Raw genomic sequence first — 144,179 nt, forward strand, 5'->3', positions numbered from 1 at the left:
TTCGTCTTTCCCATGGGACTAATCAGAACATAGAGTGAGAGTTATTAGAACACCAGAGCACTACAGAAAATCCCAGCAACATCACTTAAAGATTTGACAGCTAAGGGCTGGATTTCAGGAGAATCTCGCTCCTTGCTGAAGGCTGCATAAGGCTTTCCAGTTTGGCAACTGATAGTTCGTTTAGCATGTGTTAGGGTCGGATTCAGATCTCACTTACCCCAATATAAATGTGGAAAAAACCCATTAAGGGGAGTAGCGGTTACTAAGCATTTATACTGCTAACATCTGTGCTGTAATTGTTAGTGGCGGTCAAGATTCTGTAGGCCTGGGTCAAAGAAGAGTCCAAGGTTGGGGAACAGTGCAGGTGTTGGCTTTCTTGAAGGACGACAGCACACTTGGGCTTTGCGTGATCTGAGAATTTCCCTGTTCTTCATGTCCATCCACTCTCAACCCCACATGGCCATAACCATGAGGGCAATCTAAAGGAAAGGCATTAAAGGAAATTTTTTCAACCCGACAAGAGGGTTAGAATGTGGGAGAAGGTTCAAACAGGTTTTCGCAGAAAAAGCTCATCCATTCCTCGTAATTATTTGTTCAGCCTAACGCATCTCAGTTTAGGTCAGGTCCTTGTTACCATCGTAAATAGAATCTGAGTGCCAAAGAATTAGGGCTGACCAGCTAACAGAATTTTCAGCTGGCTGGCAATTTTGAAAAGTCACAAGAAACCGTTTCCTTTCAATTTTGACTATTTGTAAACATTTTTTAGCATTTTTAAGAAGAAACGTAAAGGCAACATGGAAAGACAAAGTTGTTTCAAACCAAAACATCAAAACATTTCATTTTAAAAATGTTTAAGCAAAACTTTGTGATTTTTTTCTGATTTTTTTTTTAAAAAAAACAAACAATTCAGAGAAATTGGCACAAATTCATGGAACATTCTAGTGTCATTAAATCTGCTTTTTTTTCAGGAAAAAAAATTGGCCAAAACATTTTACCCAGATCTACTCACAATCTTTAATGGATTTAACCTCATAACCCCCTGTAAGGCGGGACAGAGCTATTATCCCCACTTCAGATATGAGGACAACCTTTTCCACCATCTATGTTAGTGCTCTAACCCCTGGACTATCTTTCCTCTCTGCAGTAACATGCCAACCTAAGCCATCTAAAACAGCTAGTGTGCACTCCCTACATGGCAAGGGCAATGTAACATACGCAACAAAACCCTGAGGTGATGTAACATAAATCAGATAGACTTATGTATTGGAATGAGCAGTAGAGCTCCCCCTAATGGGGGTGTTATATACATAGCAAGTTGCAGGATGTTCTTGTTCCTTACAGTTGTTCCTTCTGGGCATTCTTAATAAGGTTAGCTGTGTGTGTGTGTGTGGATTTTTATTCCTTTGTGTCTATGTTCATGGCTGTGTGAATGCTCTCAGCCAAAGCGAGGGACTTTAGATCAAAGAAAGCAAATCAGCAAATAAACAGCATTATGACATTGTACAAAGTCCAGGAAAGTCAATCAAATGGGGCAACAATCCTCCAAGGTAAAGAGCCCTGATGGACAAAAAGTCCACATTTTCCAAAACTCTGGTCAAATAGAACTACTCCAGTGAGTGATGGGCAGAGGGGAGAGTGACAGGTTCCCCCGGGGTTACACCTGGAAATGGGGTACCACAGAGCCCCCCTGACCCACCAGCCTGGGCTCCCTTTACACTGTACTTCTGTGACCAGCCTGCTAAGCCCTCTCCCAGGTTCCAGCGCACACACAGGTAGGGACACACCCAGCTGCAGTCACATAAAGATGCTGTAATCAGCTCTGCATGGGGAGGCTTGCTCAAGTGCACCCCTCCCCTCCCAGAGTGTAAACCCAAAATTATACCGCCTTGCGCTGCACAGAGATCTGTACAGCATAAGATCATGAAATTCGCCCCCTCCCTCAATGTGGAGATGAAATATACAACAGCTTTTTGCCCCAAGTTATGACTCCCAAACACTGGTTTGTGATAAAGAAAAATTAAATTTATGAACTACAAAAGATAGATTTTAAGTGATTATAAGGGATAGCAAACAGTTCAAAGCAGATTACCTAGCAAACAAACAAAAACACAACCTAAGCTTAATATACTAAAGAGATTAGATATAAGTAGCAAATTCTTACCCTAAATGATGATTTAAACAGGCTGCAGAGATTCCTAAGGGGACAGCTGCACTTGCTTGCAGCTTTAAAACCCCAGGCATTCTTTTCACAGGCTAAAAATTCCTTCAGCCTGGGTCTAGCACTTCCCCCCAGTTCAGTCCTTATTCCTCAGATGTTTCCAAGAGTCTCCTTTGGGTGGGGTGTCATTGAAGAACTATGATGATGTCACTCCCCTGCCTTAAACAGCTTTTGCATATGGCAGGAACCCTTTGTCTCCAAGCTTGTTTCCCACACCAGTCAGTGGAAAAACACTGGTATTCCAAGATGGAGTCCAGTACCAGGTGACTTGGTCACATAACCTTGTAGGGTTCTAGCAGCCATGAGTCAGAGGCTGTTTATAGTGTCCTCAAGAAGGCTCCCTGGTGGGAGATTAGCATTTTCTAAGACCTATTGTTTTCTCCTAATGGCTCATTGACCTGAACAGGCCCTTCCCAGCCAGCCATCTAGACGGAGTGTTTTTTGCCTAGTGGGCTTTCCCCAGTTGTAAACACATTTGTAATAGATACACAGACAATATTCCTAACTTCAGATACAAAAATGATACATGCACACAAGTAGGATAATCCCATTTAGTAAATCATAACCTTTTCAATATCTTACATGACCTATCTTGCATAAAATACATCACAATTATGCCATAATCATATCATAATAATATCTCTCTGAAGGATTTGAGGTGCAGTGTAACAGGGAATATATACTAGACCTCGCGCCTCCTCCATTCCATGATAGATCACATTCTCCTGGGTGTTCTGGCTATCTGATTATCAGAGAAAGACTTCAGCTTAATTGGACTCTAAACTATTAATCTTTTATTTTTCTGCTGGCTCCACATTTAATAAATACAAGGCTTTTTTAAAAAAAGCAATATCTTGTTGCTATGAATAGTGCACTCTGTTTTCAATAAGGCACTTGAGAGCAGCAAGAATCAATTGCCTAGAAGTTGTTGCCTGTTTAATTGAAGATGTATTGGAAACCTTAGGGCTGCTATGGGGAAGTTAAATGACATACTCCAGTGGTTCTCAAACTTTTGTATTGGTGACCCCTTTCACATAGCAAGCCTCTGAGTGTGACCTCCCTTATAAATTAAAAACACATTTTTATATATTTAACACCATTATAAATGCTGGAGGAAAAGTAGGTTTGGGGTGGAGATTGACAGCTCACGACCCCCCATGTAATAACCTCATGACCCCCTGAGGGATCCTGACCCCCAGTTTGAGAACCCCTGACATACTCGCTCTATGCCTCAGTTTCCCCATCAGTAAAAGAGGGATACAGATGCTTCCTGCAGCATCGGCAAGTTCTGAGCATAAATCCACTGATGTTCACGAGGCATTCAGATACTACTTTTAGCTCAGGCACTAGATCTAAACTCTCAGCTTCAAATCCCACTGCCAATGACCCAGGCAGGGAGTACCAGCATGACAAGTGGTGACCCATATGGGAACTTAACTGGGAAACCCCTGACGCCTAGGATACACTTCACCAGCAGAGGAGTTTTTAAGCCAGACCTACTTGGGGTGTGTGACAGGGCACTGTCTAAGGAACTCTGAGCCAGGCCTCTGCCACACCAGCTCCAATTCAGAAAGGGGAATTGGAGCTGGCTGAGTAAGCCCAGGCCTGAGGGGCAAACAGGGAACAGCTGCCGGCCTCGTTAGCCAGGGGCTTCATAAAGGTTGGCAGGAAGGAAGCCAAAGGGGGAAAGAAGGGAAGGAAGGAGTCAGAGGGTTAGGGCAAAGTGCCTCTCTGCTGGCTGCAGGAGTTAGCAGTCCCTGGGGCTATGACACTGAGGCTGTTTGTGGCTAGAAGGTGGTGGGGAAGCATACTGTAAATTAAAGCACAGCTGATTGCACCAACGCACAGGTCTCTGAGTGGTTTTTGGAGCAGAGCAGTGGCAGGAGCAAATGGGGCCCCGCTACACCCTGTTACAGGGTGGTACTCTGTCCTTGTCTGGACACAGGCCCAGATTTTCAGCTCTTTTAAACTGGTGTGAATGCAGAGCAACTCCCTGGATTTTGGTAGAATGGCTTTGAATTTACTCTGACATAACCTGGGTCCGAATTTAGCTCGTGCATCTATGGCTTCCCACAACTCTAGCTTCCAACAATTCTAGCAGGCGTTTGAAATTCAGCCAAGTAAGAAATGATTTTGGTGGCACCTCACAATGCCTCTGAAAATCACGGGCTATGCATGGGCAGGGTATTTTGCATGGAGTTCATTGCTAAGTGTGTAGGGCTAGACAGCTGCTTTCCGTTGCAGGAGCAACATAAAGCAATTGGAGAGAATCTGTGACAGAGCTGATATATAGAAAGCGCACAGCTAAGGGAGGCTGAGCCAGTCTTGTATGTGCAGCTGTCGTCGCTTCATGAAGAAAAGTGCCATTTGATTGCATGTGGGCTGATGTATAGGGTCTCTGGAGAAATGAATTGTATGTCAGCACTGAGAAAAGTATTAAAATCCACTCCTTGGCAGGAAGAGAACTGATATGCAAAGACTAAGGCAATAAAGGTGTCAGACAGTGACAGCATTACAGATAGCGTACATAAAAAAGAATTCCAAGGCCCTGTACGTGCATTGTATCTAAAGTTCCAGAAACAACCTATTGTGTGATAGTCTATTAAAGAATAAATGCGTGTATATATAGTGTATTATTTGAGAAACAGTATGTGATGATGTAATTAAAGACTGGACCCTAATGCCACAAGATGGAGCAAAGTTAAGATTACATGTCTGATGCTGACATTTCCTGGCTTCTGAACATTTAACCATAACATCCTCTTGTTGCCTTTTTTTGATGGAATTGTTTTATTAATTATTATGATTATTGTGGTAGGTCCTAAAAGCACCAATGAGGGATTAGGGCTCCATTGTGCTATGTGGTATACACACGTGTAATTAAAAAGATCAACTTAGAATCATTTCACTCTTCCACTGTTTGTCTTTCCTCCTGCTCATCTGCATATTTTTCTCTGCCTGTTCTCTCTTGTCACATGCTCTTTGGTATAATCAAAGACTTCCGAGCCAGTGCCAAGTTCTTGCAAATGCTTTACATTTGTTTAGCTCCTCTCATTGCATACCTGAGTTTGCTTCATCCATCGCTTCTCAGGCCACAAGGGACCATCTTCTCTGACCTCCTGCACAACACTGGCCAGAGAATTTCACCCAGTGATTGCTTTAATCCAGCTCTTTAACTGCCTCGGGAGACTGAATGTTCCATTCCTCATGGTTCCCCAGTCAAAGGCTCCACCAAAATTTCATTTCCTGGAATCTCCAAAGTGGGGCTAAGCCAGCTCCTGCAGACAGGCTGTGCTCATCCCGGTTGTCTTGGGCCATCATGAGTCTCTTAGGCCCTTCTCCTCTCCCGCTGCTTTGCAGAAAGCATGCCAGAGATCTCGGCAGCATCCTGGTCTGTACAGTCTGGGGAAGGCCTAGCCTGAAAGACAGAGCAAAGCAAATCGAGCAGCAAAATAGACCCACAAACCAGCTTGGCAGGGCGGGAAGGTTTATTCCAACCAGAACCAAACTGATAGCTCCAGTTTTTAGTAGAACAAGAACATTCCCAGAACTCCTCCTCCGCTCTGTGGGGAACTGTGAGAAACCCCAGAATGCAGATGGGCAGAACCACCTGCATTTGTTGAAGACCTTTAGGAAAGTAAATAGACTCCTGGACACATTGATGTCAGTGGAGTGACTCTGGATTTACACCAGTGTAGTGGCAGAAGCTGGCCTATCTTGTCCTTCTGTTGCCTTCAGCCATGCACATTTAGTAGACTAGTCCTCTCCTTCCTCTCTCTTCTTCTGAGGTCCTGCATTGGCACCACTTTTAGAATAAATCCAGTGGTGCTGAGGAGGGCGGGCATTACAGTGGTGCAAGGGGACTGTGCCAGGTTCTAGGTTTGCATCCAACTGGGTCCGGACTGGTTTTGTTCCAAAAGGCTTTCTCTCCGTTTTTAGTTGAAAAAGACCCCTTCTTGCAGATCCAGAGGTTGAAATCACAGACGCTGCTTTTCTTTCTGAAGAGCAATGGGACGTTTGTGTAGAAAGTCCCAATTTACTGGTTTTATTTCTTTAGTATGCTGAGAATCTCTCCACCACGCTTGTGCCAGGTCAATGCTCACTAGAGGAGGTCCATACTTTCCTGACACAAACTAGTTGAAACTATAATAAAGAGCAATATTGTCAGGCATATAGATGAACACAATTTGTTGAGAAAGAGTCAACATGGTTTTAATAAAGGGAAATCATTCCTCACAAATCTACTAGAATTCTTTGAGGGGGTTAACAAGCATGCATACCAAGGGGATCCAGTGGATATAGTGCACTTAGATTTTCAGAAAGCCTTTGACAAGGTCCCTCACCAAAGGCTCTTATGCAAAGTAAGCTGCCACGGGATAAGAGGGAAGGTCCTCTCATGGATTGGTAACTGGTTGAAAGCTAGGAAACAAAGGGTAGGTATAAATGGTCAGTTTTCAGAACGGAGAGAGATAAATAGTGGTGTCCCCCAGGGGTCTGTTCTGGGACCAGTCCTATTCAACATATTCATAAATTATCTGGAAAAAGGGGTAAACAGTGAGGTGGCAAAATTTGCAGATGATACAAAATTACTAAAGACAGTTAAGACCTAGGCAGACTGCAAAGAGCTACAAAGGGAACTCTCAAAACTGGCAAAAAGAAAAGGAGTACTTTTCTCCTTAGAAAAGGAGAAAACACCTTAGAGACTAACCAATTTATTTGAGCATAAGCTTTCGTGAGCTACAGCTCACTTCATCGGATGGGTGACTGGGCAACAAAATGGCAGATGAAATTTAATGTTGATAAATGCAAAGTAATGCACATTGGAAAGCATAATCCCAACTTATACATATAAAATGATGGGGTCTAAATTAGCTGTTACCACTCAAGAAAGAGATCTTGGAGTCATTGTGGATAGTTCTCTGAAATCATCCACTCAATGTACAGCGGCAGTCAAAAAAGCAAACAGAATGTTGGGATAATTAAGAAAGGGATAAGTAATAGGACAGAAAATATGTTGCCTCTATATAAACTTATAGTTCGCCCACATCTTGACTACTGCGTGCAGATGTGGTCGCCCCATCTCAAAAAAGATATATTGGAATTGGAAAAGGTGCCATATGAGGAGAGATTAATAAGACAGGGACTTTTCAGATTGCAAAAGAGACGACTAAGGGGGGATATGATAGAGGTCTACAAGATCATGACTGGTGTGGAGAAAGTAAATAAGGAAGTGTTATTTACTCCTCATAACACAAGAACTAGGATCCACCAAATGAAATTAATAGGCAGCAGGTTTAAAACAAACAAAAGGAAATATTTCTTCACACAATGCACAATCAACCTGTGGAACTCCTTGCCAGAGGATGTTGTGAAGGCCAAGACTGTAACAGGGTTCAAAAAAGAACCAGATAAATTCATGGAGGATAGATCCATCAATGGCTATTATGGGCAGGGATGGTGTCCCTAGCCTCTTTTTGCGAGAAGCTGGGAATGGGCGACAGGGGATGGGTCACTTGCTGATTACCTGTTCTGTTCATTCCCTCTGGGGCACCTGGCATTGACAACTGTCAGAAGACAGGATACTGGGTGAGATGGACCCTTGATCTGACCCAGTAGGGCCGTTCTTATGTTCTTACGCTTTGTAGTTCCTATGGCACTCCTTTCCAATGACGTTCCTAGCTAGGCCTGTTCCTCTGTTACCTGTGATTAATTATTTGATTCCCATAGCTGCCTTTCAGCAGAAGGGCCATTTTGAGGGCCTGGATCTTATTGGCACTAAGACCACAGAATGCAGCTCAAGCAGTGTAAAGGGGACTTTCAGGGAAAGCAAATTCTATCTATGGCCACACAGAGACCCTTTGACATGGCTAGAGAGATGCCAAGTGGCCATAGTATCTATGAGAATTGGGCCTGGAATTATTCTGAAGGCTCAATAAATATAAATGAGAAAAAAATTAGGGCTGTCAAGCAATTAAAAAAATTAATTCTGATTAATCACACTGTTAAACAATAATAGAATACCATTTATTTAAATATTTTTGGATGTTTTCTACATTTTAAAATGAATTGATTTCAATTATAATACAGAACACAAAGTGTACAGTGCTTTATATTTATTTTTATAACAAATATTTGTGTTGTAAAAAATAAAATAAATAGCATTTTTCAATTTACCTAATACAAGTACTGTAGTGCAATATATTTATCATGAAAGTTGAACTTACAAATGTAGAATTATGTACAAAAAATAACTGCATTCAAAAATAAAGCAATGTAAAACTTTAGAGCCTACAAGTCCACTCAGTCCTACTTCTTGTTCAGCCAATCGCTCAGACAAACAAGTTTGTTTACATTTTCAGGTAATAATGCCACCAGCTTCTTGTTTATAATGTCACCTGAAAGTGAGAACAGACATTCACATGATCAGCACTGTTGTAGTTGGGGTTGCAAGATATTTACATGCCAGATGTGCTAGAAATTTATATGTCCCTTCTTGCTTCAACCACCATTCCAGGGACGTGTGTCCATGCTGATGATGGGTTCTGCTCGATAGCGATCCAAACCAGTGCAGACCGACGCATGTTCACTTTAATCATTTAAGTCAGATGCAACTTGCAGAAGGGTGATTTTCTTTTTTCGTGGTTCAGGTTCTCTAGTTTCTACACTGGAGTGTTGCTCCTTTAACACTTTTGAAAGCATGCTCTACACCTCGTCCCTCTCAGATTCTTAAACCTTGGGTTGAGTGCTGTAGCTATCTTTAGAAATCTCACATTGGTACCTTCTTTGCATTTTGTCAAATCTGCAATGAAAGTGTTCTTAAAATGAACAACATGTGCTGGGTCATCATCCGAGACTGCTATAACATGAAATACATGGCAGAATGCAAGTAAAACAGAGCAGGAGACATACTATTCTCCCTCAAGGAGTTCAGTCAAAATTTAATTAATGCATTCTTTTTTTAAACGAGTGTCATCAGCATGGAAGCATGTCTTCTGGAATGGTGGCCAAAGCATGAAGGGTCATATGAATATTTAGCATATCTGGAACATAAATACTTTGCAATGTTGGCTACAAAAGTGCCGTGCGAACGCCTGTTCTTACTTTCAGGTGACATTCTAAATAAGAAGCAGGCAGCAGTAAGAAGTAGGACTGTGTGGACTTGCAGGTTCTAATGTTTTACATTGTTTTGGTTTTGAATGCAGTTATGTAACATAAAAATCTACATTTGTAAGTTGCACTTTCATGATAAAGAGATTGCACTCCAGTACTTGTATGAGGTGAATTGAAAAATATAATTTCTTTTGTTTATCATTTTAGAGTGCAAATATTTATAATAAAAATAATAATATAAAGCGAGTACTGTTCACTTTCTAATCTGTGTTGTAATTTAAATCAATATATTTGAAAATGTAGAAAAACATCCAAAATATTTAATAAATTTCAACTGGGATTCTATTGTTTAACAGTGCAATTAAAATTGTGATTAATCGCGATAGAATTTTTTAATCACAATTACTTTTTTGAGTTAATCATGTGAGTTAACTGCGATTAATCAACAGCCCCAAAAAATGCGTGGGGGGAGGGATGTTCATAAAGCCAGGAGAAGCAGGACCAGGAGCTGGGGTGAAGGAGATGTCTCCCAGGAGCTGAGCCAGTCAGGGGGAGAGAACCATGCCAGTCAGGGCATGCCGCCTTCTCTCCGGCAGCGTGGTGGAGCTGTGCTGATTTAAGATGCCTGTGCCCCAACTCGACATGTTTTCACCAAAACTGTTTTGCGCTGAAAAATGCAGATCCAGGTCAATGGAGACATTTTATGAATTCGTGTTGACTTCAGCAAATTGTGCAGGTCAAAATAACAAAACAAAACTAAGAAACCTGCCCAAAAAAACCCTACCCACCCCCCCCCTTGTTTTTCTTTTTATTCAAAACCACTTTTTGTTTTAGACATTGACTTCAATTGGATTTTCTAAAAAAGAATAAAAAAGCTCAGAATAAAAAAGCTCAAAAACTAAATGAAATGCTTTGTTCATTCCGGAATAGAGGGGTTTTTATTATTGCTACACCATGAAATTAGGTCAAATTTATAGAAGTTGGTTTTGTAGAAAGCGTTTTTATACAGTTGATTGTGTGTGTCCCCACACAAATGCTCTAAGTGCATTTAGTCGGCGGAGTGTGTCCACAGTACTGAGGAAACTGTCAACTTCCAGAGCGCTGCACTGTGGGTATCTATCCCACAGTTCCCGCAGTCTCCGCCGCCCATTTGAATTCTGGGTAGAAATCCCAGTGCCTGATAGGGCTAAAACTTTGTCGCAGGTCATTCTAGGTACATATTTTCAGGCCCCCCCTTCGCTCCCTCCCTCCGTGAAAGCAATGGCAGACAATCGTTTTGTGCCTTTTTTCCTGGGTTACTCTAGCAGACGCCATACCAAGGCAAGCATGGAGCCCGCTCAGCTCACCGTCACTGTATGTCTCCTGGGTGCTGGCAGACGCGGTACTGCATTGCTACACAGTAGCAGCTCATTGCCTTTTGGCAGCAGACGGTGCAGTATGACTTGTAGCCAATGTCTTAGTACTCCTGGGTGCTCTTTTAGCCAACCTTGGTGAGGTCGGTCAGGGGTGCCTGGGCAGACATGAGAGTGACTCAGCCAGGTCATTTCGCTTTTAAGTTTCATCTCATGGACATTCAGTCCTGCCGGCAGTCATACTGCACCATCTTCTGCTGAGCAGCCCGGAGACGACGATGGCCAGCAGTCATTCTGTACCATCTTCTGCCGAGCACCCAGAAGATGACGATGGCTAGCAGTCATTCTGCACCATCTGCTGCCAGCCTAAGATGTATAAAGATAGATGAAGTGGATCAAAACAAGAAATAGACAAGATTTGTTTTGTATTCATTTGTATTCATTTTCTCCCCCTTCGCTCCCTCCCTCCATGAAATCAACGGCCTGCTAAACTGAGGGTTTTGAGTTCTATCCTTGAGGGGGCCATTCTGTTTCTCCTTGATGCAAAGCCACCCCCTTTGTTGATTTTAATTCCCTGTAAGCCAACCCTGTAAGCCATGTTGTCAGTCACTCCCCCTCCGTCAGAGCAACGGCAGACAATCATTTCACGCCTTTTTTCAGCGCAGATGCCACAGCCCTGGGAACATGGAGCCCGCTCAGATCACTACGGCAATTATAAGCACTATAAACACCACGTGCATTATCCAGCAGGATATGCAGAACCATAACCCGCAACAAAAGCGAAACCAGACAAGGAGGCGACTGCAGCATGGTGACAAGAGTGATGAGGACAAGGACATAGACTTCTCACAAAGTACGGGCCCCTGCAATGTGCACATCATGGTGTCATTTGGGCAGGTTCATGGCGTGGAACGCCGATTCTGGGTCCTGGAAACAAGCACAGACTGGTGGGACCACATAGTGTTGCAGGTCTGGGGTGATTCCCAGCAGCTGCGAAACTTTTGCATGCGTAAGGGCACTTTCATGGAACTTTGTGACTTGCTTTCCCCTGCCATGAAGTGCAAGAATGTCAAGATGAGATCAGCACTCACAGTTGAGAAGTGAGTGGTGATAGCCCTCTGGAAGCTTGCAATGCCAGACAGCTACCGGTCAGTCGGGAATCAATTTGGAGTGGGCAAATCTACTGTAGGGGCTGCTGTGATGCAAGTAGCCAACGCAATCACTGAGCTGCTGATATCAAGGGTAGTGACTCTGGGAAATGTGCAGGTCATAATGGATGGCTTTGCTGCAATGGGATTTCCTAACTGTGGTGGGCTATAGATGGAACCCATATCCCTATCTTGGCACCAGAGCACCAAGGCAGCGAGTACATAAACCGCAAGGGGTACTTTTCAATGGTGCTGCAAGAACTGGTATATCACAAGAGACGTTTCACCAACATCAACATGGGATGTCCGGGAAAGGTACATGATGCTCGCATCTTCAAGAACTCTGGTCGGTTTCAACAGCTGCAGCAAGGGACTTTCTTCCCAGACCAGAAAATAACCATTGAGGATGTTGAAATGTCTACAGTTATCCTTGGGGATGCAGCCTACCCCTTAATTCCATGGCTCATGAAGCCATACACAGGCAGCCTGGAGTCAGGAGCTGTTCCTTTACAGGCTGAGAAAGTGCAGAATGGTGGTAGAATGTGCATTTGGGCATTTAAAAGCGTGCTGGCGCAGTTTACTGAGTCGTGTAGACCTCAACGAAACCAATATTCCCATTGCTATTACTGCTTGCTGTGCACTCCACAATATCGGTGAGAGTAAGGGGGCGACATTTATGGCGGGGTGGAAGGTTGAGGCAAATTGCCTGGCCACTGATTATGTGCAGCCAGACACCAGGGTGGTTAGAAGAGTACAGGAGGGCGCAGTGTGCATCAGAGAAGCTTTGAAAACCAGTTTCATGACTGGCCAGGCTACAGTGTGAAAGTTCTGTTTGTTTCTCCTTGATGGAAAACCGCGCCCCCCCACCCGGGTTTGCTCTACTTTCCTGTAAGCTAAGCACCCTCCCTTCCCCCCTTTGATCACTGCTTGCAGAAACAATAAAGTCATTGTTGCTTCACATTCATGCATTGTTTATTTATTCATTGCACAAATAGGGGGATAACTGCCAAGGTAGCCGGGCGGGGTGGTGGAGGAGGGAAGCACCGGGTGGGGTGGGGAGGAGGGAAGGACAAGGCTACAAAGCACTTTAAAACTTATTGGATGCCAGCCTTCTGTTGCTTGGGAAATCCTCTGGGGTGGAGTGGCTGGGTGGCCGGAGGCCCCCCCCACCGCATTCTTGGGCATCTGGGTGAGGAGGCTATGGAACTTGGGGAGGAGGGCGGTTGGTTACACAGGGGCTGTAGTGGCAGTCTGTGGTCCAGCTGCCTTTCCTGCAGCTCAACCATATGCTGGAGCATATGAGTTTGGTCTTCCAGCAGCCTGAGCATTGACTCCTGCCTTCTTTCAGCAAGCTGACACCACCTACCATCTTCAGCCCACCACCTCTCCTCCCGGACATATTGAGCTTTCCTGCACTCTGAGATTGTCTGCCTCCATGTATTTTGTTGTGCTCTGTCCATGTGGGAGGACAGCATGAGGTCAGAGAACATTTCATCGTGAGTGTGTTTTTTTCGCCTTCTAATCTTCGCTAGCCTCTGAGAAGGAGAAACATATGCAGCTGGTGGAGGAAAAAAAAGGGAGAGTGGTAGTTAAAAAGACATTTTATAGAACAATGGGTACACTCTTTCATGGTAAACCTTGCTGTTAACATTACATAGCACATGTGTTTTCAGTACAAGGTCGCATTTTGCCTCTTATTGAGGGTATGCCGGTTTGGTGTAAGAGATCACTCACGCGGGGCCGGGCAGCAGAATTCGGCTTGCAGGCAGCCATGGTAAGCCACAGTCTTTTGGCTTCTTTAACCTTCATAACATGTGGGAATGGTTTCAAACAGCAGCACCCTCATTTCCCATACGAAGTAGCCTTTGGGTTGGCCGTTTAAAATGGGCTGGCAATTTAAAAGGAGGGGCTGCGGTTTTCAGGTTAATGTGCAGCAGAAACCCAACTAACCCCTCCCCCCCCCCCCACACACACCCAATTCTCTGGGATGATGGCTTCACCCCTCCCCCCACCGTGTGGCTAATAGCGGGGAAGATTTCTGTTCAGCCACAGGCAAACAGCCCAGCAGGAATGGGCACCTCTGAATGTCCGCTTACTAAAACCACCCTATTTCAGCCAGGTGACCATGAATGATATCACTCTCCTGAGGGTAACACAGAGAGATAAAGAACGGATATTGTTCGAATGCCAGCAAACACCGGGACCATACGCTGCAATGCTTTGTTCTACAGTTATTCCCGACTACATGCTACTGGCCTTGCGTGGTAAAGTGTCCTACCATGGAGGACGGAATAAGGCTGCCCTCCCCAGAAATCTTTTGCAAAGGCTTTGGGAGTACATCCAGGAGAGCTTTAAGGAGATGTCCCTGGAGGATTTCCGCTCCATCCCAAGACACATTAACAGACTTTTCCAGTAACTGTACTGGCCACGAATGCCAGGGCAAATTAATCATTAAACATGCTTGCTTTTAAATCATGTATAATATTTACAAAGGTACACTCAGCAGAGGTACCTTCTCCTCCTTCAGGGTCTGGGAGCCCACCTTGGGTGGGTTCGGGGGTTACTGGCTCCAGGTCCAGGATGATAAACAGATCCTGGCTGTTGGGGAAACCGGTTTCTCTACTTCCTTGCTGTGAGCTATCTACAACCTCCTCCTCCTCATCATCTTCCTCACCCACAGAACCCACTTCCATGTTGCCTCCTACTCCTTGGATGGAGTCAAAGCACAGGGTTGGGGTAGTGGTGGCTGCACCCCCTAGAATGGCAGGCAGCTCATCATAGAAGTGGCATGTCTGGGGCTCTGAACCGGAGTGGCCGTTTGCCTCTCTGGTTTTTTGGTAGGCTTGCCTGAGTTCCTTAATTTTCACATGGCACTGCTGCGTGTCCCTGTTATAGCCTCTGTCCTTCATGCCATTGGAAATTTTTTCAAAAGTTTTGGCATTTCGTTTTTTCGAACGGAGTTCTGCCAGCACGGATTTGTCTCCCCATACAGTGATCAGATCCTGTACCTCCCGTTGGGTCCATGCTGGAGCTCTTCGGCGATTCTGGGACTGCATGGTCACCTGTGCTGATGGGCTCTGCAGGGTGACCTGTGCAGGTGAGCTCGCCACGCTGGCCAAACAGGAAATGAGATTCAAAAGTTCCTGTCTACCTGGCCAGTGCATCTGAGTTGAGAGCGCTGTCCAGCGGTCACAATTGAGCATTCTGGGATGGCTCCCAGAGGCCAATACCATCGAATTGCATCCACACTACCCCAAATTCAACCCAGCAAGCCGATTTCAGCGCTAATTCCCTTGTTGGGAGTGGAGTAAAGAAATCAATTTTAAGAGCCCTTTAAGTCGGAAAAAGGGCTTCGTTGCGTGGACGGGTGCAGGGTTAAATCGAGGTAACGCTGTTAAATTCGACCTAAACTCATAGTGTAGACCAGGCCTTAGAGGGGGTTTTGAGTTAAGTGATAAAGATGAATAGGGGCCTAGAAAAACTCTTATATGAAAAGACACTGAAAGGACCTAGAGCTGGCTGGAAAATGAAATTCCCTTGAAGCAAAAAATTCAGAGTTTTTGAATAAAATGTTTTGTCTTGAACCAGGATGAACAATAAAAAACTTGCAATTGTTTGTGGGACTGAAAATTCCTAAATATGTTGTTTTGGAAATGTCAGAACATTCCTGCTGCCCATCTGCCCCGCTGGCTGGCACAAAATGGCTTCTCAATGGTTTCCGTTGAAAGTGTTAACAGAATTGACACACTTCCACAGAATGTTCAGTTGTGACCAACTCTATTCTTTACCTTAGAGAGGAGACAATGAAACTGTAGAAAATAACCAACTGTCTAGAGAAGGTAGGTCAGGATCTTCTGTTCCTCCTGTCTCATAGCATAAGGACAAGGGGATAGTCAATGAAGTGGGAAGGTGATAAATTTAAAACTGAGAAAAAGAAATACCTTTTTGCACAATGTGCAGTTAACCTGTGGAACTGACTGCTACAGGATAGCATTTTGCTTAGCAGGATTCAACAAAAGAATGGACATTTCTATGGATAACAAAGATACCCAGAGTGACAATGCTAATTATGTAGAAAAAGTAAACAAGATTTTGGAAAGGCTATAAACCCTCCAGCTTCAGGGCATGAGCTGAACTCTAATAAATGGTGGTCAGGAGGGAAATTTCTCTGGGGGTGGATTATCCCTGAATTGCCTCCTGTTGAGTTTCTTGCCCCTTCCTCTGAAGCAGCTGGTTCCAGCCACTGTTGAGGACAGGCTACTAGAGTAGAGGGACCTCGGGCTGGCAATTCCTCTGTTCCTAACCCAGGACCCACTGGTCCAAAGGTAGGCCAAAGAGTCACTCTCAGGGCTGGGGTAAGCCCCGAAGGGGTTTCCACACCGATGCATTTTTGGCAGCTGCTACTGTAGTTTATCAGCAGTGATATCTGGGGAGTTTTCCTGAATGACTTTGCTTGATCATCTACAGGGAGATCACAGAGCAAGCTAACCTGGCTTTTCCCAGGCTAGAATCAAGTCCAAGGTGGACACTGAAACAGCAAGACTCTCTATAGGACAGTAACCATGAATCAATCAAGTGACTGAAACAAAGCAAAGGCTGGGGAAATTGACATATCATATTCCACAGACCTGTGGATGCAGACCTGTGGATGCCCTAGGACGCTGCATAACCTGGAAGAACATCCCAATCTGTGTTGAATTGACCCTAGAAAGGGCCAGTTGCTGATCCGTGTATTGGGGCACAGCTCCAGCGCCATCTCTCCACGGGTGACCGGGTTCTTCTTCTACAGCCTAGTTCAAACAGGAATTATTTTGGGGAACTTCTCTGGCCTGTGTTATGCAGGAGGTCAGACTAGATGATCACAGTGGTCCCTTGTGGCCTTAGACTCTATGAATCTATAAGTCTCCCAGCCCATCTCAGAGGAAGAAAGTAGTGTCTCCATTTCACGTATGGGGGAACTGAGCCACAGAGAGGATAAACTACAAACCACAGATCACGCAGTGAGTCGGTGGGACAGGGAGAAATCCCAAGACATGAAGGAGATGGTGCTGGCATCTTCTATCCCTTTGCAGGTCTGCTCTTCCTTCCCACCACTCCCAGGACATCTTCCGAACTGGCTCCCTCTCCCCACTAGTTCACTCCTCCAGTTCTCCATCAGTCTTACCCAGAACGCTCCAAACCCTCCCCTTGCTAGTAGCTAAAGGAGCTTTTCTTTAGCTCAGGTGCTTGGGGTTTTTGTTCTGCAGCTGCTGGGTTCAAGCCCCAGCTCCTGTGGACGCGTGTGATTTAGTAATTGCATGTCTGCACCAGATTTTGTGACCCTTGAAGAATAGGATCTGTGGGCTCCCTTTTCTCATCTCATCTGATGCTGCACCCAAGGCATCCTCTGGACTTTGACACAATGGGGAGCAAATGGTCCCAAATTCAGCAAGTGGCTTTTGCAGCAACACCGCCCCAGAAGCACCTGCCCAAGGCAGGCCATGAGCAAGACAGACTGACTTTGAAACCAGACACATGGTTGCTGATTCAGCCCTCCCTGTGCCTGGACCTATCAGAGCAGAGGGATTACCACACTGCAGGGGAAGGAGCCAATGTCTATGCAAGGACCATGGCAGCCAGCTAGAGCACAGCAGGGAAAACAGAACCACCACGCAGTCTCCACTGCTTGCATGGTGGTAGTGCCCTGGGGCCCAATCAAGAGCAGAGCCCCATTGCACCAGGTGCTGTACAAAACACATATGAGGCACAGAGCCCACCTCAAAGAACTGGCGGTCTAGCAAAGCAAAAGGAGAGTCTCTGTTCAGGGCTGCTGGCGTTATGGCTTATGGCTTTGTGCAGTGTCGAGCCAGGTGCATGAGAGCATCATGCTGGAGCAGCGGAGGGTAAGCGGCCTATGCACTTGCCCTGTAACTCCTGAATGCATCATGCCCCTTTGGCTACTGCTGAGATGGCAGAGCCCCGAAGGGGAGGAAGGGGGGGTGGGTGGTGAGCTGCCTTCAAAGCGAATTGGCAGCTGGAAAGAAGGAGGAGGAGGCAGCATGCAGTGTCCACAGACCGGAGTTTGGGCACCATTGGACTGGTGGGATGCATGGGATGACGGGTAGCTCTCCTACCCTGAAGTCACAGGGTTTAGCCACACGTCCACTTTGCCTCTCCGTGCTCATTCAAACACAATGAGCAGCCAAACTGACATGACAGGTTTTTTTTTTTTTTTTGTAGGAGTGGTGGGTGAAATTCTGTGGCCTGCGTTGTGCAGGAGGTCAGACTAGATGATCATAATGGTCCCTTCTGACCTAAATATCTATGAATCTATGAATCTATGACACCAGAAGTGAATCTGACCCGCTTGGCATCTGGTCCACCTGCCCCAGAGAAGCCAGGCCTCCAGGCTTTCCCTAGCCTTCTAGTCACGATAGAAAGAGTTAAACTGCCTCAAGCAGCGAACAGCAGAGAGGCTAACAGAAGGAGTTTGCCTGGGATCTGTCTGAGAGGAGGTACGCTAAGGGCTGCATTAGGCAGGCTGTGTTGGTGAGTATCTGAGTGTCTGTTGTGGGGACAGTTTGACAGTTTGATCGTGTGCTTGACTGGTTGTTTGAAAAGTGTGAATTGGGAGTGCTTTGTTCCAGGTGAGCCTTGAGTGGGCCTGACTGTTTTTTTCCTCCACCAGCTGCGAACAGCAGAGAGGCTAACACGGTGAGTTTGCCTGGGAGTTCGCCTGGGGAGAGCCCACTGAGGCTTATATCTTGCCAGCTTCTCTGAGTAGTTACTACAACTCCTGAGGAAGCTTGTAGAAGGAAGGTAATATGGATGGGGAGTGTTCAGCTGTTGTGACCTGCACTGGATGTACCATGTTTGTCTGTCTTCCACAGGAGAGAAGCAACTTTGTCTGTACAAAGTGCAAGCTGGTCTCCATATTGGAAGAGAAAGTTCAAGGTCTGGAGAAACAAGTATTGACCCTGCGTTGCGTAAGAGAAACTGAAGATTTCCTGGACAGACGTCAGGCTATGCTTCAAGGACACAATGTTCTGAAGATTCAGAGCAGGCTGCACTGTGGGGACAGGAGGACGGTGAAGAAATTTGGCAGCATGTGACCTCCAGAAGAAGAAAAGGGAGCGTCCATGTACCAGCAGCGCAGATACAGGTAGGTAACCGTTTTCATGTTCTCTCCACAGGTACTAATGCGGAGAGTGGACCAGGTGATACATCTGAGGGAAGGGAACAGAAGGAGACTCCGCTGGTTGGAAGGCATGAGATGCCCTGTCCTAGGGTTGGCGGTTCCACGATCACTGCTCCCAAGAGGAGGAGGCAGGTGGTGGTGGTCGGGGACTCTCTCCTCAGGGGGACTGAGTCATCTATCTGTCGCCCTGACCGGGAAAACCGAGAAGTCTGCTGCTTGCAAGGAGCTAGGATTCACGATGTGACAGAGAGACTGCCGAGACTCATCAAGCCCTCGGATCGCTACCCCTTCCTGCTTCTCCACGTGGGCACCAATGATACTGCCAGGAATGACCTTGAGTGGATCACTGCAGACTACGTGGCTCTGGGAAGAAGGATAAAGGAGTCTGAGGTGCAAGGGGTGTTCTCGTCCATCCTCCCCGTGGAAGGAAAAGGCCTGGGTAGAGACCATCGAATCATGGAAGTCAACAAATGGCTACGCAGGTGGTGTCAGAGAGAAGGCTTTGGATTCTTTGACCATGGGATGGTGTTCCAAGAAGGAGGAGTGCTAGGCAGAGACAGGATCCACCTAACGAAGAGAGGGAAGAGCATCTTCGCAAGCAGGCTGGCTAACCTAGTGAGGAGGGCTTTAAACTAGGTTCACCGGGGGAAGGAGACCAAAGCCCTGAGGTAAGTGGGGACATGGGATACCGGGAGGAAGTATGAGCAGGAGAACGTGAAAGGGGAGGGCTCCTGTCTCATACTAAGAAAGCAGGATGAACAACAAGTTATCTCAAGTGCCTATACACAAATGCAAGAAGCTTGGGAAACAAGCAGGGAGAACTGGAAGTCCTGGCACAGTCAAGGAATTATGATGTGACTGGAATAACAGAGACTTGTTGGGATAACTCACATGACTGGAGTACTGTCATGGATGGATACAAACTGTTCCGGAAGGACAGGCAGGGCAGAAAAGGTGGGGGAGTTGCATTGTATGCAAGAGAGCAGTATGACTGCTCAGAGCTCCAGTATGAAACTGCAGAAAAACCTGAGTGTCTCTGGATTAAGTTTAGAAGCGTGAGCAACAAGGATGATGTCGTGGTGGGAGTCTGCTATAGACCACCGGACCAGTGGGATGAGGTGGACGAGGCTTTCTTCCAGCAACTAACGGAAGTTACTAGATCGCAGGCCCTGATTCTTATGGGAGACTTCAATCACCCTGATATTTGCTGGGAGAGCAGTACAGCGGTGCACAGACAATCCAGGAAGTTTTTGGAAAGGGTAGGGGACAATTTCCTGGTGCAAGCCCTGGAGGAACCAACTCGGGGCAGAGCACTTCTTGACCTGCTGCTCACAAACCGGGAAGAATTAGTAGGGGAAGCAAAAGTGGATGGGAACCTGGGAGGCAGTGACCATGAGATGGTCGAGTTCAGGATCCTGACACAGGGAAGAAAGGAGAGCAGCAGAATACGGACCCTGGATTTCAGAACAGCAGACATTGACAACCTCAGGGAACTGATGGGCAGGATCCCCTGGGAGAATAACAGGAGGGGGAAAGGAGTCCAGGAGAGCTGGCTGTATTTTAAAGAAGCCTTATTGAGGTTACAGGGACAAACCATCCCAATGTGTAGAAAGAATAGTAAATATGGCAGGCGACCAGCTTGGCTTAACCGTGAAATCCTTGCTGATCTTAAACAGAAAAAAGAAGCTTACAAGAAGCGGATGATTGGACAAATGACCAAGGAAGAGTATAAAAATATTGCTCGGGCATGCAGGAGTGAAATCAGGAAGGTCAAATCACACCTGGAGTTGCAACTAGCAAGAGATGTTAAGAGTAAGAAGAAGGGTTTCTTCAGGTATGTTAGCAACAAGAAGAAAGTCAAGGAAAGTGTGGGCCCCTTCCTGAATGAGGGAGGCAACCTCGTGACAGAGGATGCGGAAAAAGCTAATGTACTCAATGCTTTTTTTGCCTCTGTCTTCACGAACAAGGTCAGCTCCCAGACTACTGCACTGGGCAGCACAGCATGGGGACGAGGTGACCAGCCCTCTGTGGAAAAAGAAGTGGTTCGGGACTATTTAGAAAAGCTGGACATGCACAAGTCCATGGGGCCGGATGCGCTGCATCCGAGAGTGCTAAAGGAGTTGGCAGATGTGATCGCAAAGCCATTGGCCATTATCTCTGAAAACTCAGGACAATCGGGGGAGGTCCCGGATGATTGGAAAAAGGCTAATGTAGTGCCCATCTTTAAAAAAAGGAAGAAGGAGGATCCTGGGAACTACAGGCCAGTCAGCCTCACCTCAGTTCCTGGAAAAATCATGGAGCAGGTCCTGAAGGAATCAATTCTGAAGCACTTGGAGGAGAGGAAAGTGCTCAGGAACAGTCAGCATGGATTCACCAAGGGCAAGTCATGCCTGACTAATCTAATTGCCTTCTATGACAAGATAACAGGCTCTGTGGATGAGGGAGAAGCAGTGGACGTGTTGTTCCTTGACTTTAGCAAAGCTTTTGACACGGTCTCCCACAGTATTCTTGCCAGCAAGTTAAAGAAGTATGGGCTAGATGAATGGACCATAAGGTGGATAGAAAGCTGGCTAGATTGTCGGGCTCAACGGTTAGTGATCAATGGCTCCATGTCTAGTTGGCAGCCGGTATGAAGTGGAGTGCCCCAAGGGTCGGTCCTGGGGCCAGTTTTGTTCAATATCTTCATAAATGATATGGAGGATGGTGTGGATTGCACCCTCAGCAAGTTTGCAGATGACACTAAACTGGGAGGAGAGGTAGATACGCTGGAGGGTAGGGATAGGATACAGAGGGACCTAGACAAATTAGAAGATTGGGCCAAAAGAAATCTGATGAGGTTCAACAAGGACAAGTGCAGAGTCCTGCACTTAGGAGGGAAGAATGCCATGCACTGCTACAGACTAGGGACCGACTGGCTAGCCAGCAGTTCTGCAGAAAAGGACCTAGGGGTTACAGTGGATGAGAAGCTGGATATGAGTCAACAGTGTGCCTTTGTTGCCAAGAAGGCCAATGGCATTTTGGGATGTATAAGTAGGGGCATTGCCAGCAGATCGAGGGATGTGATTGTTCCCTCTGTTCGACATTGGTGAGGCCTCATCTGGAGTACTGTGTCCAGTTTTGGGCCCCACACTACAAGAAGGATGTGGAAAAATTGGAAAACGTCCAGCGGAGGGCAACAAAAATGATTAGGGGACTGGAACACATGACTTATGAGAAGAGGCTAAGGGAACTGGGATTGTTTAGTCTGCGGAAGAGAAGAATGAGGGGGGATTTGATAGCTGCTTTCAACTGCCTGAGAGGTGGTTCCAAAGAGGATGGTTCTAGACTATTCTCAGTGGTAGAAGATGACAGGACAAGGAGTAATGGTCTCAAGTTGCAGTGGGGGAGGTTTAAGATGGATATTAGGAAAAACTTTTTCACTAGGAGGGTGGTGAAACACTGGAATGCGTTACCTAGGGAGATGGTGGAATCTTCTTCCTTAGAAGTTTTTAAGGTCGAGCTTGACAAAGCCCTGGCTGGGATGATTTAGTTGGGGATTGGTCCTGCTTTGTGCAGAGGGTTGGATTAGATGATCTCCTGAGGTCCCTTCCAACCCTGATATTCTATGATTCCATGAATTGCAAGGGGAGGTGAGGCACCGGCCTTAGAAAAGTGACAGAGCTTTCCAGGGTGGTGCAAAGAAGCTGGCATCCAGAGTCTCTCTCTCCTGACAATTCAATTCACACGAAGCACCAGGCACGTGACCCGGCAGCCTCCGACGGAGGTAATTAGAGTCCATTTAGTGTAGAGTCTGCTGCTTTCCTGACCTCATACAGTGCCTCAACCCAGGGCAGTGAGGGGATAGTTCTGCAATTTGCATAGCTAGATATTTGCTTTGCGGCCAACTAGGGGAATAGAGTCAAGGCAGCAGTATTGAAACCACAGGGCGTTAACGGCGCAGTTAAGGAAACAACTCTGACTGCATAACCCTGAGACACCTTTCATTTTTTAATTAAACCTATATATAGAAATCTGCAGGCAGGCAAACTGCAGTAAAAGTTTCTCACTTGCTGAGTATTTTTCCATCCAATTTCCCCCACTCCCCAATGTTGGGGCAGAGGGCGGGAAATCCCTTGCACTCATTTTGATAGAGAGAGAGAAATGCCAAGGAGATAGAGATCAGCAGCATTGAAATTCTCCAGGACCTGTCTGAATGGCACAGGACCTGCTGACGCTCCCTGATAAGACAGAGCTGTGCCCTTTTGCCCTGATAAAACGAGGCTAACACAAGCCACACACAATGAGCCGAGGCATCCATTTAATCAGCCTGTCTTTGCTCTTTGTGGAACTGGAAGGGAATGCGGGGTTTCAGACAATCCTTCCTGGGTCTGGGGAAATCACAAAGGGTGTCCAGAGGAATTACTGTTGTGAGTGGGAGGTAAAAGGTAAAAGTGTGATCTTTACTGCTTTTCAGCCCTAGCATTGCTGCAGGGTACAGATCATCACCAGGGATTATAGGAATCCGTTTGCCATGGAAAAACGTGGAATTTTGCATTTTTACAGAGAATCTTTAGTTTTTACATTTTGCAAAGAAATAAAACCATATGCAACGGAACCCTGATTATCCAATCTAATTAGGACCAGGTCCAGCTGGGATAATCAGAAGAATGGGCAAAGAGCTTTCTATCCCTTATTTTAAGAGGGCTGACAGCCCGAGCCCTGCCGTTGTCAGCCCCAGGCGGCTGGTGGTTCAGTTAATTCAGAGATCCAGATAACAGAGGCTCAGATGAATGGGGTTCTGCTGAATATCAATAATACATGGTTCAACTGAGACCTCTCTATACTGTGGGCAGGAAAACTACAGTTCAGCATTTCATTTTAATCACAGGAAAATGCGGATTTTTGTAATTTTTTTATATCTGAGAATTTTGCGGGGGTTATCATGGAAAACTAGAATCCCTGATCGTCAACATGGCAAATCCCAAAAGGACATAGCCTCCTCTCGGACTGAGCTCCACGTGGCCTGATCGCTAGCTACGCCCTTAAAGTAGTAATGAAAATACATTGCTCTGATTCCAGCGCCTTTCACTGGTAGATTTCAAACTGCTCACAAAGAAGGTCACTATTATTATCTCCACTTTAGAGATGGAGAAATTGAGGCTCCGAGAGGCAAAGGACTTGCCCACAGTCACGCAGCCCATGAGAGAGGCAGGCAAAAGGCTTTCATCTCTTCCATACTGTCACAGTGGCTGGAGCCTGAGGGTGCGTAAGATCTATGACACTTTAGAGCAGTTCAGCTTATTTCACTTTGCTGAAGTGGAAGCACTTAGATACCTGTATTACTGCATCTACACTGGGAGAACTGCCACTTTAACCGTACTGCAATAACTAAAATGGCAACCCTTTTAGTGTTTCAACAAGGCCTTGAGCTTTGTTGTTGCTCAGTCTAAAATAAAAGCTACAGCATCACAAGGGCTCAAAAAGCATGACCCAGGCCTCAAAAAAATCAAGGCATTATAAAAGTAGGGGTTTTGTTAAAAAAATACATCTCGGGTTGGCTTTCTTAGTTTCTTTTGTTTTGTTTTGTTTTAACCTTTATGTTGCTTTGGGGCCGTGCTTTCAAGCCTCTCTCTGCAACTGTGAGTGCTAGAAACCTAATTTTCCATTTTTAAACAACAGAGAGAAGAGAGTCCCCTTTTGGGGCCCTGGCAGGTCCAGGACAGAGTCCTGCACCCTTGACTTCCCTGGCAGCAGGCCGCACCCGCACACACACACAATCACTCTGGCAACCCTTCTCCCTTTACCAAGGAGAAGAGGGGAGACATCAGCAGTCCCCACCAGCCAGTCAGAGGGCAGAAGCCAGCCACGCAGACTGCAAGCAATCTCTGACCCAGTGCAAAGCCCTGCATGCCCAGGAAAGCAGGAGGGAGGCTGTGACTGGCCTGGCATTCCCAGCACATGACAGAGACCCGCCAGAGGGTGAAGACGAAAAGAGGTCTCGCTGCAGCCTGCCAGCACAGCACACTCAGGCCCAGAAGCTGACCTGTGTGTAACCTCGGCCTGCAGGAAAGGCTCAGGAGGGGACAATCCGTTCCTCCCATACCAGGAGGAGGCAGCCCATCCCTCCTGCCACCCTGCAGCCAGCCCACACCAGATCCAGGAGTTTGGATCCAGAGACCCAACCCGCTTACAGATGAACCCATGGATTGCAAGCTTTAGAGACTATCAATACCATTCCAGGAGGGAGCAGGTGGTTAGTACCCCTCCAGAGATCCCTGGGGAGGACCTGCTGGCCTGCACCAATCTCCTGCTTGTTCACCCAGAAAAGAAACCTGAGTGAGTTCTCTGTATTATAGGTAGATGCGGGTAGGGTTCAATCTTGCACTATTAAAGCATCTGCATCTGCGAAAAGGCTTTCCTCTCCCTGGATCATCAAGCCCTGCATTGCCAATTCCCAGTATGATTCTAACAGCATCTCCTCACAGGCCTACAACACACCTGCGCATGCAGCATGGGGGTACCTGAGACATGGGGGACAGACAGAGCCGAGGGGGGAGATGCTGGTGTTTAGGAACATTGTGGGAGTGTGGGCTCATGTGCGCTCCTGTGCTTGCTGGCATAGCCTTCAGTAATTAAAAAGCATTATTAATATCTCTATTCATTTAATCTTTTTACTGACTGTGTATTTCTCTTTAATCAAATCCGCACATATTGGTTTTCATTGTTTACTTGTGTGAGTTTGAATTATTTGTGAGTCCAAGCGTGGCAACCCTGGCCTCAGTATGGTCACCCCCTTGTCTCACTGGAGGCACTGCCAGGTAGCTTTATTCTTTCGCACACCAGGAGGAGGAGTTGGGCATCTGAAAGGAGCCTGGGCAACAGAAACTTTGGAACTGTCCAAAGACCGTGAGCTGCCCCTCTCCTGTTTGCACATCATCTGAGTACTAAGCCAGCAGTGAAAGTGGGGTTACATATACCTTGGGGAGTTCATTCTGGGATGGTCACCTGATGCAGCCAGACCATATCAGGAATTGAAATCCGCCAAGAATGAACAGGAAGATTTTGACAGAAGTAGAGTCCTTTGTCACCCTCATAAGAACAAAGGAACATAAGAATGGCCCTTCTGGGTCAGACCAAAGGTCCATCTAGCCCAGACTCCTGTCTGCCGACAGTGGCCAGTGCCAGGTGCCCCATAAGGAATGAACAGAACAGGGAATCATCAATTGATCCATCCCCTGTTGCTCATTCCCGGCTTCTGGCAAACGGAGGCTAGGGACACCATCCCTGTCTATCCTGGCTAATAGCCATTTGATGGTCCTATCCTCCATGAACTTACCTAACTCTTTTTTGAACCCTGTTATGGTCTTGGCCTTCACAACATCCTCTGGCAAAGAGTTCCACAGGTTGACTGTGCGTTGTTTGAAGAAATACTTCCTTTTATTTGTTTTAAACCTGCTGCCTATTAATTTCATTTGGTGACCCCTAGTTCTTGTGTTATGAGAAGTAGTGAGCAACACTTCCTTATCTACTTTCTCTACACCAGTCATGACTTTATAGACCTCAATCATATCTCCCCTTAGCTGTCTCTTTTCCAAGCTGAAAAGTCCCAGTCTTATTAATTTCTCCTCATATGAAAGCCGTTCCATACCCCTAATAATTTTTGTTGCCCTTTTCGGAACCTTTTCCAATTCCAATATATCTTTGAGATGGGGCAACCACATCTGCACGTAGTATTCAAGGTATGGTCATACCAAGGATTTATATAGACAACATGATATTTTCTGTCCTATCCCTTTCTTAATTATTCCCAGAATTCTGTTTCCTTTTTTGACTGCCGCTACACGTTGAGTGGATGTTTTCAGAGAACTATCCACAATGAGTTCAAGATCTCTTTCTTGAGTGGTAACAGACTCTCGAGATCAGGCCAGGCTAGAGCAATGGAAAGACACAGTTTCCAAATTGAACTTCATGCATTTCAGTCACAAAGCCTGGCAAACTATTAAAAGAGACTGAGCACAGATTCTAGTCTGGGCAAGAGGGAATAACCAGTCACAGCAAACTCCATTGCAACCCAGCTGGTGGCCACTGGCAGAGCTTCGAATCGAGATAAAGTTTTCAGCCATGCAGTTAAAATGATGGTTGCTGAGAGATGGCAGGCTCCGAGTATGGACACAAACCTGATGGCTCCTTTTAGTGATCAAGAGCTTCACCTGGTTATACATTAATTGTCATCTAACAAGGCTCCTGGTCTAGATAACACCCAGCAGGAGCTTATCTCTTACTTTGGGCCCATCACCAAAAACTGACTGCTTCTATTTCTGAATCGTTGGACCCAGGACTGCAGCAGAGCAAAGGCCGTAGCTGTTTCCAAACGAGGGAAACCACTGACAGACCCAAAGAGCTCCCAATCAATGGCTCTGTGCGTTACCTATAAGCTGTTGGAGAGACTAATCCGGACGTGGATTAATGAGTTAGTTGAGCCTCAGCTGCCTTGCATTCAGGCTGGATTCAAGGGGGACGATGCAGCCAGTGTCAGGTGCTTTATCTGACTAAAGGTATTGAAAACACATTGCAATGAGGAGAGAGAGAGTTGGTGCCGTCCTTATTGGTCCGACAGCAGCCCACAACATGTTTTGCTGATTGCCAGACTTCTGCAGGCAGATGGTAAGGATCAGCAATCAAAGCTTCATCCTGTACACTGGGGAGAAAAATCAGTCTCCTAAAACGTCTCCACAATGGCCTTTCACAAGGGTCCATTTTGACTCCCCTTTTGTTCAGTACATATACATACGACCTTCCTGAAAAGCAGGCCGAGAAGTATGTGAATACTGATGACGTCCGTATTCATAGAATATCAGGGTTGGAAGGGACCTCAGGACGAAACTGGAAATGATGGAAAAGCATCTCAGCAACGGTATGGGAATTTGGACCACTTACCTCCAGCAAAGGAGACTAATTCTCAATGAAACCAAGACAGGGGCAACTACTGACTATCTAAACGATCATCTCGCCAATCATCCCATCCTGATCAGCATCCAAGGATGGCTACTTCCCTTCCATCCAGTTGTCACATATTTGGAAATAAAACTCAACTGTAGTTGCACATACCGGCCTCCCCTGGAACACCTGAAAATGAAGATCTCTTCCCGTACAGCCTTGAGATGAAAACGATCGGGGATCTCCTGGGGAGAGACCCTTTGGACCTTCATACATTGGCCCTGATGTTTGCTCCAGCTGAAGACTGCTCTGTGGTTTGGGGACTCGGCTGCCACACTGAGCTCGTTGCCACAGAGCAGAATTCGACCACTCAGATTATTAGTGGCTACTTGAATTGCACCAAGCCTCTACTCTGTATGTGCTCATGCACATAGCTCCACCAGACCTTTGGTGAGATGCCACTACCGTTAACGCTGCCTGGAGAGCTGTGACAGGTGAAACCAACCTACTACATCTCCAGTGGTCTGATGCCGAGTTTTCAGACAGGAAACAACATGCAGGGCCAACTCGAAGGTGTGCTTTTTGTTGAGAGGAGGAATTCCATGCCCGTGGACCAGGGTGTGACACCATGGCTGATCTCTTGATCCCCCCTTTGCTGTGGCAGTGCTCACACTTCTGGACAAGAACGCTACCGGCCTTTTACCGTGCACAGGTGATCCGCACCGCCAGGGAGCTGAAAACCACATTCTTATTAGGTAGACACCTCAGTGGCAAAGAGAGTCTACAACACTAAGTCAATACAGGAGTCCACCCCTGCACCTGCCTCCTTGTCCATTCAATCATAGATCCTGGACTGGGCTCAACAGGCTACTCTCTGGCTCATCCAGAGTTCCTGCAACAATGCAGCGGCTTGGCCTGGTGTTCTCTTTGTGCCGTGATTGTGGGGCAACATTGAAGGCAGTATCCCATCTGGCCCAATTCCACATCTGGAGGATGGTTTACAGCACCTGGCCATCTCTTCTCTGGTTCTGGCAGCCGGGCAGTGAGCTCTGACACCTGCATACTCCATGAGACTTCAGGTGCAGGGATTGGGGTCCTGGCACACAGAATCACAGAGAGCTTCAGAGGTCCATGCTGCTCAAACCCCTGCATGGCTTGCTGCTTACAAAACCATGCTCCCAGAGGGAATCAACAACAGTAACTGGGATCAAACCAGAAACCTCTGGTCCTTAAGAGCCCTTGATGCCAGAGCTAAATGACTCACTTTCTGGTGTCATTGCTGTAGGAGGCTCATTAACCCCAGTTATGTGGCCCAGTCACCACCAGAGGAGGACTGAGTAGGTGTGGATTACAGATTCAACACACATGACTGAATCACAATACTGGGGTGATATGACTGCTGGGCTTAAGGTTACCATACATCTGGGTTTTCCCCAGACACGACCTCTTTTTTGGTCCTCCAATCTCCATCTGGGTGGATTTTTGAAATATGAACAAATGTCCGTGATTGCCACCCTTACTTCTGCGCTGCTGCTGCTGGCGGCGCTGCCTTCAGAGCTGGGCAGCCTGAGCGAGAAGTAACTTAGGGAGCAGAAGTTCCCTGGGACTGACTTCACGTGCAGGGGCTGGGGCATTGCTGGGGAAGGGGGTATATGTGAGGCAGAAAAGTGAGGACAAAGCCAGCAGACAGCGAGAGAAGCAGGTGCATGTGGTCACCAGGGAGCAGAGACCGAACTCCTGGGGGCATGGAACTGCATGCAGGGGCAGACCTGGAAATGGCACAACAGGAAGAGACAAAGTAGGAAAGGACTGGCTGCCTGTAAAAAGGTATATTTAAATTTGATGCATGCATCTGAAGAAGTGGGTATTCACCCATGAAAGCTTATGCTCCAGTACGTCTGTTAGTCTATAAGGTGCCACAGGACTCTTTGCCTCTTTTACAGATCCAGACTAACACGGCTACCCCTCTGATATTTAAAATTGATTCACATTTATTTCTGAGGCCATTACACTTGTTATTTATAAACATTAGATATCCAAAGTAGAAAGAAACTGTACAGTAGAAACTGTGCACCCCCTTCCCCCACCAGCTCCCCCTCCCCCCGGCAGTGTCCTCTGCTTGGGAACTTGAAATATGGTAACCCTATTTGGGCCTCCCCAATGCTTCCACCTTGAACAGTTACCAGAAGAGAGGAAGACAAACACTAAAGATCAATGCCTTATAGAGAACGCAAGCAGGGAGCTAGTCACACACTGCTGTGGAGTCACTGGGGTCTCCGGCAATATGTGCTCCTCAATTAAAGGCAGTTTGTCCTTGTAGATGGTGCTCTGGTCAGGGCCTCAGCAGACCTAGGTTCTAGTCCTCACTCTGCTGCTGGGTAACCTTTAACGTCTCCGTACTTCAGTTTTCCAGTCTGTAAAATGGAGATAACACCTCCCACTTTTGCAAGCTACTGACGAAAGGTGAAATGCCAAGTGCTGTTATAATATAAATCCTATTTGCCTGCAAAACAATAGGAGTCTATGCCCTTCCCTGGAACTGCCCTTCTGGCCTCTTTAGTCATGCCAATTCTGTCTGAGACAGAGTCTTTCTCATTTCCCTTCTGTGTGTCCACTTCAAGGACAGCAGCCAGGAACATCTTTATTCATGGGCCAGGATGGGCCTGCTCTAGGAGTGATGAAATGAGATGTTCGTCAGCACCAGCTCTCTGCAAAAGCCGCCCTTTCCCTAGCAGGGACCATTGTGTAATTAACACAGAGTATAAAGCATATTTAATTACACTCCAAGCCATATGCCCCTGTTTTTATTTGCAAGTGACAGGAATCTTCTTTTCCTCCTGCTGCAAGATATTTTTAAGGACCTTTCTTCTCATTTTAAGCCATCAGAGTTCTCTCTATTGAGTTAAGACCATGGATGAACAGCTGGGCCCAAAATGTGACTCTTCACCATGAGCTGAAAGAGATACTAAGATGGCATCATGTTGCTTTTAAACAGCTAGTCTATCTCCAGGCTGCTACGGAGGCTGGGAACAGCAGTGGTGAGAGTGTTACATTGAATCCCACTTTCCTTGGAATCTTACGGCAACCCCTCAAGTCCTGCTGAATTCTACACCAAAGTCTTGAGCATGAACTACAGTCAGAATCCAAAAAGGGGACAGTCATCTTCCAGGTTAGCCCTGCCTCTGGGTGAGTTTGGAAGAACCTGAGCTTCTCCAAAGGTATTCCAAGAACCGGAGAAAACTGTTAATCCCTCACTCCAATTTTCCACCTTATAAAATACATGAGATTTGTAAATCATGCATGGGACAGTACTCTTTTCTAGATTCTACATTTCCCTGCAGCTCATGCAATCCTGCCATTGCCCATGAGTGATTGCTAACACTCATTTCAATCACCCCTGAAATGCTAAGTCAAGACAAAGGCTAGAGAACATCTCCTATGTTTAAAACAAACTGAAATGTTTTGAAATGATTGAAACAGAACCTTCCAATCAACCCAATCCTTTTTTTTTTTTTTTTGATTATCGGTCCTTGAAAATTTGCATGATTGATTTTTTGTCCGATTCTGGGGTGGAAACATTTGTTTAAATCTCGAACACACTCATGGGATGGGAAAAACATTTCCCACCCAGCTGTAGGTCAAACAAGGAAGAGTGGCCAAGAAAGAATGGTGAGACCCAACTGAGAAAAGAATGGCTTTCTGCTTCATTCTGATAAATCCCTCCCTGTCTCTTCCAGTGTGAATCTCCTTCTTTTCTAAGTCATAAAAGACTTGCTTCCCTTTTCAGTTTTGAAGCATCTTCTGCCCCTTTCCCATGGCTGCATCAGGAATCCAGGATGAGACAGGCCTGTTCAGATGAATTAAGAATCAGCAGACTCTTCTTCTGAACTGAATCAATGTTTCGCAAAGGAGAGTTCTCAGCTCTGCTGAGTAATAGATTGACAGAGGGCGGCCCTGGCTAGCAGGAGCTACGCACATATGCACAATCTATAAAGTTGCCTTTCGACAGTTCCACTTGACCCTGAAATTTATACTGTCTTCTCCAGCAGCTGGGTGTAGTAAGTTGTGCCTTCCGCCACAGTTCAGGGCAACCGCATCTGTATTGCCCCTCTATGGTCCAGCAACGGCACCCACTCTGCTTCTCTTGCGTGAGACACACATCATTCTCCCTTCTGGCTAGGGTATTTCCAGGCTGAACAGTTCCCCGACTATACCGTGATATTCCCCAGCAAGGCAGCCTGCCTACATGGCCAGCATCCGCACTCCGCTTTCTCTTCAGAGGCTAATCACAGAGTCATCACCACCAGTTACAAGTAACAACACAGCTCTTTCTAAGCAAGCACATTTATTTTTAAGGTACGAGGCATGCAGAGAAAACAGATTAAAAACAATAAAAGAACATACACGCATGCTAATATGCTTCCCAGAGGTCACCACAGCTCCAACATGGCTCTAGCAGGGGAGCAGTCCATCTAACCCCACTCGGAGGTTTCTTGGTTTCAAGTTCATCACATGATTTGCTCAGAACAAGAACCCAATTTATGGGGCCTCAGAAGGCCAAAGTCCTTCCAACCCTTAGCCAAGGATTGGGGCCCTCCATGCACCGGAGGTCCTATCCATTTGCTGGATGAGAAAAGAGCCATTGGGTCAGGATACCACCAAAAATCCTCTCTTCATCTATTTAGTCCCCAGAGAAGAGGGAATTGGATTAGATTATGCAAACCTCCCCAAGGCATAGCTTCGAAAGATCTCCCAAGTATCTCTTAGGAAACCCACGTCACACGTATTGTCCCAAAACGTTCTTTGACATGCACAGGGCTTCCCAGAGATTGCATGAATCATGTCTGCGCTCCCAAATAAATTCCATGCAATCCAATAACACAATAACACATACACTTTTGCATTTTTAATACAAGGAGCTCCTAACATACTTAAGCTTCATTCAGTGAGGCTTAATTTAATTCAGTCAGGTTTGTCCAGGATATTGCAGGGCATTGCCATAATAGTCACAGGGTGTATCCATCTGATAAATTATCAGCAACAAATAATTCAAGAAACTCTCGTTCCTATCTAATACTTCACATGCATATGCAGGCAAACTCCAATATTTTGTGCATGTCGCTGGCTTATCTGCTAATGTTTATTCATTTATTTATTTTCTTTACAGGAAAAAACAATTAATTTTTAATCAGCTGGTAATTAGCTTTCGGCACAGAATCCTCACATCGAAAACTCCGTCCGAGGCCGTATCAACGAGAAATGATTAAGTGGACAATAATGAGAAAATTAGACAGTCAGTGACTTAGTCAGGCTTGAAACAAATGATCCCTTACTCAAGCACTGAAGCAGCTCATGAAAATAAAAATAAAATTAATTAATTAAAAAGGCAGCTGAGAGAGCTTTCTCTCTTGAGAAAGGTGTTTGCAAGGCCCTTTTCGCTGTCTGCTACAGTGACAGCTTCAAGAATCAATAGGCAAGAGGAGAAAACAAGATGTCAAGGTATTTTGGGAAACGTGCGAGACTCACTCCTCTAGACAAAAACAAGATGTCTGTTGCTGTTATTTTATTTATGCTGTCCACTCCAAGCCACAAGAGGCTCTTGACTCTCTGGATCTGGATATGCAAGAATTGCCACGTAGACCCAAAAAGTTCTAGTTCACACAGGAATTATTTCAGTAAGTCCTATTCCCTAGTGTTATACAGGAGGTCACATGAGGTGACCACAGCAATCCCTTCTGGATTTGGAATCTATGATTCTTTCTCAGGTTTGGATTCAAACCCAAAGCCGTGGAGAGGTTCAAAAAGGGCTCAAATGATTAGGCTTTCATTTTATGGCACCTGTGGAAAATATTAGCAATGAACCCAGGGGAAACTTGACATATTTAGGATTTCATTACCAGCCCCAAACTCAGATCAGCATTGCCAGAAAGTCTGTTGAGGTTCTCCGCCTGGGACTCAAGTTTCTTGGGGACCCAGAGCCCAAGTTTCAAGCCAGTCTGAGAAGTTTTCAGTGTACCTGGGAAGATGGGTGACAAATGCACCTGGGCCCAAGTTCCAAGCCAGACCAAGCCTGTATTCCATGCAAGCCAAAGTTAGATTCTCTGCAGTCCGTGGTTCAGTCCCGTTGTAGCCAGACAAACCTATCACAGTTTTGCAATGTGAAGCCACGTGAAAGTCAACAGGTAAACTGGGTTCCACTTTAATTTGAGCCTGGAGTCTCCCGGGGAGGTTGGAGGGGTTGCAAACCCACATGAACTGACATTAAAAGGGAGCTTCCCATGAGGCTGAGTCCTGGTTCTAGCCCAGCCTGGTGGCAGAGAGCTATGGGAAGCTCACAAATGTGTGTGTTTGCATGAGCTCTGCAGCTTGGTGCTGCAGACCCAGGAAGAGTCTTCAAGTTAACTGGCAACACTGGGCAGTGCTGTTGGAAGAATGGGCATATACCCATGCACTCCAGTGTATCTCACATTCACGCTGCTATCAGAAGGGCACAGGGGTGAGTTTGTGGGGTTCTGGTAGGCCACTTGCTCCCCTGAAGATACCCATCAGATGGATTTGCAAGAAGCCAAGTTCGCTTGCCCCACCCCAGTGTCTGAAGCTACAGGGCAGAGGGAACAGATGCCTCTGAAAAAAACCTGAAGCTGAGCACCCCCAGCAGAAACAATGGAGAGATGGGTGGAAGACAACATGGACTCTCCCCTAGAGGCTGGCTGCTGGATATCCTGGAGGTTGTTTGGAGAAGAAGGGGATCCAGTTTGGCAGGGATTAGCCCTTGTAGGACTAGCTTGGTCCCTCTGGGTGTTGAGGTTCCGATTCCCAGTGTGGAACTTTGCTGGAGAGCACTGGTGGAACCATGGGTCCCAAAATGGGAACTCAGGGGGTGGAAATCCCTGGGAGTCCCCATTCCAGAGGACTTGGCAGGCATCCACTCCACAGCTTCCTGGGGCCTGGCCCAGTTCAGGCCGACCTGAGCGCTGGACAGCTATCCTAGTGTCATTCTGCTGCAGCAGCTTCTTTCCCAATCATCCATTAAGGAACAGGCAGCACAAGGTAGTGTGCCCATGAATACGGGCTGGAAACATGCGGCCATTACTGGCCTGCTGAACACAGCCAATACTTCAGCTGTTTTGTAGGCTCAAGGTTCAATCGCTCTGCCCTCAGCCATCCTGGTGTCTGTTGCCCATCTCTGAATAAACTCCCGGTTTCCTCCCCTTTAACGGCTCCTTCTCCCAAGTCTTTGTTTTGCGTCACTGCTGTGCTTGCTTCGCACAAATGCCTGGAGGGGGTGTTGAAAAGAACAACACACCCCTCTTTGTTGCTGTTGATTGTATGACAGGAGCAAAGTCTCTGGGGCATGGAGTGGGGCCTGGAAAGGTCACCGCTCAGTGGGTTTCTCTAGCAAATTAAGCGGCATAGTGGGGGAAAAAGGACTCTCTACATCACTGGCAAGGTCATGGTGTTCGCTGCGGCTTATTCATGTGATCAGCAGGGGAGATAAAGGCACCTTCCCTCGAGGATCCATACATGGAAGACTGCAAGGCGCTCACACATGGTGGCAGTGGGCACCAGATAAATGCATCAGCTGGATTTCAGCTCTGCATGCTAGAGAACCTACGGGGAGAGGGTTTGTGGAATGGGCTGCTCTCCGTTTTCTTCTGCTAGCACCTACAAATGGAGAATACATGTGCAGGGCCCAATACTGCCAACGCCACCTATCACGTGACTGATGAGCCTGGATTTCAGTGGGACTGCTCATGGTTATGAGTGTTAAGTGATGGCAGGACCAGGGCCAGAGGCTGGGATCCAGTTACCCTTTGTGAAGTGACTGGTCACTACTGCATCAAGATGGTTTCTCTAAGTCGTTGTCTGTCCTGCACTGTGGATGATATTGAGGCTGTTTGTGAATATGGGGCCCACGCTAATCTCCCCGGATCCCAATTCCTCCATTGAATGCTGGGGAAGGTGGGCTGATGAGCCGGATGCTCACAGTGCAGAGTCTGTGCAGGCAAAGGCAGCCGCTGTTTGGTACCTGGTAAATGCTCACGCACAGCCTGGAGCAAACAGAAGAGCCCGAGAGAGGAGGCTGGGCCAGGTTTCTGGGGTTAGCTCCTCCTCTGCAGGCAAAATCCCTAACTTCCAACTTGACCTCTGCCAGAAGAAGCAGAGGGGACCTGGAACCAAATCTCCTCCAAAGTGCAGGTTTCAGGGGGTCCTGATGTGCGGTACATGTCTGTACAGAATGTGGCTGAGGAGGGGATTCAGTTTATGTGCATTCATTTACTCTCAGAACAGGAGTTACAACCCCTGTGGCTGTGGATTTCACTGCAGTGACAGGGTCAAACCATGATCTGGATTTAAGTCTGTTGACATCTGCCCTTCCTGACCTATCTCTGAGCTCAGCATGTGAAAACTCACCCCAGGAGTTTTAACTGGTCATGTTCCTGGATGAAAACAAATGCAGCACTACCCAGGAAGTTTAACAACAAAAGCTCGGTCTCTGTCCTGCCTCCATCTACTGGCCACTGTCTTTGATTTAGCTGCCATCCAACAGATGTAGGCACCTAATGTTGGGCCTCCAGGTTGGAGACACCAGGGGTAACATTTTCCAAAGCAGCTAAGTGATTTTGGAGCCCAAGTCCCCTTGACTTTCAGTGAGACTTAGGGTCCTAAGTGCTCAAGTCACTTTTGAAGAAGGGGCTCAGGGCCTGATTTTCAAAGGTGTTTCAGTGCCTGAAGATGAAGCTAGATCCCCATGGGGTTTTCAGAACCCTAAATCAATGCAAGCTAGGCAGCTTTGAAAACCCACTAGGTGCCTGTTGGCATCTTTAGATGCCTAAACACCTTTGAAAATCAGGCCCATGGGCACTTTCAATGTTACCCCCGGTGATGCCTGTCTGCCTCTCAGGGGAAAATCTCATGTACCAAGAGAGCAGCCCTCCCATGTTCTCATCCTTGTCCCTTTTGTCCAGCAAAGTTGGAGCACAGTGGAAGGGCTGGAATAATGCATCTAGTTTGACCTGTCTCCAGCTGAGATGCCACCACAGTGAGGAGCGAAGACAGGAACCCACAGGGAATAAGGGGAAGGTGCAAGGTTGTGGGAGCTTTCACAAACCTAAGGACAGCTTTGGGCTCAGTGTGAGAGGTGGGCTGGATCATTATCTGAGCCATTTCACCTGCCCCTTCAGGTGAGTTCTTGTGCGCCTCTGCTCACCTGGAGACCATTTCTTGGCCTCACTAGCCCTGCTCCAGTTGGCAAGCATTCCATGGGACCATGAGAGTCCAAACTCCACAGATGCCATAACAGAGGGGCTGGCAGAGTTTTACTGGTGGATACAGGTTCGTTCCACACTATTCCATTTAATAGCTATGTGGAGATTTTGCCATGGGACTATTTCATTACACTGCTGATAAAGCGGTATATGACAGGGAGGGAAGGAAATCGGTTCACCACTGCTTCTGTCACCATCTCACTGGGCAAATCATTCAGGCTGAAATTTTCCAAGTGGCCACAATCTGAGTACTCAGTTTTTAGGTACCAAAGTCCATCCATCCATCCCCAAATGCCCTGTCTATCTATCTAAGGGTTTTATCCTGCCACCCATCAGTAGTATCTGGGCACCTTCCACATAAAATCAATAGAGAAATCTCTACTGCATTTCAAAGAGTCTCTGGCACATCTCCGCTTTTCTGGGTCAAAACATGGGTTAGGTGAAGGTTTTTGTTTTGATGTTTTGGGTGTCAGGGTTGGGGGGTAGGAGTTGTAGGTGGTGTCAGGTCTGTGACTGTTATTATGGAATAAAGGCTTTTTCAAATAGGTCGGTTTGCAATGTTTCCTAAAGATGCCCAGACTCTGGATTCACCTGATCTCCCCTGGGATCTGGTTCAGGTCTGGGTCCCCTGAGCTGAGTCTGGTTTGTCCCAAGCTCTCACGCATTTCGTCCTGGCCCTTGTGATCTGCATTGTCCTGGAGGAGTGAACCCAAATAAGTGACCTCGGAGCGGACACCCGGATACTAACACACCCAAGATGTGTAAAATCTCAGAAGCATCCATCCCCCTGAACTCCCATTTCCCTGTGTGGAGAAGAATCTAAATGCTCACCTTCAGAAAGGGGATAGATAATGACAGAAAATGTAATATTGCCTCTACATAAATCCATGGTACACCCCCATCTTGAACACTGCGTGAAGATGTGGTCACCCCATCACAAAAAAGATATATTGGAATTGGAAAAGATTCAGAAAAGGACAACAACATTGATTAGGGGTATGGAATGGCTGCCATATGAGGCAAGATTAATAAGACTGGGACTTTTCAGATTGCAAAAGAGATGACTAAGGGGGGATAGTATAGAGGTCTATAAAATCATGACTGGTGTGGGGAAAGTGAATAAGGAAGTGTTATTTACTCATTCTCATAACACAAGAACTAGGGGTCATCCAATTAAATTAGTAGGAAGCCGGTTTAAACCAAATGAAAGGAAGTATTTCTTCGTACAACGCACAATCAACCTGTGGAACTCCTTGCCAGAGGATGTTGTGAAGGCCAAGACCGTAACAGGGTTCAAAATCAGGGATTGGCCCTGCTTTGAGCAGGGGGTTGGACTAGATGACCTCCTGAGGTCTCTTCCAACCCTAATCTTCTATGATTCTATGAAAAAAAATCTAGTTAAGTTCATGGAGGATAGGTCTATCAATGGTTATTAGCCAAGATGGGCAGGGATGGTGTTCTAGCCTCTATTTGCCAGAAGCTGGGAATGGGCAACGGGATGGATCACTTGATGATTACCCTGTTCTGTTCATTCCCTCTGGGGCACCTGGCATTGGCCACTGTTGGAAGGCAGGATACTGACTTAGATGGACCTTTGGTCTGACCCAGTATGGCTTCTGTCGTGTTCTTATGTACATGCTTTTCAAATGCACACAGAATGGGCCATATTCTGCCCCCAGTGAAGTCAACTGGAATTTTACCTTGAACATCAGTGGCGGCAAACTCAGGTCAATGCTGAGAGCTTTTAAAATTCCACCCTCAGATAAATACTGTGTGCAAAGTGCTGTGAGCTCTTCTGATGAAGGACAGTGTTGGGGCCCCAAGCAATCACATCATTATCTTGCAGAAAATACAGTAGCCCTTTCCTTTGGGCACAATTATAATAAAGCAGCACCTCACCCATCCACCCTTCGCTAATTCTCGCACTGCAATTCAAACATGTTAGTTTCCTCCTTACTTCTCACAGCCACAATTTCACAGCAGCTTTCTGTGGCGAGCTCTCGTTAGGTTTATGAAGGGCTGTGAAATCCTTGAATGGAAGGTGCTATCCGAGCGTGGTGTATTATACTGCTAAGACTTCACTTGTTTTTACACACAGTTGCTACAGCACATTTTGCAGGACACACATTACGCAGGGTGATGGTAAACAATTAAAACTCAGTGGCACTTGTCAAAGCAAATGAGCAAAATACATTCTGGCGAGGTGGAGACCTTGCTATTTTCCCTGCCTTTAATCACTTCGCAAAGTTCAGCTCTTCAGGGATTCATAGATATTAAGACCAGAATCAATCAAACACTCTGATCATTTAGTCTGACCTCCTGCCTAACAGAAGCCAGAGAACCTCACTCTGCATCAAGCCCATATTGGGTGTTGTGATACATGAAGGGCGGGGGTGGGGGAGAAGATCCCTTTGGTGGACACAGAGCCAACCAGTTAGCTGTAAAATCCCTCTTGGTCTGGTCTCTGCTTGCTTTACCTGTAAAGGGTTAACAAGCCCACAGGTAAAAGAAAAGGAGTGGGCACCTGACCGAAAGAGCCAATGGGAAGGTAGAACTTTTTAAAATTGGGACAGAAACTTTCTCTTTGTCAGTTGTTCCCTGGGCTGCAGGGACAGAGCAGCAATGCTGTGTAAGGTTTGAACCAGGTATGAACATTCATCCTCCATACCTAGAAGAAATTATTTGGATAGGGAATATTTAGTTAGACACAATCAGGTTTATTTCTTATTTTGGCTCCTCTGTGCTAACCCCTGATGCTTTTGTTTCCTTGTAACCTTTAAGCTGAACCCCCCCAAGAAAGCTTTTTTGGGTGCTTGATTTTTGGAATTGCTCTTTTAAAATCTAGCAAAAGCCTAAGTTCCAGATGTATTTTTTTCCTTTTTGTTTTTAATAAAATTTACCTTTTTTAATAACAGGATTGGATTTTTGGTGTCCTAAGAGGTTTGTGCATGTTGTTTGATTAGCTGGTAGCCACAGCTAATTTCCTTTGTTTTCTTTCTCAGCTCTTCCCCGGAGGGGGAGGGGGTGAAAGGGCTTGAGGGTACCCCACAGGGAGGAATTCCCAAGTGCTCCTTCCTGGGTTCAAAGGGTTTGGGTTTTTTTTGCATTTGGGTGGTGGCAGCGTTTACCAAGCCAAGGTCAGAGAAAAGTTGTAACCTTTGGAGTGTAATACAAGCCTGGAGTGGCAAGTATTATTTTTTAAAATCCTTGTGGGCCCCCACTTCTGCACTTGGAGTGATAGAGCGGGGATTCAGCCTTGATGGGTGTATTTGCTCCAACCTCGTTCAAAGCATTAGAATCATAGAATTCTAATCACAGAAGATTAGGGTTGGAAGAGACCTCAGGAGGCCATCTAGTCCAACCCCCTGCTCATTCCGATACCAGAGCTATGGGTGCATAAGAAATATTGAGGGACACACAGACAGAAATGATATTGGTTAGAGATTTCTCATAATGGGAACAGTGGGTTTGATTCACTCTCCTAGAACTATTTGCAGTGGTACTCCCAGTCACTAAAGCTTCTACTTGTCATGACACTTATTTGGTCATTTTCATTCAAGAGTTCAACAAGCTCATGGGCTCCAGGTTTGTATAATTTTTGGTGGTGCCCAGAACAGGTTCAAGTCCTGCCCCCCACACCTGCCTTGTAAACCAATATATATCCTTGCCCCTGTCCATGACCCCCACAGCTGGGGCTGGGAGCAGGGCCGTGTGTCCGGGAGGGGGGACCTGGACGGGTAAGGGAGCCAAGGTTGGGGTGAGGCGTCGGGCTGGGAACGGCAGCACCCCCTGCACCCCTAGTTCCTGTGCCTATGAAAATAAGGTTGTGTGCCCTTCAAGTTGATGTTCAGTGGACAATTGTGAACAGAGATATTGTTCACATCAAAACGTATGGAGAACATAAGCCCAAACTTTGGTGGAGCCGGGTCCATGTTCCTGAATATTGGTGGCGCGCGGGCACTACGGGCCCATATATCTTGCCACCTATGGACACGCTGATCACAAGCTCTGGTGTTTACTGCTGGAGTGAATAGAGACAGCTTTTTCACAGAACAGATGTGGAGCTATGTCATGGCAGCACAGATAGGGCGAGTGGCACACGGACTAGCTGCCCCAAGTACGTACTCACAGGGCCTGGGTGTAGATGCATCCTGTGTTCTGGTTTGGGACAGGAAGTGCTTTGTTAGTATTTTCCCCCAATTCTTTTTTTCACGTATTTCTGGATCTGAAGGATAAGGAGGCGGGATGTCATTTTGAGAGCTGAGCATTTTTTTATTTTTTTTTGACAAATCAATGCTGAAAAAAAAGAAAGACCAAACCAAAATGAAAAACTGAAAAATTTCATTTTCACTAGAACCAAAACATTTCAGTCAATTGGACACTGATCTTTTTCAATTCAACTAGAAAACATTTGAAAAAAATTGGGTTTGGTTTGAACTGAACCATATTTTCTTTTTTGTAAAATTCCCTGGATTTTTCAGTTCCACCTCCAAACCGAAAAATCCATGATTCGCTCATTTCCCACCAGGACCAACCTTCTCATCTTACAAAAATGTTGTGGAACCCTTAAGGGCCTGGACCACCTTCTTCTGCGCTCTCCAACACCACAGTGCCCCCTAGCACCATGTAGCAGGGAGCACCCTCACCAGGAAGGAAAATAACCACCCACCTCATTCCACCAGGGTGTTCTTGATCTCACTTCCAAGTGCAAACCAGATCACACTCTGCCTAGCTTTGGAAAGATCATGAATTCGCTGGCACACAACTGGTACTGACTTGCAGGTACTATTACTACACATCCAACAACTTCTCGGTTGAACCTTCATTGTCACTACCTCGTCTGTGGCTAACTCTCTGCTTGTAAAATATACCGGGAGACTTGGAGCATGAAACCCCCCACTGTAGGCCGCCTGCTATTGTGTGTCACTCTAATTTGTGTAGGTGGCTGTGTTTCAAAATCCAGACCAAGGCGTGCAGTGAACTGTGCCGATTGTCTGGTGGAGAAAAATACAGGTGGGGGAATGAACATCAATCCCATGCAGACCTTGTCTGATAAGCACCGTGCTGGTCTTTGGAGTTGATTTGCATAGAAAAGCATTTGGCTGCTTTTCAGAATCCAGGTTCCCGATGCGTTGACGTAGCTGGGCTCCTATGCCTTGGATGCCACTGGAGTAAACAGGGGGAGCTTCTTCACAGCATGGGACTCTGTCTAAGCTAAGAGCTAGGGATGTATTTCACAGCTCAACTAGACAGACTTGTGCTAGCTCTCATCCCGCTACTGCGATAAAAATAGTAGTGTAGCCATGGTAACATAGAGAGGGGTGAATAGCAGCACGGACTAGCTGCCCCACGTACGTACTCACAGGGTGCAGGTGTAGACACAGCCTGGGTTACAATTTGGGACAGGAAGTGCTTTGCCAGCCTTTTCCCCCAATTCTTTTCATTCATGGCCAGCATAATGGCTGTGCAGGTGAATGCCACAGATTGTAACTCTCGAGCTCAAGCCAATGCCAGTGATGGGGCCCACTGGACAGGACACTGCAGTACTTTGTTTGAAATGTTTAATGGGGATGCAAAACGGTGTTGGATCCCGGCCCGCTGTGTGAATATGATGAAGTTCTCTGTTGATTCAGTTTGGCAACCAGACCAGATGTCTTCTAGCTCTGGAGATTCTTGCTTCCATCCCTGGTGTATCTGCCTAGCTGGGACTTTTGCATTCTCTGGGGATAGTGCACTGAAAGGGACTCATGTACATCTGGTTGGGAAATTGTTCTCCTGCCCCACACAAATTGGAGATTTTGAAAAGTTTTCCCATTCCCAAAAAGTGAAAAACTCAAAAACATTCATGAACTGATAATTCCCAAAGAACTGGACTGGGTTGATCGAAATGGTTCAGTTTAATCTTTTTTGAAGCATTTCATTTCAATTTTGACTTTTTAAAATTTTTTTTCTTAATATAATTCACTAAAATTTTGGAACCAAAATTTATTTTGAACAGAAAAAAAATGAAACTTTTTTGTTCAAACAAAGTCAAACCAGGAAGTTTTGACAACTTTGAAACTTCTCTTTCTTAAAGTTTGATTTTGCATCGGGAGATTTATTGAAACCAACCCTTACCCATGCAAGTTTTAACCAATCAGCGTTGTCTGATGGAGATACACTTCATTGGAAAATTTCTCACCAGCTCTACCTGTAATGCAGTTGCCAATGGGTTCATTACCACTTCCTGCAGGGCTTGCTTGCAATTTGCAGAACTTTTTTTAACCTATGTACAGAATGTCAAAGTGAAAGGCTCCTGATCATCAGCTGCCATGGACTGGAGTCCCCTGAGAACAGGAAAAGTGTGGAAAGCAGATGTGCAAACTTCCCCTGTACTGCCCTTGCCAACGCGCCACAGTCTTGACCTGGAGAGACCCCCCCTTCTCAGAGCAACAACAGAGCCCAGGATGTCTTGCCCATGGCCACCTGGATCTCACTAACAAGGAGGCCAGATTGTGGTGATTTTTTTGTGCTGTGGACACTTGGACTGAGACCCACCAAGTCACACTGAGCCTGGAATCGTAGCGACCTACGGAATGTTTGGCTGGAGTTTCTCTTTCTGAATGCACTTCCTTCCTTCATCCTTTTGCTCCCAGCTCTACGTTCTCTTGTCATCTGATACTCACCTAGCCTTCTAGCCACCCAACTCATGCCTTAACTACAGTGCTTCAAATTCTGCACTCAGTCCCAACCGTAGAACCCCACCAAAGCCACTGGAGTTACACAAGTGTAACTGACTTGGGGATTTTGGCTCAGTGTCTCCTGCTGTCTCATCTTATGCTTTGAATATATATGTTTTTCACTGTTTTATGTTCCCACTTGTCCCCGTTTGTGCCCTACCTCATGTGAAACTAGCTTGCAAATTAAAATAAAAACTCCCAAAGTTTATTTGACCCGCGGGGGGCGGGGGTCTGCCTAGTGAGAACCCTTCAAACTGCCTGCAAATGCAGATAGTTTCATCACCCTTGCAGGAAAATCTCCAGCATTCTCTTTGATAGCAATCCAGGTATTATGTCCTGAGAGAGACCCACCCAACACAAGCCTCACCCTCCTCAGTGAGTGGGAAACTTGATGGGGGTTGGCCAATTGGGACAGCGGCAGCTGAATGGGATGAATAGAACACATGGGGATGCAGGGGTGCCCCTCCACTTCAAAGTTTCACTACAAAAGGCTTTTTTTCTCTCCTGCTGGTAATAGCTCACCTTAACTGATCATTCTCGTTATAGTGTGTATGGTAACACCCATTGTTTCATGTTCTCTGTGTATATAAAATCATCCTACTGTATTTTCCACTGCATGCATCTGATGAAGTGAGCTGTAGCCCACGAAAGCTTAAGCTCAAATAAATTTGTTAGTCTCTAAGGTGCCACAAGTACTCCTGTTCTTTTAGCTATTCATTGACTAGCCTGGGGAGGAAGGGAGCTGATTGGTCCTTTGCCTTCCCCTTTCATTGATGTAAACCCTCGTTTGTCCAACATGGATCCTCTTTTCGCTCCATTCCAGCAGTGCCCCCTCCAACCCCTCCCCCCATGCTGGTAGCCTCGGAGCTGTGGTTTGTGGATGCTGTGAGTCTGACTGAACACCTGTTTTGGGTCAGGAAGGAATTTTTTCTTCCCATAAGGGCCAAATAGGCAGAGGCCTGGGGAGTTTTCCCCTTCCTTGCAGCATCCTGGAGATGCAGTGGAGTTGTACAGGATTTAATAATGAATGACAGCACTCCGCAAGGAGGTTAGTGCGTCGCAACTTGCAGTCGGTTTCAATGGCTGTTAAAGGGATAAGATGAACCCAGAAGAAGAGAACTGGGATTTTACTGGTGGAGCTTCTTCCCACTGGATAAGGGAAGCCTTTGTGGCCTTCGCGGGTCAAGGTCCCAGATTTTAGTCCCTGCTGTCCAGTCACAGGAAGGTGGGTGGTAGGACTCAGAAGGGCAAGCTAAGACCTAGCGGCAGGTTGGGGAGACTCTGCCCTGAGTTATGGGTTAGATGGTAGGAGCCCTGGAATCCCCACATGGGAACCACTTAAAATGCCTGCTAGGTGAGTGTCTAGGTGACAGGGCGGGGAGTAACCCTCCCCTGTGGCAGGTTTAATAAAGTTGTGGCCTGGTGCTTAAAAGCCACCCTGTGCTTGTCCTCATTTGCGGGTATTAATCAGGGCTGCAAGGACCTCAGCCACCACATGATGGCTCACAAGAGACAACTCTCCAAACGCAAGGAATAAGAAGTAGGCGAGAGATCACAGCATGGATCAGAGCGACCCCTTGCAGGGGACATGCACCCTGGCTATTTACATTCTGCAAGAAGCAAAGGCAGGTGACTGTCTCAAGCTAACATGGCTCAGGAAGGCTTATTATTATGATGATCTGTGTTGTATCCCCACAAAGGTGCTTTGCAGACGTACCTGATGGGACAGTCTGTGCCCTAAGGAGCTCACAGCTGAGAGACGGATGGGACAGACAGAGAGAGAGAGGGGAAGGAAGGGGAGCCACAAAATGGGTTTTCTCTACAGGATCAACAAGGTTTGTTATAGGCAGCTCAGCCAGAGTGGGCTTTGGAAGAGGGATGAGATGTGGGGAGTTGCGTAGAGTTTAAGGCCAGACCTCATCAGGTCTTATCTCTTATCAGACATCATCTGGTCTGACCTCCTGCATAGCACAGGCCATTACATTTCGCCCAGATCCCCTAGTGACTTCAGTTAGACTCAGGAGACTAAACGGTTCTGTGTAATAGGAGAGAACAGGAGAGACCGAGCGGCCACCAATGCCCATGGTGATTAGGTGAGACATGCCCAGAGGATGGGTGGAGGGAGGCGGGGGGCGGGGTATCTGTGGAGGTGGGCATGTAGAGTACAGGATGGAGGGAGATGTTGATCTCTGTGTATTTGGCATAACTCCGTGGGTAATGTCATCTATCACGGTTATACCAAACATCCACTGTGACAGGTAGGGCACTTTCCTGCCATGTCTTTAGGAAATCTTACTGCGTGAAGTTACTTTATCATAGTGGGCCCAGGACTGTCTGTAATTTCCTGGGGGAGGGTGACCGCAGTTCCCCCAGGAACTAAGAACAGGTGCACTTGCCTCTTCCCTTGTAAAGGGACCGTGTCACCCTGTGACAGTATCATTATCCCCATTTTTACAGATGGGGAAACTGAGGCATAGAGAGGGGAGTTGACCAATTAATTTGCCCAAGGTCACTGAGCAGGCCAGAGGCAGAGCCACGAATAGAACCCTAAGTCCTAAGTCCCAAGCCAGTGCTCTACCCACTGGGAAACTCTCAACAACTTTTGTTCTTCCTCTATATTCCTGCCCCCCTCAACCTATAGAGGAGAAACTCTTTAAATCTCTCTCCTCCCCCATTTCCCCAGTATCATGCACATTCCCAACACAGGTGACAAATCACCCCATTCCCACCACGCATGGACTATGAAACAGCATCCAATTCCTTACCCTCTTCAGCCAGAAACACTAACCTTTTATCTCTTTCCTGCCATACCCAGATCAGACTTGACCCTCCATCATCCCAGCTGTTATGTCAGAAGGCCCCAGTGCTTCTTGTTGTCCTTGTACTGTTTTTGTGGAAAATTGGGGTTTTGGCTGAACATATGTTTTCACTAAAAGGGATGTGCTTCCTGAGGAAAAACTATTTTTTGTCAAAAAACTAACCCCCAAAACCAAAATGTGTGTGTGATAAACTGAAATATTACAATTCAGCTAGCTTGTCATAGGTGCCTCATTGTAGTTGTAGTTTGATTGCATCGTGGTCCCCATTCTCCTCTTTGAGTCAGACTCCCCAGCCAGCCTACATCTCCCATGATGTGCCATTGCCCCATCTTGATACCACTGGTGCATTGTGGGAGATGTAGTGCAACGATGGAGGAGCCTAGGGAGGACAATGGGAGCGTGAGGCACCCAAACTACAATGCCCACAAGGCACTGCGGCAGCATTTCCAAAGCAAAGGATTTTGGATCTTGGTTAAAATATTTCTCTTTTTGCCAGAAATATTTAAATTTTTGAATTTCCACAAAAAAAATCTAAATTTTCCACAGAGAATAGAGATGAAAACAATTTTTTGTTTGTTTTCCTCAAAAATTTTCAAGGGAAAAAAAATTTCTCGCCAGCTGTGCCCATGATGCCCCTTCCCACTGTGAGGGCAGAACCTCCCAGAGAAAGGCTCCATGTCCACCCAACACTCACTAGTTCTCAGACCTCCCAGCACCCTGAAACACTGCCCGGCTAGGATGTTATTGACAGACCATGGAGGAGAGACGGAACATCACTTTTATCATTTGCCCTCAATGATTTCAGAGCTGTCTATTGTTGTGCTTGTCATGAGAGCTGCATCTCCCTGTTGGATGGCTGGTGGGTGGCTGTATGGGGGAAGTGTTAAAGTTGTTTGTGGAATTGGCAATGTGATATGATACACACGTGCAGTTAGCTCATGTTTAGCTGCCTTCTTAACTGCTCGTTTCCTTACATTTAAATACAGTATCACCTCCACCCCCACCCAAAAATCATGAGACTGACTTAAAAATCGTGGGATTTAAAATATAACCATCAAACTCGGGGGTTGTTTTCACCTTCTGCTTTTTTTGCCTTTTGGGATCATGATTTCAAACTATTCTCACAACCGGGAAGGCTAGAAACTCCCTTCTTCTTGTGAATGAAAGCTGAGACTCTCACGTCCCTTTTAAAAGAAATGAGGTTCAGTTCCTAGCCCCCTATTTTTCCAGCAGGGTGGCTCTTAGAAGCCTGGGTCCCTGGACACCCAATGCCCTGCGGTGCCCATGGGCTAGGTAAAGTTCCCAGCTCTCCCTGCTGTCCTGGTACTGCTGCCCTGCAAAGTTTATGAATTCCCCAGACTCCTCTGTTGCAAGCTTGGCAGACCCCCTAGGTCCCAGGCTTAGACTGCCTTGCAGGAAGACAATCCCAGTGGGCTAGCCTGGGACTCAAGAGATCACAAAATCAGAAAAGACCAGAGTTGGAAGAGACCTCAGGAGGCCATCTAGTCTAACCCCCTGCTCAAAGCAGGACCAACACTAAGTTCAATCCCCTGCTCTGCCACAGATGTCTTTGGATGTGTCACATAGCCTCTCTGTGACTCAGTTTCCTCCCTTTGTAATAGCCCTGCCTCGCCCCACAAGGGGGCTGTGAGGATAAATCCATCAAAGACCGTGAGACACTCAGATCCAGGCTTCTCAGAGTGTATTGCTGGGCGATAACATTTAATGGTGTGCATGGTTTGAAATTGCACCATCCAACTCCTTTTCATTTAAAGGGACACCCCCCACACACACACCCCGCAGCAAAACAATAAATGTTGAATGACATTTTCAAAAGGTGTCATTTCGAGGGGACGTGATGGAGGGAGGGTGTGAGAAAGAGGAGAGGAAGACAGAGAGAGGCCTCTCAGTGATGCCTTCTCTTTCCGCCCGCTCTTTTTGAGCCTGCCCCTGAGCAGCCACCAGACCTGCACCTGACGCCTTCATTCAGGCAAAGCTCCCATTGTTGTCCATGGGATGGCTGCTGCTCCACTTCTGTTCTGGGCTGGGCTGTGTCTGGTGCTCTGTCCAGTGTGCTGAATCCTGAGGCTCGGGGTCATTTTGGGTACATCTACCCTGCAAAAAACCCAGCATGGCAGCAAGTCCCAGAGCCTGGGGCAACTGATTCGGGCTTCATGTATGTGTGGGAGGGTCACACTGGAGGGCATTATTGGCATCATTGCAGATGATCTCGCAGACACCCTGGCTGACAAGAGACAGGGGAGGTTAAAGTGAATGTAGACAGCGAGCGCCAGCTGTACTCCCAGGAGAGCTTCCGACCGCAGCCTGACAGCTGATGCGCAGGGCTCATAAGAACGGCCCTACTGGGTCAGACCAAGGGTCCGTCTAGTCCAGTATCCTGTCTTCTGGCAGTGACCAATGCCAGATGCCCCAGCACAAATGAACAGAACAGGTAACCATCAAGTGATCCATCCCGTCATCCATTCCCAGCTTCTGGCAAACAGAGGCTAGGGGCACCATTCCTGTCCATCCTGGCTAATAGCCATTGATGAACCTGTCCTCCATGAATTTATCTAGTTCTTTTTTGAACTCTGTTATAGTCTTGGCCTTCACAACATCCTCTGGCAAGTTCTGCGTTGTGTGAAGAAATACTTCCTTTTATTTGTTTTCAACCTGCTGCCTATTCATTTCATTTGGTGACCCCTAGTTCTTGTGTTATGAGAAGTAGTAAACAACACTTCCTTATCTTGGGGCTCTGTCCAAGCACTCGTTGCCCATAAATTGTACCCCCAACAGAAGCGATCGTGAACAGTTAGCACTTCTCAAAGACAATCCCACTACGAGCCCAGGGAACGACGTTCTACAGCAGGCAATGCACAGAGCTGTTACATCGGAAATCATCGGGCCAGGCGGCGATTGGTTTGAAGGAGCTGCACAGGTGTATAGGGGAGTAGCGCAGGGGGAATGAGGCCAGCTGAGTGCCGTTCATGACCATCCACAGCATCATGCTACTCGGTCAAGTGCCAGCTGGTCATGGGGTTTGGAGGTTTCACCCATTTTAGCCTGAAGGGTCATTTGGCTGGAAATCTGAACTCGAAAGTGGTGTTAGCCACTAGTCAGTAGATGTTGTTCTGCTATTTTAAGAGCTTCACTGGAGCACAGACAATCATGTGTGGCTATTAGAGACCAGTCTGAGACCTAATGTGGGGGCAGATTATACCATACCTGCTACTGCAGGGTTCTTATGCCTGGCCCTTAGCACCTGTCCGCTGTCAGAGATAGGACACTGGGCTAGATGGAGCTTGGGTCTGATGCAGTCCGGCAATTCCTCTGATCCTCCAAACACCATTATCTATGGGTGCTCGGATGCTCTAGTGACAGGTACTATGGGAAACAAACCCAGGCAAAGGAAAACCAACTTGGTTCATGAGTGACATTTAAATAGGCAGAAGTGGGGACTGATTGTCAGGCTTGGGGTTCCCAAGAATCCCAAAATCATGTTCTATGCCTATTACATTAGCTCTTAAACATGATAATGATGGGCACTATAAAAAACCCTGGGAGAAAGGGAGGGAGGAATGGATGGATGGATGGATGAGGGGCTGGACAGATAGACTGATTCTCAGACAGTCATTCTGGGGAACACTGAGAGCTCAGGGATCCTACTTTTGGGGGTTCCAGAGTTTGTTTTTTTTTCTAGGTTAAGTAAAATGAGAATCATGTTAGCCAAGCAGCGGGGCTTGTTTTTCAGGTATGCTGCTAGATGGAGTCATGTTGTTCTATGCTGCACCTTTTCTCCACCAGACTCCCCTGTTGACTGCAGGATGAGTGAATACGTGGGGGCTGTCAGGTTTCTGGGATTTTTTTTAATGTCCCTGAAAAGAAATGAGTGAATGATTGGAGTTTGGTTTAATTGCATGTGTTTCTTCTGCTCACCTCATTTATTTTTTCTGGAGATTCAGTTTCTCACATCCTGCACTATAAATGACCACTTGGGGCTTTAATGTGTAATTGGATTCTTTCCAGAACAGGAGTCAGAGGTTGCTGGCTTTGGTTTTGCTTCCTTAAAATGACTTTAATAAATAGCTGCGTTTCTTACAAAGAGGGATTGCTATTTTTTCAGAACATGAATTTTGTTATTTTCAGTCTACTCCCTCCCTGATGTTTCATTCCTCTGCACAGCTCAGAAGCAACACAGATTGGCAGTGGCTGGAATTGCAGGAGTGAGGTGCATTAGCTGAGCTGTGTGTGAGAATCCCAGGACCAGAATAGTGGCCGGGGGGGAGGGGAGGCTGTAGGTCAGCATTGAGGTGCATGAGCAGAGCTGCGAATGGGGAGCCCAGGACTGGAACAGCAGGGAGTTGTGGGTCAGGAGTGAGGTTCATTGACAGAGCTATGGGGACGGGGGTGCCCAGGATTGGAATAGCAGGGGGGCTGTGGGCCATGGGAACGTAGGAATTGCCAGGCTGCATCAGATCAGTGATCCACGCCAGTACAAGCTGCATCAGAGGAGGAACCCTTGCAGCTGGCAGTGGTCGGATATACTTTCACTGACGTCTGTAGTGGGAGGCTGGCTCATGCCCCGACGCAGGCGGGTTTATAGCCCTTCCAAAAAGTGACTGTGAGAGAAGGAGGGGTGAGAGGGTTTGGAGGCCGCAGCCAGTCAGCAGAGGGGAGGGAATGTCCAGACATCATCAGCGTCTGAAGGTGCCTGTCTGCTCCTGCTGACATGGGTCTGGCTGTCTCTGCACTGGGGTTTTCTCTCTCCCGTGGAGCCAGGGCAGGGGGTGACGAAGGGAATATAGGTCTTCATGGGGTCTGGTGCCCCATTCGCCCAAGAGGGGTCTGCCCTGCCCTGGACTGTTCTGGGTCCAAGGCTGCTGGTGAGGAGAGGTAGCCCCAGTCATGTCCCCTATCTCCATTCCATCCACTACTTATTAGCTTTAGTGGTGTTTTGTGAAGGACATTGTCAAAGGCCTTTTGCTATCTACATACACAGTAAGCTGCTTCTCCTTTGCCCATGTTAATAGTGTCCCCGTTAGCAAACTCAAATAGATGGGCAAGGTGGGAGCCCTCTGCAGAAGCCACACTGGCTACACCGTATCATATCATGTTCCTCTGAGTGCTTTATAATTCCATTGGTGTTCTTCATCTCCACCAGGGCTCAATAGTATCAGGTTCCCCGGCCATTGCCTGGCACTCCAGGTCATCTGTGTTTGCTCTTAAACCTCTCACAATTGTATCAGGCACGTCCCTTTCTTATTTTTAAGCACATGCTTATGTTTATTTAACTCCTGAGACTGGGTCCGTCTGTAACCCACCCACCTCCTGGGCATGGTGTTCTGTCCCACCTCGTGGCACTGAGCCCACATACAGAGAGAGAGAGAAAATGAGTCTGCGCTACAGCCTGAGCGAACAGCTGTTTGGCTTTTCGCTCATGTGGTAGAGGCTCATGCACTAAACTCCAGAGGTCCCAAGTTTGACCCCACCGATGACCAGGGTCTGTCAGTGTCACACATCAACCCAGCAATAAAGGGCCAGCAGTTACTGATGTGCCTAATAATAATACACAGCTCTTGTCCAGCATTTTTCACCTTTAGATCTCAAAGCGCTTTACAAAGGACATCAGCAGAAGTATCCCAATTTTAGAGATGGGGAAACTAAGGCATAGAGCTTTGCCCATGATCACCCAGAATCAGAGCCAGGAATTGAACCCGAGTCTCTTGACCCCAGGCCAACACCCTAGCCAGTGCATTGTCGTACATTGTTAAGAATATGGAATAAACAGGCCGGCCGTGGACATATTGGAATATAAATACAGGAAACCATGTTTAAGTTGTAACACACACACACAGAACCGAGAAATTCACATGACACACAACGCATCAGAGACAGGATTCCCTCCTTTCGCTTCCTCCTAAGCGAGCTACTGAGTAATTCCAGGAGTCACACTCACAAAGTGCTCCACAGAACCAGGTGTCTTCCCATTAGGCATGTGCCAAAGTGGCTGAGAATAAATCCAGGCTGGCTGGCTGTGAATGAGTCACTCTGAGTGGGAGAGCATGTACTGACTGCATGGCAGGGAAGGGGATTAGTCACTTTTAGGTGACAGTGCAAGGAACAGCCAGCAGGTTCCTAGGTGCACATGGAATGGGGGAGCCCCAGGGGATATGCCCAGCCTCTTCCCTGATTTAATTAAAGGCAAAACAGACCAGAGTTCAGCACCTGGAAACTGAAGCCCTCTCCTCACAGCCTGTGCCTCCCACCATCCCACCCATGGGCCCCCACAGAAATATGGAGAGACTGTGTCAGGAACCCATTCAACTTTACCCACCGCCTGGCAGGAAATCTCTTCTTTGCTCCTAGTGACAGTGATTCCCCCATGCCTTGTTAGGGCACCTTTAACGAACCAGCCAATGATTCCTGCAGCCTCAATCCATGGGACACACCAAAACAAGGCATTCTGGGAAAGCATATATCCCAGCTAATTCTGTACGATTAACACTCAGCCAATGGCCCTGTGGATACCTGCCTAAGCATCTCTTTGGCTGGCAGGTGGGCAAACGGCCACACTATGAAACTGAGTCATGGTAAGTTCATCTAAGCCATGCTAGGAATAACCCAAAAGCTCCGTAGTTAGCCAATCTCTCGCTTCCCAGAATGCAGCTTAGTTTAAATGAGATTTTGCTTCTTGATTTAAATGCCTTCATTCATCTAATCAATGAATAACACCCCGGAATTGGTTTTCTTGTGGACTGACATATGTAAGAGTTCATTCCCCCAAGGGTTCGGGCTCACCGTTTTTAGCATTGCAAGTTCAATGTGGTGAAACGTCTTTCAGCCAGCTGGGAACCTTGTTTATATAGTAAACAAGCGGACCTCTGCTTTGTGCTCACGCAGCGTTCATGCGCCACCCATGCTGAGGCAAACCCAGAGACAGCTCAGGAGACTGGTGAGGGGATCGTACCCAGGGCTCCCTCTGCCCTCCAGACCTCTGGTCTGGATTTCAATCCAGCTGGTAGTGACTGTGGACGGCTAGATGGGGGGAGATTTGCAGGCATGGCTAGCTTTGCCTGTTAAGTATTAGAGCCTCAAAGTCCAATCATGCTGGCCCATGCACTTCAGCTGTGATCAGCAATGGTAACATGCTCCTGGCATTACAAGATGCAAAGATAAAGAGAGCCCCGACCCAAGGACTTTCCAGTCGAACAGACAGACTCCAAGCAGACCTGGTAGTGTGGAGACTGGACAGCTCCCTTCCATGTCCTTTGGCCTGGGGCTGAGCTGGAGAATGAAGACTACTCCACCTCACCTTCCTGCTCTCTGCAGGGTTGTCCTCCTACTTGCTGTCTTTTAATCCGAGAATCAGGTGATCTGTAGGCAATCACCTGACCCCTGGCCTCAAACCCCATCACCTGGGAGGCACAGTCACAGCTGGCGGCTAAGCCCACCTACCTTAAAGAGCCATCCCACCCTAGGACAAGAACATTTTTATGGCTGAATTTTGGGCAGAACAGAGTGGCAGGTAGGGGATGGCAAGTAGGTGTTGGGGGGACCAGAGATGAGGAGGCTGCAGTAATCATGATGGGAGATGGCACGGGTGATGTCAAGGGACGGAGAAGAGGGGACAATTCAATTTGGATGCAGCTAGGGTGTGATGGATGGGGGGAAGGAGGAGCTTGTGAGGAGACCAGGGGATGGCCCCGTTGATACTCACACACACACACACACACAAAGGGAGGAGCTAAATATGCAATAGATATTCATGGTGTTGGGTATCCGGCCCAACCCGAGTGTAATGCTGGTTAAAAGTCTGGATCAGCGTTTCTCAACCTTTCCAGGCAGGCGACCCCTTACTCAGAGTCATTCATGTTTGTGACTCCCTCACCCTGGACAATGCAGCGATGCAAACAATGTTAAGGCTGTGTAACTGGTTTGTGTGTTTGTGTGCATGATGGGGTGTACAAACCCCACATCGGGCAACAAAGGGGTTCAGGGATTATTTGGGGCTCAGCCAGCCCCACCCCACCATAGAATCATAGAAGATTAGGGTTGGAAGAGACCTCAGAGGTCATCTAGTCCAATCCCCTGCTCAAAGCAGGACCAACACCAACTAAAATCAGCCCAGCCAGGGCTTTATCAAGCCAGGCCTTAAAAATCTCTAAGGATGGAGATTCCACCACCTCTCTAGGTAACCCATTCCAGTGCTTCACCACCCTCCTAGTGAAATAGTGTTTCCTAATATCCAACCTAGACCTTCCCCACGGCAATTTGAGACCATTGCTCCTTGTTCTGTCGTCTGCTAGAGGAATTAAAATACAGGGAATTAGCTCCCTTGGGTGGCTGAGCTGGAGGTGAGCAGACCTGCACCCACAGCTCCAGCAGTGCAGAGCAAAGGAAGCCTAAAGGTTCTGACACAGCTGCCCAAAGGGGCTCTCCCCGAGGGAAGGAAAGACCCACCCCAGAGACAACCTGAGAGGGAAGGCTCCCCCTCTCCCCTGACTGTCGACCCTGCACATTGGTAACCCCTTCTTACTTATTTTGGTTTGGACTTCCCCAACAGGGGAAGCCTTGGATTAAGCTGATCCCGGCGGGAGGAGAGGAAGAGGCCCAGGGAGCCTTAAGCAGCCTTGGTTGCCAGACCACTGGAAGCCCAAAGGACTCTGGTTCGGAGCCCGATGGAGTGGGAGGGCCAGGGCTCCCCGCCCCACAACCTCAATGGCAGTCAGGGGTTGCGATCGTGACCACTGGGCCACGTTCCCCAACCAGACCCCGAGTGAGGACAGTGGACAATGTGTTTCAAAGGGCTGACAGAGAACGGAGGGGGTGTGTGTGTGGAGAGTAGGGTAGCCATATTTTCTTTGCTTTAAGGTGTAGGAAAATTTTCAATGCCTCGCGACTTCCCCAGTCACCTTTCGTCACCCCTTCCCCCAATGTTGTGAGCCCCTGGTTGAGAGCCATTGCTCTAAAGCCATGAAGACACATCAGACAAATAAACAGGCTCACTTAGTGCACCGCAGCCGGCCCTGTTCCCAGGCTATCGCCTTTTGCACGTGAACGACGTGTCCTGCATCAGGAAAGCCCATGGCCACGCGGGATCGTTTCACAGGAAGGTATGAATGCAGGGAAGCCACAGCACAAGGCATTTCATGTGAGCTCCCTTCGCCGCCTGGCCCCCTCGCTTCGCCCAGCTCAAATTTATGCTGGCATGGCTAATCACGATAAGCCACAAGAACACATTAATTTCAATTATGATCGTTCTGATAAGGTCCATCACCCCCTCCCCCCAAGCCACGCTCATTTTGAAAGGCAAAGACTCAATGTATTTCTCCAGCGGTAACAAAAGCTCTGACTTTGCATTATCTCTCCACTGAGTCTGCGAGGCATAACAAGAAAGTGGGAGCCTCGTTAACCGAGGCTTGCTCAAGGCATTAGGAGCTGACAGAATCCCTGGGGAAGCTGGCACAGTTTTAAGGGTAATGATACTTCAGAGATGTCAGAAAGAAAAACCGTTGCTTTACTTGAGTGGCAACCAGCTTAGGCAGCTGCAGAAATCTTCATTGTGTTCAATGGACAAGGCGCATTATTAAGGGTTTAGGTCATTTAGTGGCTCAGATAATGGACACTTGTCTGCCATGTAAATCACATCAGTGTGGCTCACGGGGGCTGGAATAGGCCGGGGAGGAAGGCAGAACGGAGGGGCATCAGCAGGCCCACAGGGGAGCCCAGGCTTAGAATAGAAGGGGGCTGTGGCTGGCCAGGACTGCAGTGCATTGGAAAAGCTGGGGAGCCTAGGGCTGGAATAGTGGGGAGGGGGCTACAGATCAGGATTGAGGGGCATCAGGAGAGCTTTGTGTGTGACTGGGGAGCCCGGAGTGGGAAAAGCAGGGGCACTGCAGAGCAATACAATGCATGTGGGGTATCCCATAGAGAAGGAAAAGGAAGAAGAGGTGGGAGGGCAAGGGTGGGTTGGTTTGCTTGTTGAGTTTGGTGCTACCCCCAGTAACATCAACTGCACTCACAAACTGCACTGCTGGGCCTGCAACATCGCCCAGCCCAGTCCAGCCCAGCCTGGTTTTTATTTCCATCCATTAGCCAATCATATTCCTGGGATCGGGGCTCTCTACTCCAGGGACCTGTGCTGTGGCTGAGTTGAATGGGAGGCAGGGGGATCTCAGTGCAGAGCGAAGATTGCAATGGCTGGTGTGAGTTCAGTCCCTGCATTGCAGCTCTCCTGGATTTGGCATGGGAGGCAAGCGTCTTTCCATTCATATCCAGCTAGAGGAGCTTTAGAAACTCAGCGAAGATCTAGAGCTGCTTCTGAGTTCCCCAAGTTTCTAGTCGTAGTTACTAGTGATAAGAAAGCCAGGCTGTCTCTGTGCAGTCTCCTAGTGCCCCAGGAGAGTTGCAACATTCTTTACTAGTGGATGCACTGATCCAAGAAAGAGGTATGTTCAAGAAGCCCAGATTACCATGGCATGAAGGTGATATGTCAAATCTGAGAATTTACTGGAAACCGAGGGGGCAATGATCTTCCCAATGAAACAGAACACCATCTCCAACTTCTGTGTCATGTGCACTTATTAGGTGTCCATCGCTGTAGTGTCCGGTCATCCTTTACATGAGTGAGATGAAGGATCTGCAGTATTTTCCCATAAATGGCATGCACATGTGCATACTTCCTCTCTCTCCTGCAGATGGCATACACACACCCAGCCACATGCACACCCACACTGCAGCCGCATAAGACTCCAACATGAAAAGGCATTTGCTTCTAACTCTGACACATCAAGAAATAAGGTGGGTGAGGCAATATATTTTATTGGACCAACTTCTGTGCGTGAAAGAGACAAGCTTTTGAGCTGCACAGAACTTCTCTTTCCCCAGCAGAAGTTGGTTCAATAAAAGATAGGGTCTCACCCACCTGGTCTCTCTAATATCCTGGGATCAACATGGTTACAACAACACTGCAAACACCAAGAAATATCAGCTTTAATATCTTGACATTATTATTTATAGGAAAGCTATTCCACTGCACAGAGCCTCAGTGAGACAGCTCAAGAGTTGGAATATTAACAAAAAAAAATACGCCAAAACCTCCTACTGCTAAAACAAATAATTGTGTAAAGCCAAATAAAAATGACCCAGAATAATGATAGCCAGCAAATCCAGCTTCTTTAAGCCACAGGGTCACTGGAGAGACAGACCATGCTCGGTTATCCATACCTGAGCTTCAAAGACAGCCATAAAGTGGAACTCCCCTGTAACAGAAATGCTGAAGAGTATTGTCCTAGGACAAATAAACTGAGAGCTTCAGTGACTTCATCGGAAAGGAAAGTTGAGGTCTTTCTGCTACATGACGTGCTCAGGACAAGAGATTGTGAACAAGATTGGAGATCCTGAACAAGAACCACTAGTCATCACAGAAGAGATAGGCACTCACTCTGGAATGGTGAACAAGAACTTATCCCCCAGTACAAATTCCTCTCAAAAATAACATCAAGCTAGCAAAAATGTTGGGAAAACAAATCTAGCCATGGCTCAGGAGAGCGTTGTGGGTTCCTGGAGGGAGGTCCCGTATGTGAAAATTTCCTAGCTGAGTTAATACTGAATTTTGTCTTTGATGATGTTCGATTGGCCAGATCTTCATCTGATGTAAACTGACCCCTCCCCATGGACTTCAGTGGAGCTATGTTGATTTGCTGCAGCTGAGGGTCTGGCCCTCTGTGGCTTCTAGAGCAGGAGGCTTCTAGGTAGGTGAATAGGCATCTAAATGTTTCCAGACTAGTAGGCTGCTAGATGCTCTGATTGGTGGAACACTTGCTGGTGGTCTGCAGAGAGTTGGCTGTAGGGCTGGTTGGGAATTTTTCCATGAAACATTATTTTTTACACAAAAAAATGAAGATTTGTCAAAAACGAAACTATTTGTGAAACAGTGTTGGGTCTGATGAAACACCTGACTCTAGAAAAATGTGGTAAAAAAACTTCTCAGATTGTCAGACTGGAAAGTTGCTTTTTTTTAGTCTAAATGACTTTTCATTTAGAAATTTTAGTAAATTTAGACTAAAAATGGTTTAAAACAGAGGAAAATTGAAAGTAAACATGTTGAAATTATTGAAACAAAATGTTTCAATTCATCCAAACTGAATTTTTTTTCAGTTCATGAAATATTTCAAGATTTCAACTTTTCATCCTAATTCAAGATGGGAAGATTTTTTACACATCAAAAATCCTCACGGGATAGAAAACCATTTCCTGGCCAGCTCTACCTGGATGTTGACATATTACTTCTTCTCTTGCTTGTCTCCTACTGCTAAAATACATAAAGGGAGCTCAAACTACCTGAAATACTTCCCTGGTATCACTATTCCAGGTAAGCAACTTCTTTATGTGCTTGTGAACAAAATCATAGAATCATAGAATATCAGGGTTGGAAGGGACCTCAGGAGATCATCTAGTCCAACCCCCTGCTCAAAGCAGGACCAATCTCCAAATAAATCATCCCAGACAGGGCTTTGTCAAGCCTGACCTTAAACTTCTAAGGAAGGAGATTCCACTACCTCCCTAGGTAACGCATTCCAGTGTTTCACCACCCTCCTAGTGAAAAAGTTTTCCCTAATATCCAACCTAAACCTCCCCCACTGCAACTTGAGACCATTACTCCTTGTTCTGTCATCAGCTACCACTGAGAACAGTCTAGATCCATCCTCTTTGGAACCCCCTTTCAGGTAGTTGAATGCAGCTATCAAATCCCCCCTCATTCTTCTCTTCCGCAGCCTAAACAATTCCAGTCCCTCAGCCTCTCCTCATAAGTCATGTGTTCCAGTCCCCTAATCATTTTTGTTGCCCTCCGCTGGACATTTTCCAATTTTTCCACATCCTTCTTGTAGTGTGGGGCCCAAAACTGGACACAGTACTCCAGAGGAGGCCTCACCTATGTCAAATAGAGGGGAACGATCACGTCCCTCGATCTGCTGGCAATGCCCCTACTTATACATCCCAAAATGCCATTGGCCTTCTTGGCAAAAGTAGCACACTGGTGACTCATATCCAGCTTCTTGTCCACTGTCACCCCTAGGTCCTTTTCTGCAGAACTGCTGCCTAGCCATTTGGTCCTTAGTCTGTAGCAGTGCATGGGATTCTTCCGTCCTAAGTGCAGGACTCTATCCACCTTATAGTGCATTCATCCAGCGCATACTTCTTTAACTTGCTGGCAAGAATATTGTGGGAGACCGTGTCAAAAGCTTTGCTAAAGTCAAGGAACAACATGTCCACTGCTTTCCCCTCATCCACAGAGCCGGTTATCTCGTCATAGAAGGTAATTAGATTAGTCAGGCATGACTTGCCCTTGGTGAATCCATGCTGACTGTTCCTGATCATTTTCCTCTCCTCTAAGTGCTTCAGAATTGATTCCTTGAGGACCTGCTCCATGATTCTTCCAGGGACTGAGGTGAGGCTGACTGGCCTGTAGTTCCCAGGATCCTCCTTCCTCCCTTTTTTAAAGATGGGCACTACATTAGACTTTTTCCAGTCGTCCGGGACCTCCCCAGATCACCATGAGTTTTCAAAGATAATGGCCAGTGGCTCTGCAATCACATTCACCAACTCCTTTAGCACTTTAGAAGAGGAGTTGGCCCCTATATCTATGGGGGAAAGAGGCCGAGGTGGCTGTGAATGGGATGGGAGGTGTGGGCAAGGCTCAAACAAGGTGTGAGTTGACCTGTGAGAAGATTTGTGAAACTCAGCCTGGAATTCTTACCCGTAACTTGGATTCATAGATCCACAGATTTCAAGGATAGAAGGAACCATTGTGATCATCTAGTCTGACATCCTGTATAGCCATAGAACCATGCCCAGAGATTTCTGCATCAAGCACACTGATTTGTGGTTGAGCTTGTGAGATATCTTTTAGAAAGACATCTAGTCACGTTTTAAAGATGCCAAGTGATGGAGATTCCATGACCTCCCTGGGGGAGCTGTTCCAATGGTCAAAACACCCTCATTTAAACAACCTCATGTTGTTTCCATATCTCTAGCTTCAATGTCCAGCCACTGGATCTTGCATTGCTGCCTTAGTTAGATTCAAGAGCCCTCTAGTAGCTGATATCTTCTCCCTTTGAAGGTACTCCTAGAGTGTGATCAAGTTGCCTCTTAATTGAAGCTAGCTGGGAATTTTCTGACAACATTTTTTCTCATCAGAAAATGTTGACTCATCGAAACTAAAACTGTTCTTGAGACAAATCTCCCAATTTGAAAAAGTCTTTAAAAGTTTTGAAATTGTTGAAATGTCACGTCAACATTTTAAAAATCAAAAGTTTTGTTTTCCAGTTCAAAATGGCTTTTCATTTTAAATTTTTAAATTTATATTTTAAAAAAATATTTTTAAAAGGTCAGAAAATGAAACATTTCAAAAGAATCAAAATGAAATGCTTTGATTGATCCAATCAGAAATAAATTTCAGGTGATCACTTCAGTAAAAGTTTTGAGATTTTCAACTTTTTGGCCCATTTCAGGATGGGAAACATTTATGAAATCTCAAAAACTCTCACAGGACAGGGAAAACCATTTCCTGTCCAACTCTGCTCTTAACCTTCTCTTCAATATGCTAAATCGATTGAGCTCCTTTAGCCTTCCATTAATCATCAGATGAGTTTTCAGCAGCTGGAATTGCTCTTGTAGCTGTTTTTGGAACGTTCCCCAAGTCTGGATAGTGGACACACCTCAAGTGGAACTAGATTAGGAGCCATTTTTGATTATTCTCATTTATTGTTCAGATGGAGGTAACACCCAGGTGATTCAGAGATCAAAACCCAACTGTGGTATACACCGCACATACCTAGAGCGGAAAGGTAGTCTCCGAACGACCGTAAACCCTCTGAATACAAAGAAAGGCAAGTAGGCAAGAGGTAGATAAGGCAAACAGGAGACGCAGGGCAGCACACAGTGATGGGTTGGATCATGACAATGTCCTCTGAGCAGCAAGATTATGAAGGATGCCAAAAGTTCTCCTTTCTGCGGTGATAGGCAGCCATGCAAAAGAGAAAGAAGGAATTTCTTGTGGCCTTGGCTGGGATGATTTAGTTGGTGTTGGTCCTGCTTTGAGCAGGGGGTTGGACTAGATGACCTCCTGAGGTCTCTTCCAACCCTAATCTTCTATGATTCTATGATACAGGATTTATAACTGAGAGAGCAAAAGGGGGGGCTTGTTTCCCCCTTCCTAGCCCCTGGTCCACTATAAAAATAAACAAATCACACAGAATGCAAAATCCATCAGTCCAGAATTTTTCAGAGACTGCATCGACCCTGTTGATGGGTCAATGGTGAACTAGCACCATGGTCCTTCTCTCTCTGTCTCTCTCTGAAAATTACTACTCTTTAGTGCTCAAGCTTTATCCTGACTTGTTCTGTACCTAGCACCACCAGTGCCTGAGGCACTTATAGGCAGTAAGAAGATAAGCTCCCAGCCCTGAAAAGCTTAGCTGAGTAGCAGCAAAGCTGAGCATACAGGGAGTGCTGAGGACAGGAGGCAAAGCAAAGCAGAACCCGCCTAGGCAGTGAAGTTCAGCGTGAGATTTGCTAGCTCTGCAGTATGGGGCTAATGGCTTTTTTCCTTTAAAGAGCATTTCCTCTCCTCGGTTTTGTTATCGCTGTGGGAGAAGGGTGTATTAAGGAGATTGCTGGAGGAGCAGAGGGTGTATTCATGGCCCACAGGGGCGGGGGGACATTGTAATGGGGGTCTGCATTGTGAAAAGGTGCAGAGAGAAGAGAAGGGCACGACTGGCCCAGCTTGGGTGCAGTTTGGGAGCCAAGGGAAGGCAGCAAACAGAGACAAGAGCAGAGAATGATTTAACTGGGAATTGGTCCTGCTTCGAGCAGGGGGTTGGACTAGATGACCTTCAGGGGTCCCTTCCAACCCTGATATTCTATGATTCTATGATTCTATGATTCTAGAAGAAGGGAGGTAAGCAGGGTCTTCTAGGGGAGGACAGCCAGGGTAGCTCCTCAGCTGGTGTTAATCAGCATCGGCTTCCATAGAGCTGCCTGGCCCAGGCAGATTCCATCTGATGCAGGCTTGAAGGGGAAGGGATGAGGGGCACTTTTTCAGGCAGCTGTGCAGTCTCCAGGGGCTAACTGCTGAGCAGTGCAGAGTAATTGCTGGAAACCAGCAGCCTGCACTGACTTTGACAGCAGATTGAAGGGGTGCGGGCCTGGGAGGTCAGGGAAGAGGAAGAAGCTGCAAGAGCTGGGGGTGTAGGCTTGCCATGGAAAGAAGGGAGAGGAAGGGATGGATTCTGCAGCTGTTGGGGAGGAAAAGCCAGCAGGATTTAGTGAGAGTGTCAATCAGGGGAGGAGTTGCAGACAGAGGAGTCTAAGGGGACACCAGGCTGTGAGCCTAGCCAGGCTGCAAGGAGCATTTGAGGGTGGCAGAGAAGAGATGGTGAGAGAGGAACTTCGAGGAGGCCAGCCTTGACCACCTGTTCTTAGGTTGGACGCAGCATTTCCTTCAGGGTTCAGGTGTTTTTTACCCTTTTTTTAAAAAAATTACATCCAGTTACCTTTTAAGCCAAAACACACAATGCCCAGGAAAACAGGGGGGACTTTGAAACTTGCAGTCTGAAGCGGAGAAACAAACTCCTGAGCCAATGCTTTGACTCTATAATCCCCCATGCCTGCACACCCACCCATCCACAGACAGACTCACTGTATCTATGGAGTGGATTTCTTTGTCTTCCTTCCAACCCAGTGGGGATTTGGCTGCTGAACCCCTGCCACTAGCACATGCATTTATATCATTTATTTTATGTATTTTGCAGCAGCTGGCAGCAGCACCACCAAATTTGTCTAGCTTTGGAAAAAGCCAGTTAACAGGAAGATACAAAGACAGCAATTAACGACGACGCCCCTGCACGCAGCAATTAGACACTTGCAAATCAAAGGATGCCGCTGAACACTAAAATTGCACTGGCAGCTTCCCGGAGTTGAATGGATTAATGTGACTTCCAAAGAATTTAGAGGCCTGGATTATTTTTATTTGAATGTCATTTCAATCAAGTTTTTGTTCCGAGCACACCATTTAAGAAGATAACAACTTGGACAGGTTGAAAGGTGAAAAGGTTTTGCCTCTGGTCAGGAGGGATTTTATAGCACTGTATACAGAAAGGTGGATACCCTTCCCTTTATATTTATGACAAGGTCTCTGAGTGAAAATTGAGGAAAGGCTTTAGGCCTCTGTACAGGGGGCATATCTGTCTGTCTGTCTATCTGATCTAACCCTTTCTCTTGCCTCCTTCTCCGTCTTTCTTCCCATCCCCATCTCTCTCCAAATTTCCCCCCCTTTTCTCCCTCTCTCATCCACTTGTCTTTTCAACCAGTCTCTTTCCTTCTCTCTCTCCACCTTATTTGCTCCCCGTCCCATCCCCCTCAAACATCTCTGCTCCTCTTTCTTCCCCACACACGTGCTCCCGGTTCTCAGGACTCGGCACCGGCTAGCTGCAGCCTCTGGCGCTATCTCCTCCCTCAACAAAAATCATTTTTATTTCATGTCTAAATGAGTCCTAAATTGCAGTAAGGCCAGGAATCCATGTCAAATTGAAATTGCTTTTCAAAAATGTTTCCTCAGCTGAAATATTAACCTGGAAAGACTTCACATGGGCCAAAGTGTCTGAATTAGTGGAAATGGAGGTTTTTAAAAGATAAGAGAGATTAAATATCCAAAAATCCCAGAAGTCAGACTGAACCAGGTGCCAGCTGGTTCAAAATATTGGGTCAAATTCAAGGCTTTGATTCAAATCTTTGAAGATCTCTCTGTAACGGACTGGCCCATATCATTGAAACAATGCCCTCTGCTGGTGTGATGTCCATGGCAACTGTAGAACCTTCTAACCACAGGGGTGAACCCTGGGGTGCTGTAGGAGGGGGTGGCATAGGGGTGCCATGGGTGCTCTGGGGGGATGGTGGCACATGGCCCAAGACCCCTGCTAGTGCTGGGGTGGGGGCGGCGGTGTGCCACCAGGACCCCCCGCTGCTGCTGGCCTGAGACTGCGCCAGCAGTGACCCATGCGGCCTGCCCGAGCCAGCCACACGGGCCACTGCAGAAGTCCCAGAGGTCCCGGAAAGTCATGGAATCCATGATTTCCATGACCTCTGTGACAGACTCGCAGACTTACCTCTGGTGACAAGATCAGTACAAGGAACAGTCGGAGTCCTCTGATTTCCTGCTCTCATCCCTGTATCCACCCCTCACATCGCTCAGTAATAGAAAGAGCTGGCTTGCTTCGAGGAGTCTTTTTCTGCAATGGGGTGACAAAGAGCCAGTGATGCTCTGCTTTGAAGCCTGCTGGCCCCCTCTCTCCATCTGTCTCTGACCCAGTCCTTCAAGCACAGGAACCCACTAGATGAGCTAAAGGAGAAGTTCCATCTGCTGCCACAGGGAAGGGACTATGGTACCCATGTCATTCACACCTACTACCTGGGCTGATCTGTTCCCTTCTAGCTGTGGCTGGGGTACCTATGAAGGTTGATGAGTCTACTACCAACTAGGCAGGGCCAATCGGGGGCTGGGGGGGGGCAGGAGCCTCAAGCTCAAAGGGGGCCTCACATTTAGACACTTGTTAATTTTTTGGCATTTGATAAATTTCGTAACTTGTTTTTACGTGCATCCCTATTGGACCAAAATGTGACACACTCTCTCAGCTTGGAGCTGCAAATTTAAGCGAATAAGAGATGTGATTTGGTAAAAGACATAATTTTTTTGTTAACTGATATAGATTTTGTCATAGTAAAAAGTTTAAAATGTTCATAAATATTAATAAACATATATCGGTTCTGAGGGCACAAGATTAGACCGTGATGAACATGTCCTCTCAGTTCAGCTGATTATATAAGCAAACCACTCCAAGTGGCTGGTGCTGGATCAAGTGCATGTTGAAAGGTAGAGAATTGTTACGTTTTAGTGTCTTTATAGTTTTACGTCTAGTTGACTATGGAATTATTTATGTGTAAGAATTCCACATTATTATCTTCATAGGGTAGCTAAAAGAGGTGACTGGTTGGTTGGTTGAGCCCTAGCTTGGTAGCTTAGCCATCATCATAGGCTTTCGTAGGCTATAGGCCCAGATTCAAGGTGAAAATTTCTGAGAACAATCTTGTACAGTGAGTTTCGTGAGGACACACGTTTGAAATTTTTGGACATTATCCCTCTGTCTGTATCTGTGTCTCTGTTTACTATATATATATATACGTCATCCCTTTGTCTTCAGCTCAGCCTGTTACATTATACCTTGCGTGCTTGAGTTTTGATTCAGTGATAAGGATAATAACCTGTCTGTTTCGTTTTGTGTTCTTAATTAGTAGTCCTATATTTTAAGTCTTTTCAGCATTTGTGTACCATTCAGCATTTGTGTACACATTTACAGTAGAAGATTTCAAGTGTGGATAGGCTCCAGATAGATCACTATGAAGAGGAGATTTGAAAGTGGTGCAAGCAAGAGAAGGCGAAAACAACTGAGTGAAGCAGCCACTAAGAGCTCAAAGCCAATAACTTCATTTCTCAAACCACTGGAAAACACACCTTACCCAACAAATAATGCTACAGATAATGAAAACTCCGCAACTGCAACAGGTGATAGTTCAATGCCAATACCTGAACATGAGGACAGTAGTCAAGAAGGAGACGTGCCAACAGTAACAGATGCAGCAGAAGATCCTGTGTGCCATCAAGAAACTCAACAGCAACAGGAAGATGTAGATCTTACACAGCAAGAGCAATTCATGAGTACTAAAGGTTTGACTGGGACTGACATTGGAATTATTGACAAGAGCAATGCTGCCCAAATGCAATCTTTTCTTCAAATTAGTTGTTTTGAAATTCCAAGTAACATGAAATTCCACAAGATGCTGATAATCATGCTTTCCCTAATCATCTGCTGACAAAAACTCTTCCAAATGGTGAGACCTGCACAAGACACTGGCTATGCTGGAGTATGGAAAAACAATCTCTGTACTGTGCATCCTGCTTCATTTTGGACAAAAGTGCTGCAAATGCATCAGTTCTCTCTGATCAGTCAGGATGGAGCATCAACAGAGGTTGGAGGAAGTTGAAAGACTGAATACCAGCACATGAGAGTTTGACGTCACACAAAGAAAACTATGGTGCATGGAAATCAGCCAGTAGGGCAGCATCAGCTGAAAGTTCAGTTGAGAATTTACTCTTGACTGAATGCTCTACAGAAACTAATAACTGGAAAAAACTTCTTGAGTGCATCCTGAATGTCATCCTTTTTCTTTCCTTTATTGGTGATCATGCAAATGGAAACTTTCTAGGCATAGTTGAGCTCCCCAGCAAATATGACCCACTTTTATCAGAGCATGTTAACCGTGTTTGAGAATCACAAGAGAGTCAAAAGCGCATGCAAGTCCATTATCTTTCCACATGCATACAATATAAGTTTAGTGAGCTATGTGAGTCATTCGTACAAACAACAATTCTTGATGAGATTCGAAATGCCAACTATTTTTCAATCATTGTTGATGCCACTCCAGATTGTTCTCACAAGGAACAGACTACTATGGTTATTTGATATGTTAAGATTGTAGACAGCTCAAAATTTTTAATTGAAGAAGGGTTTATATTGTTTGATAATTTCATGAGAAAAACTGAAAAAGAAATTGCTGCTCGAGTACTAGCAATTCTAGAAGGTTTTAAGTTAGATTTTCACGTCTGCATTGGTCAAGCCTATGACAATGGATCTAATATGGCCGAGAAGTACAAAGATGTACAAGCAGTTTTGCTTGAGCATAATTCAAACTGTATTTTCTCCAGCTGTGGAAAGCACACACTAAACCTTGTAGGTGATGACTATGCTGAATCGTGCAAGGAGGCAATTACTTACTTTGGAACTGTTCAGCAAATGTACAATCTCTTCAGTAGGAGTCCACAAAGGTGGGAAATTCTGAAGCAATATCTTCCTGTTTCACTGCATGGGATGTCCAAAACTAGATGGTCTGCATGGATTGATGGTGTTCAACCAGTTGCGCAGCATTTGAATTCAGTAAGAAAGGCTTTAAATGAGCTTGAATCTCTTAATCTCACTGCACAGGCTTGAACTGAACTTCAGTCTATTCAGAAGCACATGTCCAAATTTGAATGCATTCTGATGTCATCTTTGTGGATGAAGCTACTTATAATGATCCCCAAACTAATCTAGTAATTGAAGCACTCAATGCTACACTTGATGTTGAGAGGGATAACACTGAAAGTCTTATCAATGACATTCAACAGATTCGTGAACAACGGGATGCGATCCTGACTGAGTCCAAATTAGTAGCACAGAAAATTGGCATTTCTTCTGAGTTCTCCACCAATCACAACTTACCTACTGAATCCGATGCCGAGCAGCATTATAGGGTCAATGTCTTCCTTGTTGTCATTGACTCTATTCAGTCAGGTCTTACACGTCGATTTGAGTTACTGCAACTAATTTGTAGGCTTTTGGGGTTTCTTTGGCAGTTCAACAGACTGAGTAATGAAGATCTACTTTCTGCAGCTGAACAATTTCAGCAGCAGTGCAACAAAGAAATCTCAAAAGATCTCAGTGACGAGGTCATCTTCCTCAAACGAATATATTCCACGAACTTTAAATTGGATTGCAAGCCAAAGGAATTGCTTCAAGAAATACTCAAACTTGGACTCTCTGGGATGTTTCCTAATATCACAATTGCATTGCAAATTTTTGTCAGTTTGCCTGCATCACGGGCTTCCGATGAATGCACCTTCACTGTGTTGAAGCAGGTAAAGAACTGTCACCGTTCAACTATGGGACGAGAGTTTGAATGGGCTAACCATGCTTAATATCAACTGTGACATTGCACAAAAGCTAGAGTTTTCCTCAGTAATAAGTGCATTTGCACAGAAAAAGGCTAGAAAAGCATTTGTTAAATAAAAAAATATTCAAATTATGCCTCACCCTTTTTTTGGTGCCTTATTTTGTTTTCATGTGTTGTCATTATTTATTTTTATTATGGCTAGGGGCCTCAAAAGCTGGAAGTGGCCCAGGCCTCTCTGAGAGGGCCTGTGTCACGGAGTGTGGGGGAGTCCAGGCCCTGCACCCCTCTTCCTGGGATTCACTGAGACTCTCAGCCAGTCAATAAAACAGAAGGTTTATTGGACAACAGGAACACAGTCCAAAACAGAGCTTGTGGGTACAACCAGGACCCCTCAGTCAAGTCCTTCTGGGGGAGCAGGGAGCTTAGACCCCAGCCCTGGGGTTCCCTGCGTTCCTCCATCCAGCCCCAAACTGAAAACTAAACCCCCCCAGCAGGCTCTCTCCTGCAGCCTCTGTTCACATTCCTAGGCAGAAGTGTTACTTCCCCCGCCCCCTCCTGACTCAGGTTACAGGCTCTCAGGTCTCCCATCCCCAGGGCACATTCCCAGGTCAACACTCGCCCCTCCCTGCTGCTGTCACATCTCTCCCCCCTTCAAGACTGAACTGAGCGGGGTCACTGACCTGGGGAAGTTTGGGGCCCACACTCCGGGACAGCGCATCCGCTATCAGGTTGGCACTTCCCTTCACGTGGACCACGTCCATGTCGTAATCCTGCAGGAGCAGTTTGGCGTTGGCTCCTTTCATCTGGTGCAGCCAGGTCAGGGGAGAGTGGTCGGTGTACACGGTGAAGTGTCGCCCGAAGAGATAGGGCTCTAGTTTCTTGAGGGCCCACACCATGGCCAGGCACTCCTTCTCGATGGCCGCGTAGTGTTGCTCCCAGGGTAGCAACTTCTTGCTCAGGTACACGATGGGGTGTCTCTCCCCCTTTTCATCCTCCTGCATTAACACCGCCCCCAGTTCCGTGTCTGAGGTGTTGGTGAACACCACAAAGGGCTTGTCAAAGTCTGGGTTTGCCCGAACTGGGCCACTGACCAGAGCCTCCTTCAGCGCCCGGAAAGCCTCCTGGCACTGCTTGGTCCAGACCACCTTGTCTGGCTTCCCCTTCTTGCATAGCTCAGTGATGGGGGTGACAATGGCGCTAAAGTGGGGCACAAATCTTCGGTAGTATCCTGGCATCCCAATAAAGGTTTGGACCTGCTTTTTGGTGTGGGGAGCGGGCCAGTCTCTGATCACCTCCACCTTGGCTGGTTCCGGCTTTAGGCGGCCGCTCCCCACCCAATGGCCCAGGTAAGATACTTCAGCCATCCCCACCTTGCACTTCTCCGCTTTTACAGTCAGCCCAGCCCCCTGGAGTCGGTCCAGCACTTGTCTAACCTGGGACACATGGTCCTCCCAGGTCTGGCTAAAGACACAGATGTCATCAATATACACCACGGCAAAACTCTCCATCCCCCTCAGTAGCTGGTCCACCAGGCGCTGGAAGGTGGCCAGCGCTCCCTTCAGGCCGAAAGGCAGGGTCAGGAACTCATAGAGCCCCAGAGGGGTGATAAGGCCGATTTCAGCCGGGCAACTGCATCCAGCGGCACTTGCCAGTAGCCCTTTGTAAGGTCCATGGTGGTAAGGTGCCGAGCTCCTCCCAGCTTGTCTAGGAGCTCGTCAGGCCTGGGCATGGGGTAGGCATCAGATACAGTGATGGCATTGAGCTTCTGATAGTCCACACAGAACCGGACCGACCTGTCCTTTTTGGGGACCAGCACCACCGGCGAGGCCCAAGGGCTGGCAGATGGCTGGATCACCCCCAAAGCCAGCATGTCCCAGACCTCTCTTCCCAGGTCCTGAGCAGTTTTCCCTGTGACTCGGAAGAGGGAGCATCTTATCGGCGGGTGAGATCCTGTCTGCACCTGGTGGACAGTCAGATTAGTGCGTCCAGGCTGGTTGGAAAACAGCTGTCGGTACGGATGCAGCACCCCCCTGACCTCAGCTTGCTGAATAGGGGTTAGCTGATCTGAGAGGGGAATTGTTTCCAGGGGGGAACCAGCCCTGGTTCCAGGGAATAGATCTACTAAAGGGTCATCTCCCTACTCCTCCCACTGTCCACACATGGCCAACACCACATTCCCCCTGGCATAATATGGCTTCATCATATTCACATGGTACACCTGGCGGTGGTGCGCCCAGTTAGACAGCTCCACCACATAGTTTACCTCATTGAGCTGCTTGACAACCTTGAAAGGGCCCTCCCAGGCGGCCTGTAGTTTGTTCTTTCTCATGGGGATGAGAACCGTCACCTGATCCCTGGTGGCATAGGCACGGGCCCGCGCCGTGCGGTCATACCAGACCTTCTGCTTCTTCTGGCCTCTGGCCAGATTCTCCCTGGCCAGGCCCATGAGTTCAGCCAGTCTCTCTCGGAAGATCAGGACATACTCCACCACTGACTCTCCATCGGGAGTGGCCTTTCCCTCCCACTCGTCCCTCATCAGGTCCAGGGGGCCCCTTACCCTCCTTCCATATAACAGTTCAAAAGGCGAAAATGCGGTAGACTCCTGGGGCACCTCCCTGTACGCGAACAGCAGGTGAGGTAAGTACTTGTCCCAATCATAGAATCATAGAATCATAGAATCATAGAATATCAGGGTTGGAAGGGACCCCTGAAGGTCATCTAGTCCAACCCCCTGCTCGAAGCAGGACCAATTCCCAGTTAAATCATCCCAGCCAGGGCTTTGTCAAGCCTGACCTTAAAAACCTCTAAGGAAGGAGATTCTACCACCTCCCTAGGTAACGCATTCCAGTGTTTCACCACCCTCTTAGTGAAAAAGTTTTTCCTAATATCCAATCTAAACCTCCCCCACTGCAACTTGAGACCATTACTCCTCGTTCTGTCATCTGCTACCATTGAGAACAGTCTAGAGCCATCCTCTTTGGAACCCCCTTTCAGGTAGTTGAAAGCAGCTATCAAATCCCCCCTCATTCTTCTCTTCTGCAGGCTAAACAATCCCAGCTCCCTCAGCCTCTCCTCATAAGTCATGTGTTCTAGACCCCTAATCATTTTTGTTGCCCTTCGCTGGACTCTCTCCAATTTATCCACATCCTTCTTGTAGTGTGGGGCCCAAAACTGGACACAGTACTCCAGATGAGGCCTCACCAATGTCGAATAGAGGGGAACGATCACGTCCCTCGATCTGCTCGCTATGCCCCTACTTATACATCCCAAAATGCCATTGGCCTTCTTGGCAACAAGGGCACACTGCTGACTCATATCCAGCTTCTCATCCACTGTCACCCCTAGGTCCTTTTCCGCAGAACTGCTGCCTAGCCATTCGGTCCCTAGTCTGTAGCGGTGCATTGGATTCTTCCATCCTAAGTGCAGGACCCTGCACTTATCCTTATTGAACCTCATCAGATTTCTTTTGGCCCAATCCTCCAATTTGTCTAGGTCCTTCTGTATCCTATCCCTCCCCTCCAGCGTATCTACCACTCCTCCCAGTTTAGTATCATCCGCAAATTTGCTGAGAGTGCAATCCACACCATCCTCCAGATCATTTATGAAGATATTGAACAAAACCGGCCCCAGGACCGACCCTTGGGGCACTCCACTTGACACCGGCTGCCAACTAGACATGGAGCCATTGATCACTACCCGTTGAGCCCGACAATCTAGCCAGCTTTCTACCCACCTTATAGTGCATTCATCCAGCCCATACTTCCTTAACTTGCTGACAAGAATACTGTGGGAGACCATGTCAAAAGCTTTGCTAAAGTCAAGAAACAATACATCCACTGCTTTCCCTTCATCCACAGAACCAGTAATCTCATCATAAAAGGCGATTAGATTAGTCAGGCATGACCTTCCCTTGGTGAATCCATGCTGACTGTTCCTGATCACTTTCCTCTCATGCAAGTGCATCAGGATTGATTCTTTGAGGACCTGCTCCATGATTTTTCCAGGGACTGAGGTGAGGCTGACTGGCCTGTAGTTCCCAGGATCCTCCTTCTTCCCTTTTTTAAAGATTGGCACTACATTAGCCTTTTTCCAGTCATCCGGGACTTCCCCGGTTCGCCACGAGTTTTCAAAGATAATGGCCAATGGCTCTGCAATCACAGCCGCCAATTCCTTCAGCACTCTCGGATGCAACTCGTCCGGCCCCATGGACTTGTGCACGTCCAGCTTTTCTAAATAGTCCCTAACCACCTCTATCTCCACAGAGGGCTGGCCATCTCTTCCCCATTTTGTGATGCCCAGCGCAGCAGCCTGGGAGCTGACCTTGTTAGTGAAAACAGAGGCAAAAAAAGCATTGAGTACATTAGCTTTTTCCACATCCTCTGTCACTAGGTTGCCTCCCTCATTCAGTAAGGGGCTCACACTTTCCTTGGCTTTCTTCTTGTTGCCAACATACCTGAAAAAACCCTTCTTGTTACTCTTGACATCTCTCTCTCTAGCTGCAGCTCCAGGTGCGATTTGGCCCTCCTGATTTCATTCCTACATGCCCGAGCAATATTTTTATACTCTTCCCTGGTCATATGTCCAACCTTCCACTTCTTGTAAGCTTCTTTTTTATGTTTAAGATCTGCTAGGATTTCACCATTAAGCCAAGCTGGTCGCCTGCCATATTTACTATTCTTTCGACTCATTGGGATGGTTTGTCCCTGTAACCTCAACAGAGATTCCTTGAAATACAGCCAGCTCTCCTGGACTCCTTTCCCCTTCAAGTTAGTCCCCCAGGGGATCCTGGCCATCCGTTCCCTGAGGGAGTCGAAGTCTGCTTTCCTGAAGTCCAGGGTCCGTATCCTTGCTTTTCCTGAAGTCCAGGGTCCGTAATCCTGCGGGTGCTGGTTCATAAAGGTTTTCAGCATCATCTTTAGCATCCCACTGAACCTCTCCACCAGCCCATTGGACTGGGGGTGATAAGCTGAGGCCCAGTTGTGCCGGACCCCACATTTCTCCCACAAGCACCGGAGCAGGGCCAACATGAAGTTGGACCCTTGGTCTGTCAAGACTTCCTTGGGGAACCCCACTCTGCTAAAAATGGTCAGGAGCGCATCCGCCACGGTGTCTGCTTCAATGGAAGCTAAGGGCACTGCTTCGGGGTAGCGGGTGGCAAAATCTACCACCACCAGAATGTATTTCTTCCCCGACCGGGTCGTCTTGCTCAGAGGCCCCACGATGTCCATGGCCACCTTCTGGAAAGGCTCCTCTATGATGGGCAAAGGTCTCAAAGCCACTTTCCCCTTGTCCCGGGCCTTCCCCACTCTCTGACAGGGGTCACAGGATCGGCAATACTGCTGGACAGTGGTAAAGACCCCGGGCCAGTAAAAGTTCTGTAGCAACCTCTGCCGGGTGCGCCGGATTTCCTGGTGCCCTGCGAGGGGGATGTCATGGGCCAGGTACAGTAGCTTGCGGTGATACTTCTGGGGGACCACCAGCTGCCTCCTGATCCCACAGGACTCTACTTCCCTTGTGGGAGCCCATTCTCGGTACAGGAACCCCTTCTCCCACAGGAACCTCTCCTGGCAACCTCTCCTCATGGTCCGTACCACACTGAGGTCAGCCAGGTCCCTGAGCTTCCACAAGGAGGGATCTTTCCTCAACTCGGCCTGGAACTCAGCGGCTGGGGAAGGGATGGGGACCGGTTCCCTCTCATTGGCCAAGTCTGAGGTCATAGCCTCTCTGAGCTGTGCCCCTCGGCGCTCCCTCCGCACCAGGGTAGGGTCCTGTGCCTCTGGTGTGGTACCCTCCCCGAGGTCGAGGTGCAGTGCCCCTCGCCGGCTCTGGCTACGGGTCACAACTAAGGCGGTCTGGGGCTTGCTTGGCCAGTCCTCTAGGTCTCCCCCCATCAAAACCTCAGTGGGCAAATTGTGGTGTACCCCCACATCCTTGGGGCCCTCCTTGGCCCCCGATTTCAGGTGTACCTTGCCACAGGCACCTTAAATGGGGTCCCGCCCACCCCCGTCAGGGTCAGGTAGGTGTTGGGCACCACCCGATCTGGGGCCACCACCTCGGGCCGAGCCAGCATCACCTCCGCACCCGTATCCCAGTATCCATTGACCTTCCTCCCATCCACCTCCAGGGGAACAAGGCACTCTCTCCAGAGGGACAGCCCCGTGCCCACCCTGTAAACCGAGCACCCTGAGTCCAGAGCCTCCAGCCCTCTGGCGGAGCTGCCCTGGGGTACTCTTCCCTCCTGAGCAGGTGGTAAACTGGCAGCCCCCCTTGCCTGGGTCATCTTCTCCTCGTCCAGCTGGGTCCCTACCCAGTTAACCCTGGGTAGGTTGGGTCTGCTCAGTCTGTCCCTGAGCCTGGGGCACTGGGTCCATACGTGGCCTCTCTGGCCACAGTGATAGCAGCTCAGGTCACGTTGGTCCCCTCTAACGGGTCAGAGGGGCCTGACGCCAGGCGTTCCCCTTGGGAGGGGGTTCTCCCTATTTCCCCACTAGGAGGTCCCATGGTGACTCTCTGCATCGGGGGGGGGGGGCGCTGTTCTTTTGGGACTCCTCCCTGCTACCCCCTGACCGACTGTTCACAAACTCGTTGGCCAGCTGCCCTGCGTGCTGGGGGTTCTCTAGCTTTTTGTCCACCAACCACAGCCTCAGGTCGGAAGGGCACTGTTCATACAGTTGCTCCAGTACGATTAGGTCAAGCAGGTCCTCTTTAGCTTGGGCCCCAGCTGTCCACTTGCGGGCATATCCCTGCATTCGGTTGACCAGTTGTAGGTATGTGACCCCAGGTGTTTTACGCTGACTCCGGAACCTTCTCCGGTACATCTCGGGGGTCAGCCCAAACTCATGGAGCAGGGCCTGTTTGAACAGTTCATAGTCCCCTGCCTCTGCCCCTGTCATTCGGCTGTACACCTCCACAGCTTTGGGGTCCAGTAAGGGGGTGAGAAACTGGAGCCTGTCTGCAGGGTCAACCCTGTGCATCTCGCAGGCATTCTCAAAGGCCATCAGGAAGCTATCTATGTCCTCCCCCTCCTTACGCTGGGCCAGGAAGCACTTATCAAAGCTCCTTGCAGTCTTGGGTCCCCCCTCACTCACCGCAGCCGGGGCCCCACTGCTCCTCAGCCTGGCCAGCTCCAGTTCATGCTGTCTTTGTTTCTCCTTCTCCTCCTGCTCATGCCTACATTGCCTCTCCTTCTCCTAACGTTCCCGCACCTTCTCCTCCTGCTCATGTTGATGTTGTTTTTCATGATCCTCCAGCTCCCTCATTTTCATCTCCCTCTCCCATTCCAGCCGCATCTGCTCCAGGGATGGGGACCTCTGCCGGGAGGATCCCCTGCTGGCTGCCGGGGTCAGGGTGCCCTCGGTATTTGCCGGGCTTCCCCCAACCCCTCCCCCAGGCCTAGGTAGGAAGGGTCTCGGGATGTCCTCGGTAGCAGTCTGACCCCTCCCAGCCTGGTCAGGCCCCAGGGCCCACGCTGCGTTTGCCAGGTGGCTTCCCTCCGGGACAGGGATCGGGTCATCCAAGCGATCCCTCTCCTCCAACTGGGCAATCAGCTGTTCCTTGGTGGACCTCCCAATGCGCAGCCCCCTCTGCCTGCACAGCTCCACCAGGTTACTCTTAAGGCGTTTAGCGTGCATCTCCCTGCTGGCCACTCACAGGCCTGGGCAGCTTTCTACGGTTTCCAGGAAAAACCCCTAGTGTGCCAGTCCTTCTAGAGGTCACCCCTCTTTGCCAGGGTCGAGCTGCAGACTCCTCCGCCCCTGGGACTGCTCACTGCAATCCCCCGGGGTACCCTGTTGATGCAAAAGTCCTTCTCTCTGGTCACACACTCCCAGGAGTTAACCACCCCCTGAAACTCTCTCTCTCTGAATCTTCAGCATGCCTGGTCCCCATCAATCCCCCTTTGTTTTACTGTTCCCCAGTCACTTACTGCAGAAAGCGCCGTTCACGGGGTGCAGTACATCCCACCACTGCCACCAGTTGTCACGGAGTGTGGGGGAGTCCAGGCCCTGCACCCCTCTTCCTGGGATTCACTGAGACTCTCAGCCAGTCAGTAAAACAGAAGGTTTATTGGACAACAGGAACACAGTCCAAAACAGAGCTCGTGGGTACAACCAGGACCCCTCAGTCAAGTCCTTCTTGGGGAGCAGGGAGCTTAGACCCCAGCCCCGGGGTTCCCTGCGTTCCTTCACCCAGCCCCAAACTGAAAACTAAACCACCCCAGCAGGCTCTCTCCTGCAGCCTCTGTTCACATTCCTAGGCAGAGGTGTTACCTCCCCCGCCCCCTCCTGGCTCAGGTGACAGGCTCTCAGGTCTCCCATCCCCAGAGCACATTCCCAGGTCAACACTCGCCCCTCCCAGCTGCGTCACATGGTCACATCCTGCAACTAGGCTAACAGAGATCATAGAATCTCAGTGTTGGAAGGGACCTCAGGAGATCATCTAGTCCAACCCCCTGCTCAAAGCAGGACCGATCCCCAATTTTTGCCCCAGATTCCTAAATGGCACCCTCAAGGATTGAACTCACAACTCTGGGTTTAGGAGGCCAATGCTCAAACCACTGAGCTATCCCTCCCCCCAGTGGGGCTTTTAGATTTAGAGGTCCCAGGCAGGGCCGTCCCTAGGGGGTGGGGTGGGGCCCGGGGTGGAAGTGACGTCACTTCCGGGACTGACCGCACCGGGGGCAGGTAGGGGAGGCTGGGGGAGGTGGTGCCTCCCCAAACAGCCAGGCATGGTCCTGCCCACACTCTGCACCCCACCCCCATCCAGGCCCTGCTTCAGCGGTGCGCTCCAGGGGGCTGGAGCCACGCTGTCTGCCTTCCCAGCGCTGGGGAGTGGCACCATGTGCTCTCCCTCCTGGAGCTCTCTCCCTCCCGGTGCACTCTCCCTTGGGTAGAAGGACCAGGGCTGGGAGTAGCCTCCCTCAGCCAGAGGTTCACCCGCCGCCCATGCGGTGCCGGCCAATCGCACCAGCCCACGGGGCCCCCAAAGCGCGGGGCCCGGAGCGGTCGCCCCGATTCGCCGTCCCCTAGGGACAACTCTGGTCCCAAGTATGCTCCCTGATGCCAATGACCCACCCAGCAATGTGTTGTTGTGTGCACAGATACACAGTTCTTATTCCATTCAGCAAAGGGCCGTGGTAACACACAGGCTTCTAGACAGTTATTTACAACGCTATGTCTCGATGGCATGGGAAGGACCACCAGGAGTTTGGGTTTGGGTTCCCTAGACATTATGCTCTGAGCTCATGTTTGCATTAACCATCATCGAGCTTAGTTTCTTCCAAGCTCGCTGGTGCCCTGGGCTGGTGCCAGAGCTGGTCTCCCCAAGGACAAGGAGCCTGAACCATGACTTGAAATCAGTGGAAGCATTGCACCCAGCCCATGGCGAGAATGCATTAAAGATCCCACCCTGTTGCCCTCCCCAAGCTTCTGTTGGGCTTGTCAGGGGCATGGATCAGCATTCACATCACACTCCCTGTCAGTACTCAGCCCAGGCTGGGGACGCTAATGATCCAACCAGCGGACAAAATTCTGTGATGACTCCTGGCCACCTGCCACCTATGTACTAAGAAGAAGTTGGGCTTATATCTCCTTGGCGGGGAGAGCTCCTTAAACCAACGCATCGAGGCCCAGGACTCTCAGAGCTGACTAAACTCTCACAGGCCTGGATTCAGTCTCAAAGCCGGCTGGGATTCTCCAGAGCAGGATGGGTAACAGTGAGCAGGAGAGAAATATCCCTGAGGGGAGTCCCGGAAAGCTTCATGTTGAGGCCCCTCGGACATGGTTTCACTGAGTCGCTGACTCACACTAATGCGCAGGTGCCATGGTGGCCATCTTGGCCCACCCACTGGGGATTGAACCAGGCCCCTCCAGAGCTCAAACCATGCTTGGCTATAATTTGAGGTGGGTTATATCAGGCTCATATCCTTTGGACCAGCCCAGCATGAGGAGCAGTAACACACAAGTGAAGAAACAGATTGATAGAGCCAGAAGAGTTCCCAGAAGTCACCTACTACAGGACAGGCCTAACAATGAAAATAACACGCCACTAGCCGTCACCTTCAGCCCCCAACTAAAACCTCTCCAGCACATCATCAAGGATCTACAACCTATCCTGAAGGATGACCCAACACTCTCACAAATCTTGGGAGACAGGCCAGTCCTTGCCTACAGACAGCCCCCTAACCTGAAGCAAATACTCACCAGCAACCACATACCACACAACAGAACCACTAACCCAGGAACCTATCCTTGCAACAAAGCCCGTTGCCAACTGTGCCCACATATCTATTCAGGGGACACCATCAAAGGGCCTAATAACATCAGCCACACTATCAGAGGCTCATTCACCTGCACATCTACCAATGTGATATATGCCATCATGTGCCAGCAATGCCCCTCTGCCATGTACATTGGTCAAACTGGACAGTCTCTACTTAAAAGAATAAATGGACACAAATCAGATGTCAAGAATTATAACATTCATAAACCAGTCGGAGAACACTTCAATCTCTCTGGTCACGCGATTACAGACATGAAAGTTGCAATATTACAACAGAAAAACTTCAAATCCAGACTCCAGCGAGAGACTGCTGAATTGGAATTCATTTGCAAATTGGATACAATTAACTTAGGCTTGAATAGAGACTGGGAGTGGCTAAGTCATTATGCAAGGTAACCTATTTCCCCTTGTTTTTTCCTACCCCTCCCGCCCCCCCCAAGACGTTCTTTTTAAACCCTGTATTTGTGCTGGAAATGGCCCACCTTGATTATCATACACATTGTAAGGAGAAAGAAAAGGAGTACTTGTGGCACCTTAGAGACTAACCAATTTATTTGAGCATGAGCTTTCATGAGCTACAGCTCACTTCATCAGATGCATACCGTGGAAACTGCAGCAGACTTTATATATACACAGAGAATATGAAACAATACCTCCTCCCACCCCACTGTCCTGCTGGTAATAGCTTATTTAAAGTAATCTTCAGGTTAGGCCATTTCCAGCACAAATCCAGGTTTTCTCACCCTCCACCCGCCCACACAAATTCACTCTCCTGCTGGTGATAGCCCATCCAAAGTGACAACTCTTTACACAATGTGCATGATAATGAAGTTAGGCCATTTCCTGCACAAATCCAGGTTCTCTCACTCCCTCACCCCCCTCCAAAAACCCACCCCCATACACACACAAACTCACTCTCCTGCTGGTAATAGCTCATCCAAACTGACCACTCTCCAAGTTTAAATCCAAGTTAAACCAGAACATCTGGGGGGGGGGGGGGGTAGGAAAAAACAAGAGGAAATAGGCTACCTTGCATAATGACTTAGCCACTCCCAGTCTCTATTTAAGCCTAAATTAATAGTATCCAATTTGCAAATGAATTCCAATTCAGCAGTTTCTCGCTGGAGTCTGGATTTGAAGTTTTTTTGTTTTAAGATAGCGACCTTCATGTCTGTGATTGCGTGACCAGAGAGATTGAAGTGTTCTCCGACTGGTTTATGAATGTTATAATTCTTGACATCTGATTTGTGTCCATTTATTCTTTTACGTAGAGACTGTCCAGTTTGACCAATGTACATGGCAGAGGGGCATTGCTGGCACATGATGGCATAAATCACATTGGTGGATGTGCAGGTGAACGAGCCTCTGATAGTGTGGCTGATGTTATTAGGCCCTGTGATGGTGTCCCCTGAATAGATATGTGGGCACAATTGGCAACGGGCTTTGTTGCAAGGATAAGTTCCTGGGTTAGTGGTTCTGTTGTGTGGTATGTGGTTGTTGGTGAGTATTTGCTTCAGGTTGCGGGGCTGTCTGTAGGCAAGGACTGGCCTGTCTCCCAAGATTTGTGAGAGTGTTGGGTCATCCTTTAGGATAGGTTGTAGATCCTTAATAATGCGTTGGAGGGGTTTTAGTTGGGGGCTGAAGGTGACGGCTAGTGGCGTTCTGTTATTTTCTTTGTTAGGCCTGTCCTGTAGTAGGTAACTTCTGGGAACTCTTCTGGCTCTATCAATCTGGAAATGGCCTAACCTGAAGATTACTTTAGATAAGCTATTACCAGCAGGACAGTGGGGTGGGAGGAGGTATTGTTTCATATTCTCTGTGTATATATAAAGTCTGCTGCAGTTTCCACGGTATGCATCTGATGAAGTGAGCTGTAGCTCATGAAAGCTCATGCTCAAATAAATTGGTTAGTCTCTAAGGTGCCACAAGTACTCCTTTTCTTTTTGCGAATACAGACTAACACGGCTGTTACTCTGAAACCTGTCATTGTAAGGAGAGTGATCACTTTAGATAAGCTATTACCAGCAGGAGAGTGGGGTGGGGGGAGAGAAAACCTTTTGTAGTGGTAAACACCCATTTTTTCATGGTTTGTGTGTATAAAAAGATCTTCTGTACTTTCCGATGAAGTGAGCTGTAGCTCACGAAAGTTTATGCTCAAATAAATTGGTTAGTCTCTAAGGTGCCACAAGTACTCCTTTTCTTTTTGCGAATACAGACTAACATGGCTGTTACTCTGAAACACACTCACCAGTGAAAGAGAGAGATTTTACACAGCTGCTCCCAAAAGGCTAAGCACTTCACTCCTGGCAATCTCTCATTTCCCACCTGGCCCCTTGGCCACCGCATCCCCTTTTTTTAGTAGCCTGTTAGATCAAAATCACAAGATGCTTCTCATTAGATTCCATTTTTTAATGAAACAAAAAGGTAGCCACCTAGCCCCTGCATCCCTTGAAATAAATCCCCAAGCATCACAACCTGTCATCTGTGACAGCCACTCACTGCCCTCTTGTGATACCTAGCATCTCCCAGGGCTCAGTAGCTGGTCCCAGGCTTTACGTCTTGCCTGGCTTCTGTCACTCACTATTCAGCATTACATGGCTGATCCTTTAGGTTCATTGATTGCCTCGGGCAAATCCTTCAGCAGCAATTTCTGTGCTGTCAGCCTGTCTGCTGAGATGAGCAAGCCGAGGGCTCAGCACTTTTAGAACATCAATGCTGGCTGGCTTTAAGAGGCTGGTGGACCCCAGCAACACTGATTCTCCCTGGAATAGGAATGCCCCACAGATACTGGAACTAGGGGTCCTGCTGCACCCCCTGGCTTGAAGTGGTTTCCATCAAATACAGAGTTTACAGGTTGGTTCAATGGCTCTCAGCACCGGCACTATCCAAATTCTTCCAGCCCCCCTGCACATGTCTTTAGCCAAGTGTGATGATGATGGTGCTAGTTCATAGGGAGTTTAAGCAGAATTAATCCTTTCTCACTTACCATTTTCCATGTGCTTTAGTGTGTTGATACTGTATCTGACTGAACTATTCATTGCAAATAATCTGTCAGGAATTTAGCCTCTTTTTATCATTTACGAACCTTCCCTGATTCTCTGTGCCTGTCTTTTCTTATGCCCAAATATCCACCAAAAGGTCTGAATGAATAATGTTCCCCGAAAGTCTGTTCGCTTTAAGTATTCTCTGCTTGTTATGTATGGTGAGTGGTGGGGTCACCTCAGTGACACAGCGGCATTGCTGCTCCTTGATCAGAGATAAGAAACGTAGGTAAACAGACAGATATCTGGGCTTGGCAGGACCACATCTTTATCTGTAAATGTTAATAAACGCCAATTTCACTGTACACACACACACCAATTAAAAATATTTCCTTTGATAATATTAGAAATGCACAGACAGGAAAAGCAAGAACTATGCTGCCTGATATTTTGGATACTTCGGATATTTTGACATGCAATGTTGACAGTTTGTGTTTGAATGGTTATAAAGCTTTAACTTTTTGAATTTCAATTCATACTGTCATTATATAATTATTGGCTGACTTCCCCCATAATTTAAAAAGTTAAAAGCCCATAATTTTGGGCACCTGCGAACATTTAAATCAATAAAACCCTAAAAAAAATGCTTAAAAATAAACATTGCTATTAGCCATAGAAATTACCACAAAATAAAAATCTAATTCATCCAAGCCTAAGAATAACCAATCACATGCTATGCAGTATGAATGCTCATCTATGCAGCTTGCAGGATGTGTACCTATTTTCATGACACACTGCAGCCTTTTAAATACTCATGAATAATGAATATGACTCCACAAATCACAGCAAAACAAAATCTTTTTTTTTTTGCGCAAATCAAATTTTGTCATTTTTGCTTTACTATTAACCAATTCTTAAATCTCTCTGGGACAGTGAGAAGAGGTATAAAGACGGGACCTGGGTGAATAATGAGGACCTGTGGACACACCCTCCTACACCTGTGCAAGATGTCACAGCTGGAGGAAAAGAGGAAACATGGAGCTCAGTGGTGGCTGAGTAGGACAGGGAGCAGACCTGAGCTAGTCCTTTGATCTCAATTCCCCTCATGGTCACACCTCTGCAGCTCCCTTGAAAACGCTGGGGTCGCTGAGACCAGAACTGGGCCTTGTGTGTCTGGGGTTCTTCTGCTCCAGAGATCAGCAAACTCTTTACAGCTCTACAGTCGCCTCTACCTGGCAGCAGCAGAGTCAGAGGCGTTTGCCAGCAAGGCAGCTGAGTCCCCCTGGTAGCAGTTTTAATTCACTACGGGAGATTTTGGCAATTGCTAGACACTTGGGCAGCCAGAAACTCGAGCTGTGAGGGGTTGCCAACTTTCTGTTCAAAGAAAACTGAACACCCTTGCCCCGCCCCTTCTCTGAGGCCTCACCCCTGCTTACTCCATCCCCCCTCCCTCTGTCACTCGCTCTCCCCCACCCTCGCTCACGTGCTCATTTTCACTGGGCTGGGGCAGGGGGTTGGGGTGTGAGAGGGGGTGAGAGCTCCGGCTGGGGGTGGGGGCTCTGGGGTGGGGCTGGAGATGAGGGGTTAGGGGTGCAGGAGGGGGCTGCAGGCTGGGGGTTGGGGCCAAGGGGTTCAGAGTGTGAGAGGGGGCTCCAGGCTGGTGTAGAGGGTTGGGGTGTGGGAGTGGGTGCGGGGAGCGGGCTCCAGGCGGCGCTTACCCTCTGTCTCCTACGCGGAGGCATGGCCAGGCGACTCTGTGTGCTGCCCCTGCCCACAGGTGCCACCCTGCAGCTCCCGGCCAATGGGAGCTGCGGAGCCAGTGCTGGGGCAGGGAGCAGTGTGCGGAGACCCTGTGGCCACCCCTAAGCCTAGGAGCCAGACGGAGATGCCGGCAGCTTTCTGGGAGCCACGCAAAGCCGGGCAGGAACCCTGCCTACTCCACTCCGGGCAGCCAACTGGACTTTTAACGGCCGCCAAGGTCCCTTTCCGACCAGGTGTTCCAGTTGAAAACCAGATGCCTGGCAACCCTACCAGCAGTCAGTCCCTGTGTGATCTCTCCCAGGCATTGCTGAGAGCTCCCCCCCAGCTCCACTTTGTATTGCATTTAAGCACAAGGGCTTATTAAAGTGTTGTACTACAGAGATTGTCACAACATATTAGCAGAGCATCTCTGGATAATTCCCCTCCATCCGCTAAACTACTTCTCATTTCAGGGGAAGGTTTTAGGAAATTCATGCATGTGTTATACAAGGCTCAGCAAATGGCTCTGACATGCTTTATGGGACTTTAACGCAGCATGTCCAATTCTTCACTTGATATTTTTCATGCAATTCTTACTCTCCAGCCAGTGACAATTTTTTTTACTCTCTTTTTGCTTGGCCTCAGCTGTCTGCAAATCTGCTGGCAATATATTCCCTTTCTGCACAGTGACGGTGCTGGGAGTGAATAGGACGCTTCCTGGGAATAAGTACTACCCCTGTGAATGAGGGCAGCCAGGGGGCCTAATACAGCACACGCCCATTTATCCAAATAACAGGAGGGACACAGGTTTTATCCAGCTAATTGGGAGTTTGGATAATTGGGAGGGCAGGCGCCATTCAGCCAATCAGCAATGGTATGGCCTTTCCCCTGGCCAGGAACTTGTCCTCCTCCTGGAAGGGGGTCTCTGCATCATTATCCAACCCCCTGCATTGTCCAAATCCATTCCTTGCCCCCCAGTGTGCCGAGAAGAGTGTGCACCTCCTGTATCTCAGGCTGGGGGACAAGGAAGGGATTTGCATAATGCAGGGGTGTTGGAGAACAGGGTTTCAGATAAACAGGAGCAATACCGTATACAGAATTCCTGACACATGCTCTGCAGTAAGAAAAGGAGGACTTGTGGCACCTTAGAGACTAACAAATTTATTTGAGCATAAGCTTTCGTGAGCTACAGCTCACTTCATCAGGTGCATTCACCCCAACGCTCTGTAGTGTGGCTGAGATAATGTTGCTCATGGAACCAGAACCTTTGCAATCCATTCAGACTGGCCAGTGACAACCTGAGGAACTCCTAGATTACTACATTAGTCTCACCCTGGAGTCACAAACAGTCCCCCTTAGGCTCTCCAGCGTATCTTGCCACCCAGACAAACTGGGCTAAGTGATGAAAGGTTATTAAAACCCCAAATCCTCTCACATTAGGTTACTCCCAGCTCCAAAGGGCCAGTCACTTACCCCAGGTCAAAGGATACTCAGGAGCTCACACCAAAGATGGGGCTGTAGCAAATTTTTCTCACAAACTAACTGAAGATTTATTAGCTAAGAAAAAGAAACCAGAGCTATTGAGAGGTTAAAGCATGTAAAATACATTACAGGTGAGTCTACGTTTATAGTAAAAATGATAGCAGAGATGTAGTATCTGCTAGTTTTCCAGAAGTCTCTCAAAATGGTTTTGGGGACCTCAGTCCAATTGCTCAGAATTCCCGGTCAGAATTTATCAATCCAGAGATGCAGAACTGCACCCAGGGCTCCTTCTTATAGTTGAAAACAGCCTGGCAAGTGTTCTCAGCACAACATGGGCCCTTGCTCTGTTAACTAAATGCAGACAAAGTTGTGGATTTTCCACTGTTGAATGCAAAAACCCATGCTTTGAAGTTAACATGCTACTTCATTTACAGTTCCAAGGCTCATCAAGTGATCCATGCCCTGTCACCCAATCCCAGCTTCTGGCAAACAGAAGCTAGGGGCACCATCCCTGCCCATCCTGGCTAATAGCCATTGATGGACCTATCCTCCATGAATCTATCTAGCACCCTTTTGAACCCCGTTATAGTATTGGCCTTCACAACACCCTCTGGCAAGGAGTTCCAGAAGCTGACAATGCGTTGCGTGAAAAAATACTTTCTTGTGTTTGTTTTAAACCTGCTACCTATTAATTTCATTTGATAGCCCCTTGTTCTTGTATTATGAGAAGGAGTAACTAACACTCCCTTATTTACTTTCTCTATACCACTCATGATTTTATAGACCTCTATCATATCTCCCCTTAGCCGTCTCTTTTCCAAGTTGAAAAGTCCCAGCCTTACCAATCTCTCCTCATACGGAAGCCGTTCCATACCCCTAATAATTTTTGTTGCCCTTTTCTGAACCTTTTCCAAATCCAATATATCTTTTTTGAGATGGGGCGACCACATCTGCTTGCAGTATTCAAGGTGGGAGTGTACCATGGATTTATATAGATGCAATATGATATTTTCTGTCTTATTATCTATCCCTTTCTTGATGATTCCCAACATTCTGTTTGCTTTTTTGACTGCCGCTGCACATTGAGTGGATGATTTCAGAGAACTATCCACGGTGACTCCAAGATCTCTTTCTTGAGTGATAACAGCTAATTTAGACCCCATCATTGTATATGTATAGTTAGGATTATGTTTTGCAATGTGCATTAATTTACATTTATCAACGTTAAATATCAAGTGCCATTTTGTTGCCCCGACACCCAGTTTTGTGAGATCATTCCAATCTCTCTCGTTTGGTGGGCAGTTATACATAATGTATTTAGTTACAGCCATCCAGACAATCCTTCATTAGTTTTCAGGAAGTTTTATATATTAAGTGAACTCACATCTAAACATTAAACAGCCCTTTGATCTAGGGCTAACTAAGTATACTGTAAATCAATAAGTTTCAGAGGAGTGAAGTCAAAGCATTAGCATTTCACTAGTTTCCATGCAGTTCGAGCAAATGTAATTACCGGTCACATGCCATGTACCTGTAATGTGATCGTGTTCCCATTTGTTCTGTTCTAACTAGTGACTGTTCCTGTGCCTTTGATTTGAGCTGGCTCCTGGGTAGGCAGGTCACACAAGCAAACAGCCATTTGCATTGTGCTCCCTCGGCCATGCAAGAAGCTTGGCTGACCGCAGCAGAGCATCTGGCATGTAAATGAGAGTGGAATCTGGCCAAGAGTTTGTCAGAGGATTTTTGTAAAGTGCTTTGGGGCCTATTTGGACGAAAGACTCTAGGCGGAGCTGTGAAGAAAACAGAATTTCTGCTCTGCAGGGAATTCTGACATTTTGAAACGTCTTTCCACTTGGACTCAGAACGAATGGCAAAAATTCTGAAATCAAAGTTTGGAAAAATTTCCATTTGGGACCATTGGAATGTTTCACTTTGATAATATAATATAATATAATTATAAAGAAGTAATAGCTCTATAACTTTCTTCATCATGTATTTTTGATAGGTGTCCAACCACAGTTGCCAACTTTCACGCAGTAAATAAGGACCCTGACTTTCACAATAAGCCAAAAATCAAGCTGATCCCATTTCAAAACAAGCCAAGCCCTAAGAACCCCAACACTCTATGTGACTAGATCCCCCTGGTGTGCAGGCTGGAACTGTGGTGGGCCCGCAGTGCACCCCTGACTCTCTCCCCCCTTGCCCCTGCTTGCCCCTGCTTGCTGGGAGCCGATCAAAAAAAAGGGGCAACAAGCTACAACAAGCAACAAACTACAAGCCAACCAAGCAACAAGCCAAAAACTAGCCAACAAGCAACTCACAAGCCAATTAAGCCAAAAACAAGCCCAATTTTTGCATTTTTTTCACAGGTTTGGCATATCTGACTGTAACCCACCAAGAAGTAAAAAATATAACAATAATACCTACCTCCTTCCCTTGTGGCCATCCTGCTGGGTCCTGAACAGAAGTTCTTCCTAGGGAAGGAGACAAATTAACTTTTGAAGCATTGTCCCTACGCTATTGGCTATGAAAATATTGCACAACAACTGCATAAGAAAAGACGCGCCATTCAAAAAGGCCGTTTTGTGTGCGTCTCAACACTTCTCCATTCCTCCGTCATGAAGACACTGTACTATTATTTAACGACTTTATTAAAAATTCCACTAATGGCATAAAAAGCATGTTTCCCCCTTAAAATAAGGAAAGGGTAGGACTTCTCTATTTATTCATTTATTTCATTGTTTCCAAGGAGGATAAATTAAGTTTTTTTAAATATAATTTTCCCCAAAATAGCCAACAATGCCAAAAATGCACATGTCCAAAAATGATACCTGGGGGCCCTGAAAGGGAGGGGAAGATCGGAGGGACTTCCCAAACCATGTAGTCCGCTGATTAGACAAAAAGGGGGGCAGGATAAAAGGAGAGGCACGCAGTCTCATACAGGGGTGTCGTTGGCACAATACAATGGCAGGGGATGTGGACGTCTGTCAAAATATACATGGTGAGGGAAGCTACAGCGCTATTACTACTGATATAAACTATAATATCTACCTGTAGAATATTGCAATTTAGATTTTAATATACAGTAAGAGTCAAGTTGAAATGATATTATTTGCACCGATCGTTGAAACAAAATGTTTTCACCTTAACGTCGACACATTTCAATCTCCTATTAGCAAAATGCAATGGAAAAGTCAAACTGATTTGTTTCGACATTTTCCCATCAAAAAGGTTCATCGAGACTGACCCGTTCCTGCTTCAGTTTCCACGATACCACCATTTCCAATGTAAAACAGTTCCGTCAGCCAGCTGCGAGACTGAGCAAACACAGGCTTCTCGTGACCAGTGCTGTAAAATTGCAAGCCAGCAAGCACACATGGATCAAGATCCTTAAGCCGTGCCAGTGTTTGAAGTGATTAAATGGAAGATCTATGGACTGTGTAATATTCACAGAGCAACCATTAAATGTACTGTGGGCTGATCCAGATCTTTTGGCTGGAATAATCAGGTTAATCACACAAACTTATTTCATGACTATTAGTTTTGCTACGCTGGTTCCACACAAGCTTCCGTCGGCACAGCATTAGCATGGAAGGAGAGGTTTCTCGGGCCCAACAGAAGCCCCAGGCGTGGCATTAACCTGGGTCTTACCGCTCATTTGCATGGAATTTGTCATTAAATGTGTAGCTTCGGGAGAGAGTGAAGGTTCCTGCTAGCTCTGCCTGAGGTAGGCTACAAAGGATGAGTCAGTGCCCTGTGAGCTGTAGCTCACGAAAGCTCATGCTCAGATAAATTGGTTAGTCTCTAAGGTGCCACAAGTACTCCTTTTCTTTTTGTGTATTCACACAGCAGCACAATAATACCTCACTCCCATATCATACTCTTCGTGTGCAAATTTCAATGTTTTTTTCAAAGGAGCACGATTATCTCCATTTTACAGATGGGGAAACAGAGACAAAGAGAAGGAAGTAACTTGCCCACAGTCCCCCAACAGCAGAGTGAGGAATGAAATCAAAGTCTCTTGAGCCCTAGGCCAGTGCTCTGTCCATTAGGATGCACTGCCTTCTCCCAGAACAGAAACAGTGTTGAAAGGGATTCAGTGTTACCCAAGCACTCCAGCCACCAGGGCAAGGAGAACAAGGATCAGGCAGAAATCCCCAGAGTTCACCTAAGTGGAAGTCAGTAGGTCTCACTCTGGCACACTCATGCATGTGTGAATCAGGAGCGACTCCACTGGAGTAAGGATGAGGGCAGAATCAAGCCTGGTGGACTCTTATAGATGTGCATTTACATAATTGGTAAACTGAGACACATGCAGAATTAATGACTTGCCCAGCATCTCACAGCTCTAAGAAGCAAGGGGAGGAAGTCTGGGCTTGTGGACTGGACTCAGCGGGTCCAATCCAATTCCTCCATCCAGGATCCTGGTTTTCCAGAGAGCCTGCGGCTTGGTTTTCGACTGGCACGAGGGAGGCTGGGTTTGGAGCCTGGTCTGCAACTTGAGTGAGAAACCTTGATGGTGCTTTCAGATTATTTTAATCAGGACAAACTGTGCCCAGGTTCTACAGTTTGCTGGAATGTGAAACTCCTGGACCCAAAGCAGAAGGAAGCCACTGCAAAGAGAAATGGAGGAGTTTCCCAGGGCTTTAAAAATTAGTTGGAATGGGTCTGATCCAGCCCCTCAAATCCAAACATCCCTGACCCTTTGTGGATTCCAAATCTGGACCCTCATTTTGGATCCATCCCTGATGTTAGGCATTTATTACCAGGCATTGGTGGGAAAGGAGAAGCAGCTGAATGTGTCTGGCCCCCTAGGTGGCACCTCTGCCCTGTTCTGCCTTCTGCTCCCTCCCTCAGGCGTGATCTTCAATCATCACCAGCCCCACCACAGGGGCCAGGGATGGGCAGAAACTCTGGATATCTCCAGCAGGTGCCGGAGGCTTGTGACATCAGAGCCATCGCCACTGGAAAGAGCTGTGAGGTCCTATGGACTGGAGAGGACCAGATAACGTAAGAAATAGGGGGGAAATTCCACAGTCAGGCACAAATATCTGGAATATCACAGGGAAGGTCCATTTTTAGTCTGTTCTTGGTGTACAGCCCTCTTTTGCCCCCAGCCCTGAGGATGAGATTTCAATTAGGCTTTCTGGAAATATACTGAATTGACCATTGACTTCTACCCCACTGCAGAGCATTTACAGACGTCTGTTTCACAACACTCCTGTTGCTTGGGTATTAGCCCCACTTTGCAGAAGAGGAAACTGATGCACAGTGAGGGGATGTGACTAGCCCCAGGGTGCACAGTGGCAGTGCTGGGAATCAAACTGAGGAACCCCAGTCCCCTGGTCTAACCACTAGACCGCGCCCCTTTTCCTTGCCTATGGACGAAAAGTAATTGATGAATGAAGACCTATTTATTGATGGTTCGTGGCCAAGAGCAATGATCGATTCTCTTGTGCGCTGTTTGGAATGATAATTTGGTGTTTTGCTAATCTACCACTCAGTAACTGTCTTGCTGATTCTAGTCCATTAAATTCCATAACACAGTCGTTACATTATTTCTCTATTAATGGATGATTTTTTGAAAGCTCTGTACCGACTAGTAATGAAGCAGCCATAGATACAAAGTCTGACAGCCTCTGTGTCCTCTGCAAAGGAAGCTGGATGATGTGCTCCTAATGCCTATTACCTAGTGATTTCTGAAAAAATAATCTGTCTCCTAGCGCTTTTCGTCAACAGAGCTCCAAGTGCTTCAGTCTTTAGTGTGTTTAGTGTGTTTACCCTCTAGGCAGGGCAGTGCTATGATCCCCATTGTACAGATAGGCAACTGAGGCAAAGAGAGGCTATGGCCCAGATCCTCAAAACCATTTGGGCACTTATTTCAGTGGGAGTTAGCACCTAAATACCTTTCAGCCTGGGCAGTGGGTGTCACAGGCCAGGGGAGGCTCATCCTCCCCAAAGAGCCCTGTGTGGTCCTGCCCGTGCTCCACCTCCAGGCCCCTCCTGCTTCCCACCAGCGCTCTTCCCCCATGGCCAGGCTGGGGCTAGGGGGGCTGGTCTGCGGCCCAGGACTCCGGGCAGCTAGGGCTCATGCTCGCGTCACCCAGCACTCCGGGGCTGGGGACCCAGGATGGTATCCCTAGCCTCTGTTTCCCAGAAGGTGGGAATGGATGACAGGGAATAGTTCATCTGGTGATTCCCTGTTCTGTTCATTCTCTCTGGGGTGCCTGGCATTGGCCACTGTCGGCAGGCAGGAGACTGGGCTGGATGGACCCTTGGTCTGACCCCGACTGATTGTTCTTGTGTTCTTATGACGGAAGGAAAGCGGTGTGCACGTGGCACGGCTCTGAGCAGCACCGCTGGGTGTGCGCCTCAGTCCTGAGGCTGTGTTGTTGTGACTAGTTACAAGTTGTGACTAGAAAAGGAGGACTTGTGGCACCTTAGAGACTAACCCATTTATTTGAGCATAAGCTTTCGTGAGCTACAGCTCACTTCATCGGATGCTATTTATAAGTTATTTTAATAGTGACTAGTTACTAGTTGCAAGGCTGGTTGGTGCCATGGCAGTGGGAGGCTGAGCTAGCTGATGCGAATGGTGCCAAGTGACTGGTGCCCGGCTGGGAGCCTTTGAATTAAATCAAAGCTAAATCCATGAGTGACTCACAAGGGGAGGCAGAAACCAAGATACAGGCAGGGGAGGTGCTGCAAAGGGCTTGAACCTGGCCTGGGAGGAGACAGGAAGGCAGCAGAGGGCCACAGGGAGGGCGTTCCAGGTCCCCTGACCCACAGCAGGCTATGCTGCTGGATGGTTCCATTGCTCCCTGGGCCCTTAGCCCTACCCTTGCCCCAGGTCTCCAACAGGTCGATCAGAGGCGGATGTCAAGGTCTCGAGAGGTAATAGGCAAGTGGGGATAAGTCGTGAAGGATGTTGAAAGAGAAGACAAGCAGCTTATGTTTGACGTGCTCAAGGAGGGTGATCCAGTGGAGGGATGCAAAGAGAGGGGTGACATGGTCAAAGCCAGGGCCTGGGAAAATGATCTCTGCTACAGCTTTCTGAATGGAGATGAGCAAGGCAAGACTGCATTTGGCCAGAGAAGAGAACGCTGCTGTAACTGCGAGGTGAGATGTTGAGAGCCTGGAGGAGAGGGTTAGCTGTGAGGATGAATCAGAAAGGCTATATGTTAGCGGTGTGATGCAGAAAGAATCAGACAGACCCTGGCTCTGAGCTACAGTGATGCTGACGCCAAATGACGCCGTCCTCGTAGGTTCTTTTAGTGTCGAAATCACACTTATTTTGCACACCCACTGAAAGCTGGAGTGGGGCAAATTATGCCACTTACACCAGTTTTCTGATCAACTCTTTCCTGACGTGTGGCTTAGCACCTCCTTAAATCCCCACTGAATTTGGCCCAGAGACTTTCAGGGGAGTTGTATTCCTTTACCCTAGGTTTCATTTGGCTGAAGGCCTGGAGTTAATATCAGGCACTTCTGTGTTTTATGTGCAGTATCTGGAGGGCAGTCACTTTATGGATCACCACCCAGCCCACCAAAAGAGAGCAAAATAATACAGAGGAACGCGAAAAGATTAGGACTAGGGGCAGTCAATAATAAAATGAGCTTGAAACCAAGGCTGTGAAATTTCCCCTAGGCAAAGAGCAAAACATGCTCCTCCAATGAGAGGCCTTTCGTTTCCGATGAAGGAAGGGTGCAAAGGAAGAAAGAACAAATATAAAACGAATCTTAGTGAGTGAGTACCACAGTGTTAGTCACTCCATAGCATCTGAATTGAAAGTGAAAATGGAATTCTAGCCCAGCTTTACAGACACCTGGCATATATTTCCTGTGTAGTCCTTATAAGTCCATAAGAACGGCCCTACTGGGTCAGACCAAAGGTCCATCTAGCCCATTATCCTGTCTTCCGACAGTGGCCAATGCCAGGTGCCCCAGAGGGACTGAACAGAACAGATAATCATCAAATGATCCATTCCGTCATCCATTCCCAGCCTCTGGAGAACAGCCAGGATGGGCAGGAATGGTGTCCCTAGCCTCTAATAGCCATTAATGGACCTATCCTCCATGAACTTTTAACCCTGTTATAGTCGCAGCCTTCACAACATCCTCCGGCAAGGAGTTCCCCAGGTTGACCGTGCCTTGTGTGAAGAAATACTTCCATTTGTTTGTTTTAGACCTGCTACCTATTAATTTAATTTGGTGTCCCCCAGTTCTTGTGTTATGAGGAGTAACTAACACTTCCTTATTCACTTTCTCCGCACCAGTCGGGATTTTATAGACCTCTGTCCTATCCCCCCTTAGGCGTCTCTTTTCCTTCCTTGCCATTTAGCATGCTTGGTGTCGAGGAATTGGCCTGGGCCTCAGCCCTGTAACTCAGGAGCACCTTGCAATCGCTCGTGGATTTTGTCCAGCCAGCCGCCTGAAGGATGGGGATCTGTCCTCCCTGCTTGATAGGCTGAGAGCTAAGGTACAGGCAGACAAATTGACTTGCCCAAGTCCTATAGGAAGGTAGAGCCAGGAATTCAACCTAGCCCTCCAGAGTCCCTGTTTGGTGACTTAAACACCCAGAACAGCTTTGATTGTAAGCTCTTGAGGGCAACATCTTTTCTTCTTAGCTGGAGGCAAAGCACCATACAACCAGCGGTATTGTCAATACACAGCATGGATCATCTTGTTATTCTGGGTTTGTACAGTGCTAGCACAATGAGCCCGGTAGTGGCTAGAGCACCAGACTAGGCCTCAGAAGATCTGGGTTCTGTCCCCGGCACTGCCACTACCCATCTGGGTGACCTTAGTCAAGTCACTTCCCTGCTCTGTGCCTCAGTTTCCACAGTTGTAAAATGGGGATAATGCTATTGAGTGGTGAAGGGGTAAAGCACTTTGGGATCTACTGATGATAAGAGCTAGGCATTTCCCAGATGCTACTGCCAGACAAATAAGTGATAGTAATAATAATATTAAATATCAGAAAATTACAACCTAGTTGGGAGCCAGTGAAAATAACTGGAATTTCCCTCATCCCTAAAGTGAAGTAGGTGTCACTGCTCTATTTCCCTCCCCTTTTCAGTTTCATTCTTCTGTTCCTTTCCCCACTTTCCATTTTCTTCCTGGCCCTGGATTCCAGGCTCCCTCCCCACCTGACACCACTCAGCTCCAGACTTCCTTCTCCTCTGCTTTGCACTCTGCTCTGACGCCTTGTGTTCCTCCGGTGCTGCCCATCACTGGTATCTGAGCCTCTCTGGAAAGGGAATCACCACTGTTATGCTGGGCCCCGCTTTTATTTTTTCTTCCTTTCTCCCTCCTTCCCTAGGGTTCCCCCCAAACTCTCCTCCCCCCCAAGGACTCCCCTGAGTGTTGTTCCCTCCATGAGACCTGCACCCATCTTCCTTCCCCCTCACCGTATGCAACTGGAGATGCTGCTCATGGCACCTCCACTGTGTGTGTTCATGTGTGTGTTCACATGTATCTGTGTGACTGGATGTGCATGTATCCGTGTGGATCTCTGTGTGCATAAGCATGAGTCCACCTGTGACTGTGCTTACGCATGAGTATGCATGTCCCTGTGTCCATTGGCCTATGCATGCCTGTGGGCGGATGCATGAGTGTTCATGTCTGCATGTGCCCATCCACGAATAGGTTTGTTTGCATGGGTGTATGAGCTTGTATGTCTGCCGATTTCGGTGGGCAAGTACATGGATTAGGGCCTAGCAAAAAAGTCTTTACTTTGACAAAATAAGCCCTGCACTGATCCTCCCCGCTGAGACACCTTTGTAATTCTAATTTCTGCCAGGCTCCAGTGTGCGGGCTTCTCTCCTGACTCCTGTCAGCTCCAGTGTGAACTCTCCATCAGATCAGCAGCTTAGCGGATTAGCAATGCAGTCAAGTAGCAGGAGCCGTAGGCTGAAAATGCAATTCCAGATTCCCTACATTGGTCAGAGGGACGGAGATGCCTCTGAACTGTAGAGATTTGACTTGCCGCTCCCTGGGGAAACCCATGAAGTTATCTCAGCCCCATGCGCTGTGCAGTGCACATTTCAAATTGCTTGGAAAGAATGAGATTGTGTCAGTGCCGTGTGTGTGTTTGGGGTGGTAGCATGGTCTAGTGGTAAGGGTCCTGGCCTGGGAGTCAGGAGATTGTGGCAAGTCACTGCTCCTTTCTGTGCCCCTTTTGTCTATTTAGAGTCCAAGCTCTTCAGGCTGGGGCTGACTGTCTCTGGAGGCAGAGTGCCTAGCACGATGAACTCCCAGCCCTGGCTGGGGCCTTGGGTTGCTACTGGAGCAACAATACGTTTGGCTAGGTCTCTGTGCATGGCACTGTTACACACCATGGGGCCTTGCTCTGCACAGAGACATGTCAACATAGACTGTTTCAGAAGGGAGCACACACGCTGTGCTCTTTCATGGGCACTTTCCTCTCACCAAGGTGCTAATCTGGCCCCCCATCGCCATAGTGTCTGAGCAGCTTTTGACCCTTGCAGCACCCCCGTGAGCAGTGCTGCTGCCCAAGCCCCAGAGGAGCTATGTGTCTTGTTCTGATTCCCAGAGGACATTTGTGGCAGATCCGGGACGTTACCACAGATCTCCCATGTCCTCAGCGACTGCCCTAACCACTGAACCATCCTTCCTCTCTTTGCTTTATTTTTCTTCTTTCTTCTTTGTTATTTGCAATTCAAATCTAGGAAATTGAGGCTATCAGTACCTGGTGCATAGAGAAACATAACAGCATGGGCTGCGTTACCTTCTAAAATTTGAATGTGTTGAGCACATCTGCAAATTAGGTACAAAAATTAACCTCAAATTGGGCCTTAGCACCACTTCTTTGACCCTCACTCTCCTGCTGTACCTTTAGCTGCTTTGCTTGTGACCTGCCTCCTGCCCTGGAATATTATAGTCTCCACGGTGTCACCTGAAATGTCCATCTCATCAGATCAGAGTCACTACCACTTCTGTTCCTGCTATACCTCCTGGCACAGCCCTAGTGACAGGTTTTATGAACTAGAGCTGGTCAAAAATGGTTTATTGTCCATGAAAATTTTGAAAGAAAACTCAAACATTTTAGGCTAAAAGCTGCCAAAAACTGGGCGGGGGGGAGGAGAGGGTGGAGAAATTGGTCAAAAACTGCCAAAAAGAATCTTTTGGTGGAAGTTTTCCAGTTTTTCTTTTCCAACAAAAAATCAAAAATCCAGGAATGGCAACTTGCACTGTCCTGGACCTAGACTATCTTTCATTCTTAATCCAAACCAGGATAGGAAATATGCAACGTGTTTTCGCAGCTTTAAGCCACTTTAAAAGTTCCTTCCTATGCATTCCATTTTAGATCTGCCACAATTTGTTTAGGATTTTCTCCTAAATGATTGTCTTTTATTTGGTTCTTTGACTAATGAAGCCATTATTCCAAGGGGAATGCTAACAGCACAGGGTTCTGTGCAAATGGATAACATTGTGTAAAATTACTGGGGACTTTGAGAGTCATTACTTGGTCTTAAAATTGTAATAGGGTATTTCAAGGAGATGGAGAATGGCCCAGAGATTAGGACACTAGCTTTTCATTTAGGAAATGCAGGTTCAAGTCCATCCAGGAAGCCGCTCTGTGCCTCAGTTTACCATCCATTAAAATGGAGATAATATTACTTTCCTGGGGGTGTTGTGAGGATTGTGGCAATAGAAGTCAGATAAGTAACTTAGACAGACATTGTTTCCTTCCTCAGCATGCTGTACTGTCCTGGCAACCTGTTTCTGTATAAATGAGTGCACTCAGAACTGAAGCAATTTAGTACTAGCTGGTGTCTGCTACAGACAATCAAATCACACCAGAAAACAGGTTGACTGGCTCCTTAAGCACTTATCTGTGGGGTCAGGTGGAGCAGAGGGAAGCTGTATGATCAAGGGGACTTCAACCTGAGTGACATATGCTGGAAGTCTCATGCTGCCAGTACTAAAACAGCCTTAGAATTACTGAATAGTATACATTACAATTTCCTCACTCAAAAAGTGTTGAATTCTATAGTAGACCTCAGCTAAACAAATAAAGAGGAACTGATCGCAGAACTAAAAGTTAGTGGTAGCTTAGGTGCAAGTGATCAGGCCTTTATCACATCAGTTATGTGCAAACAGGAAAAAGTCCAAATCAATAATATACATACTTGGTGCTTTAAAAGGGCCAGTTTCATGAATCTGAAAACAATTATGAGCCAATTCAGTTGGGAGAAAGAATTTAAACAGGAAAATGGGAATAAATGGGAACTGTTGAACATTTTATTAGATGTCCAAAAAGTCACAATCAAAAGAAAAAACAACAAGGAGTCCTTGTGGCACCTTAGAGACTAACACATTTATTTGGGCTTAAGCTTTTGTGGGCTAAAACCCACTTCATCAGATGCAATCAAGAGAGAAGGTCATGCTGATAAAAAGAAAAACCAATCTGGCTTAGAGGGGAAGAGCAACTATGAAAAAAACTTCTGTATGTGTTGGAAGCAATAGGAAGTTGACAGGAATCAATATAAATCAGAAGCTAGAAATGATAGAAAACTGATAAGGGAAGAGATACCACTGACACCAAATGATCTGGATCACTTGATAAACTGGGTGCAAGCAAGCAATATGAATTTTAATGCAGCCAAATGTAAAGTCATACATCTAGGAACAAAGAATGTAGGCCCTCCTACAGGATGGAGGACTCTATCAGGGGAAGCAGTGACTCTGAAAAGGTCTTGGGGGTCATGGTGAATAATCAATTGAACATGAGCTCCCTGTGGAGAATGTTAATAATAATCAGGAATAATGATCCTGACCTCCTCTGTAAAGCACTTAGAGATCTACTGATGAAAAGTGCTAGATCAGAGCTAGTTGTTGGGCCTGTTCCCCCCCCTCCCCTGAGGAAATTCTGGGGAGAAATATAAATCTTCCACAAAAATATTTTTGAGGCTTTTTACAAAACCCCCAAAATTAAGTAAATAAATTGAATTTAAATAGATATTTTTAAGGTCAGGCTTGACAAAGCCCTGGCTGGGATGATTTAGTTGGGGATTGGTCTTGCTTTGAGCAGGGGGTTGGACTCGATGACCTCCTGAGGTCCCTTCCAACCCTGATATTCTATGATTCTATGAATTTTTTAAAAAATTGTTTTTGAAAATAATTTTTTCTTTAAAAATGTCAGTTTTCATAAACTGAAAATTTGTAGCATATACCACGTTTTTACTCCTTTGTTTTTTTTTTTGTTTGTTTTTTTCTATAAAAAATTTCAGTTTGGTAGAAGAACCATTTTTCATCAAAAAGAAAAAAAAAGGGGCCATAACAAATTCTCAACCAGCTGTCCAAGGCACCCAAGTAGGGGCACCAAGGCACGTCCTAGCAGTACCGTGCTCACGACAATGCCTGGGACATGTGGGAGTGCCTTCACCCTGTACAGATGGTACAAAGCACTGGCAAACTCCCAACGCTGATTGCATGCCTTTGCTCTGGATATAATGCACCAATTAGCTGTATCATCCAAGCCACTTGATTGAATGAAAGGGGATCCTTTCCCTTGAAAGGGCATGTTCCATCTTCAAGCCCTACTAAAAATAAAAAGAAATCCAGCTATATGCTCATGCCATCCCTGGAGTATTGTGTCCCCTTCCCCTTGTTCCTACAGCACTGTGCAAAGGGAGTACCCAGGGGGCACTCGTCAGGGCAACCAGGCACATAGCTGCTTGGAAAACACATCCTCTAGTAAAGAACAAGGCATCTCGGCCCTGCAGACCCAGTGCCCTAGAGATGCAGTTCTTCCCAAGCAGGGCGGAGGGAAAACTGATCGCTGCTGGAGTGATATTGTTCAGATTCTTCCTTGGGACCACAATAGCAAGTGACAATTCTTTTCTCCCTGCACTCTCGTATTGCACAGCTGTAACTAGACACTGAATTCCACCTGACCATAGAGGCCAGAGATTTCTGACAGGCAGAGAATGCTTCCACTCCAGCTCTCTGTGCCAGGCATGCCAGTGGGATATAGCCTCACAAGGTGACCTTGGAGGGGAATGTGAGGGTGGGGGAAGGCAGGCTTCATGCTTAAAGAGAGAAAAGGTGGCAGATGGGATCTCCGGGGAGCTGTCAGATCTCTCCTACTGCAGGACTGCAGCCTCTACTGCTGCCCAGATGCAGGCAGGACATGGGGGGCCAGTTTCCCAGGGCAATGTGACAGCTTCATTCTCAAAAAACGCATTGTCATATGTGCTCCTACAGTCAGCTCGCACTGATAGAAAGTTCAGGGTTGGGGTAGGGGGCCTCTGGAGTAGAGCTGGGTGAATAGTGGAGTTTTCGTTGCATGGGCAATTTTGAAAATTCGTTTCTAGGTGGAACCAACAATGAAAAAACGTGGGTGAATAGAAAAGCTGACAAAAGTTTTGGCTTGGGTCGAATGGAATGAATTGGTTGGAGACAATGAGGGCACCTGCGTTCAAAGTTGATCCCTTTTAAATGGTGTTGAATTTTTTTAAAAATAAAATGAAAGTAAATTTGGAAATGGAAAAGTTGTTTTTGACTTGAAAATGAACCTGTTTGGTTTTGTCAATGTCACAATGAAAAGTTTCAATTTGTTCAGATTTTTTTTAGTTTTTTAGTGTTTTTCCCCCTATCAAAACAATTTGGCAAAATTGATATGAATTTGAAAAATATTTTAGTGTTGTACTTTTTTTGGCCAAAAAACCCCCCACCTTTGGATGAAAAATTTTACCCATTTGTACTTGAATGTGCAAATGCCTTGGGCTTGATTCTGTTCTCACTTGGGGCCTGATCCAAAGCCCACTAAAACCAACGGATGCTTTTCTATTGGCTTCAGAGGGCTTCTGATCAGGCTCTTACAGCAGCGTGACTTTGCTGGAGATACCCTTGTTCAAGCATTGGCATGTGTCACTTTCATCTGGGGGTGAAAAGATCTTTGCAAACCTGCGAACCATGCAGGCTCTGCAAATTAATTATTTTTATTATTATTAACTTGCAGTGACAGCATTACTATTTCAATTGAGCTTTAACCAAATCAATTATATGATGTTAATTAAATTTTTATTAGTATGCTAATTAAGCCTCATCTACTCCTGTGATAATGATGATCAGCCTTCTTTTATGGATGGGGAAACTGAGCCACATGGCAATGAAGTGACTTGCCCAAGGGCACGCTGTATGTTGTTGGCAGAGAACAATGAGACTTGGCTCCCTTCTTTAACTCCTCTCCCATCCACCCACTGCTGTGACACCCTTCCCTGAGTAACTGATCCACTCCAAACCTATCTAATGATGTCCACCTTGTGTTTTGACTGTGTCCCTTGTGCCCAGGGTACGGATGGGGAAACTGGGGCACAGAGAGGTGAATTGCTTCACAGAGAGGTGAATTGCTTCAGTACTTTACCACAAACTGTACCCAGGGATCCTTGCATCTGGCTTTGAATTACACCCACCCCACAGGGAACACTGATCTGCTTCTCAGGGTATGTCTACACTATGAAATTAGGTCGAATTTATAGAAGTCGGTTTTGTAGAAAGCGTTTTTATACAGTCGATTGTGTGTGTCCCCACACAAATGCTGTAAGTCATGTAGTCGGCGGAGTGTGTCCACAGTACCGAGGCAACCGTCGACTTCCGGAGCGTTGCACTATGGGTAGCTATCCCACAGTTCCCGCAGTCTCCGCCACCCATTGGAATTCTGGATAGAAATCCCAGTGCCTGATGGGGCTAAAACATTGTCGCGGGTGGTTCTGGGTACATATCGTCAGGCCCCCCTTCCCTCCCTCCTTCCGTGAAAGCAAGAGCAGACAATCGTTCTGCGCCTTTTTTCTTGAGTTACCTGTGCAGACGCCATACCACGGCAAGCATGGAGCCCGCTCAGCTCACCATATGTCTCCTGGGTGCTGGCAGACGCGGTACTGCATTGCTACACAGCAGCAGTTTATTGCCTTTCGGCAGCAGACAGTGCAGTATGACTGGTAGCCATTGTCAACATAGTCCTGGGTTTTCTTTTAACTGACCTCGATGAGGTCAGGGGCACCTAGGCAAACATGGGAGTGACTCAGCCAGGTCATTTCCCTTTTAAATTTCATCTCATGGCAGTGCACTGTCTTTTAATCAGCAGCCAGCAGAAGATGATGGCCAGCCGTCATACGGCACCGTCTTCTGCCGAGCACCCAGGAGATGACGATGGCTAGCGGTCGTGCTGCACAATCTGCTGCCAGAAAGAAGTATAAAGATAGATGAAGTGGCTCAAAACAAGAAATAGACCAGATTTGTGTTGTATTCATTTTCTCCTCCCTCCCTCTGTGAAATCAACGGCCTGCTAAACCCAGTTTTGAGTTCTATCCTTGAGGGGGCCATTCTGTTTCTTGCAAAGCCACCCCCTTTGTTGATTTTAATTCCCTGTAAGCCAACCCTGTAAGCTATGTTGTCAGTCACCCCTCCCTCCGTCAGAGCAATGGCAGACAATCGTTCCGTGCCTTTTTTCTGTGCAGACGCCATACCACGGCAAGCATGGAGCCCGCTCAGATCACTTTGGCAATTAGTAGCACATTAAACACCACACGCATTATCCAGCAGTATATGCAGCACCAGAACCTGACAAAGCGAAACCGGGCGAGTGGGTGATGTCAGCGCGGTGATGAGAGTGATGAGGAAATGGACATAGACTTCTCTCAAAGCATGGGCCCTGGCAATGTGGGCATCATAGTGCTAATGGGGCAGGTTCATGCCGTGGAACGCCGATTCTGGGCTCGGGAAACAAGCACAGACTGGTGGGACCACACAGTGTTGCGGGTCTGGGACAATTCCCAGTGGCTGCGAAACTTTTGCATGTGTAAGGGCACTTTCATGGAACTTTGTGACTTGCTTTGCCCTGCCCTGAAGTGCAAGAATACCAAGATGAGAGGAGCCCTCACAGTTCACAAGAGAGTGGCAATAGCCCTGTGGAAGCTTGCAATGCCAGACAGCTACCGGTCAGTCGGGAATCAATTTGGAGTGGGCAAATCTACCGTGGGGGCTGCTGTGATGCAAGTAGCCCACGCAATCAAAGATCTGCTGATATCAAGGGTAGTGACCCTGGGAAATGTGCAGGTCATAGTGGATGGCTTTGCTGCAATGGGATTCCCTAACTGTGGTTGGGCCACAGACGGAACCCATATCCCTATCTTGGCACTGGAGCACCAAGCCGGCGAATACATAAACCGCAAGGGGTACTTTTCAATAGTGCTGCAAGCACTGGCGGATCACAAGGGACATTTCACCGACATCAACATGGGATGGCTGGGAAAGGTACATGACGATCACATCTTCAGGAACTCTGGTCTGTTTCAAAAGCTGCGGGAAGGGACTTTCTTCCCAGACCAGAAAATAACTGTTGGGGATGTTGAAATGCCTGTAGTTATCCTTGGGGACCCAGCCTACCCCTTAATGCCATGGCTCATGAAGCCGTACACAGGCAGCCTGGACAGTAGTCAGGAGCTGTTCAACTACAGGCTGAGCAAGTGCATAATGGTGGTAGAATGTGCATTTGGAAGTTTAAAAGCATGCTGGCGCAGTTTACTGACTCGGTTAGACCTCAGTGAAACCAATATTCCCACTGTTATTACTGCTTGCTGTGTGCTCCACAATATCTGTGAGAGTAAGGGGGAGACGCTTATGGCGGGGTGGGAGGTTGAGGCAAATCTCTTGGCTGCTGGTTACGCACAGCCAGACACCAGGGCGGTTAGAAGAGCACAGGAGGGCACGGTGCGCATCAGAGAACCTTTGAAAACCAGTTTCATGACTGGCCAGGCTATGGTGTGAAAGTTCTGTTTGTTTCTCCTTGATGAAACCCCCCACCCCTTGGTTCACTCTACTTCCCTGTAAACTAACCACCCTCCCCTCCTCCCTTCGATCACCACTTGCAGAGGCAATAAAATCATTGTTGCTTCACATTCATGCATTCTTTATTAATTCATCACACAAATAGGGGGATAACTACCAAGGTAGCCCAGGAGGGGTGGTGGAGGAGAGAAGCACTGCGGGGGGGAGGAGGAGGGAAGGACAAGGCCACACAGCACTTTAAAAGTTTAAAACTTTAAAACTTATTGAATGCCAGCCTTCTGTTGCCTGGGCAATCCTCTGGGGTGGAATGGCTGGGTGGCCAGAGGCCCCCCCACTGTGTTCTTGGGCTTCTGGGTGAGGAGGCTATGGAACTTGGGGAGGAGGGTGGTTGGTTACAGGGGCTGTAGCGGTGGTCTGTGCTCCTGCTGCCTTTCCTGCAGCTCAACCATATGCTGGAGCATATTGGTTTGATCCTCCAGCAGCCTCAGCATTGAATCCTGCCTCCTCTCATCACGCTGCCGCCACATTTGAGCTTCAGCCCTGTCTTCAGCCCTCACTTACTCTCTTCAGCCCACCACCTCTCCTGCCGGTCATTTTGTGCTTTCCTGCACTCTGACATTGTCTGCCTCCATGCATTCGTCTGTGCTCTGTCAGTGTGGGAGAACAGCATGAGCTCAGAGAACATTTCATCACGAGTGCATTTTTTTTGCCTTCTAATCTTCGCTAGCCTCTGGGAAGGAGAAGATCCTGTGATCCTTGAAACACATGCAGCTGGTAGAGAAAAAAAAAGGGACAGTGGTATTTAAAACGATACATTTTATAGAACAATGGGTACACTCTTTCATGGTAAACCTTGCTGTTAACGTTAAATACATAGCACATGTGCTTTTGTTCTAAGGTCGCATTTTGCCTCCCCCCAGCGCGTAGCTAACCTCTCCACCATCCCCGTGGCTAACAGCGGGGAACATTTCTGTTCAGCCACAGGCAAACAGCCCAGCAGGAATGGGCACCTCTGAATGTCCGCTTACTAAAACCACCCTATTTCAGCCAGGTGACCATGAATTATATCACTCTCCTGCGGATAACACAGAGAGATAAAGAACGGATGTTGTTTGAATGCCAGCAAACATACACTGCAATGCTGATGTAAGCAGAGGCAGGATGAGCTCCACCCTGACATCTGGTGGTGAGGTGTGGCAAGTTGTGGAAAAGAACTTCAGGGGCTGATCTCATTTGCATAGGCACACCCACCCCACCTAGAATGAGGCCATAGCTGCCCAAATGGTCACTTTGACTGCTGTGGGATCCCCAGTGTCTCTGTTATTGGGGCAGGAAGAATAAATTGTTATTACCCTGATTATGGAAACTGTGCTTGGAACTGTACTTGGCCTTTTGTTATGATGGAGGGACTCACCATCAACTAAGTAGCACTCGCTAGGCAAGGGTCATGAGTTCCAAAATTCTGTGAATGGAGAAAGGCTGGGAACAGGTATTAATACTTGGTAGCATGGGCTGCCTGGTGAGGGCCTTACATGCTAATTGCATTTCCTCCTCTCTCCACTGTGGAATATCAGAGCTAATTTTGATTCCGTTAGGAGTCTAGTTAGAGGCTGCTGAGCTCACTTTGGGCTAATGGTGCGCCAGTACTGAGGCTCCCCTACTACAAGCTGAATTCACCAAAGAGCTGAAATCACTGAGTGTTGTGTTAAGTAGTGGGGGAGCCTGAAGATATATTGTGGAGCAGTTTGTGGGACAGCTGGAGTGCCTTGTGGACTGGCTGGTGGAGCAGTTTGTGGGACGGCGGGAGCTGCTTGTGGGACGCGGAGCAGAGCTGAGTGAAGCAGTTTGTGGGGTGGCTGATGGAGCGTAGTGGAGCAAAGCCCTATGGAGCTGTGGGGCACTCAGCTTCAGCCCCTTACCTCTCCCCACCCCCCATCTCCACCCAGGTTGGGAGGTAAAGCTCTGTAGATAAACTTTTGAACTCTAGGGCTGCCCTGACCAGGGACAGAGACTTTTAGGTCATTGGACTTTTGGGACTTTGGGTGATTTGGGGTTGCTGGACTCAAGAACCAAAGGGAAAGGACATGCCCCAATTTGCTTGGGGTGGGTTTTTTGCTCATGGGTTGTGTCATGAATCCTGTTGGTGGTGTTTCCCCAATATAATGCCACATTTTTTCTTTCTGTTATTAAAAGGCTTTTTGCTACACTCAGACTCTGTGCTTGCGAGAGGGGAAGTATTGCCTCTTGGAGGCGCCCAGCGGGGGTGGTATATATTTGTCCCAGGTCACTGGGTGGGGGCTCGAGCCGGTTTTGCATTGTGTAATTGGAATGGAACCCCTAGATACTGAACCCGGCCCTTGTTGCTGCCAACTCTGACGGGCAGAAGGGTTATACTTTGTTCTATAATGATTACCGAGTACATGCTACTGGCCTGGAGTGGTAAAGTGTCCCACATGGTGGATGGAATAAGGCTGCCCTCCCCAGAAACCTTTTGCAAAGGCTTTAGGAGTACATCCAGGAGATCCACGAATACCAGGGCAAATTAATCATTAAACATGCTTGCTTTTAAACCATGTATAGTATTTTAAAAGGTACACTCACCAGAGGTCCTTTCTCTGCCTGGCCAGTCCGGGAGGCATCCTTGGGTGTGTTCGGGGGGTACTGGCTCCAGATCCAGGATGAGAAACAGTGCCTGGATGTCGGGAAAACTGTTTTCTCCACTTGCTTGCTGTGAGCTATCTACAACCTCATCATCATCATCTTCCTCGACACCAAAACCTGCTTCCATCTTGCCTCCATCTCCATTGAAGGAGTCAAACAACACGGCTGGGGTAGTGGTGGCTGAACCCCCTAAAATGGCATGTAGCTCATCATAGAAGCGGCATGTTTTGGGCTGTGACCCGGAGCGGCCGTTCGCCTCTCTGGTTTTCTGGTAGCCTCAGCTCCTTAAGTTTCACGCGGCACTGCTCCGGGTCCCTGTTATAGCCTCTGTTCTTCATGCCCTGGGAGATTTTGACAAATGTTTTGGCATTTCGAAAATAGGAACGTAGTTCTGATAGCACGGATTCCTCTCCCCATACAGCGATCAGATCCCGGAGCTCCCGTTCGGTCCATGCTGGAGCTCTTTTGCGATTCTGGGACTCCATCATGGTCACTTCTGCTGATGAGCTCTGCATGGTCACCTCTGCTGATGAGCTCTGCATGGTCACCTGCAGCTTGCCATGCTGGCCAAACAGGAAATTGAAATTCAAAAGTTCACGGGCCTTTTCCTGTCTACCTGGCCAGTGCATCTGAGTTCAGAGTGCTGTCCAGAGCGGTCACAATGGAGCACTCTGGGATAGCTCACGGAGGCCAATACCGTCTATTTGTGTCCACAGTACCCCCAAATTCAACCCAGCAAGGCCAATTTCAGCGCTAATCCCCTTTTCGGGGGTGGAGTAAGGAAATCGATTTTAAGAGCCCTTTAAGTCGAAAAAAAGGGCTTCGTCGTGTGGACGGGTGCAGGGTTAAGGCGATTTAATGCTGCTAAACGACCTCAACTCCTAGTGTAGACCAGGGCTCAGAAGTGTATCCCTGGCCCTTGGGCTAGAAAAGCTAGGGAGGTCATCTCTCCTTCCAGAGATTCCCAGTGCAGGCTGGAAATACCACTAGAAGGCGCTTTTGTAAGGCGTTTTTAAGATTGTCCATTCCCAGCTCATGGTTACCTTTGACAGACTTAGCTACTACTATAACCACTATCACCCTAGTATCTGAGCAGCTCACAATCTTTACCGTATTGATCCTCAAACGGCCCTATGGAGCAGGGCAGAGCTATTGTCCCTTGTAAAGCGAGACAAAGTGACTCCTCCAAGGTGATACAGGGAGGCTGTGCCAGGGAAGGGAATTCAACCAGGCCTCCCAGGTTGCAGGCTGGTGTCCTGACCGCCGGAGGGTACATCTTCTCCATCTGGATAGCTCACACACCACAGGAGAACCACAAGAGGCTTTTTCAGAGACCTTCCCCACCAGACAAAGCACAGTCCTGTTCTTACACTCTGACCTCCTCCTCTCCCCAACCTCCTTTCCTCGCTTGCTCCCCTGTTGGGCTGTGATTCATTTGAGGTAGTAAGGGCAAGCACTGTGCCATTCATCTGACTATAAATCATGTAGCATGCTCCAGGCACCGGGTAAATACCGGTAATCTCTGAGTGGATTCCCAATGGGAAACCCAGTGGGCTATGAGGCAGGTAGAGTGGCAGCTCTCACAGCTCTTCCCAGGAAATCTGGTAGCCACACAGAAGGTCCACTAGGGGAGCAGTATGTCCTGGAGCTAGAGCCACACCTTTCGGAGCATTTCCATGCCACACATTACTCCACTTTGTTGCTCTCTATCATGCCTCCTATTTGAGGGGCAAGTCGGAGCTCCATTTAGCAAGTGATAACAGATTGGCAACCCTAGGCGTGCAAAATGCATGGGTCTAGCCCTCCAAAATTGGCTTACAACTCATGAGCTTTTATAAAAACAATACATTGGGGGGGGGGTCTTTTTCTTTGCCTTCTGGACTGTTAGGGTGTTTTCAGGCAGTTCTTCACAACTATGATGGCCAGAAACTTCTTGGAGGTTTTTTTTTAATGACAGCTGAGATTAGAGCTGGGCAAAATATTTTTTGTCCAAAAACTTATTTCAGCTGAACAAACCTGTAGATTTGGGTCAACTGGAACATTTCACAATTTTGTACCAAATTCACCGAACAGATGCAGTCAAAACGAAGCCAAAAAATTCCGCACAAAAAAGTCTGTATCTTTCCTTTTAACATTTTCTAAGTGAAAGGTTTCATTTTTTTAAATTTAAAGCTGCTTTTTGTTTTGAATTTTACCTTGCTTTTATTTATTTAAAAATAAAAAAACTCTCAAAAACAAAACAAAATGTTTCATTTGACCCCAGATGACTTTCCCCACAAAATTTTTTGGGTTCCGCCAGCGAACTAAAAATCAGTTATTTGCACAGCGTCAGCTGAGATGCCCCCTTATTCCAGGGCTGCCTGGGAAGGGAGGGACAAAAGGAGTAGTTTGCTCCAGGTCCCCCATTTGCGAGGGCCCTCAAACCTGAGTGGCGCTGCAATTCTGTGTACTAGGTCAGGGAGCCAGGCCCAGCCCAGCCCCGTGGGACAGGCGTCACCACTGCAGGGTAAGTATGATGCAGGTTCACTCTGCCACACCCCCCACACTGCCCTGGGCTTCCCTTCAGTGGTAATGTGATTTTAAAGGTGGGCAGGGGGTTGTTTCTTATTTTGCCCTGGGTTCCCAAAAACCTATAAGCCCTGCCTTATTCACATGACTCCAGGAGCTCAGGCTTCAAGTAAATCACCCAAAACTTAGAATCATAGAACCATAGGGTTAGAAGGGACCACAAGAGTCACCTATTCTAACCCCCTGCCACGATGCAGGATTTGTTGTGTCTAAACCATCCAAGACAGATGGCTCCAGCATCCTTTTGGAAACCTCCAGTAAAAGAGCTTCCATGACCTCCCTAGGCAGTCTGGTCCATTGTCCTACTGTTTGTACAGTTAGGAAGTTTTTTGCTGAGATTTCATCTTGTGAGAGTTGGCAACACCATGCTACTGCCAAGCTTGGAAGAATAAAAAGAGGAAAGAGAAAATTCTCTTCCATGGGTGGGGAATTCTGGAATGTTGAGATGAACTGGTTCATGGTAATGAAATTCTTTGAAGTTGCAAAGTGCAAAGGGCCAGACAGTGGAGGCTGTCCTCAGTCTCTGCTCAACTCCTAACCCTTGCAGATCTCCCCTGAGCATAGATCTTCGGGTTTGGGCCATTGATCCATTTGAGACAGGACAGGATGAGAATATTTCTCACCCTTATACTCACTGCTGCTCTGGGGCCATTTTGGATCCAGTTGAAACCAGGCTCATCAAAGAAAACTACTGGGGTTTCCAACCCAAGGAGTCTGAATACTTTGCAGAGCAGCACCATCCCTGCAGGGAACTCAAAGCCCCTTACTAAGGGTGATCAATTCACCCACACAGTCCCTCCTCTCACCATGAGGCAGATCATTATGATTACATACGGTTTATTCTGACATGGAGAGGGGAAGGCCAAAAATTGCCACAGAGTCTAATTTAGGTGGCCTAAAAGTGAGGCACCCAAAATTACAAGACAAGTGAAAAGTTTGGCTTGACTGAATCAAACAAGTCATCAGGTCAACCTGGCCTAGAACCCAGGTGTCCCAAGTACCATACTCCTGTTCCAGGCACTTGGCTCTACGGCCTCTGCAAATCTGGGCAAAACTCTGGAACCAACCCTGCAAACTTGCCAAGGGTCTTTCACAACTAACTGTAACTGTAGCTAATACTCCTCTCTAAGCACCTAGGCATCAGCACATAAACAATGAGCTGCCGCCAGCCGTGGACCACCATCTAGCTGCATTTCAGTTCTCAACCAGGTCACCTGTAATGCTACTGCAGCCAATTTCTGAGACTCGTTGCTGGATAAATGTCACTTGCTGAAGGAAAATGCTAGTGGTGGGGTTGACGGGGAGTATCTCCTGGGCTTGGTGTTCGAGTACTCCCTGCTGGGTAACCACCCTCCCCAGGTGTTGGTCAAAGAGTGTGGCTGTAGGTAGGACTAGAAAAGAGCAGGGAACCTGTACAATGGGCATGTCTCAGTGTTGTCTGAGCTGTGCCCACACTAGCAAATGCATGCTGCTGTGTTTAATATCGAGGAACACTGGTAAGACCTGGCTCTTCTCCTCCGTGAATATCAAACCGTTTTACAAAGGAGAAAAACGTAATTTTACCCCTTCTACATATAACGAAATTGAGAGGTGAAATGACTTACTACCTGTCAGCCAGCAGCAGATGCAGGATTAGAACCTAGCTCTGATAAATACAAAGCCAGGGCTCTCACCACTAAGCCATACAATCTATGGGTGTGCTATGGTCCCTCCCCCAGGTGACTACAGCCAACAGCACTGCCACCAAGCCCCCAGTATGCCTCCTGTAGCACAGCACCCTCTCCTCTCCTTGGAGCTAGCATGTCTAGACATTGCCTCTGGGTCTGTCTACACTGCAGTCAGAGGTGTGATATCAGCATATGTAGACGGACCCGGGCTAGCTTTGATCAGTAATGGCAGTGAAGCCATGGCAGCATGGGCTAGCCACTCGAGTCCATATCCAGGGTCCCAAGCAGGGTTGTACAGTCCATGCTGTCGTTACTGGAGCTAGCCAGATCAAAGCTAGCTCAGGTCTGTCCACATGGGCTGCAGCCACCTCTGTAATTGCACTGGAGACTGATCCACCTTAGCCTGTGACCAAAGGCAGAGTCCAAGTTGTATGGCTGATGGAGGGAAGGATAGTTCAGTGGTTTGAGCATTGGCCTGCTAAACCCAGCATTGTCAGTTCAATCCTTGAAGGGGCCATTTAGGGATCTGGGGCAAAAATTGGGGCTTGGTCCTGCTTTGAGCAAGGGGTTGGACTAGATGACCTCCTGAGGTCCCTTCCACCCCTGATATTCTAAGTTAATATAGGCCATGGCCAGAGCAGCAGGAAATGTCAATCAAACTACCGTTGACAATGCAGTTGAGTTCCCTACAGGCTTTGGGCTCCCTGAGCCTGGGGCGATACCTGCAGGATGATGCAGTGGGTACAGTCAGACCGAAACACTGTCCTCTCCAGCCGTCCCCCAGAGCAGCTTTCCAAATGGTGCACTCCTCTGCAAGATTGATGAACACTGTATTCCAGGAAGAAACGTGACACCAAAGCAGGGCTCAGCTGTCTCGGAGCAAGGACTGTAGCCTGGAGGAACAGTTGAAGCTTGCACTAAATCATTGTAATGAAGCAAGTGTCGGAGGATCCCACACTCACAACAATTGCCAGGGAAGTCAGTGATGCAGAGAATTTTGCAGTCAGCTCCGGATGGATACATGCATTGCAATGAACATGAGAGAGCCTTAGAGAGGGAAAGCAAAGGCCGGGTCCGCCAGGCTTTGCAGTTCCAGAGAGGTTGAGAATGGTCATTGATATGAGTTCCGCGTGCCGGTCTCTTGCAGTGGTGAGTGGATGGTGTTGAGAATCAGGCATCCATCCTCAGCTCTTTCTAGGGGAAGGGTCAAGTGGAGAAGGGGGTTGGGGTTGTTCTTACCAACCCAGTACAATTTGCAGCCAGGCCTGGAACTGCTACTGAGATTAGACTTTTCTATTGCTGAGGGGCAGAACCACCCCATTCAGGTGCTGATTGGATTACCTAAACGAGGAAATCTCATGGGCCCATCTTCTTAATATAACTTGGCATCCCTGGGTAGGGGTGGAGGACAGCAGTGTAGGGCTTGAATGCGGGACATCGGGATCTAAACACAGGAGCAGCTGGTGCTTGAGCTGAAGGACACCCCTCAGCTGTAGCAAACTCATCAACCTCTATATGTAAGCCAGCGACCAGTAGAGGGGGACAGAGCGCCACACTGAGCAGGTGTGAGTTACCTTAAACAAAGACAGGGTCAGGTAGTGGAAGACCTGATGGTGTACTTTAGAGAAGTTCCCCAAACGTGGTCTGCACAGCTCCAGCTGGGGCAGCTGCCAAGAACAAGGAAGAGAAGGGGAAATGAAGACCAAATGCAGAGCACGAGCTCAACTCTTTCAAGCAAATGGAAAAACGCTGCTGTAAAAGCCACTGAAAATACGGCCATGGCATCCTGCTCCACAGAAGCAGCTGCTGCAGCAATGTTCTGGGAGTTCGTACAGGAGAGCAGGTCCCCACAGGACAGCTTCCTACTAAGATATGGTCCCCACCATGAAGACATTGAGAATTTGGGCAGTAGGAGGTGCTCCGCTCACTGAGCTTGTCTGCACGGGGAAGCTAGTACACAGTAAGCTAGGGAGTGAATTTAAAGCATGCTAGCTACTCCATTAACTTCTGTTGTGGACACTCTTACTGCCCCCTAAGAGTGGCCTCAGATGGTTTAGCTTAGTACACTTTCAAAATGCATTAAGCTAATATGCACCTTCGTGCACAATAACAGTGTCCGTGCAGGGAGTTAGTGCAGAGTAGCTAGCACGCACCAGCAGCGGCAGGCTTTTTCCTTGTATAGACAAACCCTGAGTCAGTCCCAAGCTAATGCCCAGCACTGCAATGCCCTGTGCTGCTAGAGGTTCTGTCCTTCAGAGGAGACAGGAAGCTGAGGTCCTGACCATTAGTCACCCAACTGAGCTTCTTGTGAGAATTAAGGAGTCAGTTCTGGTGTCCTGGCCAGATTCCAGTTGAGTGATGACATTCTGCCTCCCCTTGCAGCCTTTTATACGGGAGCGGGTAAGATTCACTGTCTGCCCTAAACTAGTGTGTGGAATGGCCGAGTGCTACTCAAAGGCGGGCTCCTTCCACCCCAGGGGCAGCTGCATTCCATTGCTTGGTCCTCACACCATTTTTAATCACTCCCAACTCAGGCAGAATCCGAATGACGTCAATAGAAGTTTGCTCGAGCAAGGACTGAGTAACATATGTGTAAGAGTTGCCATTTGCAAAGTCAGCCAAGCATCTGGAGCTCTGGGGATTCTGGCATGTCCTCATGTCAGTCATCTCTATGCTTCTGACACTGCGCTACAAGCCCCGGGCCAAGAGGGCCTTATCTACAAGATGACAGGAGAGGTCCAAAGAAGCTTAGCAGTGAAGAAGTGGATGATTTTCTCCAGGAAGTGGTGAAAACCCCATCACCAGGGCTGGCCATACATTTTTCATCAAAACTGTTTTTCAGTGGAAAATGGGTGGGAGGGAGGGTTGACTAACTATTTTTCATAAAACATGGCGGGTTCCTATGGAAATTTTTGGCTTTTCATCAAAAAAACCCCAAACTCCTGAATACCAAAATATTGTAGCCGAAAACCATAATGTTTCCATTTGGAAATCTTACCGCAGCCTCTCATGACAGTTGCAGTTCCATTGCCTTGTGTCCCCATTCTCATCTCTAGGCTAGGCACCCCATGGGACCACATCTCCCATGGCACACCATATCCCATGATGCACTCCCTCCCCTCTCCAAGTGATGCATCATGGGATATGTAGTCTGACAGGGAGCCCTGCCCATTGAAGGGAATGGGAGCATGAGACCACCCAAACTACAACTCCCATGAGGCATTATGGCAGTATTTCCAACCCAAAATAATCCAGTTTTCAGCTAAAATATTTCACTACTTGAATTTCTACTGAAAAATTGAAATGTTTTGTGGAAAAAATAAATCGTTTTCAACCAGCTCTACCATGTCACTTGTGTAATTTTCCCACTGGAATGAGGAAAGCCCTGGAGAATGTATTGTAGATAATATCCTCATATTAAGCCATGGAAGAATGGACAAGAGGTAGCCTGGTAAGTATTTACTGTGCTGAATTGCTAGGATTCTCTGAGTGCTTAGAATGTTTCTTTTTCCAATAAAGGTTTAACCCTTTCCATAATTCTCCCAACTGGAACAGTGAAGACCAGTTAAAAGGAAGAGAAAGGAGCCCCAAAACAGTCCCATCACTAAAGCTGCAGTCCTGCAAACTTCCCCATGGAGAACCCCAATGAAAACCTTGGGTGCTCCGTGATCTGTTGTCAAGGGAGTAGCTTGCAGGATCATACTTTAGGCATGCCTGGATGAAGAAGTGTTTGGTACAAAGAGAACATTTGGTACAGGTGCAAAATATCTTTGTCTCTGCAGGTAATAGCAGAGGTACAGCATCATTGCTCCTTCACCAGAAATTCTTAGATATACCCAGACCCAGATGGGGGAACCTAGTAAGGTGGAGTGGTCTGGAGGACTTAATCATGGAGAACTTGAGGTGATGGGCAAGAGCATTAACCAACCATATTATTGCAAAAGCAGATGGAGATATTCTGAATGGGTCAGGCACCTGCCTGCATCTTTGACTGATGAACTATTTCACAGCAGAGACTTTTGCAGGAATTCCATTCTAATCAGACTGAAATTCATCATCTAGAGAGATGCTATGGTTGCTAGGCAATAACAGGCAGTGGTAACCTCTACACATCTATCCCTTTGGATCCTGCAGATCTCCTCAGTGTTTGATTTTTGGCTGGCATCCTGGCAAATGCCAGCCTCCCAATTAAGGCATGAGAGAAGTAGCGGGAAATCAGCAAAGAGAGCACACCAGGGGACTGGAAGGAAGAGTTGCTGACATATTTTGTCTCTATTATATTTAGAACCTGACCAAATTCACGGCTATGAAAAACACATCGCGAACCATGAAATCTAGTCTCCCCGCTGTGAAATCTGGTCTTTTGGGTCCTTTTACCCTATACTGTACAGATTTCACAGGGCAGACCAGCGTTTCTGAAATAGGGGTCCTGACCCAAAAGGGAGTTGCAGGGGGGGTCACCAGATTATTTTAGGGGGGTCACAGTATTGCCACCCTTATTCTGCGCTGACTTCCGATCTGGGTGGCTGGAGAGTGGTGGCTGTTGGCTGGGCGCCCAGCTCTGAAGTCAACGCCTCTCCCCCCGCCCTCCTCCCGGCCTGAAGCCGCTGCTCTCCAGCTGCCCAGCTCTGAAGGTACTGCCAGCAGCAGCGCAGAAGTGAGGGTGTCATGGTGTGGCTTTGCCACCCTCATGTCTGCGCTGCTGTGGGGGGCGGTAGCAGTCACCATAACCAACATAGTGTCTACCCTGACGCTGTGTCGACCTTGACTCTACGCTGCTCATGGAGGTGGAGTTCTTAAGTCTGCGTAGCAGGGCAGTTACATCAGCGGGAGCCAAACTGAAGTGTAGACGCTTCCAGAGTTCGGCTGACATAAGCTGCCTTGTGCCGCCCTACCTCTGTAGTGTAGACCAGGCCTCAGGAATCTGGGCATTAGAAGTGACTCATCAGCAAAGACTGAAGCACAGAGGAGTCTTACTACTGTACCGCTAGCTGGCAGTGCCTGGAGCGCACAGGGGCAGCACACGGGCGCAGTGGCATATGGTGCCTCTTCTCGCGGAGAGCTCCACAAACGGCAAGCAGCATCGTGCTAACATTCTGGTGATCCTCCACACCCGTCAGGGCCTCTGTCACCACCTGCCTCGTAACTTGGGTGCCTTAATGCTGGGTGGCTATGGCTCAGAGCCCTGACAGTAGCCAGCCCACAAGCAGAAGGTCCCCTCCTGGCTTCCACCAGCCAAGTTACTTCTTGCAGGTGTCCTCAACAATTCCTTCTGCTCCTTGTGTCCCCCCACCCCCAGCCCAAAAAACCCCATCTCCCTGTGTTCTTAATTATCAATCCCTCTGATGTTTCCCAACTTGTTCATCAATCCCACAGGTGTGAAACCTGCCCCCCCTGTCAGTTCACTTTGGTGCACACAGACTTGCTTGATTTTGAAAACACACAAAAAGTGTATTTAATAGACAAATCACCGATTCAAAGAGGAGACGGTGAAGGAAAGCAAACACACACAAGTTACACAGAACATAAATGTAAAGACACAACGTCAGGCTTTACATTTCTATACGAGCCAAATTCCCTTTTCCAATACAAGTCACCCATTGCCTCTGAATGGTTTCCGAGCATGCCCTCTGTCCAATGGATTCAGTGCTTCCTGGGCAGCACCCTGCTTAGAAGCTGGCCCTCAGTTTCTGGAGGCAGTGTGTTCCACAGGTTAATTATGCCTTGCGAAAAGGCCTATGCCCTTTTCAGCCCCTGTGCCAGGCAGTGCTCCCAGTACTTTTTACTCTTTGTTCCCCCTTTTAATAAGGACAGTGTGCCCTTGTTGCCAATAGCATTTTGGGGTGTATAAGTAGGGGCATTGCTAGCAGATCGAGCGACGTGATCGTTCCTCTCTATTCGACACTGGTGAAGCCTCATCTGGAGTACTGCGTCCAGTTTTGGGCCCCACACTACAAGAAGGATGTGGAAAAATTGGAAAACGTCCAGTGGAGGGCAACAAAAATTATCAGGGGGCTGGAACACATGACTTATGAGGAGAGGCTGAGGGAACTGGGATTGTTCATTCTGCGGAAGAGAAGAATGAGGGGGAATTTGATAGCTGCTTTCAACTACCTGAAAGGGGGTTCCAGAGAGGATGGCTCTAGACTGTTCTCAGTGGTAGCAGATGACAGAACGAGGAGTAATGGTCTCAAGTTGCAGTGGGGGAGGTTTAGGTTGGATATTAGGAAAAACTTTTTCAGTAGGAGAGTGGTGAAGCACTGGAATGCGTTACCTAGAGAGGTGGTGGAATCTCCTTCCTTTGAGGTTTTTAAGGTCAGGCTTGACAAAGCCCTGGCTGGGATGATTTAATTGGGGATTGGCCCTGCTTTGAGCAAGGGGTTGGACTCGATGACCTCCTGAGGTCCCTTCCAACCCTGATATTCTATGAACCAATATTCAGGGCTTTGCAGGCTTTTTTTCAATTAGGATGAAAAATCGATACAAGTCAGATCTATTCTTGGCGTGATCTTTTTTATTCATAAAGTCCTGTTCCTCAGAATGCAATAGAAACAAACTACAGCAGGGACCATCCTTGTTCAGAAATCCCCACGCCTGCCCCTCCAGTGAGTTCTGTGCCCAAGAAGCCCAGTTTCTCTGCTTCATCTCAGGGCCAAGCTCACAATTTCTGCCTTCAACACACAAAGCCTGCACCTGATACCCTAGCTCTTACATTTGCAACCAGGGAAACCCCTGTCAATCTATCTGGTTTAGCTCTGCTCTACCATTCAGCCTGTTGCCTTGGCCGGTCACCCACAATGGAGCTGTTTTTACCACATAAATGGGCTTTAATTGCTCCTTCTGTTGAGCCTGAAAGAGAGCACTTAGCTCCCATTGGCTTTAACGAGGTCTGTGAATGGCTTTGCCTCCAAGACCCCCTGATGTCAAACCATTAGCATCTTACAGCCTAGCACTGTTATAAATACTAGTACAAAGACATTTTCACAGAGGACCACTCTTGTGCTTCTTGAACTTTCCACGATTTCTATTGATTTTATTTTCAAAATATCTTTTCTTTTTTTGTTCCCCCTCTGACCAAGTTTGAAAATCCATCTGAGTTCTTGTTTGCTTTTGAAAGTACTTTCCCTAATTATTGGGAATAATCTCTCAGTAAAGTACTGAGGGCTGAAATGGAAGGCCAACTGAGATCTAGGTTTTAGCCCATGTGCCTCCAGTCATTTGCATATTTGTGCTCTAGGACTTAGTAGGGGGGGGGGGGGGAGGTTATAGAATTGTCCATTATGCTGGGGAACTTTTTGTTTATTTCTGCTTCTTTATGCTTAGCCAGTTAGCGTGTCATTTCTTCTAGGTTTCAGTCAATTAATTTTTCATCCAACGCAAGTAAAATTAATAAAACACATTTCCACTTTCCCACCATTCTGCTCCTACTCAGGGTAAATTTATAAGCCCAATTCTTACGATTCTCATGGGAGACCTCAATCACCCTGATATCTGCTGGGAGAGCAGTGCACAGACAATCCAGGAAGTTTTTGGAAAGTGTAGGGGACAATTTCCTGGTGCAAGTGCTGCAGGAACCAACTAGGGGCAGAGCTCTTCTTGACCTGCTGCTCACAAACCAGGAAGAATTCGTAGGGGAAGCAAAAGTGGATGGGAACCTGGCAGGCAGTGATCGAGTTCAGGATCCTGACACAGGGAAGAAAGGAGAGAAGCAGAATACGGACTCTGGACTTCAGAAAAGCAGACTTTGACTCCCTCAGGGAACTGATGGGCAAGATCCCCTGAGAGAATAACATGAGGGGGAAAGGAGCCCAGGAGAGCTGGCTGTACTTTAAAGAATCCTTATTGAGGTTACAGGGACAAACCATCCCGATGTGTAGAAAGAATAGTAAATATGGCAGACGACCAGCTTGGCTTCACAGTGAAATCCTTGCTGATCTTAAACACAAAAAAGAAGCTTACAAGAAGTGGAAGATTGGACAAATGACCAGGGATGAGTATAAAAATATTGCTTGGGCATGCAGGAGTGAAATCTGGAAGGCCAAATCACACCTGGAGTTGCAGCTAGCAAGGGATGTTAAGAGAAACAAGGGTTTCTTCAGGTATGTTAGCAACAAGAAGAAAGTCAAGAATAGTGTGGGCCCCTTCCTGAATGAGGGAGGCAACCTAGTGACAGAGGATGTAGAAAAAGCTAATGTACTCAATGCTTTTTTTGCCTCTGTCTTCACGAACAAGGTCAGCTCCCAGACTGCTGCACTGGGCAGCACAGCATGGGGAGGAGGTGACCAACCCTCTGTGGAGAAAGAAGTGGTTAGGGACGATTTAGAAAAGCTGGACGAGCACAAGTCCATGGGGCCAGATGCGTTGCATCCGAGAGTGCTAAAGGAGTTGGCGGATGTGATTGCAGAGCCATTGGCCATTATCTTTGAAAACTCATGGCGATCAGGGGAGGTCCCAGATGACTGGAAAAATGTAGTGCCCATCTTTAAAAAAAGGAAGAAGGAGGATCCTGGGAACTACAGGCCAGTCAGCCTCACCTCAGTCCTTGGAAAAATCATGGAGCAGATCCTCAAGGAATCAATTCTGAAGCACTCAGAGGAAAAGAAAGTGATCAGGAACAGTCAGCATGGATTCACCAAGGGCAAGTCATGCCTGACTAATCTAATTGCCTTCTATGATGAGGTAACTGGCTCTGTGGATGAAGGGAAAGCAGTGGACGTGGTGTTCCTTGACTTTAGCAAAACTTTTGACACGGTCTCCCACAGTATTCTTGCCAGCAAGTTAAAGAAGTATGGGCTGGATGAATGGACTATAAGGTGGATAGAAAGCTGGCTAGATTGTCGGGCTCAATGGATAGTGATTAATGGCTCCATGTCTAGTTGGCAGCCGGTATCAAGTGGAGTGCCCCAAGGGTCGGTCCTGTGGCCAGTTTTGTTCAATATCTTCATAAATGATCTGGAGGATGGTGTGGATTGCACCCTCAGCAAGTTTGCAGATGACACTAAACTGGGAGGAGAGGTAGATATGCTGGAGGGGAGGGATAGGATACAGAGGGATCTAGACAAATTGGAGGATTGGGCCAAAAGAAATCTCATGAGGTTCAACAAGGACAAGTGCATTAGGACGGAAGAATCCAATGCACCGCTACAGACTAGGGACCGAATGGCTAGGCAGCAGTTCTGCAGAAAAGGATCTAGGGGTTACAGTGGACGAGAAGCTGGATATGAGTCAGCAGTGTGCCCTTGTTGCCAAGAAGGCCAATGGCATTTTGGGATGTATAAGTAGAAGCATTGCCAGCAGATGGAGGGACATGATCGTTCCCCTCTATTCAACATTGGTGAGGCCTCATCTGGAGTACTGCGTCCAGTTTTGGGCCCCACACTACAAGAAGGATGTGGAAAAATTGGAGAGTCCAGCGGAGGGCAACAAAAATGATTAGGGGACTGGAACACATGGGTTATGAGGAGAGGCTGAGGGAACTGGGGATATTTAGTCTGCGAAAGAGAAGAATGAGGGGGGATTTGATAGCTGCTTTCAACTACCTGAAAGGGGGTTCCAAAGAGGATGGCTCTAGACTGTTCTCAGTGGTAGCAGATGACAGAACAAGGAGTAATGGTTTCAAGTTGCAGCAGGGGAGTTTAGGTTGGATATTAGGAAAAACTTTTTCACTAGGAGGGTGGTGAAACACTGGAATGTGTTACCTAGGGAGGTGGTGGAATCTCCTTTCTTAGAAGTTTTTAAGGTCAGGCTTGACAAAGCCCTGGCTGGGATGATTTAATTGGGGATCGGTCCTGCTTTGAGCAGGGGGTTGGACTAGATGACCTCCTGAGGTCCCTTCCAACCCTGATATTCTATGATTCTATGATTACAACAGGTGGCATGGGTGAGCCTGAGCACCAACCTCCTTATAGGGACAGCTTTCCCTGTGGTAATGCCCTTAGCCCATAACTGGGTGTGTTCTGCACTCCCTTCTCTGTTTAGGGGCACAACACCCTGAAAGCAGGATTTGATTTGTTTGTGTTGCATGTGAATTCCACCCTGATGAGACGCACCAATCATACCCCTCCACGGTGGCCTTGTATAAGTCACTGAGCATCTCCATGTCCCCTGCCCCTCTAGCCCTGAAGACCCAGGTGCTCCATTAGATGACCTCCTGAGGTCTCTTCCAACCCTAATATTCTATGATTCACCCAACCCTGACCTGGAGGAATTAGCTCTGAGGCTGAGGGGTGAGTTTGGTCTCCATGGTCCCTTAAGTCTTTGGCCTCAAGATGGACATGGCCAACAAGGGGGTGTCCTCAAGCTGAGAGAGATGGTGATTTTCAAGAGATGGGTGTATACCTGTCCACTGGGATCTGAATTGAGACCCTCCAAACTCATGTCCGATGAGTCACTGAATATCCATCAAATATGGTCAATGTTTAGAACATTCCTGGGCTTGCTTTCATCTAGTGCTCTGGCAGGGAAAGGCTCTGATCCTATTACCACAACTTGGAGCTATCTGGTTGCCCTGAGCATTTGCGAACTTTTTTAGTTTGCCTTTGAACTCCAACCCACGCATAAAGCCTGAGGAGAGTAACAATATATGCCACAGGGACCTGTCATCGCCTGGTCCCCATGCTCCTCCCCAGCACCAACTGTCTCAAGGTGAGGTTTTCAGGTCAGATGTTACTAATCCCTACCGCATGAAAAGCTGGGTGGGTGGCAAAGACATAAAGAGCAGCTGGCTCATGTGGAACCCGGGCAAAACCAAAGGGACGTTGTTGGGAAAGGGGAAATGCTTTCAAGAACCATCAGGGAAGTTAGCTTTCCTTTCCATTGTGCATCAGCGTAGTGGGAAGCCTCCGGCCTCTGCTTGACTCCCCACTTAGAGCTTGGGTAATCAAGTAGCATCAATATCTAAAAGTGCTTTCTTTCTCCTCCCGCTTGCCAGGAAACTTGGTTCCTTCCTGCCAGATGAATAGTTGGCCACTGCGATCCTTGCATGTGTCACCTCCAGACTGCATCATTGTCACTCCCTGAATAGGATGGCAATGCACAGGCCAGTACAGGATGTGGCCGCCCGCTTCTCCAGGACTTAGCTGCTATGAGCACGTCAGGTCCATGCTCCAGTCCCTCCACTGGCTCCCTGTCACTTCTGATGCCAGTTTAAGAGCTGGGTCCTAATTTTCAAAGCAAAGAATGGACCAAGCCCCTGCTCCATCGAAGACCACATTTTGATCCATGAACCCCTGCAAGAGTGGGCGTCCCTGGGATGATGCACATCCGAGGCCAGGGTGATGCAGGTGAGAGCTGGCAAAAAAAACCTTCTCACCCAAGCAGATCCAGCCACAGAACCACTCCCGGGGGAGAGCAAGTGAATCCAGAGGTGACACTGAACAACCTTCCTCTTGGGAAAATTTTCCCACCAGAGGAACAATACAACATTGACACCCCTTTTAATCTATAAACCCTAACTCAGACAGCCCTCCTGCCCCTAGATCCCTTCCCAATCCAAAGAGGAAATTAAGAACATAAGAACAGCCATACTGGGTCAGACCAAAGATCCACCAAGCCCAGTATCCTGTCCTCTGACAGTGGCCAATGGCAAGTGCCCCAGAGGGAATTAACAGACAGGTTATCATCAAGTGATTCATGCCCTGTCACCCAATCCCAGCTTCTGGCAAACAGAGGCTAGGGACACCATCCCTGCCCATCCTGGCTAATAGCCATTGATGGACCTATCCTCCATGAATCTATCCAGCTCCCTTTTGAACCCTGTTATAGTACTGGCCTTCACAACACGCTCTGGCAAGGAGTTCCAGAGGTTGACAGTGCATTGTGTGAAAAAAATACTTTCTTGTGTTTATTTTAAACCTGTTACCTATTATATTAATTAATATTAAATTAATAAAATCTACAGCCAAAAACCCTCCTGCAAACAGTGTTTTTAGCCGAAAAAGGGAGCCAGGCCAGAGACTCATGAAATCTACAAGGGATTTCACTATTGCTATTGATTTTATGTAGAAGACCGTCTGACTAGATAGGCAGGCAGGCAGGCCAAGAGCACTTTGCTAGCCTGGCAGCTGAGAGCGGAGCATTTAATTCATACAAAGTGCGTGAGAGCAAAGGGGCAGTTAAGGAAAGAGTCAGCCAGCAGCGAGCAGCGGCCAGAGCCAGCCAGCAGAGATTAGCTGTGAATGTAGTGTACGCAGAACAAGCTGCCTGTGTATATTTGCTGGCCCCTCTGTGGTATGCCTACGTTTCAAATGCACCTGCTAACCCCCTCCAGCCCCTTCTCTCTGACTTTGCTCCGGGAAGCCTGGGTCCATTGCACATAGGCCAGTTTATCAAATGTGTTTATAAGGCCCCACACTGGTACTAATGGAAGTTCCCCGGGGGCACAGGTGCAGCCTATATACCCTGTCCATGGCAACAGTGCTGTGTAAATACGAGCTGGCACAGAGATTTAAATGCCACATTCTTTCCATCCTCTGGGCCGAAGAGTTAATGGACAGGGCACAGAGGAGCCTGCAGCATGGGTCTAACCTCAGCAAGGCGGGTGACACCTCACGCGCATGTCAAGCAGACATCCATCCTGCTTTGGATGCAGCACAGAGTCCAACCTGGGCGCATCCCAGGGGGGACACAGACATAGCCTGGGCTGTTTCTTTCCAGCAGGGAGCTCCCTCATTAGTGACCTAACTCACCTTTCTCCCCATGGGTGCACGTGGCCCAGGGTAAGTGCATGGGGACTGAGAGCCAGGGTCCTTGGGCTCTGCCCCCCGCTCTGGCAGGCAGTGTGGCCCAGTGAGCAGAGGACTAGGAGAAAACACTCCTGAGTCCTTATGTTTCCACCCTGCAGAAATCCCAATAGGTGCTTGCTGACTCCCTGAGTGGGGACAATCAGGTCCCTGGTTTCTCATCCTCCCTATTGGTAGACCCACTGCAGCACCTGTTAGACAAATGGGGCGGCAGGGGGGTAATTTATACATAAGTCACATGCACGGGGGTGGGCAGGCATTGCCCCCCCCAAACTGCAACCCTCGGGCAGGTGCAGAATTTGCACACACACACACACACACACCCCCACACACACAGGTCCCATTGGCCTGACTGGAACACAGAACTCAGATTACACCTTTGGCCACCCAGTGATAATGAACTGGACGTAGCAGATCTGCCATCAGCACAGCAATGGGAACTATGCCACGAGTCATGTTACGTGGAGCAGAAAGCAACGTTCCTTTGGGGAGGGGGGGTTAGCCAATGCGTGAAAATAGCACATGGAGTTGTATGGCCGCTCCCTGTCTGCAGCTGAGGGCTCGTATGTTAAGCCCACCCAGGAAGCGGCGACCAGAGCCCTTCTCCATCCTTTAAAAAGCCAGCTCTCTGTCCCCTGAGCGAGGGATCCACCTTGGCACATCTTTTGTTTTCTGTGGCAGCCCAGCCATGACAACTTTCGTGGTCCAGGCACTGGTTGAGGTGCAGGAGTTCTGGGGTTAATTTCCCAGGTCTCCCTGTGAGACCTCGAATGAGTCCTTTCTTCGGGCATGAACTTGCCAGAGATTAGGGTGCTGGTGCTCGGAGACCATTGCCCAGCGTCCTGACTGATATGGGCTCATTGTTTCCTTTTGCTCTCCGGACTGTGTGTGTCCACCTGGTGTCTACGGGGGCAGGGGCTGTGACTCACTGACTGTGGTTCAGATGCATTGAAATGACCTGCCTACCCTGACACAAACCCTTCATGCACAGCAGTTCCACACCTAGCGTGTATAGTGTAATAGGCTTGGCCAGCATAGTGCATTCACTCTGGATTGAGTTAGTGCGGCCGAATGTTCGTATGCACACATCGTTCATTTGCCTTGGTTTGGCTGTCCGCCAACAGCTATCCCACACTGCTTTGCGTGTGGCTGTGACCAACCTCTCTGTTCACTGGTGAACCCTCCACTGCTCCAGGTTGACTGGATGTCACATTACTCTTTAGCAATGTAGATTGTCAGCTCTCTGGGGCAGGGACCATCTCTTTGTTCTCCAAACAGGGCCTAGCACAATGGGATCCTGATCCATGATTGAGGCACCTCGACACTGCTGCAACATAGATAATAATACATTCATCTGTTCCTCAGTTTCCCCATCTGTACAATGGGAATAGCACTTAACGATCTTGCAGAGTACGTTGTGGGGATAAATGTGTTATGTTTGTGAGGCGCTCAGCTGCTACAACCATTCACACAATGCTAGGCCGGTACACTTAGGTTAGCCACCTCCCCTCTCTGTGTTTCAACCTTCCCATACATACAATGGGGCAAACACTATTTCTCTATCTCCAACAGCTCTGATGAGACTCAGTTAATTAATGCTTCTAAGCCAGGCTGCAAAAGAGGGCAAAGCATTTGGATTATTAAAAAATAAACTTGCAGTGTATGGAGTCCACATGTGATGCATCTTGACAAACCCTGCAATGCAAAGGTACGTATATAGAGGAAGAATTAATAGCACCCATCAGTTATAATCTCCTTTCCAGAGCCTGCAGGGATTATATGGCAGGAAGGTTGATTTGGAACTTCTGGACTGTTTGAAATAGATCCTCTAAGAAAACAAAACCCTTGTCCTTTTTTCCTTACCCACCTGGTTTCCAGGACTCTGGGGTCACTGCTGGATTGTCCCCTGGCTAGTAGGGCAAAGGTCTTCCAATTCATCCAGTCCTGGGTGTTATGTTCATGCCATACACACAGAGAGTAAGACCCAAAACAGAAACACTCTTCCAGAAAGGCTGTGATGTGACATTACTTCATGGCTTAGAATCCAGAAATCCAACATACAGCCACCAAAGACAGAGAGAAACAAAGCAAGCTGTGAACTCAGCCCACCTTCCTAAGGACTGGGATCGCATGCTTCCCTTCAGAGCCCCCACGCTGGCCTGCAGGACCGGGACACATTAGAATGTAAAGCATCACTTATAATTTTAGCACCATTTTCAATGCACCGCCTTCAGCAACAGTTCAAGGCTCAGGTGCACAGCAGCAGTTCCAGTCCCAGGCCCCTTAACACTGAGAAACCCTGATGATTCTTCTCAGCCTTCCAACCCCTGAATCTTGCTGCTTTCTCCCCCATGCACAAGGAGCAGCCTTCGTCTTTCATGCTTCGATGACCTGGGTCATCCATGAAGAACACAAGTAAGGTTTCCCTGAGACAGCAAAGTGCCTCTTGCAGAGTACGGGAAGAGGGATGCAACCTAACACCCCTATGCAGGTCATCTACAGGGGGGCTTGAACCTGGGACCGCTGCATCTTAATCCATTAGCAGCTACTGCCTGAGCTGAAAGCCCCAGTGCTGTATGGAAATGCTATAGCACAGTGGTTCTCAAACTATTTTACTGGTGACCCCTTTCACACAGCAAGCTTCTGAGTGTGGCCCCCCCTTAAATATATAAACAAGTGTTTTTAATTTATAACACCATTATAAATGCTGGAGGCAAAGCAGGGTTTGGAGTGGAGGCTGACTGCTCACGACCCTCCATGTAATAACCTTGTGACCCCCTGTCAAGGTTCCTCCCCCACTCTGAACTCTAGGGTACAGATGTGGGGACCTGCATGAAAAACCTCCTAAGCTTATCTTTACCAGCTTAGGTCAAAACTTCCCCAAGGTACAAAGTATTCCACCCGTGGTCCTTGGAATGGCCGCTACCACCACCAAACTAATACTGGTTACTGGGGAAGAGCTGTTTGGACGCGTCTTTCCCCCCAAAATACTTCCCAAAACCCTGCACCCCACTTCCTGGACAAGGTTTGGTAAAAAGCCTCACCAATTTGCCTAGGTGACTACAGACCCAGACCCTTGGATCTTAAGAACAATGAACAATCCTCCCAACACTTGCACCCCCCCCTTTCCTGGGAAATGTTGGATAAAAAGCCTCACCAATTTGCATAGGTGACCACAGACCCAAACCCTTGGATCTGAGAACAATGAAAAAACATTCAGTTTTTTACAAGAAGACTTTTAATAGAAAATAGAAGTAAATAGAAATGAAGAAATCCCCCCTGTAAAATCAGGATGGTAGATATCTTACAGGGTAATTAGATTCAAAAACATAGAGAACCCCTCTAGGCAAAACCTTAAGTTACAAAAAAGATACACAGACAGAAATAGTTATTCTATTCAGCACAATTCTTTTCTCAGCCATTTAAAGAAATCATAATCTAACACATACCTAGCTAGATTACTTACTAAAAGTTCTAAGACTCCATTCCTGGTCTATCCCTGGCAAAAGCACAGCATACAGACAGACACAGACCCTTTGTTTCTCTCCCTCCTCCCAGCTTTTGAAAATATCTTGTCCCCTCATTGGTCATTTTGGTCAGGTGCCAGCGAGGTTACCTTTAGCTTCTTAACCCTTTACAGGTGAGAGGAGCTTTCCCCTGGCCAGGAGGGATTTCAAAGGGGTTTACCCTTCCCTTTATATTTATGACACGCCCCCCAAATCTCAGCTAGGGTGAAACACTGGCTGGGATTTCTTCCTGGAGCTCTAGGAAAAACAGAGTTAATAAGACACATGCATCTCTAAATATACTACCAAGTACATAAAGACTAACAATATTTTCCACATCTCAAGGACGATTTTAACCAGTTGACTCTGGGAAACTTTCACGGGAGAGTGCATCAGCCACTTTGTTAGAAGCTCCTGAGATGTGTTGGATGTCGAAATCAAAATCTTGGAGAGCTAAACTCCACCGAAGAAGTTTTTTGTTAGTTTCCTTGACGGTGTGAAGCCACTTCAGTGCAGCATGGTCGGTTTGCAGGTGGAAACGCCGTCCCCAAACATATGGGCGTAGCTTTTCCAGAGCGTAGACAATGGCATAACATTCTTTTTCAGTGACTGACCAGTTGCTTTCCCTCTCAGACAGTTTTTTGCTGAGAAACACTACAGGGTGGAATTCTTGATCAGATCCTTTCTGCATTAAAACTGCTCCCACACCACGCTCGGATGCATCTGTGGCTACTAGGAACGGTTTGTCAAAGTCTGGGGCCCTTAGTACAGGGTCAGACATGAGTGTCGCTTTAAGCTTGTTAAAGGCCTTCTGACACTTTCCGGTCCACTGAACAGCATTTGGCTGTTTCTTTTTGGTTAGGTCTGTCAGTGGGGCAGCGATTTGGCTGTAGTGCGGTACAAATCGTCTGTAATAACCGGCCAAGCCTAAGAAGGATTGAACCTGTTTCTTTGACTTTGGGACAGGCCACTTTTGGATAGCATCCACTTTGGCCTGTAGGGGGCTGATAGTTCCTTGACCCACCTGGTGTCCAAGGTAAGTCACTCTGTTTAGGCCTATTTGACACTTCTTAGCCTTAACAGTTAGTCCTGCCTCCCTTATGCGCTCAAGGACTTTTTGTAGATGTTCCAGGTGGTCTGCCCAGGAATCCGAAAATATGGCCACATCGTCAAGGTAGGCGACTGCATATTCTCCTAATCCTGCTAGGAGACCATCTACAAGTCTTTGGAAAGTGGCGGGTGCATTTCGCAGCCCGAAAGGGAGTACATTAAATTCATACAGCCCGAGATGTGTGATGAAGGCTGACCTTTCCTTGGCAGATTCATCTAGCGGTACCTGCCAGTACCCCTTGGTTAAGTCCAAGGTAGAGATGAACTGGGCCCGTCCCAGTTTCTCTAACAGTTCATCTGTGCGTGGCATTGGATAGTTGTCTGGGCGAGTTACAGCATTTAGCTTACGGTAGTCCACGCAAAAACGTATTTCCCCATCTGGTTTGGGAACTAGAACCACTGGAGATGCCCATGCACTTTCAGAGGGGCGGATTACACCCATCTGTAACATATCCTGGATCTCCCGTTCTATAGCAGTTTTAGCTTGAGGAGACACCCGGTAAGGTTGGACCCTAATTGGGTGAGCATTACCTGTGTCAATGGAGTGGTATGCCCGTTCAGTCAGTCCTGGGGTGGCTGAGAACGTTGGCGCGTAGCTAGTGCACAGCTCCTGGATCTGCTGTCGCTGCATACGCCCAAGGGTCATGGAGAGGTTCACCTCTTCCACACCACCAGCACATTTCCCTTCGTAGTAGACACCTTCAGGCCACTCAGCATCATCTTCTCCCTGGGCTGTAAACTGACAAACCTTTAATTCTCTGGAATAAAAGGGCTTTAGAGAATTAATATGGTACACCTTAGGCTTTCGGTTGGAGGTGGGGAATGCTATGAGATAATTAACAGCTCCCAGGCGCTCCTGGACCATGAATGGCCCTTCCCACGATGCTTCCATTTTATGGGCCTGGAGCGCCCTTAAGACCATGACCTGGTCTCCTACTTTGAAGGAACGCTCTCTGGCATGTTTATCATACCAGGCTTTTTGCTCTTTTTGAGCATCCTGTAAGTTTTCTTTAGCAAGGGCTAAAGAGGTTCGGAGGGTGTTTTGTAGGTTGGTTACAAAGTCCAGAATGTTAGTTCCTGGAGAAGGTGTAAATCCCTCCCATTGCTGCTTCACCAACTGCAATGGCCCCTTAACCTCACGGCCATATACAAGTTCAAATGGGGAAAACCCTAAACTGGGATGTGGTACAGCTCTGTAGGCAAAGAGCAACTGCTGCAACACTAGGTCCCAATCATTGGAGTGCTCATTTACGAATTTACGTATCATGGCCCCCAAAGTTCCATTAAACTTCTCCACCATGCCATTTGTTTGATGGTGGTAAGGAGTGGCAACCAAGTGATTTACCCCATGAGCTTCCCAAAGGTTTTTCATAGTTCCTGCCAGGAAATTAGTCCCTGCATCGGTGAGGATGTCGGAGGGCCAACCTACCCTGGCAAAAATGTCTGCTAGTGCCTGGCATACACTTTTAGCCCTGGTGTTGCTTAGAGCTACTGCTTCCGGCCATCGGGTGGCAAAATCCATGAAAGTCAGTATGTACTGCTTTCCTCTGGCTGTCTTTTTCGGAAAAGGACCCAGAATATCCACAGCTACTCGCTGAAATGGAACTTCAATGATGGGGAGTGGTTGTAGAGGGGCTTTGACCTGGTCTTGGGGTTTTCCCACTCTTTGGCACACCTCACAAGACTGGACATAGGTAGAAACATCCTTGCCCATTCCCTCCCAGTGGAATGACCCCCCCAAACGGTCTTTGGTCCTGTTCACCCCAGCATGGCCACTAGGGTGATCGTGGGCTAAGCTCAAGAGCTTGGCCCGGTATTTAGTTGGAACTACCAACTGTCTCTGAGGATGCCAGTCTTCCTGGTGTCCACCAGAAAGAGTTTCCTTGTATAAAAGTCCTCTTTCTACAACAAACCTGGATCGATTAGAAGAGCTGAGAGGCGGTGGGTTGCTCCGTGCCGCTGTCCAAGCTCTCTGGAGGCTTTCATCTGCTTCCTGTTCGGTCTGGAACTGTTCCCTTGATGCTGGGGACATCAGTTCCTCATTGGATTGTGGACCTAGGCTTGGTCCCTCTGGAAGCGATATAGGGGATGGAGCTGTTTCTGTTGACTGTGAACCGCTCTCCGCTGGTGCACTAGGTTGGGATTCAGGCTCCGGCTGAGCCTCTTGTGTAGGGTTATCGGCTGCTGCCAGTTCAGGTTCGGTGGGGCCCTCTGGTGTTGAGGTTGCAAGTACTGGATTCAGTGCTGGCACGGGGTCTGGTGTTGGTCGTTCGGCTGGTTCCGGTTCTGGGACTGGTTCCGTCTGGGTCTCTGGGACTGGATCCACTACTGCTGTTGCAGACATTGGCCTGGGGTCCGGGTCCATCACCTCTGACTGGGTCCTGATAGAAGTTTCCGGAACAGAGCTAGGCCTCACGGCTTGTTTAGCCTGGCTGCGGGTGACCATTCCCACCCTCTTGGCCTGCTTCACATGATTGGCCAAGTCTTCCCCCAACAGCATGGGGATGGGATAATCATCATAGACTGCAAAAGTCCACATTCCTGACCAGCCCTTGTACTGGACAGGCAACTTGGCTGTAGGCAAATTGAAAGAGTTGGACTTGAAGGGTTGAATCGTCACTTGGATCTCTGGGTTGATTAAATTGGGGTCCACTAAGGAAGCATGGATAGCTGACACTTGTGCTCCGGTGTCCCTCCACGCGGTGACCTTCTTCCCGCCCACACTCACAGTTTCCCTCCGCTCCAAGGGTATCTGGGAGGTATCTGGGCCTGTGGACCTCTGGTGTGATTCCGGTGCAATGAACTGTAATCTGTTGGGGTTCTTGGGGCAGTTGGCCTTTACATGCCCCAGCTCGTTACATTTAAAACATCGTCCAGCTGACGGGTCACTGGGGCGAGGAGGGTTGCTGGAGAACGGGGTGGCAGGACGATAAGGGGTCTGGAGGGTTCTTTGGGAGGTAGGTGGGGCCTTGGGCGGCCCCCGGTAATAGGGTGTGGTCTGGGGTGGTCCCTTCTGGTCTCCGCTCCAACTGCGACCAGTTTTCTTCTTCTCTGCCACCTCCACCCATCTGGCTCCAATCTCTCCTGCCTCGATTACAGTTTTGGGTTTCCCATCTAGGATGTATCTTTCTATTTCCTCAGGAACACCCTCTAAGAATTGTTCCATTTGCATTAGGAAGGGCAAATTTACTGGAGATTCAACACTTGCTCCTGATATCCAGGCATCCCAATGTTTCACAATGTGGTAGGCATGTCGGGTAAATGACATGTCTGGTTTCCACCTTAGGGCTCTGAACCTCCGACGAGACTGCTCGGGTGTTATCCCCATTCTGACTCTCGCCTTGGATTTAAACAGTTCATACTTGTTCATGTGTTCTTTAGGCATTTCAGCTGCCACCTCAGCTAAGGGTCCACTGAGCTGCGGCCTCAGCTCTACCATGTATTGGTCAGTAGAGATGTTGTACCCAAGGCAGGCCCTTTCGAAGTTTTCTAGGAAGGCCTCAGTATCATCGCCTGCCTTGTAGGTGGGGAACTTTCTGGGATGGGAAGTGGTACTTGGAGAAGGATTACTAGGGTTTGTTGGGATATTCTGCTGAGCCTTTATCTTCTCCATCTCCTCCACATACTTCCTCTCTTTTTCCTTCTCCTCCAGTTCTTTGTCCCTCGCTTCCATAGCTCTCCTGTGAGCAGCCGCTTGGTGTTGTTCTGCTTCTCTCGCTGCCTCCCTTTCTTGTTCCTTCTTCAGCCGCATGAGTTCTATCTGTCTTTCATGTTCCCTTTGTCTTTCCTCAGCCTGAAATTTGGCTAATTCCAGCTGTAGTCGAGCTGAGGATTTGGTCATTCTAACCTCTCTGTTTTTAACTAACTTTACACCCGAGGTTTAGAAATAAACAAACAAAACTTGGCTGTAAAATTTTGCTGTGCTGGAATAGAATACCTATTCTCTGATAGTGATTGTCAGCCTACAGAAAAAGACAATTCCCTTGTCTCTGCTCTGGGCCCAACTTAAAGCAAAAAACCTCCAGCTACTTAAAACCTGCTTACCCAGCCCAAAGAAAAAAAAAATTCCCTTTCAAACCTGTGCTCCTTGTAAAACAAAAAAATCAAAATCCAAAAAAAAAAACCCCTGCCACTTTTGTCTCCAGGCAAATGGGTAGAGCACACACCCCCTATTTACTTTTAGGAAGGAAAAAAAAAAAAAACCTCTGGGTTGGAAGACTGTGAATTTCCCTGCAGGAGTTAAGTACCCTGCCTCCAGGCAAAGAAAACCTGCAATTCACAAGATAATCCCCTTTTGTCTCTGCTTGGCCACAAAGCAGAGAAAAACAATCTGCTTTCAGTTTCAACTGCTTTCCAAAGGAAAAAAAAAAATTCCTTTTTAAAATCTGTATTTCTAGTTCAAAAAATCTCAACTGGATCTCAAAATGATTTCAGGTTAATCCCACCACTATGCCACCATGTCAAGGTTCCTCCCCCACTCTGAACTCTAGGGTACAGATGTGGGGACCTGCATGAAAAACCTCCTAAGCTTATCTTTACCAGCTTAGGTCAAAACTTCCCCAAGGTACAAAGTATTCCACCCGTGGTCCTTGGAATGGCCGCTACCACCACCAAACTAATACTGGTTACTGGGGAAGAGCTGTTTGGACGCGTCTTTCCCCCCAAAATACTTCCCAAAACCCTGCACCCCACTTCCTGGACAAGGTTTGGTAAAAAGCCTCACCAATTTGCCTAGGTGACTACAGACCCAGACCCTTGGATCTTAAGAACAATGAACAATCCTCCCAACACTTGCACCCCCCCCTTTCCTGGGAAATGTTGGATAAAAAGCCTCACCAATTTGCATAGGTGACCACAGACCCAAACCCTTGGATCTGAGAACAATGAAAAAACATTCAGTTTTTTACAAGAAGACTTTTAATAGAAAATAGAAGTAAATAGAAATGAAGAAATCCCCCCTGTAAAATCAGGATGGTAGATATCTTACAGGGTAATTAGATTCAAAAACATAGAGAACCCCTCTAGGCAAAACCTTAAGTTACAAAAAAGATACACAGACAGAAATAGTTATTCTATTCAGCACAATTCTTTTCTCAGCCATTTAAAGAAATCATAATCTAACACATACCTAGCTAGATTACTTACTAAAAGTTCTAAGACTCCATTCCTGGTCTATCCCTGGCAAAAGCACAGCATACAGACAGACACAGACCCTTTGTTTCTCTCCCTCCTCCCAGCTTTTGAAAATATCTTGTCCCCTCATTGGTCATTTTGGTCAGGTGCCAGCGAGGTTACCTTTAGCTTCTTAACCCTTTACAGGTGAGAGGAGCTTTCCCCTGGCCAGGAGGGATTTCAAAGGGGTTTACCCTTCCCTTTATATTTATGACACCCCCTGAGGGGTCTTGACCCCCAGTTTGAGAACCCCTGCTGTAGCAGGCTCCTCGGTCTCTAGATGGGCCAGCCACCGCTCTGGAAGGGGACAACACACCGCACTGAGTGGGCATGGCTTTCATGTACTTTCTCTCCTGCATGTTTGTAGGTGTGTTTGGGGCCCTGGGGTTTGGTTGGGACTGATGTGTTTCCATGGGGATTTGAACAGCACTGACCTTCCTGAGTCTGCCTGGCCACGTGCTTCAGGAACAAGCTTTCCGTTGTGCAATGGTTTAAAATCTTCTCAGGCACAGGGCTTGTTCCTGTTACTTCCGGGCTGCCCAGGGAAGAGCCCTGGAACTCCTTTGAAAATGGGCCAGCCACCCTGCAGCTACAGGCTCATCGCAACAGCCACCAACTAGCAGTTGAGGACCAAATGAGCAAGGCAGGCATCTCCATCTCCCCCTGCTCTGCTGCCCCCATGCACCCCCTTTCCCACCCTCTCTGCTATGCTGCCCCCCCAGACCTCCTAAGGAAGTAAGCTGCTTAGTAGAGGGGTACCAGGGTGAACAGATTTGCAGCGTTCGAGCACCCTGTCAAACAGGAGAATCCAATAAATTTCATCCCAGTTGACTCTTGCTGCCTGCTGTCAATGTGGGCCTCTGGCCAAGGTGTCAGGGAATGGTCTGAATTCACACCTGGCACTTTGATTAAATTGCCAATTCATTTGCAAACTGTTTGCCTGATTAACTTCAGCTTTGGTTGGGAAAGTCTCCTTTTCCCATTGACTAGACTTCCGCCCTTCCTCAGCTCCCATGTGGAGAGCTCTGTCCCTCCAAGGAAAAGGGCTAGAAAGCAACATACATATCAAAATAATGAAAGCATCTAGGGCCACCTTCTCCACTGGCTTGCAGGAGTGTGATCCCAGGGCTTCCTAATACCACCAGGCAGAGGGCACAGGGGTGCATAGGATTTTACAGGGATCAGATATATGCATATTAGTTCACCAACAGTGGCATGTAAGATCACTGCCAAGAGCCAGTAGCCTGCTTGTCAGTATAATCATTGTGAAATGCAGGTAAGGATCATATTTAAGCAGATATGTATCTACACTAAAAATTGTCTTCTTCAGGTATTGAAGGTAAATAGGTCACCAGGAGATGATATGCCTCGGACAGGCCACTCTCAGGCAGGAGGTAATAGGTGCATCTCGCCCTGCCTGGTCATATGTGTTCTGTGTATTGTCCGTTTCCATGGAGGCCTGTTTGCAGACTGAGCAAGATTCTGATTAAGAGATGGCAAAATCTACCCGGAAGGTGTATAGAGGAAAAACCAACCATTCAGAGGGCGTCCTGTTTATGAATGAGGCCAATGGATTGTTCTGATCTGTCTGGGGGTGTAAAAAGACATGCGGGATCTGTTGCTGAGTCCGGCTGCAAAATGCTGGAAGGAAGGATACTGGCTGAGCATTGCTCTTTTAGACATGAAACTATCCCATTAAGGGAGTCTAGGTTTGAGAATGCGTCCTAGGATTCCATTTTAGATGGAGCCATTTGTCTCCAATCCTCCTCCTCACTATCCCTGGAATCTCTCGACTGTCAAATCCGCATTTCTGTGTTTTCACTGGATGCCCGTCAGAGTGCTGTGTGTCGAGTGGAGCGGGCATGGAGGGGAATGGGACCCTGGGCTGCACTGCTATTTTGGAAGCCGCAAACTGGCAAATACCGTGAGCATCCGGTGCAACAGGGGCTGGCCGCTCCAGGGAGACAACCACAGAGCTCCAGATGCCTGTGGCTAGCTGGGAGAGATAGCGGGACCTCCCTCAGCCTAGAGAGGAGAACCTGTGTCTGGTGTAGCTAGAGACCTGACCCATAACAGCCCCAGACAAGGCTCCTCGCACTAAGGGCAGGTGGTAGCGAGGTGCTGCCCAACGCTCAGGAAGTGTCACAAGGAGGAAGGATGGTCCAGTGGTTAGGGCTCTAGCCTGTGTCCCCAGAGACCCTCCAGAGTCTTTATTGTGCCCCAGACTCACTGGGTGACCGTGGAGCCTTGGTTCCCCAGTAAGGATAACAGCCCTGGCCTGCCTCAATGGGATGCTGTGAAGGTGAATGCATTAGCGACTGTCAGAGGGGGCGGTAAAGAGGCCCGAGCAGCACCTTAGACAGACAGTAGCTGTGCAAGAGTGGGCTTCAAATGCTACTCCAGCAGACTGGGTGTCACGGACCCAGGTGTCCGGCTGCACCAACTCAAGGGCTCATTGTTCCTTAAGGCCACCAAGCCGTTCCGACCTCACTGCTTGAAATCTTAACTTTAAAACTACAAGTTAAATCAACTAATCTTCAGCCTTGCACACTGGGTCACGCCCAGATGAGTCCAATACATGACATTCTCTCTCCTTCCTTCTCAAGTTGTTTTGCAACCAAGTGGCAAAATCTATTAGCCTGTTTGAACTCTGGGGAGCAGCCTGTGTTCCTTAGCCGCCAGGATTTGAGAACACCTTGTTCAGTAAACTTCAGACCTGAGAGAAAAATTCAACCTTTGCCTCAGACCTAATTGATCAATTTCGATGTTCAACATGTCTTTGCCTGCGGATTTTCATGACAGGGCCAGTAAGAGGCTCATGGCAGAGACTCATTGAGACCCATTTCTGTGGAGTAATTACCAGCACTCCACAATATCACTCACCACAGGCATATAATCCGCACAGCACATTGCACTTTATAAAGGGTCCCAATGTACAGATGGGGAAACCGAGGCACTGAATTGACTTCTGACCTTAACATGCTGTTTTCTATGCCTGCCCCAATGCACTGTGGGGCTCCATGTTTATTGTCTTTTGGTGATCCCAGAACAAAAGTGCTCAGCTGCCAACTAAAATTCTGTCGAATTCAACTTGGGCTCTGGAATTCAAACTGCTCACTTCCCATCTCATACATCATCACTAGGAATAAAAAATCTGCAGGGCAAAGCAGGCCCACAGTGCAGTCCTGTTACTGTCAGCTGGCATGCCCAGGTGTCATTGATTGGATGTCAGTACATAATTCTGCAGACAATAACCAAGCAGAAATAGACTCCATCTTCCTCGCCCTTAGCCAAATTGCGCAGCAGTATGGAGCAAAGGCCAATAGTCCTTTTAGTCACTAGATCCAGCAGGTCCGACTCTGATGTACATGGGGGGGCAGCTTTGCTGAGTGAGACAACGACATGAGCTTTGACTTCGGGGTTTCATAATGATCGCTGCAAATAATGGGCTTTGGGAGGACACTGCTGGGGACCCAGAAACATCAGGAGCACTTACAGAAGTGGGGGGGAAGAGTTTAAAGGCATAAAAGTCTAGTTCAAACTTTCCCCCAGTGTGATCTTTCAGCAAATCTTTTTCTCTTCTTTTTACCCTTCCCTAATACCAGCTCCTGCTTTAGCCTCTCCGTCATGTAAAGGAATTTGAGATTAACCATGACGAATGTACTGACTTCCTTTTCTCAGGGACTGTTTTATTTTTCCTCTGCCGCATCTGACAAGTTGCATTTTGCCATAAATCCCATCAATTAGGCCTTTAAAACAGCTCTGCAGTCATTTCCTTGATGTATGGGGTTGGAATTAGCTTAATGTCCCTGGCAGTCAATTCCTTGACTAAAAATAGTTGCAAGCTGGCTTTGCTTCCCCTGCCTCTCCTGCCTTTCTCCTGGCATCTCAGATGCACTGTCACTGAGGTCCCCGTTCCCTGGGACTTATGGACAGGTTGGATGGCTAAGAGTTAACACCCAGACCTAAATGGGATCCACTCTGCTGCAGGCTGTCGTTTGTATGAACAGACAATATGCAGTGCTGGAAAATCCTCATTCCAGGTGGCAATGGTTATAGTGCACTGGCTTTGTGTGGAGGAGTGTGGGGATGACAATCCCCTCCTGTGGGTGAGCCTTGAGGAAGGCTAAACCCTGCTAGTGAGGGTTGTTAAAATAGCCCTGCTTTAGCTCAGGGAAAGAGACCTGTGGCTGGAGGACTGTGGGGTCCAACCCCGGCTTCTGCCTCCAACCTGATGCTGTGTTGATCCAGCGCTTGTGCCTCTCTGCGGGACAGGGATCCCTTATGGTGGGGGAGAAGGGGAAAAAGCAAATCATCGTTCTGCTAGATGATTTTAAAGTTGGGGTGTGGTCACATCTGAGGTTGCCATGTGGCCCCTGGAAAGCATCACCCTGCCCTATCATGACACCGGTCAGTGCTGAGCTGTTCCAAGGCCAGCAGCAGGAGGAGGAGAGGTGAATGGGATAGAATCATAAGAAGAATCATAGAATCATAGAAGAATCATAGAATATCAGGGTTGGAAGAGACCTCAGGAGGTCATCTAGTCCAACCCCCTGCTCAAAGCAGGACCAATCCCCAACTAAATCATCCCATCCAGGGCTTTGTCAAGTTTGGCCTTAAAAACCTCTAAGGAAGGAGATTCCACCACCTCCATAGGTAACCCATTCCAGTGCTTCACCACCTTCTTTGTGAAATAGTGTTTCCTAATATCCAAGCTAGACCACCCCCACTGCAACTTCAGACCATTGCTCCTTGTTCTGCCAGGCTTGCTTTGGCACTCTGTTAGGCCTGGTAACGAAACCCTTTACAGCTGGGGCCAGGGGAAGGGTCTGGAGTGGCAGGGATGGGGGAAGCAGCGGGATGCAAGAGGGGCAGGCTGGGCTCAATCATTTCATCGGTGTAAAACATTGGCTAAAGTAGGCTGTGTAGCCCTGCAGTATCAGGATCAAATAATGGATAAGAGCTTATCAATATTAGCAGCTAATCAAGCTAGGTGTTCCTTTGGCTCTGGTTTTACAGCCTTGTACTTTGAGGCTGATAGTGGTGGGTGTTGTCCCTGTTCCCAGCTTATGGATGGGTCACTTGAATGACACCAAAGTGAAAACAGGGTGCAAAATTAAGCCTGCTTGGGACTATGTTAATGAGAATTAATGTAGGCCATGTAAGAAGAAGTGCAGTGAGACAAATACATAGCTCAGTCTTGCAGCCCTTACTCAGATACAACTCCCTTTTAGAGCTGGTTGAAATTCTGAATTTCAATCCCAGAGGAAATTCCAATATGTGCTTTCATCCCAAATTGGGACCAAAAGGGAAAATCTCAATTATATACAGCGAATATTTTGTTTTGACTTTATCAGAATGATATATTATATTATTTTTTAAAATAATAAAGTCAGAACAAAACGTATCAATAATTTCCTGCAAAAATGCCCCAAAAATGGATCCGTTCCTGTGAAATGTTTCAATTTCATAAAAATCAGCATTTTCTGACAGAAAATGGTTTCCTCTCAAAATGTTTGACCAGCTCTGCTCCCATTATAACCAAAGTTCATGGCTCTGAAGGTAGCCAATACCAAATGCTTTCAAAGACAAAACCAAACGTAATGGGCCTTATTGTATATAACTATCTGAGGCATTTCTTCCTGACCTCAGTTGGGAGTTACTCATGCCATGAAGCATGAGGATTTCTACCCAATGTAATTTTTATCCTAGTTAGTATAATTCCAGTGTGGAGGCTCTTCTTATTCCTATGAGTCGAACATTTTTAAAAAATCATATCAAACTGCTAGTTCCAATGAAATCCTGCAACAATGAGTTCCAAGGCTTAATGTACATGTGTCAAGGTTCCTTCCCCACTCTGAACTCTAGGGCACAGATGTGGGGACCTGCATGAAACGCCCCCAAGCTTATTTTTACCAGCTTAGGTTAAAACTTCCCCAAGGTACAAACTATTTTACCTTTTGCCCTTGGACTTTATTGCTGCCACCACCAAGCGTATAACAAATAGATAACAGGGGAAAGAGCCCGCTTGGAAACGTCTTTCCCCACAAAATTCTCCCCAAACCCTACACCCCCTTTCCTGGGGAAGGCTTGATAAAAATCCTCACCAATTTGCATTGGTGAACACAGACCCAAACCCTTGGATCTTAAGAACAATGAAAAAGCAATCAGGTTCTTAAAAGAAGAATTTTAATTGAAGAAAAAAAGTAAAAGAATCACCTCTGTAAAATCAGGATGGTAAATACCTTCCAGGGTAATCAGATTCAAAACACAGAGAATCCCTCTAGGCAAAACCTTAAGTTACAAAAAGACACAAAAACAGGAATAAGAAAAGGAGTACTTGTGGCACCTTAGAGACTAACCAATTTATTTGAGCATAAGCTTTCGTGAGCTACAGCTCATTCATCACAGCTTATTTTCTCAGCCATTTAAACAAAACTGAATCTAACGCATAACTAGCTTGATTACTTACTAAGTTCTAAGACTCCATTCCTTTTCTGTTCCCGGCAAAAGCATCACACAGACAGAGAGAGCCTTTGTTTCTCCACCACTCCAGCTTTGAAAGTATCTTGTCTCCTCATTGGTCATTTTGGTCAGGTGCCAGCAAGGTTATCCTAGCTTCTTAATCCTTTACAGGTGAAAGGGTTTTTCCTCTGGCCAGGAGAGATTTTAAAGGTGTTTACCCTTCCCTTTATATTTATGACAATATGTTTATATAATCTTGATATGGAAGCTGTTGAAGGTAAAACAGCATTGTACTGTAAAGACTGCTGTCTTGTTACACCACCTGTTGGTGCTCTGGGATGTTATGAGACGTAAGAAACAAAAAATAAACAGCTTGAATTTTTAAGGCTTTTAATGATTTTCAACTACTTTCTTGGCTAAATACACCTAATAATATTTGAGGAGTTTAGTTTGTATTATATGTTTTAATGAAAGCGCCTAGAGCATGTGCCCTTCAGGAATTGAAAGAATCTGTTCTATTCCTACAGTCCCTTCCATACCAACAATCCCAAAACAGCCTACAAATATAGACAGGAATCACTTCACTTGTCCCTGAAATGCAGCCACCACTGGAGTGGAACGCAGCAGGTGTTTTATCAGTGCACAGCAAAACTACCCAAGAGTTTGTTCAGGAAGCAAAGAGGAATTCTGACTCCAAATGCAGGCAGAATTCAGGTGGGTGGATTGTAATTACCCAGGCTGGAATTTGACCAGGACATCAGATATTAAATTTTTCCTTCTTCTTAAGTAAGGTGTCTTGGGATCACTCATGTTTGGTACTCTGCTGGTTTTATGTCACATCCATCACAGAACCTCCTAGCATCTAAGGGCCTTATTGTTCTATTATGACAACACTAGGCCTGATTCTCCAGTACCTTGCGGGGAAGTCATCCACTGAAGTCAATGCATGTCATGTGAGAGGAGAATCAGGCTTTGGGTATATCTGTGATCCTCCGCTTCTGTTGCCCCATCAGCTGTCGCTGTTCTGCAAACCCCGCTTTGGAAAGGTAGGGAAGACTAAGTCCTGTGGCGCTGGGGAAGGTGGCTGAGGGGTAGACGTGTGAAGGTCTGGAGCCACGTAAGGCCCACCCAGACTCTGGTACGCTGCTGCATAAGTGTCAACTCCATGGGTGCTCTGGGGCTGGAGCACCTGTACCAAGCAGCCACAGCTGTTGGGTGGCTCGGGGTGGGTCTTGGGAGAGAGCAGCAAGTGGCAGGCAGGCGGGGGCCTCGGGGAGGGGGCAGTGCAGGGGCTGGAAGAGGCGGGCGAGGGCAGGGCCTTGGGGGAAGGGGTGGAGTGGGGGATGGGGTCTTGGGTGGAGTGTGGGGAGGGACAAGTAAAAGTCAGCGCCTATCCACTGATGGGCAGTGGGCTCAGCCACATCCCCGTGGCACCTGCCAGATGTACCCATGTGCTTCCCTTCTGGTGCTGAGCTGGGCTAGAGGGGTGCACAGAGCCCCTACTCCACTCAGACATGCTCTGCCCAGGCGTGGCTTCTTGCACCACTTCTCCCATGGGAGCACCGTTGGGGGAAGGGTTCCCACAGCCTCTCTCCCCCTACAAACACCTCAGCTCGGGACGCAAGACATTGACCCTTAGCACAAAGCTCAAAGCTCAGGGAAAAGGGCTGTGGGGCCCAGCCCCAGGTTCTGCCCCCAGAAGCAGAGATGCAAGAAGAGCAATAGCTTCCCTAGAATGATAAGCCATATGGAAAGCAACTGGGTTCAGGAGGAACTGCAGTCTGGTGGGTAGCATGAGACAAGAGCAAGGGTGACCAACTGGGGCTGTTCCTTGCTCTACCACAACCTGTGTGACCTTGGGGGAGTCACTTTGCCTCTCTGGGCCTTGATTCTCCAGCTGTACAATGGGGATAATGGAACTGCTCTGACTCACAAGGGGATTGTGAGACTCAGTGTGTTAAAGATTGTGCGGTGCTCAGGTATCATGGAGACGGGGGCCCCAAAAGGGCCTTAGTTTCCTCCTGGCAGTTCTGAGGGTCTAATCCTGGCTCTGCCACTTGTGCTTTGTGTCCCACTTCCCTACCTACAAAATGAAGCTAATCATCCCGATTTAGCCCCTAGGGAGAGGAGCTGTCAGGCTGAAGTCAGCAAAGGGCTTAGGGAGCCAGATAACAGGCGAGGGCCAAGTGTTGCTCTTTGCGTCCCATGTCAATCCGCTGACGCATCAGCCCCCACTGCCATGCTTGGGAAATGATGTCTGGTAGCCCTAACCCTGGGGTTTCTGAGAGGGACAGTTGCCATGGAAACGTGACCATGGGTGGGGCTGCCAGATTTGAAAACGTGTTGGCAGGTCATCTTCCCCCCAACTACGCTTGGAAAGGATTGCCAGATGAAGGCAAGAGACGTGAACAGATCAAAGGGCAACTAGGGCCCCAGAATGATGACTTGTTTCTATTTCACAATTGCTCAGGCATCAAGGCCTTTTAGACAGCAAGAACAGTGGGCTACACAAATAAAAACTTAGGATCTAATGGCTCGATCTCGTCTCTAGTCTGAGAGAACTCTCTCTTGCTGCAGCCTTTCGCAAGAAGGTACCACTGGTGCCGCTAAACGTCGCCGTTTTTCCCCCTTCTGTGCAGAAGTAAAAGAATTTTAAATCCTGTTAAATGAACAGCAAATACTGATATTATATGATGTGCCAGGTAAAGTAGGAAAATGGGGAACCTGATGGACTCTAATATTATAATTAAAATGTTCAGGAAAGGGAAGTCAACTCTTTGATACAGCTTTGGGACAAATATTGTAAACGTTAATAACAGGTTTTACCTCAGGGGCAAGCTGATTAGGAAAGAAAGGGGCTGCATCCATAGGGATCTCTTTTAGTTTAAGTGATACAGGGAAGACGTTAACACTAATGTTTGCAATCAAGCAGGCTTATGCTGTCAAGTTAGTGAAATACACCTGTGCTGAGAGAGGCAATAAATAAAAGGAACTGAAACCAAATAATGTGGTTTTAAACACTTGACCACAGACGGGAATGTTTGGTTAATAATGCACAGACACAGCTTAGCCAAACATACCAAGGTCCCACCATTGTTGTTAGAACAAGGAGAACAGAAATGGAAGATTTATACAGTTGTTCCAGCTGGATGGAGAACACCAGTTCTTGAAGTGACTTTGCAGGATGGCTATAACGAGTTTAAAGAGCATCAAAGAATGCGGAGAGAATTTGTATAAATTATATGAACTTTAAACTGGCCCTTTCAGTGCTGATGGAAACACTGCAACGTGAGCAAGCATTACTGCAAACTTGGGCATGCGATGTACCACAAAGGGGCCCACAAAAAGTGACTTGTGGAGGTAAGTTGCTGACTGGAGCAAAGCTGCTGGAGTTCCAGTTACGTTCTAAGATGGTTGTATCAACAGTTCCAGCCTTCCTTGCCTTACACGAAGTGGTGTTGCAAGATCTCAAAAGCTGATGTCTCCTTCCCAGGTTGGATTGGTGAGAGAGGACGGCTATCATTTTGGTTGGACATTTTGAATCTTCGGAAGATGTATGGGTCACCATTCGATTGGTCCATGCCTGCATCTCCAAGAAGAAGAACCAAGTTGGACCACCCAGCAGAAACAGGATAAAACAGCCTACCCCTTCAGCACATCACTTCCCAAAAGCCAAAGACACCTGGAAGAGAGACAACTGAGCTCCTGGGCTAGCCACCTGGGCATCCTAGTGACATCAAATACTTAGATAGGCACCTTTTACTGTCTCGTTCTATTTTCCATCAATTCAGGTTGCCCACTAACACACTGGGAAAAGATTATAGTCGTGTCTGTTCTTGGCTCCACCCTTGTTTGCAGCGGCAACTCCTGCTGTGAACAATAACTGAGCTGAAACTGATGGCTGAGCAAAGATCTGGTGATAAGCATCACAGAAACTTTCTCTTGGGTGATGACCCAAATCAGTCAATTGACCGCTTTCTGAAACTGAGTACCTTATTAGTAAGGACATGTATATGCTTGTTTATGCATTTTAAAGGTTGTCAGAGAATTACTGTGTCTTTGTGTTGTGACAGGTTCTAATCAAGATTGTTGTAAAACTGAACCAGTTACTGTTGTTAACTAAGAATGTAGTATGCTGTACATGTGTCTGTTGTGGTTGACGGTCTCACCTTGCCCCGTCACGATCTAGGGGTATAGAGACATAAAATGAGACCAACTGTGCAAGCTTTTTGAACTGCAGTAAGTCTGTAATAAATGTACGAGTTTAGTTTAGATAGTTAGGAGTGTTAGATGCTGAGGCTAATATAAATCATGGGGAAATAGGTAACAAGGGTTGAATACTAGAGATCCACTGGGAAGGAGACCTTGGTAAACTGGCAGTAACTGACCAAACTGTCTGTGACCTAGCACTGGACTGTTTTTCCTAAAGTGTGTTAGCAACTCCAGAGCTGATAACCAGCTGGCACAAGTGAGGTCCTATTCTAAGGGACTCAGTCAAAAATGTAAACAAAGGCACCTTCCCTCCATAGCGACTGAATATAAGACATATATTCTACGGTGGTTGTGTAATTTGATTCTGAAAAACCTAAATGGTTATATTGACCAGTTTTCTAGTTGATGTTAGCCAAGTCATGGTACAATACATAAGAATGACCATACTGGGTCAAACCAAAGCTCCAACTAACCCAGTATCCTGTCTTCCAACAGTGGCCAACACCAGGTGCTTCACAGGGAATTAACAGAACAGTTTATCATGGAGAGTGATCCATTTTTGCCTTCTTATATCCTATACTATCAGTTACTGCTGTTAGGGATATTTTACAAAACTCTATAAAACTAAATTCAACTCTTGAGTCCTTTTCTTTAGTTAAGGAAATGAAATTCAAAGAACCCTAAGAATGGTGGTACAAGGAATCAGATAAGCAGTTGCTTAACTAAGGTTTGTTTTATACCCTAGCTTTCTTACAGTACTGACCTCCTCTTTATCTGTCCAGGATATTTTGATCCTCAGGGTTGCTCTTGGTCACAATAACAGAAGCAGTGTTTGAACTGATGGGGATCTGATGTTTGAACTGACGGGAATCTGCCATATGAACTGATGGCAGGGGATGGATAACTCGATGATTGGCTGTTCTGTTCATTCCCTCTGAAGCACCTGGCATTGGCCACTGTCAGAAGACAGGATTCTGGACTAGATGGACCATTGGTCTGACTGAATATGGCCGTTCTTATGTTCTCTTGCTTCTGTGGGACGCTGACTCCTGCCACCATGGCTTCAATAAGAAGCAAATGCCTTGTCTTTGGAATATACCCATAGAACTAAGTGGGAGTAAGATAGGGAGCTGGGGGGCAGTGTGGCCTAGTGGATAGAGCGCTCAATTGGGACTCAGAAGCACTGAATTCTGTTCCTTGTTCTGGCCTCCTGGGTGATGTTGGGCA

The sequence above is a fragment of the Eretmochelys imbricata genome, chromosome 27, assembly GCF_965152235.1.
Source record: "Eretmochelys imbricata isolate rEreImb1 chromosome 27, rEreImb1.hap1, whole genome shotgun sequence".
Classification (NCBI taxonomy): domain Eukaryota; kingdom Metazoa; phylum Chordata; order Testudines; family Cheloniidae; genus Eretmochelys; species Eretmochelys imbricata.